The sequence below is a fragment of the Hakea prostrata genome, chromosome 10, assembly GCF_041222555.1.
Source record: "Hakea prostrata isolate BN-2017 chromosome 10, UWA_Hpros_2, whole genome shotgun sequence".
Lineage (NCBI taxonomy): Eukaryota > Viridiplantae > Streptophyta > Magnoliopsida > Proteales > Proteaceae > Hakea > Hakea prostrata.
The window spans coordinates 10,419,002-10,563,180 of record NC_142609.1 but is presented as its reverse complement, the minus strand read 5'-3'; the positions used below and the strand labels follow the sequence as shown (position 1 = coordinate 10,563,180).

General features: G+C 36.3%; 8 protein-coding genes and 1 non-coding gene across 13 annotated transcripts in view; 6 read left to right on the top strand and 3 right to left on the bottom strand.

The window, feature by feature from the left end:
• Window positions 1-187, top strand: part of LOC149001863 (ATP phosphoribosyltransferase 2, chloroplastic-like) — an 8,564-nt gene extending 8,377 nt beyond the window's left edge. The window contains exon 9 of the mRNA XM_089138595.1: window positions 1-187. This exon is cut by the window's left edge and continues 9 nt beyond it. Coding sequence (XP_088994721.1) covers window positions 1-87 — 87 coding nt within the window. The 3' untranslated portion in view covers window positions 88-187.
• Window positions 188-16,379: 16,192 nt separating this feature from the next.
• On the top strand, window positions 16,380-16,451 carry TRNAP-AGG (transfer RNA proline (anticodon AGG)). The gene has a single exon. It is a non-coding gene; the product is annotated as a tRNA-Pro (tRNA).
• A 423-nt stretch (window positions 16,452-16,874) lies between these two features.
• Window positions 16,875-25,068, bottom strand: LOC149001861 (S-adenosyl-L-methionine-dependent methyltransferases superfamily protein). Its single transcript, XM_089137896.1, has 8 exons — window positions 24,492-25,068; window positions 19,780-19,893; window positions 18,120-18,188; window positions 17,982-18,001; window positions 17,845-17,897; window positions 17,651-17,681; window positions 17,479-17,560; window positions 16,875-17,356 (listed from the first exon to the last, which is right to left on the bottom strand). Exons 1-8 carry the CDS (start codon window positions 24,673-24,675, stop codon window positions 17,193-17,195), a joined length of 717 nt encoding a protein of 238 aa, XP_088994022.1. The 5' UTR covers window positions 24,676-25,068; the 3' UTR covers window positions 16,875-17,192.
• A 6,742-nt stretch (window positions 25,069-31,810) lies between these two features.
• LOC149001860 (xylan glycosyltransferase MUCI21-like) lies at window positions 31,811-34,141 on the bottom strand. The gene is made up of 3 exons (XM_089138528.1): window positions 33,718-34,141; window positions 33,554-33,628; window positions 31,811-33,475 (listed from the first exon to the last, which is right to left on the bottom strand). Exons 1-3 carry the CDS (start codon window positions 33,938-33,940, stop codon window positions 32,172-32,174), a joined length of 1,602 nt encoding a protein of 533 aa, XP_088994654.1. The 5' UTR covers window positions 33,941-34,141; the 3' UTR covers window positions 31,811-32,171.
• Window positions 34,142-48,424: 14,283 nt separating this feature from the next.
• Window positions 48,425-59,099, bottom strand: LOC149001859 (Ubiquitin carboxyl-terminal hydrolase family protein). Of its 5 annotated transcripts, XR_016170218.1 has the most exons (4): window positions 58,810-59,099; window positions 55,205-56,581; window positions 49,910-50,017; window positions 48,425-49,805 (listed from the first exon to the last, which is right to left on the bottom strand). XR_016170218.1 is itself a non-coding variant. In XM_089136943.1 (2 exons), the coding sequence occupies exon 2, from the start codon at window positions 56,525-56,527 to the stop codon at window positions 55,298-55,300; it is 1,230 nt and encodes a 409-aa protein (XP_088993069.1). In that variant the 5' UTR covers window positions 56,528-56,581; window positions 58,803-59,099; the 3' UTR covers window positions 51,452-55,297. The 5 variants fall into 5 exon arrangements, 2 of the variants coding, with proteins under 2 accessions (XP_088993069.1, XP_088993068.1); XR_016170217.1 differs by having other exon boundaries at window positions 48,425-50,017; XR_016170219.1 differs by lacking the exons at window positions 48,425-49,805; window positions 49,910-50,017 and adding an exon at window positions 50,030-50,645.
• A 2,679-nt stretch (window positions 59,100-61,778) lies between these two features.
• Window positions 61,779-77,074, top strand: LOC149001858 (transcription initiation factor IIB). The gene is made up of 7 exons (XM_089136512.1): window positions 61,779-62,251; window positions 65,274-65,298; window positions 67,084-67,213; window positions 67,305-67,435; window positions 67,580-67,668; window positions 76,077-76,153; window positions 76,252-77,074. Exons 1-7 carry the CDS (start codon window positions 61,902-61,904, stop codon window positions 76,383-76,385), a joined length of 936 nt encoding a protein of 311 aa, XP_088992638.1. The 5' UTR covers window positions 61,779-61,901; the 3' UTR covers window positions 76,386-77,074.
• A 7,006-nt stretch (window positions 77,075-84,080) lies between these two features.
• Window positions 84,081-103,871, top strand: LOC149001857 (protein transport protein SEC31 homolog B-like). Its single transcript, XM_089138912.1, is given in 23 exon segments — window positions 84,081-84,741; window positions 85,531-85,585; window positions 85,707-85,829; window positions 86,135-86,231; window positions 86,362-86,398; window positions 86,501-86,606; window positions 86,701-86,758; window positions 87,424-87,521; window positions 87,645-87,764; window positions 88,027-88,069; window positions 89,983-90,104; window positions 90,177-90,304; window positions 90,419-90,977; window positions 92,184-92,246; window positions 92,248-92,277; window positions 92,782-92,967; window positions 93,079-93,289; window positions 100,204-100,322; window positions 100,453-100,629; window positions 101,299-101,424; window positions 101,566-101,848; window positions 102,962-103,200; window positions 103,324-103,871. Coding segments are annotated over 23 exon segments (3,396 nt in total). The 5' UTR covers window positions 84,081-84,421; the 3' UTR covers window positions 103,420-103,871.
• Window positions 103,872-117,816: 13,945 nt separating this feature from the next.
• On the top strand, window positions 117,817-119,703 carry LOC149001856 (cyclin-D4-1-like). The gene is made up of 6 exons (XM_089137886.1): window positions 117,817-118,237; window positions 118,339-118,425; window positions 118,525-118,635; window positions 118,715-118,919; window positions 119,017-119,144; window positions 119,227-119,703. The coding sequence occupies exons 1-6, from the start codon at window positions 117,983-117,985 to the stop codon at window positions 119,437-119,439; spliced, it is 999 nt and encodes a 332-aa protein (XP_088994012.1). The 5' UTR covers window positions 117,817-117,982; the 3' UTR covers window positions 119,440-119,703.
• A 3,723-nt stretch (window positions 119,704-123,426) lies between these two features.
• On the top strand, window positions 123,427-129,709 carry LOC149001855 (Excinuclease ABC, C subunit, N-terminal). The gene is made up of 3 exons (XM_089138892.1): window positions 123,427-123,815; window positions 126,386-126,492; window positions 128,910-129,709. The coding sequence occupies exons 1-3, from the start codon at window positions 123,427-123,429 to the stop codon at window positions 129,101-129,103; spliced, it is 690 nt and encodes a 229-aa protein (XP_088995018.1). The 3' UTR covers window positions 129,104-129,709.
• Window positions 129,710-144,179: the final 14,470 nt, after the last annotated feature.

Below are 144,179 nucleotides of genomic sequence, written 5' to 3'. Positions count from 1 at the left end.
AGTGGAGTTTTGGTTTTTCCTTTGACTTATATTTTTGACGAAGAACCTCCAAGGTGGCGTGCACTTCTTACAAAGCTTGGGGTTTGATCTCTGGGAGATGTGCAACTGTTGTAGATGCACATTCTGTTTTGGTTTTAGTGCTAAGTGTTTTCAGTTGAATGCTTTGGAGGATGACCAACACTCCATTAGAGACATTTTATTTATCCCATTTGTACGGCGTTGGACATTGCTATTATTGGTAGCCAGAGGTTTTATACTTGTCTGCATCATATCCCTTTCTCTTAATTTCTTTTGTTTTAGAAAGGGTTTCCTTCGGGTGGGTGGGTTGGTTAAGGTTGGAGGGGACGGTTGTCTCCCTTGTGCTTACTGGAGGGCTTTCATTGTTGCCCAATTTGTTTTGAATCTGCTTTGTTTGGTACTAGGGCTTAGCTTGAAACTTGTGAATCCAAACACAAACTGTATCCTTAGTTTGTCTATCATATGCATAATGGGTTTTGATTTTTGAATTGAATGGCAGATGCAGGAATTCCCTGTAGAAGTCCACTGGATTTATTTGAAGGTGATCTTGTAAGTGTTGTGGGTAAGGTTCCCATAGCGACATATCTCCATGTCACCTGAAGATATTCAGGTTTCCCTTTTTGGAATTCGAAAGAGCATTCATGTTGACCATAGAAATGGCTCGACTGGCTGGTAGTGTCGCTAATTTTTCCTCGTTGAAGCCTGAGTTGTCACTGTTCAAGATGAGCTAACCAGAGCCTTCTTGGATACTTGGTCAAGTGATGTGATCCCCATAATTGTTCAACAATCATGGGTACCGTTGGGCTTTGTTCTGTCAAAAGCACATACGAATCATACAAATTAATTTATATTTTTCGTAAACCAGAGTATACAAATTAATGCCATTACTGGATTTTGACTATAATTTCTACTGCTACGTATGGTTTTTAGGCATATAGAGGGTTTTGGGTTTTTGCTCGTAGTGTATCGGTGAAATGAAATGTTGACTTCCTATCAGCTTTTGCAGATGGTTTTTAAGGGTTTTTAGCTTTTAGCTTCGACGATTGACAAAATGGTGGATGTATGGTGGTACCTGGTAGGAGTTGCGGTCCCTATTGTTGTTGCAGGGCAAGCTATAAGGATGAAGAGAAGGCAAGTAGAAGTGGAGAGAATCAAGAGTGCCCGGGGATGGGAGAAGACTTTTGATGACATACTCATCTGCAAGAGAGTTTGTACTTCGAAGAGAATGCAGACGAAGGTTGGAAGATACTCTAAGGACACAATTCCTGATACGTGCATTACTTTATGTGGTGTGTCACAGATCGATGCTTGTAGTGATGCTTCTTGTTCATGAAATAAAAGTAATTGCAAGTGCATAGTATTATGTAGCTAATGGGTTGATCTCAAGGAGATATGCTTTAGAATTTAACCTCTTAATGGTAACGTGAGAGTATATATATATATATTTTTTAACTTTTTAACTAATTAATTAAATTAAATTAGCAGATCGAAATAAACGGTCATAACACATACATTTAATGCGTCGAGTTGAGAATAAAAATAAAATGGACATAACCATTCATCATCTAATAAAAAAAATTGCATAAATAAATAGCAGGAATAAAAGCTGTGTTCATCCAGATGATGTACGTGTCGTCAACTATCTCCATCGAGATTATCCACAAGCTCTTGTATTTGTTGTTGGAACAAGTCTTGGTGTCAATATTTTGGTAAAATTTCTTGGAGAATAGGGGGATAATACTTTCGCTGTTGGTGCTGCGGCTATTTGCTCTCCTTGGGACCTTTTGCATCATCTCCGGCGAAGGATTGCGACCAAAGACGACACGATGGAGAGAACCGAATTTCCTAACGAAGGCGAAGGGACGGATATGGCGTCCGATAAGCATACCGCAGGAGCTGCTGCCTCCGTTTCGAGGATGAGTCGTACAACGACCTTCTTGAATAATCTTAATGAGAATCGTGAAGAAAAGTAGAAAAGGTCCTTACCCTTGTTAGTTTCTAATTTTGTTGTTACTTTTCAGCTTTTCTTCGGGGATCGGTGTGCTCCGTAATCACTTGTGGGGTTCTTCTTGCTCTTTTCTTGCAATTCTTGAGTTTCATCACGGTTTAGAACGACATTTGGCATCTTCGGTGCTCTTTGTGATGGACCCGAATTAAGGGTTTTGCTTTTTTCTTCTTTAATTTGGTGATTATGATCTCATATGGAATTCTTGGTGATTCCTGATTATTTTGGTCATTAATGCCCATTAAGGTTTACCAGTGTGGTCATCGGGCTTTAGGTTTTTGGTGACCTGTTGATCATGGATCTTTCCTGTTTATGAGATTGATTTCTATTTGATAATTATAGTAATAATTAGTTGGTATGTTATGTGCTAGAAATTATTAATATCTTCGCATAATCTGTTCACTGCTATTAACTGGGCATTTATTTAGTATTTATTTATTGTGATTTGTTGCTATAAGTTGATGCTATTGTTACTATGCATATTCGCCGGTTTTTGTGGTTTTTTTTGTTTATTTTCGTTGGTTTTGTTATCGGTATCTTGTTTTTTCGTTTTTTTGATTGTGAGTTGCTTGTTTATGGAGTTGTGGGTTCTTTGGGAGGGTTCTCCTCCTTGTGTTTCCGTTAGAGTTGTAGGTTCGTGACCCTGTCCTGTTTTGAGTCTTGGGGAGCTCTGGTCTTTGGGTTTGTGGGCTTGGGACTTTGTTGGTTTTCGGCTTAGGTGTTATTATTGGTTGTGTTTATTCACTCGGTTTTATTGTGATTTTTTCCTTACCCTAAATGTGAATCGATCATGTGTATCTGATTCTTTTATGTTCTTTTTTGTGAGTTAATAATCTTGTGAATCATAACAATTTTATTAACTGGCTATTACCTACGTAATTTAATATATGTTAATTAGACTATTTCTCTTTCTTATTGTTCAAGTTTATTTTACTTTTGATATACAAGTGTGTGGATCTGATTTTTTCGAGAATGTTTTGATCATTACTTGTTAATGATATTAATGAAAATTTATTATTTTAATGTATATATTTTTTGTTATTTTTATATCTGATTCATGTTTATTTGTTTGTGTTTTAAATTATTGAGGTTGCAATTTGGTTCGGTCGGATTGGGTTAAGTACTTTGATTAATAATTATTTAATATGTTAATGTAAGTGCATTTTTTATAGTGGTTATTGCTTTTTTACAACCTTTCTCTTGATTCGAATATTTTTTCCATGTGCAATTTGGTTCTACTAGATTGAGTATTTCACATATTGTTAGCAATTAGTCTCTAGTGTTATTTAATTGTTAATTATATGATTGTGATGCGTCCAAAATCTGCTCAGCCCTTAGATCTCCTGAGAATGACCCAAATAAAGCTCGATGTGGCCCGACCGGGGATCGAGTCCACCTCCGAGGCTAAGTCGGTTGATGAACTTAATCCAACGCTCTGCTAGAGCACGAGCTAGGAATGAATAACAAGAATACGATTCATAGTAGCATCGTGTTTTCGTCATCTTCTCTACCTTGTGGGTAGGTGATGTCTTATATAGAGTGTACATTCGAATCTCCTTTGTTGGATGTATTTGAGGTTTCTTCGGGTAGTCGTTGGATCTTACCAGATATATCCGTTGAGTGATAGACTTCTACTAGTTTGGACTAGTAGATGACTCTTAGGATAACCCGATTGTTATCCGATGGTTATCCGTTTGATAGCGTTGGTGACAGCCGCCGAATTCTGCTAGCCGTCATTAGGTTGATTAACCTACGCCAAAAGTATCGGATTAGGGCGTGCTTGCGGCTGAGTTAGTTTTCTTCCTCAACAAGCTACCTCCTAAACCCGGCTCGCTCGGAAGCAAGTCGATTCCCTTCGTCTCGACCGGAGTCGAGGGTCGAACCAAGAATGAACCAAGTTCGATCATATTTTCTCCATATTACTTCATCAACTCTATAAAATTAAGGATGAAAGCAATTTGGTCTTTTAAGTGAAAATATAACACCAAAATGAATACTTCATGTTCAATAATAACCATACTAAGAGGTTTGCTTATTAAGCTTCAGATTAAGAGGTGAGATACCCCATATGTAGGCCAACATGAGAGGTACTCGTCATTGTATTTTAGAGAATCATCATACTGAGAAAATTTTACAAATCAGAATTTCTGTAACTCACTTGTTAAAAAAATTTCACAAGAAATATAATCATAATAAATATAAATTAGTTCAGATTTTATTTTCTTTATATTATACATTTAACATGATTATAAGATATTAAAAGAAAAGACAAAATCATATAAAAAATAAAAAATAAAAAGAAAAAAGAAAAAAAAAAGAAAGGACAAAATGGAGAGAAGTTTCAAAATAAATAAAAAGGAGATCTTTCAGATTTTTTTCACTAAATAGTAAGTATGTATTGCTGGATATCATCACTAGGAAAGCAATTGAAACAAATACCTCCAACAGATGATAATTTGAGAAATATTTCTGATTATTTCATGGTTGATTTTCTCCACTGTCTTATTTTTTTACTTTAACATTTTTCTTACTCAAAATATATATTTTTCTCCTCTTAAAACTTCATTACACTTTGGTTCAATTCGGACAGAATATAACAATTCAAATGATATTGATTAATTATAACTGGATGTACTATATCAGCAATGACTTCGGATATCATAGAGGTAAAGAAATTTTATGATTAAATATCATGCTATGCATATTTAATAGTTTTCATTCATTTGTTGTTATTGCTTATACTTTTTCAATTTTCATAATTCATGACTTAGAAAAATGAGAATGAATGGCATGATATCACCCCCTCATATGGCGTGCATTGAACATATTGTCCAAGATATGTTGCGTTGCACTTATTTTCTTCTTCTTCTAGTTTCTTTTGTTTCAAGGACTCGCAATTATGTAGTAGATGTCATGTCATAGCTTGGAAGGTCCAGTTTGTTGAAGTGCCTACTATTTGGTCACTCCCCACTTCTTGACTCGGTGATTCCTTTGTTGCTTTGATTAATCCTCAATAAATGATGTTATTACAAAAAAAAAAATTAAATAAATAAAAATGCGAACAATAAATAAATAAACAAATAAAAAAAAATGATCCAAATGTCAGTTATGGATTGAGGGAAGGGGAGTATAACTAGGATGACTTGACTGTAGATATTTTGCCATAAATCCACCGATCAGAGGAACATATATTAAATAAAAGAGTTTTTTACATGTGGGTTCCTTCTTTCTTTCCTTTTTTGGATATGAGGTTCATTCGGGCCAGCTTGCGCGCATCCACGATTTACATGTGGGTTCATTTAGTGAACTATAAACTAATGTTGGGTCCGATAGTGCAATATGTTACATGCAGGTCCCAAGCAAACTAACGTTGTTAGTCGCTATTAAGTATATTCAAATGTCAAATATTGGTTTGATTTTGGCACTTTCCCTTGGGATCTCTCACATCCAAGTGAACTCTGATTGTCTCCTGGTCGTTTTGGACTTCAAAGATTTAGTTCCTTAGATTGGTCTAGTATTAGTCTTATTTCTGAGATTCAGCGGATTGTCATAAGTTTTAATGTAGTTATTTTCAATTTTGTTCCTAGGATTAATAATGTTTTTGCTGATTTTCTTGCTAAGGGAGCACGACGTCTTTCCCTTTCTCGTTCTTGGTGGAATGTCCCACCTTTATTTATGGTTGATGTCTCTTTATTATTGTCCAGGTCTCCTGGCTTAAACTCTTTTACTTAATGATATGCTCTTTAGTTCTTAACCAAAAAAAAAATGTCAAATATGGAATGACCAAAATGCCCTCAAGTTATTTACTACATTGTGTTATTATATTTTTTTTTCACGGTGAAGGAAAAATCTCCTTCTCCCATCTTCTTCTATCTCTTGCTAGAAACCACCACACCCTTCTCTTACTGAAAGACTATCCCCCATTCCCGCCGGAGACTCCACACCCACCACTGACTTTCCCCCCCTTCCCCCCTGAATCCTTGATGTTTCAGTGATTTCTAATTATGGGAAACCGAATAGTGTTCAACTGAGGTTGTTGTTGATCGTTGGCCAATATGGTTTTGTAATAAAATCACTAGATCTTCTTTATTTGCCAATTCCCGTCTATATATCCATAGGAAGCTTCCCTTGCTTTGCGTAAGGAAGCAAAACAGACTGATTCTAGTATCAGATTTTGATCATTACGACATCAAGCCTAAAAAAATCCTGTTAAGAAATACAGATGAAATTTATAAAAGGAAACTATTTCCAATCAAAGCAAGAACATTGAAATCTAGGGCCACAAAATACCACAGATCGATCCAGATGATCCGATCGATTGACAGATTAGGAACAAAAATACGACTAGCCTAATGGGATTTTAACTTCAATTGGAATCAATCGAACGTACAAAACAAAATCAAGATCTTTTGTGTTTAGTTGTTAATCAATCTAAGTTATCGAAAGAGAAGCAACAACAGAAATCTGTTCTACCTCTGGTCCTTCCGGGCTTTGGCCCAAGCGGAGTCTTGTAAACATTCACGCGTTTTCTGAGTTAAAGATGAGCTGAAAAGTAAAAACCCTTTGATTGAAGATGAGATTCAAACGATTTGAACTTGATTGAATTCGCAGGTTTAAGTATCGGTATCAGTATTGTATCTCGTGTTTTAGGCTCGTCCTCGTTTGTTTGTATCGCTCTCTTGTTTTTGTGTATTCAATGGAGGCGATCGGTGTTCGTCGTTGGGTCTATGGATCGTATCCTGTTTGTTGGGCGTGATACTTTCCTTGAACACATAAACTATTGTGCAAGCCATTTTTCTATGAATTCTTTTCTTTACGTCTTTTGGGCTCGGTATTATCCGCATTTATTGTATAAATTATGCCTCGGCCTTGTCTCGATAAAATCAATCATTTTATCTCGTAATTTGTGTTGTATCAATGCCTGCCCTTACTTATATTTAGCTTTATTTTATTTTAATATTATTTACTCTTTGGAATGTTTTGATTTTCAAATCTCTAAATTACATTGAGGAGTTTGGTACCTTTGACATCCAATCAACAACTTGATTAGCTTCTTTACATGCATGATTAAATTGTATGTGACCTTAAAGACCAACAAAGGTTCGAAATTCATCAACTAGCTTCACGAGTCATCCATGCACTTGTGAGCTATCCTTCTCTGAATCTAACTCCACTCGTAGCGACACCTTCCATAAATCCACCTCCTGCATGAGCCCGTCCAAAATTTCCACCAAGGTAGCCTCACGGATGGATGAACATTCTTGGATGCATTTCGCAAAACCTCCCTAGAATTGGCCCTCAATGTCATAGACGAGACCTTACAACAGCATCTACGTCGCACTTGAACCCATTCTCCTTGTCATGGATGGACCTCCTTGTCTATTTCTATTTAAGCTTTTTTGCAATTAGAGGAAATTCTCATGCATAGAAATCTCTCATCCACAACATTAAATAGAGTAATTCATGTAATTTGAAATGGGCATATATGCTAGTAGGATCACAATTAGATGAAACTATGCAAGAAACATCTTTTTCACTAATTTAAAATTAGAAAATAAATATACTGAGAGTGTGAATGAGATAGAGTGTTCTGTGTTTTGACACATGGATCAATATTAAGTCTATTTTTAATAAAGACCTTGCAGATGTGTGACATGTGTTTCAACATCACATCAAAAGATTAAGGTCCATTTACAAGTTACATCATGTTTTTTAATTTAATCACAATTATTTGATGTGATTTATAAATGAATTTCAACCATTTGATATGATGTTAAGACACATGTCATATATCTACAATGAAATTGATGATCAGAAATAGACTGGATAAAATTTTCACTTTTCTTGCGAAAAATTAGAAGGTCAATGAGAAACTATTATGCCTTTACTCTTATTCGATTGATCTCTCCATTGACCCCAACATTAGTGGTTTTAATTTCTTTAATTGACTTAAGTTTAGCTTTCATGAGTTTGTCCTCTTTGGCGTTTGGAATTGGTAAAAAGCATAGGAGATTTGAAATTCCACCTACCAAACAAAGAAAAAGATTTGTTACCAAAAAAAAAAAATTTTGAATTTCCCTTTTTATAGTGACAATAAACTGCTCCAAGGCCACTATTCACTTGGTGTACTATTAGCATTTTTAATATTAATTTATTAATTTTATAGGTAAATAGATTTTTTTTTAAAACAAGAAAAATTACCTAAGTGCTTATGATGTGGGTATTTGGACCTAGAAGGTAGATTTTAACAAATGATTATCACGATTTTGAGAGACGTTGCTTAGAACTTAATTTATAATGTGACCTATGACAATGTGAAACCAAAAAATTCAATGTTTTTGCCTTATGTAAACTCGTAGGGGTACATTGATTATTTCACATAATTTTAAAATAATATATTGCACATTCCCATGGAGCATTTTTTTACCTTGATTTTATATATTTAATTTTTTTTTACTATTACTAAGCTATTAAAGTATGAATAAAAATTAAATTTAATGATGAAAGCTTACAATATATGGTATTCCCTATTGCAAAAGATGATTTAACATGTAATGATAATAACATTAGCTATTAAATAAATCATCCAATGAAAGAGTTTACTAAAAAAAGTTAATTTCATAAAAGGGAAATTTAAATAAATAAAGGTAAAAAAGTTTAGAATTTGATCATCCATGCTTCCATTGTTATTCTTCCATTTTTCTTTTTGGGTTCACGTCATCTTTTGAGTTTTCTCCCGAATTAATGTCACTTCTTAAGTTATTCAAGTCATCAATCAAATCCCTAAATATATCAAACATTTTTTTATCGTTAGAGAACTGCAGTTAAGTGCTGATGTAATCAAGTTAAATTTTTTAAAAGACCAAGAGTAACCTTGAACGAAAAGACCCGCATTAAGTGCTGTTGTAATCAAGTTAAATTTTTTAAAAGACCAAGAATAACTTGGAATGAAAAGATCGGCATTAAGTGTTGCTGTAATCAAGTTAAATTTTTTAAAAGACCAAGAATAACTTTGAATGAAAAGACCGGCATTAAGTGCTAATGTAATTAAGTTAAATTTTTTAAGAGACCAAGAATAACCTTGAATGAAAAGACCGGCATTAAGTGGTGATGTAATCAAGTTAAATTTTTTAAAAGACCCAGAATAACCTTGAACGAAAAGACCGGCATTCGATTCTTTTCTTCGTCTCCCCCTACTTTCTACGATTTCTTTATCTCCCAATCATAAAACCTCGTGAAGTTTGGGAGATGTAGTTCATGGATAGTGTTTTTAAATTTAGGACATAGGGATAATATTACAAATGATGATAAAAACTAATTGAGACCAATGGTATTAATAATAAGCGCTTGATCGATAAATTAGGCAACCTAGGCAATGGAACTGAAAATCCACCCCCCGGCTTTTTTTGGAGAAGTAGTAGCTTTATATATAAAGGAGGAGAGTAATTATTTTATATGTATACATCATCGTCTTTATTCATTCGACCAACCCCTTTCAGTAGTCATACTTCCTTTTCATAATAAAGAGCAGATATGATCAAATGCTTCTTCTTATTCAGCATATCATCAAATGCTCCATTTATGTTATCATGCACCCTCCACATATTTGAAGGCCAAAAGTTTTATATATAGTCGTACTTTTTTTTTACATGATCATTCCTCTCTCGTACAGTAAAGGTAAATAACTCGATGTAATTCTCTATATTTTTTGAAATTGAGGTATTTAGATCAGCTTAGATGCACCTCAACTAATCCTCGAGGGAAAGGCTTGGGACACAATTTTGATAAGATTTGAAGGGTGCCTTAGTCCTTAGGCTTGGGGCACAAGTAATTGCAAGAGCGTCCTTCCATGAATTTTCTAAGTATTTTGAGACAACTCCGTACCAATTTCCCATAGAATTAAAACCCTTGAAAATTCAGTTTCTATTAAAAATGATTTTTTAGAGTTTTTGGAGGGTTGGCTAATTCAAATCCTTGAAAATTCAGTTTCTATTAAAAATGATTTTTTAGAGTTTCTGGAGGGTTGGCTAATTCAAGCTTCTCTCTCTCCCTTGTCTACAATGCGTCTTTGACTGGGTCGATCACCCCCTCTCTCATCGGTTTCAAGCTCCTCTGTCTTCTCCTCTGTTTCTTTCTTCGTTTATACTCTTTCCATGACAACTATATTTACTTATCTCCTTCTGGGTTTCTTCAAATTTCAAGAATCAAAAGAGGGTGAGAGAGAGAGAAAGAGAAGAAGGGTGGAATAGCAGAGGAAGAAATGGGAAAGTACCACCGTTTACTCCAGCCAAGGAAGGGTGAAGAAAATGGTGATTATGACAGAGATTACTCTGCAACCATTCTTTTAGAATAGGGAGCAACTAACTATTACAAGAGAACAAAAAGCCAAGGTTCTGCCTATGCTAATCATCTTCTCACTTGTCACTTCCAGCTTAATTTTGCTCCCTCAGCTCTTCAGCTACTCTGCAACTCTTTCTCTCCTCTGTAAGTTTCTTCATTACTAACTTTTTGGCTTTTCCTTTGTTGGGTTTTGTTTGCTTTTTACCTTTTCTGATATTTTCTTCTTTTATCAGATTCGTTTCGGTTAAGAAAAACGAAACCCATTTCTGATAACAGAGTTGAAGCTTTCCCTTCTTCAACATATGATGGTATGTAATCATAACCTTCCTTCCCTTTCTGCAAATTTGAAGTAAATTGTTTTTTCATAATTGGGTATTGTTTGCAGAGGGTCTTATGTGCGACAGGGGAGCATTTCGCTATGATATCTGTTTCATGAGAGGAGATATAAGAACTCTATCTGCTGCTACTTCGCTAATAAACTATCTTCCATATATGAAAATGATTAGGAATCACCACCGTTCTTCGACGAAGATGCAGGATTAGGTGGAGGAGAAGAAGAGGAACTACAGCATGAGACGATCAAACCCTATCCCGCAAATGGGAAGCCAGCATCATGAACGTTGTTCCTGATCTTGAACTTATTGTGAAGAAAGATTACCTTTCTCGTCGCCATCAGTGCGATGTTCACCATTCTGTTCCTGCTGTGATTTTCTCTGAGAGACGAAGGAACTGGGGTAGAATATACCTCACGAGTGAGTTTTGGGTATTTTTTGGAGGATAATTTTAATCTCTGTATATTCAAAATATTCATAAGCTGGCTCTCACCGACTATTGAAAGAAGCAGGGAGTCCCAACGTTGATCGCGATGCTGTAGAAACCCTAGACATACTGTAGTTTCTCCGAAGTTCTTTTCTTGGATCGAGATTATTCGCCATACATTGACATTTTTTGTTTACAGATTGCAGATTGGGGTGTTATTTTGTGGAGATCTTCAGCAATGAACTTGTTTCAAGCTCTCGTCCAACCATTTTCCTCCACCATAGCTTTGCCGTCTCTTCACATGTGTACAATAGACTCATTTTCGTATTTATCCCCTCATGTCATCATGTGTCTTCTATTAAGACGACACTCCCAAGATTAGAGTTGTCTTAACAGAAGACGCATGAGGGGATAAATACGAAAATGAGTCTACTATATACATGTGCAGAGACGGCAAAGCTATGGTGGAGGGAAATGGTTGGACGAGAGTTTGAAACAAGTTCATTGCTGAAGATCTCCAAAAAATAACACCCCAATCTGCAATCTGTAAACAAAAGATGCCAATGTATAGTTAATAATCTCGGTCCAAGAAAAGAACTTTGGAGAAACTACCCTATGTCTGGGGTTTCTACAGTTTTGCGATCAACTTTGGGACTCCGTGCTTCTTTCAATCGTCGGTAAGAGCCTACCTTTGAATATTCTGAATATACAGAGATTAAATTAGCCCCCAAAAAAGAAACAAAATCACTCGTGAGGTATGTTCTACCACAGTTCCTTCGTCTCTCTCCACACATGGTCTGTTGTGCCCTTTTTGTCTTTCTTTGCTTATATCCCATTGAGTAGTGAATCTTGTGTTCTGATTTCAAATCTCTATGGTTGGTTTCTATTAAACCACAATGAGCATTTTATATAGGATGGTCTACATGGGTTCCAACTGAGGAGTGACGCTTATAAGATGGGTAAAATCCATCTTCCTTAGGGGTGGTTTTGGATAAAACAAATAACTTTGAGTAAGAGTTCAGAGTTCAAATTTTCTTAGGGCTAGCGGGCCAGAAGCAAAACCTTTCTTATATTATATAATATCCCTATCTCCATAATAAAAAAAATCGTAAAAAGCTTGGGTCATGCGCATTAACGTCAAGCCAAAACTTCGAACGAAATTCCAATCCAACGCCCGAAATGTGTGGCTTGATGGTCCTGTGCATCAAAATGCGCAGGACCCAAAAAAGACCCTATAAAAAGCCGAGTGTGGATTATCTTCCTAAACGGGGAGCATTATGTGCTCTCCCAACAGTGTATGCGCAGGACCCAACCAAGACCCTATAAAAAGCCGAGTGTGGATCATCTCCCTGAACGAGGAGCATTATGTGCTCTCCTGACAGTGTTACATCCATAAATTTTGTGGGGCCCATAAGTAAAAAATAAACCCCATCATTCTAATCTGCAATCTGTAAACAAAAGATGCCAATGTATAGCTAATAATCTCGGTCCAAGAAAAGAACTTTGGAGAAACTACCCTGTGTCTAGGGTTTCTAGAGCTTCGTTGTCAACGTTGGGACTCCTTGCTTCTTTAATCATCGGTAAGAGCCTACCTTCAAATACTCGAAATATAAAGAGATTAAAATTAACCCCCAAAAAAGAAACAAAATCACTCGTGAGGTATATTCTACCCCAATTTCTTCATCTCTCTCCACACATGGTCTGTTGTGCCCTTTTGGTCTTTCTTTGCTTATATCCCACTGACTCACTGAGTAGTGAATCTTGTGTTCTGATTTCAAATCTCTGTGGTTGGTTTCTATTAAACCACGATGAGCATTTTATATAGGATGGTCTACAAGGGTTCCAACTGGGGAGTGATGCTTATAAGACGGGTGAAATCCATCTTTTTTTAATCCCTAGGGGTGGTTTTGGAAAAAACAAATAACTTTGAGTAATAGGTCAGAGTTCAAATTCCCTTAGGGCCAGGGGCAAAACCTAGCTTATATTATATAATATTCCTATCTCCATAGTATAAAAAATCATAAAAAGCTTGGGTCATGCACATTAACGTCAAGCCAAAATTTCGAATGAAATCCCGATCCAATGCCCGAAATGTGTGGTTTGATAGTCCTGCGCATCAAATGTGCAAGATCCAAGCAAGACCCTATAAAAAACCGAGTGTGGATTATCTCCCTGAACAAGGAGCATTATGTGCTCTCTCGACAGTGTATGCGTAGGACCCAAGCAAGACCCTATAAAAAGTCGAGTGTGGATCATCTCATTGAATGGGGAGCATTATGTGCTCTCTCGACAGTGTTACAACGATAAATTATGTGGGGCCCATAAGTAAAAAATAATATAATATTTATAAAAAAATAATAAATATTAATAAAAAATAAACCCCATCACCCTAACTCTATGGGCCCGTTTGTAATTCATGGTCAACAACAGTAGGGGAAATGATCTGGACTCGTTGTTCCCTCCCCCCAAAAAAATAATTCCTTCTTTGTTCTTTACGTATTGTTCAAGTTAATCAGTTCAGATTTTTCAATGCTGTGCCCCTTTAGTTGTTTTGTACGTATTTGTTGGGTTATCAATTAGATTGTAATTTGATTCTTCCGATGTATTATCAAAACTTGGTTTCACTCTAGCAAGAAAAAAGATAAGCCATTGTAGCTGATTAGTGAATGATATAGATGGTTTTCATTTTTTTTTGGTTGAATACGGCTTAAATTTACAAAACTCCCAGGTATGTTCTGTAACTTGATTTATGTGGTGCTTGTTGATATTTAGGCCTTCATCCCCTCTCACTTTGTTTATGAGTTTTAGGGTTGTGTTGGATTTACGTTTTCATGGCCTTCAATTTAGGATATCCTGGATCCCCATCACTGATGTGACTAACGTGTGATATTGTGATCTCTAATGTTTTTTCTATATAATTATTCTTTGCTTGTTTCAATGCATTATAAGTTGTCCCTCAACTGAGGGGTAGTTCCTCATTTGTCACACTCAACTAAAAGGATTCGGCAAGCTGTCTCTCAACAACCCGCTCGCAATGTCACTATGAGGCTTATCTACTAGAATGGTCAGGGGTGTGGTCGGCTCTTGACCAAAAGTTATCTATACAAAATTTTCAAGGACTTTAGACCAAGTATGGTAATGTTACTAGAAACAAAACAGTCAAATAAAGCATAGATAAGCTAGCTTCATCTTTGGGTTTCACTGATAGTTTTCTCCCAGTCTGGAGTTTTGCTTTTTTCTCACTTTATTATCGATCAGCTTCTCTGTATATCATTGAGTTACTGGTTGTTGCTTCTAATAATGCAGAATTTTGACTGACACTAGTGTATGGGCCTTCTAAAGTGGAAAAGCGAGAAGAATTTTGGAAGGAGCTGATACAATTGGGTTCCACAGTAGATTCACCATGGCTAGTGATCGGGGATTTTAATGACATAAGAAGTCATGAGGAAAAATGAGGGGGAACGAACAATTGATTCTTGTGCTCTTCATGAAGCTAAGTGCACAAGCCCTTTATTTTTATGGTCCAATAAAAGGAAGGGGAGAGATCTGGCAAAGGAAGACATTGATAAAATATTTTGCAACATTCAGATGCTTCATCTTTTCAAGGCTTGAATGGGCATAAACTAGCCATCATTAGCTCCAATCTCACTCCTCTAGACTTACACTCCAATATGTGAAGAGAAGACCTATGCGTTATAGCTATGAAATAAAGTGAGAAGACCTTCCAAGGCTAGAAGAAATGGAACTGTGCTCGAAAATTGAGGCATTGGAGTAAAGCCATGTTTAGGGCAGCATCAAAAGAAATTCCAGGAGTCCATGAGGCAATTGGGGAATTGCAACAACAACCCACAACTAAGGAGACTGTGCTAGCTAAAATTGAACTGCTACATAAGCTGGACTCTTTAATGAAGGCGGAAGACAAGTACTGAAGCAGAGATCAAGAATCAAATGGTTGGAATCAGGGGACTGCAAGCCTGCAACACAACCTTCTTCCACTCAGGCAAAGCCCAGTGGAGGCAACACAATGCTATACAACAATGCTATACAAAGATTTAAGTCCACCTCAAGGCACTAGATCACAGAAGAAGCTGCTATTGTGGGTGAAATCTGAACTTACTTCTTATCTTTGTTTACATCATCATCTCCCCAATCTCCTTCTTTATTTATGTCTAGTTTAGCTCATTGCATCTCTCGTATATAGATCATGAGGCTTTTTGTCAACCCTTCTTGGGTGAAGAAATTAAAAAAGCTTTATTTCAATGAAAGGGAACAAAACACCTGGGGTAGATGGGCTATCAGCTAGATTTTATCATAGAAATTGAGAATTGTTGGGAGAAGACTTGGTTCAGTTTGCGGCACCAAGCATTTCTTCTAGAGGGGATATCTTATGAAAAGCCTTAATAAGACAATATCACTCTCATCCCCAAAAGAAGAAACCTCAAATAAGTGAGTCACCTAAGACTAATTAGACTTTGCACTATACCCTACAAAGTAATTGCTAAATGTTTGGCAAATCGATTGAACCTTTTCTCCAGTCTATTATGAATAATATTCTGAATTTTTAATTTTTTTTTTTCTCTTGACCATATTATCCAATATAATTTATATTTGATCATTTATTTAATGTGTAAATTATTCAAATGTAATTCTAAGTCTCCCTACTTTAGCAATTTATTTAGGGCCTATGTGGTTACGCGAGTCTGGAGGTTTCAAATCTATGAAATCATAATTCATAAAATTAATTGTTTAGTTAACCTAAATATGTGGAATAAAATCTGTGAATTCATCTTGAAAAACTATTTAGTCAACGTGATTTTTGTGAATGTACAAATGTTTAGTGCCTTTATAGTAGCCCCATACCCATAAATCTACAGATTCACGTTTTTAGTGTAGAAAAATGAATCTCAATATTTCAGAAATTCAGGAATTTTCGCAACCAAATAGGTATAAATCTCACATTCATGAATCCAAAATTTTCAAATCTCTGAATTGATGTGACCAAACAAGCCCTTAAGACATCTACTAGTCGAAATTGTCATATCATTCTTCTATGTTACCCAAATAGGCTAGAGCCATGATTTGTTTGAACAAGATGTTTCATTTGCTTGCTTTTAACTAGCAAAATTCAGAAGAAGAAAAATATTTCTGCTTTTATCTTATAATCATTTCTGAAGAACCACAACTTTCATTGACTTTGAAAGAATGTGAGCTCTCCAATCAGTAAAAGTAATAGGTAGCTGCCATGTTAACAAAATCAGGGCATTTGGTCTAGTGGTATGATTCTCGCTTAGGGTGCGAGAGGTCCCGAGTTCAATTCTCGGAATGCCCCTATAAAGAGATTATTGTTTTTCCCCACTTCATTCTCAAATTTCGGCCTTTCAATCTTTTCATTTCCAATTGGTTTTTGCATTGACAACAAATCCCCCTTCACTGGAAGTCATTAAATAGAAGTCCATGCCCTTCATTTTGAGAGGAGCAAGACAGTCATCTTCAGATGAATAAGGCAATTTATGCATATACCAGAGCTGGAGATTTCCCATTCACAAGGTGTCCTGATGTGTAAGCAGTAAATTAGTTAACCCTCACACCCTTCAAAATGTACTACAATTGCTGCAAGGGCTGGAGCATGGCCATGGTTCCTCACACAAGGGTGCCCAATACACTGCATATCACGGCATCTCGTTGCGGGTTTTTTTTTTTTTTTTGGGGGGGGGGGTGGGTTATTGCTGAATCCGAAATCGAAACAATACATATCAGCTATATCAGATCAAATAGGACCATTCTACACTCCTTAAGAAACCAATGCAAATTACTCTGTTGAATAAACAAGAATGTCAATCAAGACACTATAGTCTACCAGCAACTAAACATGAAGTTAACCAACAGCATTGTCATTCACAACACTGCATCCAAATGATTTGGGAAGAAGAAAAATTATGACTCCAAGGAGGCCTACTTATACAGGAAGCAGAAACCAAAGATGAATATGAAATTGATTCCTACGTCAACTCCTTTCTCAGTCATCTCTGTATATAGCATTAAATGGAGCCATTCATTTCCTAGATCCAATTCACTTCATTCCATCCATCTTTTTACACACATAGACATAGTGGGAATCTTTATCTTCCAGAACAAATCCTGCAGGAAGGTGGCCCTTCTCTGTCAGAGGAACAGGCTCAAGGTATGATTTTGATGAAGAGCTACAATCTCCTGGCTTTTGGAATCCTGGTCTGGCTGCAAAAACATTTTTAGCAGGAAGATTCAGATATGTTGATCAAAAAATTTAAGCCTCCTCTGTGCATGTGTGTTTAGAGAGAGAGAGAGAGAGAGAGAGAGAGAGAGAGAGAGAGACTTACGCATAATGTATAATGTTAGTTCCCAATTGTATAACAATTTGTTCAAATGAGGAACTCTAACTGATGGATCACCGTAAGTAATCTGTACAGTGTAACATGGTACATTGAGTTTGCTGAACATTCAAGGAAAAATACTATGCAAAAGAAAAGGATAACCAATTTTCTCTCCTACCAACATATAGACCCCTCCAGGTTTGAGAAGCCTGCAATTGAGATGAACATCAATGAATAAAGTTAACTGGTACAGGTAAAAGTAAAGATTTCCAGATCTCTAAAACACAAATAAGCAAATTTATGGGGAAATGAATAAAATCATATAACACATCAGTATTTACAAGTCAGCTCCTGAGATGATGAAGCATAAACCTGCTCACTTCTCCAAGCATTTGGCTGGCACTGAGTGGAGCACTGGTACCACACTAGATACAAATTATGAATAAAAAGTTACAAAATGCACAAGAAATTCTGAGGAATCATAACAAGAATTTGAAGGAGGAGCTTACCATCAATGAATCAAGAGTTCCTAGATGGTGGATCAACAGAACCATGCAAGTGAATCAAGCATCAGAAACATAAAAAGACAAGTTCCAGGCTTCCAGCTAATAATAATCAATCATTAGCGAGTGGGTGAGATCAAGAACCTTTGTCGATGACACCATCAAATGATTCATCTGGAAAGAAGCTCATGTCTCTGACATCCATTTGCATGTCTATCAAGATAAATAAAGGAAACTCCAGTGAAACAATATCATTCAGTTCACCAAATTACATGTATACCCCCAGTACCTTGCCCTTGTTACTTATTCTCACAAAAAAAACTGAACAATTGCTTAAACAACCCCGAACACACAACTATGTTAGTTTGCCACTAGTGGAAAAAAATGAATTGTCACATTACTCACATCTACCCTTATGGGTTGTTGAATATTAAATTGAGCTATTAAAATGTCTATTTTTACCCTATACTCTTTCTTTCTTTTGACCTAAAAATACCCCAAATAGGAATTGGGTATATGATTATTTGGGAAGAACAAGCTTGGCAACCCTGTAGGTTCTACAACTGTCGCCAACGTGCGAGATTTGCAGCCTGACTGGTATGCCAGTGTGGTTCACAACTGCAAAGGCCTGGTTAACAAGTTTTCCATTAAATTCCAGAAATCTCCACCCAAGAGATTACACCGACAAGGAGAATAATGGATTCAATGGGACCAAATGCAAGAAGAGGGATCTGCAAGCAACGGGAAGAGAAAACAAATTGGAGAAAAAAAAGATCCATCGAATTGTAGGAGATACATGGAAGTACCTGAAGCAAGAGTTCTTCAAAATCCAGGAGAACCACAGTTAGCTAATGAAACCATTCATACCTTATTCTTATATTTTCTCTTATTTATTTCTATACTCCTTTTATTACTCCTCCTTCATCGGTTTCTAGGCAATGCTAAAAGAACCACAAGCCTCAATCAAACTCCTTCCTCTTTTCCTTGACTATTTAACATCTGTTAGGTGAGAGTTCCCAAACATTTCTGTTGATAGATCCATTACCTGATCTAGAATTGAGAAGCCCCTCCCACCTAGAGTAAATTTAACACTAAAAACAATGGTTTTCTGATATCCTTTTTATGCTCAGGTCTGTGAACAAAAGATGAGAACCAATTTATTTACCTAAGTTGAAGCTAATTCAGATCTGAGAGGAAGAAGAGGTTTGAAGAAGACTGGGCTTTTAAATCAAGGGTATCAGTTCACTACTTTAAGGATAGTCTAGCTATTTTAAAAAATTTACCTGTGATCTTCTAACAATATTTAACCAACAGACTGCAGTTAGTTGTAATTAATCATCAGGTTCAGGAGTGTTAAAACAGTTGTTTGATTCATGGAGGTGACCAAGTAATTTGCCATAAATGAGAACATAACAACAAACATACGCACGGGTTTCATTTGGTTGCAATAGAAATTGAGCATACAAGAAGTGAAATTTCCAAACCTCAAAAAGAAACTTTTTGTAATCATTACCCTGGGTGACCATTTCACTGGCTCCAGATCATTCCATATTGGTTGTTAAATTTTCACTTTAATATGCATTGAAAACCCTTAGTTTTAAAATAAATAGAAATCAACATAAAACATATCACTACTAAATGCTGTAGCAAATTTAAGCATTTAACACAATAATATGGTGTAATGATTATAAAAGTTTCTTTTTTAGGTTAAAAATTTTCCACTTACATTCCTTTCAATTTTCCTCGCAACCAAATGTAGACACCATAAAAAGAAATTCTTAAGTTATTTCTTTGATTAGGATACATTTCAGCTGAGGTATATACTCATACTTCCTTCGCATCATGTCAATGGCAACTGAAGAAATATCAACGTTCATTATATCTACATATCCATCCTTGACCATGTCTTCTGACATAACTGCAAGAAAGACTGAAATCAATAAAACAATACACCAGCAAAGCAATTGAAACATATCACCGTTCAGCTAGGTAGGTAAAGAATTCAGATCATTTCAGAGATCATCATAAACACCCATTAGATACGGTATGTTGGAAAAGTTCCCAGTGTGATATAAGATGTTAGCGAAATCACCTGCACTCTGACAATTATAAATTCAAAATCAAGAACTTAAAGGAGGGTATAAGGTAAAAAGTTCATCCCACAAGGAAATATGGCCTGCTGTGCACAAACAATAGATCATGAATTCAGTGAAATAGCCTCAGTAAGGAATTGGTTGAAGAGGCTTCAAATAAGTAATGTAGTTGCTAGTCTGTAAGCCAGGAAGATGTATTCATAGCTAGCCATGGGCTTGGAAGCTAGCATGGGTTGTGGGTGACAGGATGGCAATTAAGCTGCACAGCTGGATGGGTGAAACGAGTAAACAGAAATGGTTAATGGGAATTAATCACACATAAATGCCAAAAGATACTGATTAAAATTAAAAAAGACGATGACCTGTAGTAGTTTCCTCTTCTTTTTCTCTTTCCTTCTTCTTCTTCTTCTTTTTTTTTTTTTTTTCGTGGTTTGGGGTGGGGGGAGGGGGCCAAGGGAATTGGAGAGTACTCACATACAGGGTTCAGGCAATAACACCTGATAGAAGTAATCACATCAACTTTCTAACAAAATTCACAAGTTCATACAGTTCGACAGATAGATTACCCCTTTGGTTATCCAGTGTTGGCTCTCCCAATCATGCTAAAATCTTAACTATCAAAAAGACTCAGCCCCCTTTTATTGGATGAATAACTAATTAAATAAAGCAAAGAACAATAAATACAAAGAGGAGGAAAAGGGGGGGGGGGGTCACAAGGCTTCAAGGGGAAGCTTGGAAAGAGGAGTTGAGACCCTAGGAACTAACAATTAACCTATTCTTGGGATTGTCAAAAACCGGGGGGTGGGGGGTGGGGAGACGAGAGAAGTCTAGAGGTAACATCAAAATAGATAGCATTCCAAATCAAGTCTAGAGACCGAGATTTGGAGGTCCAACTCCTAAGATTGCGCTCCCACCACAAGTGGAGGATGGTGGCTCCAAAGACTAACTTACCAACTCGGTCATAAATGGAGGGGCTAGAGAAATTCCTCAAAATCTAAGACCAATCTCAAGCAAAACCATAGGAATCGCCTCAACCGAGGCCAAATGGATGCAAGGGCTTTCTCCCAAAGGGAGCGGGAGAAGGGCAAGAGAAAAAAAGGTGTTTGGTATCCTTAGGACCATTCCAACAAAGGATGCAGTTAGGGTTAACATGGATATGGCGGCTAACAAAGAGGGATTGAGTGGGAAGAGCAAGGTTGAGGGCTATCCAAAGGGTGAGGGAGTGGAGGGATGTGGCCTTTGAACCAAACCAAAGGGGCCCAAGGGACTGGGGGGGAGGGGAACCGAAGAAGGTTCCAAGTTGAGAAGATGGTGAATGATTTAGAGGGTGAGGAAGAGGGGAGCCAGATGGTGGTATCTCGGGCTGAGGTTAAAATAAGAGGGAGCACATTCCAAACTTGTATGAGACTGGGGTGGGGGAGAGGGGACCAATAACCATTAGTAATGAAAGAGGAGAGGGGGGCAAACTTAGGGATACGAGTCTCATAGACGGTGCGGTGGCCAAGAATAATGAAAAGAATACCCATCAGATCCAAGTGTCTAGCCAAAAAAATGTGGACGATCTAGAGGAGATTTGGATAGAGATGGCAGTGAGGGGTTGCGAGCAAAGGAGCAAGAGTTTCCTCCAAATCCAAGAAGGATTGGAGGGCATAGAAGCGGTCCAAAAGGAGTCCGGTTTGAGGATATACGAGTGACCCAAGACAACCAAATGGAATCATGTTTAAAGGCAATCTTTCAGATGAGCTTAAGGAGGCAAGCCAAGTTAACATCCAAGATACGACGGATCCCTAGGCCTCCTTCATACTTAGGTCGGCAAATGGCAGTCCAGGAGATAGGATGAATGAATGGGAGGATTCTTGGCCTTTCTAGAGGAAGGCACAAAAGAGAAATTCTATAACATGAATGGTAGATTTGGGGATGGAGAAGCTGTCACTCTAGCAAAGATAGGAAGATTGGAGAATAGAATGGATGAGCACTACTCAAATGCCCCTTTTGCTACCATCATGAGTACCATAAAGGACCGTAGCACTAACAAAGACCAACTATGTTCTAGTTACATAAAGGAACCAGGCCCATTTCACAGACCAACAAACACAACCCCAAATTATTTGAAAATTTTCCATTGCCTTTATTCTTTAATAAACTAAATAAACATTTCCAGCCCTTGAAACAGTTGTCATCAAAAGAAACCAAAAAACACCCTGTATGTGGAGACCCCACTAGTAACTCAACTTCCCATGTCTCCCACATCCCACCCCCCCCCCCAAAAAAAAAAAAAAAAAAGAAAAGAAAAGGCAAATCATTGTTGTACTTCCACATGAAAACATCATCCTTTGAGTTTTGGCAAATCCATCATTTCACCAACTTCTAAAGGAAGTCCACAATGACCATCATATAGTCTGCAAACCTCTGAAAATAACTTTCCCCATTTCTTGTTCTATTGTTGATTATCTGTTAGAAGTAGATTTCTTAGCATTAAAGAAATTACCAATATGAATACTTCTTAAATAAAGTTACTTCTCATTAAATCAGCTGCAACTGTCCACTGGAGTCTCTTTTAAGGTCCTTTTACCAATTGTCAGTCATCACAGCTTCAAAGCAGACAAGATTCTACTGGAGTTTTCCAAGAAGTAAATGATTAGAAATAATATTGATGAAAGAACCAATCTCTCAAATTCAGTGTTCTAAACAGTCTGCTAATGCGAAGTTTAACTCTATCCAGTAGAAACATACACAGCGAAAGAAACAAGTTGGTCCTGCATGTGAAAAAATTAAAAAGTTGAGAAACCTTTCCCTGAAGTAGACTTGCCTCACCATATGTCCTCTGAGAACTTACCCTGACTAATTGATTAATCTCATATCCAATGGACAAAAAGTTTTTTTGCCTTTGCTGGAAGGTAAGAATTTGGCTTCATAACTTGTTCGGTATCTCCTGTGGTTTTTCCTTATTGGTCCCTTGGCAGATGGAGTAGAAAACAGAGAAGCAGGAGATATCTTCATGCTAGTATCTGGTTCTGTAGTTCCATTTAGTTTTAGCATCCTTCCTTGTCATTGGGATGCAAAGTATTCTTGGACCTTTCTTTCCTTGTTAGCAAAACTTGGCTGGTGAGGGAAGAAATAATGGTTTATATCCTTTCCCAATTTTTTTTCCCCCAAAAAAGAAGGAAATTCAAACAGAATAGCAACTTTGTGCTGTCAAAACATGCAGTGAAAAGCAGAAAAATTGTACACATATGACACAGATCAACAGAACCAGAGTCTAACTAACAAAATTAGAGGGTGTGCATTTAGCAAACTGGTGGCAGCCTTCTTTGTAAAGGCAGTAAGTCCAAGGGGGTCATGGGATCAATCCTCTGCCCCTACCACATCTTCCCCTTACCCCCGACACCCCCCCCCCCCCCCAAAAAAAAAAAAAGAACCCACAACCCTGCCAATAATGGAGGTTCCATTCAATAAAATCCAGCAATCAAAATTCCTTGTAATTTTAGTACAAATACATTACTCAAATTGTAACATTTTGAACTCAAAAACAATTCTTTTGGCATTCCTTAATTCTGATGTGACAATCACAAATATAAAGATATTCAAACCTAAAAAACTTCTAATACATGTTTTTAATGATTCTCCTCTTAAAACTACAAGACTCTTGTTGAAGAACAAAAGCCCTGCCGAGTCACTTTTTCACATCTGAATCATTTTCATTTGGAATCAAAATAAGTATCAAAGACCAGACAATTAAAATCACACTCATCCTCTCCATATTTCATCCAAAAATTTTAAGACCTTCTAAATGGCTGAATTATTGTTTGTTTAATATTCACTTCCCGATATTGAATGATAGATACTAGCTGCCCAAGTTCATTGTGCTGAATTGACACCCATTTAATGGATTACTTATACCCAACTGACAATTTCCGAATTACAAAAAGAGTTGGCAACAAATACTACAAGAAACAATCAAAGAGCATTGCAAATTGGATTGTATGCAGGAAGAGGACTTCAAAACCCTCCCACCCTATTTCTTTCACTCGAGAAACCAAAACGGCTACCAAATTCTCGAGCCCTCGTAAGTCCTAACCAGTTAGAATTCACCAACCCAAGAAAATAAATTCTCACTGGCAAGAATCGAACTGAAATGCAAATCACGGAGAACCATAGAGTCACCAAAAGCTACCTAAATCGGCTTGAATAAGGCATTTTTTCACTTCTGAATAAAGCTCCCAAAATCGGTTCTAATTACATCTTTCTGTGACTTGGGTTTCTAAAGAAACTTCAAAACTATGATCCAAGATCTCAAGAAGAAATTTATTTTTCAGATAGAAGTATTAAAATCTCTAATTGCTCGCTAGCTTCAATTCGTTATTGGGGTTTAGGCTTTCAGCTGATAAAATTGAAAGAAAGAAACAGAGAGAGAGAGCTTTACCGGCGTTGCCGCAGCCAACCATAAGAACGCGAGAAGATTTAGGGATGTACTTGTTAACGAAAGGACGAAGAGCAGAGTAACGCTGGTACCAATCAAAAGGCCCTGTTTCCTGCACATAACGAGCATCCCAGTACGTAGCGTCGCCATAGTTGTATGTATTGCAGCTCGACACGTCCCTGTACATAGCTTTCTTCCTGCTCCGTCTTCTTCTTCCTTGCCAATTTTAATCAAGCAGTCTCTCTGACTCTCTTACACAGCCACTCTTCTACCCCTCTTCTGTATAAACAACCAAAACCCCAGTTCAGCTCTTCTGTGTTTAAGAATCAGAACCCCATTTTGCCCTTCAATCTTTCCTGTTTTTCCTTAAAACCATAGAAAGATTATGAATAAATACAATCAGTTAGTGGGTACCCTTTGTTGTCTGTTAGAATGTAATGTTGTTGTTTTCATTGTAGGGGACCAAACCCAAAGAACCCTTTTTTGATTGGACAAGTTATACAGTTTTGATCAAGCTGCAAATGCTTACAATTTAGAATGTTGTTAATTTAAAGAGTTCAGGAGTTCTAAGTTTCTGGGTATGTCAATTAATGGAAACTTTCTCACTTGCAAGCAAATTTTTCTCAGCTTTTAAAACTACCCTTCAATACATAATTGCATATATAAATGATAACATACATATCCATCCAACTTTTCACTGAAAGCAGCAAAAGATATCAAACACACTAAGCAAATGAAGACCTCATGTTTTCGAAAATGGTCCCTTGCCAAACTTTACCAACCCCTTGTACTTATTAATTTTATTTTTTTTTTTTTTTTTAGAGTGCTTTCATGCATCTCTGGAGATATTGAGACCTTGCTATAAACTGAGTTTTCCAACAAGAAATTGTGTCTTCGATCTTGTGTACAAAGTAGGCCATTTTGGTATTTTATACTATGCTTCATTCATCCGAAAAGACATAAAATTTCATTTTCCATGAATGAGTTTCATGTGTCCTTTGTTTTTTTTTTTTTGGCTTGTTTGAAAGAGTTTCACATGTCTCTATTGTTGTAGAACTTTCTTAGATCTATAAGGTCTTTCGCTTATATTCTAGAGCTTGTCAATCAACGTATATACAAATAAGGAAGGAGTGTTTGTTGTTTCAATTATTTTATTATGGTTATTTTTTTTTTTTTTTTTCTTTCAAAAGAGTTCCATATGCATCCTCTGATTTTTTTTTTTCTTTAATCATATTCATGGAACACAGTTTTGCAAATATACGAAATGGTCCACCAAACTTAATGAGTGGAGATTACCATTTTACCCTAAAAGATAAAAATTTAATAGGTAATGTGAAATTACTTGCATACCCTATTAAACCTAACTCTATCATATTTTTAAAGTTGAACCATACAAGTGGGTGAAGGGGATTCCTTAATCCATCTTCTTCCATCCTCTCTCCTACCACTAAACTCCGTTGAGAACCACTTGGCCACCACTGCTGGAACCAACCCACCACCACCTCATACACTTCAAACTCAGATTTTAGGGTTTTTTTTTTTTTTTTTGAACAAATACTCAAGAAAGTTGAATGTCGTCCTTAAACCCAAAAGAGATTTGAGGGTTGTTAGATTTGAAACTTTTGTCCTTGAAGTTTTGTTCATTATTAAAAAGTTTAGTTGACTTACTAATGTAGATGATAATCTCATTCCCAGAGGGATTCTGACATTGATCATCAACCTATATAGCTTAGTGTATCGTGACTTTCGAAACAACTGTATTTGTGTTGAGATTCCTAGCAACTTCGAAAAGCTTAGGATGCTAAACAGAGCATTACTAAGTAAAAATCAGCTCTCGGACCAATTCAAAAGTTTAGGGTTCTTCTAAGAGTTATGGTGCCATGTATGGTTTTGTTTTGGCTTTTAACCAAGTATCTTCTAGATGATTCATTCCAATGTTGGAGGGGGACTATGAGAAATCTATAGAGTTTTTCTTTTTCTTGATGTTTCCTTAATGGACAAATTACATATAGACCCCTTCTGTTTGCAATCAATTACATCTATTACCCTTTAAAAAATCAATTACAAATGCCCCCTTATTATTTCTGCAGAGCTGTCCATTTATAGCTTTCAATTCTTGACAATATGGGGGTATCTATAATTCCTTTTTTTCCATACGTAGTAGATGTAATTGATTGCAAACACAAGTGGTTTATATGTAATTTTTCCTTCCTTAATTGGATTTAAATTCTTTGCCATGTCTCACTTGCTTAAAAAAGAGAGTGGTTCTCCATTCAATTAACAGATTAGGTATTAGATTTCAAATCAACAAGCATGCATGGCCTCAAATAGAGTTGATTGGGAAACAAGAATCCATGTAGCCAACCCCATTTATTTGGAACAAAGCTTGTTGATGTTGATGATGTTGTATTGAATTTCAGATCACTTCACACCTTATGGATGTGGTTCAAACTTGAAATAGGATGTAAAATCAAGAGCACTTTAGTCATTTTAGCTTGTTATAAGCATATTAGTGAAATAGGTATCAAAGTGATTGAAACACTATCAAGAATGAAGAAAGAGAAGAATGCCAAAATCCATCAAACTTGTTGGGATGCCATTCTAGATTGGCTTCTTTGCTTAGGTTGAAGGCTAATTGGGTTCCCCATTTCAATGAATCCATCGAGTAATAGATGCTCTTTCCACAATAGATTTTGCTTATGAACTCGAAAATTACGCATTGTCTCTTTGCACATAGAGTTCGAAATTTTGTCTTTAACTTTTGTCTGTTATTGGAAAGCTTAGTTGACTTACTGTCACACCCCACCCGACAATGTTGGATCTGCCTCGACAACCTGTGGATGTGATGCACAACCACAGGATTTCAGTTACACTATCAATAATAAATAAAGCATACAATTCCACAAATATGGGCAAAGAGTAAATAATTCAATAATTAATTAATTAAACATCTCAAGACATCAAAATGAATATGTAAGAATAATCAAATTAGAGTAAAGTATCGATGCGGAAGAAAAAAATTAAGTTTCATTATTGTCTACAACTCTCATTGGGTAACTTATTCATTTTCTTTTCTAATTTCTCAATATGGGTTGTTATTAATCCTTCCCTAACCCCTTTATTCCAATGACAAACCACCTAAACCCTATTCCCATCAATGGGTGCCGTAAGAGCACTTCAATCATTCACAAGATAATCAACTCCAATTGTCATCACCAATACATCTTTGAAAGTGTCCACCCATGAGTAAGGAATCTCTCCTGTTTCTGCAAAGGCATATGAAGAAAAACAAAGAAATCCACAATGATGAGTTATAATGAACTTCATAAGGCAACAATCACACATATACCAAGTTCGCATGACATCAAGATAAAGTATAAGGATAATGAAATTATATGTTAATCATGCATTTAGGAAGTATAACCATGTTAGTCTCTATTTAGGCTGATATGCATTAGATATACACTAGTCCTCTTTTGAGTAAGTCTCATCACTCTCTCTCATGGCACCCAAGCTGTCTTTTGGGTTCTCCACGGCATTGGGATCGGGTCTCATCATCAACCATAGATGAGTACAGGCGCATGTCGGGGATTATAAACCCAATGCAAAGTCATGTGGTTTAAATACCTTTCCTCATGCCTAGTGCCCTTTTGGTCCAATATCTTTTTCCACCTAGAATTGCAAATCCTCATGACACCTAAACTGTCTTTTGGACAACATTTCTTAACCCTATGGTTATCCACATATTATTGGGGCGGAAGCCTCTCATATCTCCTCACGACACCCAAACAATCTTTTGGACCCCCATGAACCCAACCCTAGCATATGCAACCTTATCATTGCATGATAATAGTGGGTTTATGTCTCCTCACGACACTCAAGCCATCTTTTGAACGCTCACAAGACCCAACCACTGCCATCACGGCCTTGTTGAAAGGGTAATAGCATGTGAAGGTAACCTAACCATGCATCTAGACATCCAAGGTTATGAAGTACACCAACTATGAAGTGTGTCGAGAGCACTAGAGTCAATGTCCAATACCACAGCCCCCGATGTTCCAAGAAAAAAAAATACCCAACCAAATATTCCCTAGGTAATAGTTGCACCAAACAACCACATCCCATAATATGATAAGAAGCAAAGTATAATAAACATCAATCATGATTCATAATTAACTAGTAAGCATGAATAAAAATAATCACAGCAAGATATAAAATCATTGACATGCTTAAAATAGAAAACAAATCAATATATCAAACAATTCTAGTGATATATGCAATTGCGTCCTTACCTAACTTAGTAGAACAACGAATAAACGTGCTAAGTCCTTTCAATCAACTACTTTAGTAGATCCTAGAAAACCCTAGTTTATGTTTATAGAGTTACATTAGATTTTAGGAACCAAACTGAGTAGAAATAACACAAAACAAGCTTATGGAAAGCCAACCGGTCAGTTGAACCGGTTGCTCTAAGCAACCTCCTCAAGCGACCGCCAAGCCTCGAGTAGAATTCCAAGTCCAAAATTCAAAGTTTTGATCACCAAGCTTTGATCTATATTTGGGATAATCTAAATTTAAATCACATCCTTAGAACACCAGAGAAGCCACTCAAAACTATAGATCACAGAAGGAAAGATATAGATCTACATCATCTTAGATCCGCCATTAACTCGGATATACAATCCATTCCCCTTGGCATGATCTAATTGAGATCATCGGTGGAAAAGAAATAAACTAATCCAAACCACTACAACTTAGCTAAAATAAGAATAACTACTCTCTAATAAAGTGAAATTTAATAGATTAAGAGAGTGGTTAATCTTACCTTCACTTAGAATCTGAAAGTTAAGGAAAACTCGAAAGATTCTCCGCAAAAGAGGCTATCTTACATCAACCACGTGTTCTCTAACTCATCTCAGTCCATGGCAGCCTTCAAGAATAAAAAAAAATACAAAATTAGGTCGTGGAAGGCTTTAAATAAGGTGCCAAAGGGCAAAATTGGCATTCTACCTGTGATAGTCTATCAACCGTCAAGGCTACCGGTTGCTTGGTCAATCGAACACCCCAAGCAACCGCCTCTTAGTACTTTTAGTACTTGCCTTGCTCTCCCGGTTGATCCCCAATACCATTACAACCTTAATAAATATGTAGAGGGCTCTTACCTCGCTCATGAACATCTTCCAACTCAACCTTTCTTGCACTAGATATCCACCTACTAAAACCATCCAGGTTCTGACTAGATATTCTTTCGATTCCAAGTATAGCAAGTTCTCCACCAACTTCACCTAGTTTTGTAGGTTTTGAACCCAAAGTATGGGCTTCAATTTGAATGGCCCACAACTTCCTCCGGTTTGACACTCGGGTACTAGAACCTCAAATTCGAGTTTTGGGTATGGGGGTTATTACACTTACCATCCTCAATGTAGCTAATAATCTCATTTCCAAAGAGATTTTGACATTGATCATCAGCATGAATAGCCTCGTGCAACAAGACCTCTGAAACAACTGTATTTGTGTCGAAATCCCTAGCAACTTTGAAAAGCTTACGATATTAAGCTGAGCGCTACTAAATCAAAATTAGCTCTATTGGCCAATTTTAGGATTGTTATAAGAATTATGGTGCCATGAACGGCTTTGATCCAACCTTCAACTAAATATCTACTAGATGATTCATTCCAATGTTGGAGGGGGACGATGAGAAATCTATATAGTTCTTTTTTTTTTTTTTTATGTTTCCTTAATTGGATCTAAGTTCTTCACAAATTTCTCACTTGCTTAAAAGAGAGAGTGGATCTCCATCCAATTAACAGATTAGGTATTGGATTTCAGATCACTTCACACTTATGAATGTGGTTCAAACTTGAAAATAAGGATGTAAAAGTCAAGATCACTTTAGTCATTTTAACATTTTAGGGGCATTTTAGTGAAACATGTATCAAATTGATTGAAAAACTATCAATAATGAAGAATGAGAAAAACACCATAATCCATGGATGGAGACAGAGAAGAGATGGGCTGCCATTCTAGATAGGCTTCTTTGCTCAGGTTTAGCACTGAATTGGGTTCCCCATCTCAATCAATTCGAAAAATCTATCGAGTAATCAAGAAATGTTAAGTTATATGATTGAGCTAATTCTTTTAATTGAATATTTAACCTATTCAGGTAGTTCTGCATCTACCCAGCAGTGGAAACTTCCATAGTTCTAACTTTTCAGTGAAAGTAGTTCTTTATTTTACTAACAGTTTACAACTTTTAGAGAACCTTGTTATCCACTTATCCTTACATTAAATAATTTTTAAGAATGACCAAGTGTTGGATCTTAAAAAAATGAGTTAAAACTTCTTAGTCTACCAGTTTGGTGACAAAGAAGTTGTTCTCCTTTTGAATATTAAATTATAAAAATAGTTCACAAGAAGACATCTATTTGTTACACTCTGTTAGGCTTTCGCATCACAAAAGCATATAAAATAACAAATGATGTTTCCTTCTTTACCAACTTTAAAATAATAAGAAAAAAAAATATATTTTATATAGGTAGAGGATTTCCCATGCCGACAATGTGAGAGAATACTATAGTAGATTAATCCTAATGTGGTAAAAAAAACTGTGTCCAGTAAAAAAAAAATCTATATGACAAAGAAAAGAGAGTGTCAGAGGAAGACCCATATGATCAGAATGCAAGAAAACATAAATCTGGGGACCTTTTCCCTGTATAAAAGTTCAAAGATTTTATTCATCATCAACCATTTTTTAAAGCTTGATTCTCTGTATTTATGGCAATTATTGAACAACTTTTAGGTCTCTCAGAGCCAAAACAATATATTTTCACCATGATAATAGTTAATAGAGTGCTTGCTTACAACTTCAACCTACTTCCCTCTCCCATTCCAAAATAAAACATGAGAAATGCTTCTTTTGTAGTAGGTAAGAAGAGGATGGCCCATTGAAATATAACTAATGTAGGTATTCTATATAGAAAATTGGAGGTTAGCTTGGATCTGGAAGCAAAGGAAGGGGACAGGAATTGGAGATGAAAGCTGCATTAGATCTAAATTGGTTAAATGTGATTCTCAAGGATTTGATATATTAGAACTCAAGAGTCATCTAAAATATAAAATAGACTCCAAAGAGATAGTGATGCATGAAAGAATGAATTCAAAATAAAGATTTGTTTCAGATTCCATTCGCAAACTGTTCAAGAGTCTTGCAGTAAAGACAAGCAACAACTTAAGGGAACTTTGAAGTTCTTTTCTAACATCTAGATAGATGGTAAGAAGTGCTTGTTGCCAAATCCTCAAGTAAGTTTCTTGAGGTGGTGGTGTTGTTGTTGTTGTATTTTGCAACCAAGAACTTCAAAACAACTGAATAAAACAAATCATCAGTGAAATAGAAATAGATCTTTCAGGACTTTTAAGGGCAACTTCAATAAACAAAAGAATGTAATTGCTGCTTCATACATTTCATCTCAATACAAAAAAGGACCTAGTTTGTCTGTCTTTATTATGTACATATGAACAGAAGAAGAAACAAGAGAAAAATGATTCCTACAAACAATTGAGACAAAAAGCAAAAACTGATCATCTCCTTGTTCAGAGCAGGTGAAATTAAATGGAACAGTAATATCAAACTATATTGAATAATGGGTGGAGAGAGAACCAGCATTATGAAACAGCGGAAGCTAATCAGATCACTGCAGTTTCCATTGCTGTTCTCTTGGACATGCTGTACTGATAGGCTCGGAACAGTAGCTTGCGAAATCTTTGGATATTCAATGCAATATTCTGACCATCAAAATAGATCTTCTTAGTGAGTTCCCAACCCATGGCATTCACACTATGAGGATCGGCGAGCACACGATGATTTTCGTCGTACCAGCTAAACAAAGAACTCTCCTTTGGAGATATTTCATAGCCCATATACATGAGGCCAAGCTCCTTTGCAGGCTGGGCATAGTAAGTATTTGCAGACCAGTCTGTGCCAAGAGGGATGATTTGGATGAATACTGTATCAGGTCTCATAAACAGAAGATGTGTTAGACCAGCACCATGGACACCAATCAAGACATCAGTAGAATTAAGAACCCTATAAATCATTGCCAGCTCTGTTGTGCGATTTGGCAGCAAGATTTCAACTTGGAAACCCATTTCTTCTGCAGATCTCACCAATGCAGCTTGATTTGTTAATACCCTTGTTCCTTTTCTAGATATGATAACCAGTTTTGGTTTCCATCTCTTTGGTTTTTGTACTTGTAATGGTAATTGTGATAAAGCTAATCCATTTCTCATCTTCAATTGAGCTTCTCTTTCCTCTTCTTGAATGAACCCCTTAATCCGAGGCCAATAAGCCTGGTCAAGAAAATTGCGAAAATCTCTGATACCCTTATTTCCAGGCACAAGGGAAGAATTTATACTTAGGTCTTTGTGGATTTTGAGACCAATGGTGGCTTCAGGGAAGCAATGGGTTTTTAGGTCTTTAGTGAAATCAATGGGAGGATAATCAGAGAGAAGGGAGAGGATATCAGCATATTTAGTATACCACCATCTACGATAATCAGCCACAACAAACACAACTTTCTTCTTGAGATGTTGAGTAGTAATGAAAAGAGGGATAATTCCATCACTGAATTCGTGGTAGACATTGCCAGTATACCCACCTACAGAGAAGACCACAGCAGGAACAGAATGGTGAACATCGCACTGATGGCGACGAGAAAGGTAATCTTTCTTCACAATAAGTTCAAGATCAGGAACAGCGTTCATGATGCTGGCTTCCCATTTGCGGGAATAGGGTTTGATCGTCTCATGCTGTAGTTCCTCTTCTTCTCCTCCACCTAATCCTGCATCTTCGTCGAAGAACGGTGGTGGTTCATAATCATTTTCATATGGAAGATAGTTTATTAGCGAAGCAGCAGCAGATAGAGTTCTTATATCTCCTCTCATGAAACAGATATCATAGCGAAATGCTCCCCTGTCGCACATAAGACCCTCTGCAAACAATACCCAATTATGAAAAAAACAATTTACTTCAAATTTGCAGAAAGGGAAGGAAGGTTATGATTACATACCATCATATGTTGAAGAAGGGAAAGCTTCTACTCTGTTATCAGAAATGGGTTTCGCAGTTTCCAACCGAAACGAATCTGATAAAAGAAGAAAAGATCAGAAAAGGTTAAAAGCAAACAAAACCCAACAAAGGAAAAGCCAAAAAGTTAGTAATGAAGAAACTTACAGAGGAGAGAAAGAGTTGCAGAGTAGCTGAAGAGCTGAGGGACCAAAATTAAGCTGGAAGTGACAAGTGAGAAGATGATTAGCATAGGGAGAACCTTGGGTTTTGTTCTCTTGTAATAGTTAGTTGTTCCCCATTCTAAAAGAATGGTTGCAGAGTAATCGCTGTCATAATCACCATTTTCTTCACCCTTCTTTGGCTGGAGGAAACGGTGATACTTCCCCATTTTTTCCTCTGCTACTCCCCCTTCTTCTTCTCTTTCTCTTTCTCTCTCTCTCAACCTCTTTTGATTCTTGAAATTTGAAGAAACCCAGAAGGAGCTAAGTAAATATAGCTGTTATGGTAAGAGTATATACGAAGGAAGAAAGAAACAGAGGAGAAGACAGGGAAGCTTGAAACCGATGAGAGAGGGGTGATCCACCCAGTCAAAGACCCATTTTAGAGAAGCTTGAATTAGCCAACACTCCAAAAACTCTAAAAAATCATTTTTAATAGAAACTGATTTTTCCTGGATTTTAATTCTATGGGAAATTGGTACGGAGTTGTCTCAAAATACTTTGAAAATTCATGGAAGGGCGTTGGTATGCTCTCCAACAGTCATTATCCACATTTGGTTCAGGGTCAAAGTCCAATTTGCTTTCTACCTACAATGGCTCTTGCAATTACAATTATGCCCCAAGCCTAAGGACTAAGGTTCAAATCTTATCAAAATTGTGTCCCAAGCCTTTCTCTATGTATGAGGGCTCCCCCTCGAGATTAGTTGAGGTGCATCTAAGCTGGTCTGAAGTTTCAAAAAAATAGAGAATTACATCTGGTTATTTACCTTTACTATACGAGGGAGGAATGATCATGTAAAAAGTTACGAGTATATGTAAAACTTTTGGCCTTCATTTATGTGGAGGGTTTTTTACGCACGATAACATGAAAGGGGTATTTGCTAATATGCTGGATAGGGAGAAACATTTGATCATCTCTGTTCTTTATCATGAAAATGAAGTATGACTACTGCAAAGGGTTGGTCTAATCAATAAAGACGTTTGTGATCAAAGTTCAAATCTCATTAGGGCTAAGGGCGAAGCTATTCTCCTTTATATATAAAACTACTACTTCTCCAAAAAAGGGAGGGTGAAATTTTCAGTTCCACCCCCTAGGGTACCTAATTTATAAATCACGCTCTTATTGTTAATATCATTGGTCTCAGTTAGTTTTTATTTATCATTTTTAATATTATATCCGGATCTTAAATTTGAAAACGCTATCCATGAACTATATCTCCCAAACTTCACGAGGTTTTGTGATTGGAATATAAATAAATCATAGAAAGTAGAGGGAGACGAAGAAAAGAATCGAATGTCGGGCTTTTCATTCAAGGTTATTCTTGGTCTTTTAAAATATTTAACTTGATTACATCAGCACTTAACTACAGTTCTTTAACGATAAAAAAATATCTAATATATTTAGAGATTTGATTGATGAGTTGAATAACTTAAGAGGTGACATCAATTCAGGAGAGAATTCAAGAGATGACATGAACTCGAAAAGGAAAATGGAAGAATGACAATGCAAGCATGGATGATCAAATTCTAATTTTTTGACCTTTATTTATTTAACTTCCCTTTCATGAAATTAAATTTTTTTTGGTAAACTCTTTCATTGGATGATTTATTTAATCGCAATGTTATTATCATTACATGCTAAATCATATTTTGCAATAGGGAATACTATATAGTGTAGCTTTCTTCATTAAATTTAATTTTTATTCGTACTTTAATTGCTTAGTAATAGTAAAAAATATATTAAATGTATAAAAACAATGTAATAGAATGTGCAATATATTATTTTAAAATTATGTGAAATAATCAATATACCCCTACGAGTTTACACGAAGCACAAACATCAGATTTTTAATTTCACATCGTCATAGATTTTTTTTTTTTTTATTTTATTTTTTTGCTAACCCCGATTTTCAAGGCTTTGCCCTGACTAATCCTGTGTTCAATTCGGATCGCACACTTGGTTGTGGTGGGTGAGTCTCCCAGCGGGGATTTTTTGCATCCACAAGATTTCGATACCGGAACCTTGCTTAAACCAACCAAGTTGCTTACTACTTGGACCAACCCCTGTTGGTCACATCGTCATAGATCCAATTGTAGAGGTATTACATTGTAAATTTTAAGTTATAAGCAATGTTTCTCAAAATCATGATAATCATTCGTTGAAATCTATCTTCTAAGGTCCAAATACCCACATCATATGCACTTAGGTAATTTTTCTTATTTTATAAAAAAAAAATCTCTTTTTCTATAAAATAATAAATTAATACTGAAAATGATAGTAGTACACCTAGTGAATAGTGGCCTTGGAGCTTATTGTCACTATAAAAAGGGAAATTCAAAATTTTTATTTTCATATTTTGGTTTTTTTTTGGTAATAAATCTTTTTCTTTGTTTGGTAGGTGGAATCTCAAATCTCCTATGCTTTTTATCAAGTTCCAAACGCCAAAGAGGACAGATTCATGAAAGCTAAAGTTAAGTCAATCAAGGAAATTGAAACCACTAATGGTGGGGTCAATGGAATTTGATGACCTTTTTTTCTTTATTTCTCTCTTTTTATCCCTTTTGGCCCCCCTTAAATTGAATGGTTTCTTTTCTCTTCTTGTTTCTTCTCTGTTTTGGTGTTTTCTTTCTCTCTCTTTTCTTTTTTCTCTTTTTTTTTTTTTTTTTTTTTCTTTTTTTTTTTCTCTTTTTGTTTTTCTTTGTTTTTCTTTTTTTCTTTTTTTTCTTTCTCTTTTTTTCTTTTTTCCTTTTTTTGTCTCTCTTTTTTTTTTTGGGTCCCCCCCCTTCGGCCCCCCTCCTGTTCTCCCGGCTCCGCCCCTGGTGGGGTCAATGGAGAGAACAATCGAAAAGGGTAAAGGCATAATAGTTTCTCATTAGCCTTTTTTTGCAAGGAAAGTGTGTACAAATTTTTACATTTTCTATTTTTTTTAAATAATTTGTAAGATAAGATGTGCTTATGTGTCAAAACACTTTATCTCATGTTCCATGCTGTGACTTGCACTAACACTCCAATGTGTCTATATTTTGTCAAATGTATTTTAATATTTAGAAGAGATACTAAGTAGACACGTGAGCGTAATATAAGTCACGCTCTCAGGTATTTTTATTTTCTAATTTTAAATTAGTGGAAAAATATTTCTTGCATAGTTTCATCTAATTGTGATCCCACTAGCATATATGCCCATTTCAAATTACATGAATTTCAATATTTAATGTTATAGACGAGAGATCTCTTGTGCACGAGAATTCCCTTTAATTGCAAAAAAGCTTAACTAGTAATAGACAAGGAGGTCTCATCCATGACAGGGTGAATGGGTTCAAGTGCAACGTAGATGCTGTTGTAAGGTCTCGTCTATGACATCACATCAAGGGCCAATTCTAGTGAGGTTTTGTGAAATGCATCCAAGAATGTTCATCCATCAGTAAAGCTACACGTTGGTGGAAATTTTGGACGGGCTCATGCTGGAGGTGGATTTAGAGAAGGTGTCGCTATAGGTGGAGTTAGATTCGGCAAAGGATAGCTCGCAAGTGCATGGAAGATTCGTGAAGCTAGTTGATGAAATCTGAACTCTTGCTGGTCTCTTAGGTCACATACAATTTAAATCATGTATGTAAAGAAGCTAATCAAGTTGTTGATTGGATGTCGAAAGTGCCCTACGAGCTCCTCAATGTTCTTTTGGATGCCCTTGGAATTTTATTTTTTTTTGGTAATTAGTACTTTATTCAGAAATCTGAAGAGTGGCCGAGTGAATAGAATCTCGAGTCTCGTCACTTTCCATTTAAAAAAAAAAAATGTCTTCAATCTCTACTTCCCTTTTGTTGCTTTACCATTTTGACCTTTCACTTTTTAGAAAGATTTTCTGTTTTATTGAACTTGAGTTATTCTATCCTTTTTTTTTTGGCTAGAAGAACTTTGGTTACTCTTTTGATTGACTTATCACACTATTAGGTATTAATTAAGGTAGGGCTAAAGACCCACATGAAGAAGCATTCTATCTCTATCAATAGGAGAAAGTCCTGAATAGTCCTTGTCATAGTATATAGTTTAATTTGGAAGATTATGGACTTGAGTCTAGTGAGTTTGAGTCTACATTCTTGGAGTTACTTACATGAGGTCGTTAAGCGCTATTCGTTGTTCTCAGTGAAAATCGAATAGTTCAATCTTAATATAATTGTGTTCATATAGTTGTGGAGTCAGTACGAATCCACAGAATAGTCTCCATGACAGTTACTTTCAACAATTACAAAATCATCTCTAAGTCAAGGGTTATGGATTTTTTTTTTTTTTTTTTTTTATAATGTCATCAGTGTGTCCTCTTCTATGAAAAGGACACACAAAACACAACATGCCAACCTTTCTATAGAGGGGACATGTAACAATACAAAGAAAATATCAGAATATCATGCCCAAGCTTCTTCCTAAGAAAGTATCAAGTCACATCCACAAAATTCAAATATCAAAATAATGATAATTAAATATATTGAGAATATGAGGATACATATATATTCTTACACTAGGAATTAAGATCCTTCACATGTATATCTTTCAATTCAGACTACAAAAACCATACACATGAGAACCCAAAGAAAAAAAAATTACATGAGTCCCCTCCATTTTTATTGGAAACTCAGTACACCCCTCTCTAAATTGAAATATTACAAAGGACCCCTCCATATTTGACACCGTTAGGTTTTCGTTAGTTTTAATTTTAATTTGACAATTTTACCTTCATTTGAATAAATTTATTTAAATTCTTAAAAAGATTTTGTATGAATCCCCTCCATTTTAATTAGAAACACTAAACACCTCCACAAAATCAAAATCTTACCGAACTCTCTTTCACACTTTACACCATCTGTTTTCTTTTAACCGTAATATGATTTTACTTTTTCACACATACTTAATAAATTTATATAAAATCATAAATAATATTTTTAATATTCATTTTAGAATCCTAAACAATATTTTGATGTCACCATATTACCCTAAATTATATGACTGAAATTTTCCAAAAATTAAAAAAACTATTGCATGATCATTTTATCACTCTATGGCCAATGTGGTCATATAGACAAAAATTTGACTTTAATCAGTTTACTGCATGCTTTCACTAAAAATGTAAAGTGTGAAGGTGCTTTGCAAAATTTTGATTTTGAAACAAAAGAATGCTTGACAATATTAAATGTGGAGGGGGCTTTGAAAGGTTAATTTTGAAGGTGGTGCGCTGAGTTTTCAATTGAAATGAAGGAGGTTCATGTAAAGAACTCAAAAAAAAATGTTCAACCAAAACTTTTTTTTTCCCTTCTTTTAAATTTGAATTATTTTCAAATTAAAAAAGAGAAAAATAAAAAGATCATTAAGAAGTCATATAGATTTGAGCTGTTAGAGGTTGGTGTTGGATGGAATCTCTGTACCTAACAAGCATGTGCATCATTGACTTTTCTAAGGAATTTCACAGCAATAGTGATATTTGACTGTTCTGTTTAGATACTCCAACCAATTAGTTAACCAATAATTGTCTCACCTACACCTCCATATATGTCTTATGACAACAAAATGAAATTATCTTATGTAATCTCATACATGATTTGATACCACGCATGGCAGTTGGTATGTATATACCTAGGAGATTTTATCAGGTCAAAAATTGACCATTCATTTTTCTTTAGATGAAGGACACCTGTCCATCAATCACATCTAAAGGTTAAAATTAAATTAAAATAAAATAAAATTATATCTTTTAAATTTTACCTCAATCTTGGGATATAACTGATAGACAAGTATCCTTCAACTAAAGGGAAACGGATGGTCCATTTAGTTGTCAGAGATTGACCAGATAAAACTCGATATATATAAGGTGATTACTAGGGTTACATGAGGAACGGGTTAGGCCAGGTTTTTCAAAACTTAATTTCAGCTACTCTTAACTAAGCCTATTTCTGCCTTAATCTTGACTCAGTGTATAAAATGTCTTGTTCCCTGACCTTAAACCTTGACGGGCCAATCCAAACGCAATCTCACCCTAGTTGTCTTTTATTGAGTTGGGTTGGAACAGGTTGGCCCTGACTCTAACAAATCCAAGATAAAACATCCACTGTCTTTGCCCCCGATCCTAAGAAAATTCGAGCTCTTAACCTCATACCATGAGGTGTTAGTCTTTTACCAATTGAGCAATCCTTTAAGGTTAGTATGTATTTTAATATCTATCATGATATACAAAAGCTTCAAACAGAGTTTGTATCTTGTGTTTTTGTTGTCATTCTAAGGTCTTGCAACTTGATTATGGATTCATTGGCTAAGGTGACCCTCTGGGTCGAGCTACCGACTGTTTAGCTTCTTCACATGTGCAATGAAGAAGTCGATGCTTGTACTAGCTCCAGTCTTCAATAAATGCATCTTCTACCAAAAAAAAAAAAAACTAGTCCTCGATTGACAAATCAAATGACGGAATACAAGACATCATTACCTTCAACATAGGTTACCCAAACCAATAATTATGTTTGTACTTATATCTATTTAAACTCCATATTAAAGGGTATTTATACTCTGCTTAATCTCTAATTAGTCAACCCTTTACCTACCCTAGTAAACCAACATGAATGGTTACATGGACTTTCTTCTTGTCTTTCTTTGAAAAGAAAGAACCTTTATCTCAATGGGTTGGTGAATTATACCAACTAAAGGAGATTTAAGGCTATGGAGTGATGCTAACGAGATTCTTAAATTGGGTATTAAGAAAGTACAGCAACTTTAATGTCGAGTTCCTTAATCAGATCTACATCAAAATCAAGCAGATGCCTATTTAGTTCTTATAATTTGTCTTTTTTGTTAAGTGGTCTCCCTACTCTTTTGTCTATTTTAGAATCTCCTAATTTTTAAGTCCTTGCTTTTGTCTTCTTGGTTAAATTCTTAATTTTTTTAATATTTTTTTTAATTAATAAAAACTAATGAGTTTAAGAAGAGAATAAAGAGAGTAGATACAATAGCAAAGTCAAAGACACAAACACTATTTGAGGGAAGAGGATTAGACCCATTTTCCTATAAAGTCTTATTTCAAAATTGTTGAAAGCTATTTCATCATAACCTGCTTTACGTGGGTCTTTTAATTTGAGTTTTTTACACGTGGGTTCCTTTAGAGACATAAATATGTTAAGTCTCAGAGGGGCAATTTTCCTACCAAGTTTGAAATTTAACTAAAAATCCCTTTAACTATTTACTATATACATTTTTTTTAAACTCCATATTAATTAACACTTAATGACACAAAAAAAAAGTTAATTAATTAATATATCTAAAGGAAATGTTAATTAATCTGTTTATAAAAAAATGATTGAATAGTTAAAGGATACTTTAGTCATGACACATTATATTAAATAACACGGGGGGGGTGGGGGTCTTGGTTGTTATTTTAAACTCTCCCCCGTGGCTGTGGCCCAACAAACACATGCACTAAGAGGACCAACATTGATTTGAATCCTGATCAGCTCCCCTGACTGTGTTGTGTTACAACCACAAATCACGTGGGGCCTACAAGTAAAAAAAAAAAAAATCCATCACGCAAACCTTGTGGGTCTCCCTGTAATTTGTGGTCAATAACCTTGAGGGGAACACCCCCTGAGCTCCCCGGGGAGCTAATCCGAATTCCATTAATTTATGATCAACCAAGAAAATTCACATGTAAAAATCTATTATAATTCTTTTTTTTTTTTTCTTAACCAAATATGGTGATACACAATATTGAGGGTAGCCTTGTTAATAATGTCAAATATTTGCAGATCATTACAAATTTTTTTTCCTTTTTTGTAGTTCACCCCCATTCTCTCTAGAAAGGAAGAAGAGGTTGTTGAGAGACCAACACCTAAAGTAACTGGAGAGAGGATTGGGGGGAAAGAAAAACGTGTTCAACATTCTTTAGGGATTTCAACATATTCACAATTTGGTATAAAAATGTTCCTCCTGTGTAGGGTTGCGAGTTTGGTAGACCTGAACTCAACTTAATCTCCTCTAATCAAAAAAGGGTTTTGGGTTTAAAATTCTAAGGCCTAATCTAGGATGGTCCTAGATTAGGATCAAGGTGGCAAGCATTAGACTCGGGTAGTCGGGTCGACTTGACCCCACCTAACCTCGAGGATGCTTTTGATAAGATATATACTAACAATATGGAATTATATATCGTCTTATTATGATTAGCCGATCCCATTTAGTTGGGACAAGGCTTATTGTTGTTGTTGTTGTTGTTGTTGTTGTTGATATTGTCTTATCATGATTATGGTTAGGGCTAGGATTAGGATTGGATTAGGGTTAGCACTAAGGCCAGTTAGGTTTGAATTGAATGTTCTACTTGGTCTTGATTGGCCTCCTATGGTGAGGGTGAGGGTCAGGATTCGTTTCGGATTCGAATGATATTCTATCGGTTTTCGGACGATTTTAGTCGGATTTGAATGATAATTGGATAATTATTTTCTTAAGTAGATTCTTCTAAATAGGCATGCATGAATACAAATTGAATACAAGTTTTCGACTACCTGTTAACATCTTTACCATTTTATTTGTGAGACTAAGTTTGAAATTTAAGAATTTAGCAACTTTGATAGTTATTTTAATAGAAAATCTAGAAAAATAAGTCACATATCTTAAGTAAAAAATTATAAAAATAAGAAAAATAATCCAAATGAGTAATTTAATCCGACGGATAATAATCGGTAAGAAAGAGGTATATCATATCCGCATCCAATTAGTAATCGGGCAGATTCGGATACCTCTAAATTGATGTGTATGCGAATTCAGGAGCGGATTTCAGCTATCCATTTACACCCATATATGCAAGCCACAACACCTAATAAAATCGGGCATTTGATGCATGAACGCCAGCTGAACTTGCCCTTTTTCCATCAAACTTAACTTAGTTTATTTAATTGGGATGATCAAATGGTGATGACCGATGCTGACTAGGCCGCCTCCCGTGAATGCTAACTTGGCAAGCTCTCCAAAACCCTAAACCCTAAGAGTACAATGTAAATATCTTAGATTAAACCAAAGCAATAGTATCCGCATCCAACCCTCAAACCCTCTCATTGGTTACTCGTGAATTCACTTTCCGATGTCCCTCATTACTTGACTTTTCCATCGGAGGTGGCCTCCGCCAATCACCTGCAGATAAGCACGCTCTGACATTTCTTTGTAGTTCTTAGCGGATTCCAAGTTAGTCTCAAGTTTGCAATTTCAACAACAACAGTCACTCTTGGTGTAAAAGTGAATATAAACTAACCTAACATAATAGACTCAACTCCAAAATTAGAAATGAGAATACCATCAGGATGTCCTTTTAAGTCACATTGTCAATGGTTGATGTTAGAAGAAATTCATAAACAACCATGGCTGAAGGAAGAAGCTAGGAACTTGCTGCCTTAACAACCCAGCTATCCCAGCAATTAGGAATGAAGATTAGGTACAATGTCTAGAAAACCATACTATGCTTTCAAGTATTTGTAAAAAGGATTGATGAACTACACTATTCCTTCCAGAACTCTAAAATTTTATTATTTTCTGAAAGGGATTTAATATTTGCATGATAGCGAGTTTCAAGCCTAAAAGTTTGAGACTCATCAGCTGTCAATAAAAATATAAAGAATCTTCTAAAAGTACAAATTATTCCATATAATTACTGGATTCTTCAACGAATTGATAAAACGAGAGCATCTTTTGGAGTGTTTTCTACTTATGTAAATTTAAATCCTACCAAACATGCATTTCCTTAGAACCACCTACTACGCAGCTTTGTAGGAAGTGTTTTTCTTTTTCTTTTTTTCTTTTTTATCATAAAAAATCACAACTTCATGACTAAAACAATATATAGTTACATAACTTGCATGGTTTATTCCTACCATCAATAGGCCTAATGGCAATCCGAGTAGAAATCTGTTAAGTACCCCTGCACCAAAAAGTGGTTGCAATTGTATTTAAGTGATTGTTTAACATTGGTGTGGGACATAATTTAAGGTCAAAGATCCAGGTGAATGTACTACCAATCAATTTATGGGGGTTGGATTTTTGTTTAAGCACTGTCACCACATTCTTTCGGACCATAAGAAAAAACAGGTAATTATAAACATAGAGAAAAACCACCGGGTTGCATCCCTGCTGAGATGGTGTCTCCCACTAAAGAAGTAGAAACATAAATCCATGATTGAGTGTTGGGCTAGTTGTTTGGTTCACAGTCCCAATGGTCATGCAGCCCAAATCTTCTTGGTCCAATCACATGAGATGAAAAGATGCCAAAGAGTTTTTGTCTTAGTTCCACACTATTGACAATCAGTGTGCACCTCCTTCCATTTAGCAAGCATAGACTTAATTGGAAATCCTGCATGCAAAAGACGCTAAAATAAAAATTTAAATTTTGCGTGTAGTGTTAGATTCAAGAAGAATGTCTACCATGGTGTAAAAGACTAAAAGTATAGTCAAGAGAAGAGCTCCTATTTCTACTTTTCATGAACGCGAGCCCTGCAAACTTGGCAGAGAAAGTGCCATTAGAAGAGACAATAGATATTCACTTATGACTTATCATTAGAAGAGGTGAAAGAAAGAGAAGAGATAAGCAAGTTTGGCAAGTTTAAAGTTAGAAGATGCACCTTATCAAGAGTGTGAAAGATCAACATTTCTTGAACCATAGTTTCTTCTCTCCACACATCCTATTCGGGTATCCACTGTCAATGGTTTTTGCCCCAGGTAACCAAGGTTCAAACTTGAACGAAGTGTTCATTCCATTTCCTATTTGTCTAAACACCATTTCTTGTAAATTAGGAATGATACTACAGATGCTCCTCCAAGGCCACGAGCCACCCTTTTTCCTCACCTTGGGATTAAAAAGGTTGGTTTTAGAAAAGTATTTTGCTTTAACAATAGTAGCCCAAAGAGAGTGGGGCTCCGACAAGAGCTTCCATTCTTCTAAAACCTACACCACCCAAATTTTTAGGCCAACAACACTTATCCCAAGAAATAAAAGTGAGCGAATTGGGTTTCGCTGGATTTTCAAGCCAAAACTTGTGACACATAGAGTTAATTTGGTAGCAAATTTTCTTAGGAAAACGAAAGCATTGCATGAGAGAGAGAGAGAGAGAGAGAGAGAGAGAGAGAGAGAGAGAGGGAGAGTGCAAAACTAATTTGATTAGCACCGCTCTCTCAGCAAAAGATAAAGATGATGCTTTCAAGGAAGCAAACCTGTGAGATATTTTTTGCAAGAGAAAATTAAGATTTTTAGACTTGGCCTTACTATAGAAAATATTTGGTCCCTAAATAGACCGCATCTTTTTTCATTTCTAAGATGCCCAAACTCAACAAGATTTGGGTTTTATTATCCAAAGTTATATTTAAACTAAAGAAGGCACCACTTTTCTCAAAATTCACTGTTTGCCCAATGATATTGGAAAAGAGGTCAAGAATAAATTTGATTGAAAGAACATCATCCATAGTAGTTCTATAGAAAAGAAAAGTATCATCGGCAAAGAACAAATGAGATATCTCAAGAGTTTGGTTTGCAATTTTTATCCCTTTAAAATGGTTAAGTCTTCTATATTCATTAAGGAGTCTTGAAAGGATCTTCATAATGAGGAGGAAGGGATGGAGGACTGAGAGGACACCCTTGACATAGCCCACGACTCCCAAAAGACCAACCATAAGGACATCCATTACGTTTGATTGAAAACGAAGTAGCTAATAAGTTTGTGAACAAGGGTGCACTAGGCCTAGTCGAACCCTAAAAAAAAAAGAGACAAGATAACACTTGAAGATAACACTTGACATTCAATCCTATCGTAGGCCTTTAACATATCAAGCTTAAGAGCCACAAAGCCACACTTACCTCTAATGCGATTCATAAAGTGAAAAATCTCATGGGCCAAAAAAATATTCTCTGTGATTTACCTTTTTGGACAAATGAACCTTGAAGAGGTGAAATGAAACTGGGAAGAAGCTAGGGTTTTGGCTAGGATATTGTAAGTTACATTGCAAAGACTAACAACGCAGAAGTCGGTCACCACTTTTGGGTTGTTATTCTTTGGAATGAAGCAAACTAGGGTGTGATTGGTACCCCAGGGTAAAACATGGTTTTCAAAAAAACCTTTTGCAAAAGTAAACACAACAAACTGAATAAGATCTCAATTCTTTTGAAAAGGAAAGCATTGAAACCATCACATCTTGGGGCTTTAAACAAGCCAAAAGAGAAGACAACCTTCTTTAATTTCTCAATGGAGGGGGTAGGTGATAACCCTTCCAATAGGGAAAGGTTAACTTGGCAAAATTCGCCTACTTCGGAAGGTAGTGAATTGAAATAGGGAGCAAAAAAGATATAATCAACAAATCACAAAAAAAATCACAATAAATCGTCAATTTACCGCCGAGTTGGTGATATATCGCCCACTTATCGATTTATCATGATATTGTTAAGTGAATTTCTACTCAAATTTTATTTGTTTTTCAAGGCTTTTTTCTATTTTGCTTGCATTATTTCTTGCATTCTTGCTCTATTTTGCTTCAACCTTCGACATTGATGCAACATGTGTGAATATCAAAGCTAAAACAACTCAAAATTAAAAACCCAAATCTAACTAGGAAACTAAAAGTGGCCCAAAAACCCATTAAACAATGGGATTTGGCAATCAAAACAACCACTAGGTATGTGCCGATCAAGAACATTAGCTTAGGTGATTTTTGGATCAGAATAACACTCTTGTGTGTTTACTATCCTCAAATTAGGCTAGACATCGAATTTTATAAAAAAATGACATAAGATACCCTCCAAAAGTAGGGGTTGAAATCCTGCCAAAATAAGGCAAAATTTCGGGCGAAATATCCGTGAATTTTGCCATTTCACCAATTTCTCCAGGGGCAAAATGGAAAAAATCGCTGATATTTCGCACCTTGCTACACAGCCACTGAATGTATAATTACATTTATGACCTCCGTGATTAATCTGAAGGCCCAATACATAAATTACGTAGCATTGGGCTTTTATTAAAAATAATAAAGTTTTAAAGCCTAGCCCATGATAAACCAAGCTATGTAGCTTCTTTTAGAGCAAATTGCTCCAACATCTCAAATAAGATCTTTAGACATTGGCATCCCATTTTGTCTTTAAAAAACATACAACTCCAATTCTGCTCGACTGGTCAGTGGCAAAATTGTAAACACTGTTCTATCCGAAGTTAAAAGATCCCTTCTTCTTCTTTTTTTTTGGTACAAAGACGAGGCTAAATAACCCAAAGGAAAAAACAGAAAACTTAACTTAAGCAATATTCTGTATCCACCATGAAAATTCCTTCTAACTCAGCTGGAGGATCTAGGAAAGAATGCCCATGGGTCCAAGGAACAAAGTTGCACCCTAGACATCTAGTCAGCGACTTTGTTTGTTTCTCTACCAATGTGAACAAACCTCTCCCTTCCATTAATGCCTGAAAATGTTTTTATTTCCTCAATGAGGCGAACAATACTCCCTTGTGCATGCCTACAAGGGTCGAAGAAAACAACAGCTTCCTTAGAATCATATTCAAGTAAAATCCCAAACTCCAAGCCAACCTAAGGCCTTCGATGATCGCTATTAATTCTGCTTCCAAGGACTGAACATAGAGGAAACTTCCTTGCAAAACCTCCCTTGAACAACCCCTCTTGATCCTGCAAAACACCCCCTACTTGCATATAATTCTCCTTTCTAAAAGATCCCTTCTACCCTTCTTCAATAAACTTATTGTGGAACAAATTTTCACGAAACTAAGTCTCTTTCTTTTCATGAAGGTTTTTGTAATCTCCCATAACTCAAAGGGTAGTTTTGGGGTTTTAAGAAATAGCTTAACTAATAACTACTTTCACTTAAAGAATTGGACAAATGTATACAATGAAAATCCAACTTTAAGATGTCTCTTGTATCTTTTTTTGACAAATTAATATATTTATTAACTGATTCATATAACTCAATAGAAAAAAATTACCAAATTTGAAGAAGAAAAATATGTATTTCTTTTTTTGGAAGATTTATATACAGCCATAGATCCAAAGTAAATTATTAAGCTTGAGTTTGGAAAGGAAAGAGTTCAGATCAGTTACAATGATTATGGGCATGCCTCAATGACCACATATAAACCTAAAGTTGGGGTTATCGAACATCTGGTAAACCCTCTCTTTTCCTCCTTGATTCACCATCATGGCTATGTCCCACTCCAACCTCACCTCACTTAGTTCTGGTTCCTGGTCGATTTGCATTACCATTTCAATTATGATCACCTTCCCTTTCTCCACTGGAATTGTATCATTGCAATGTTTAAGTATCTTTTGGCAATCACCATCTCTCCAGTCATGAAGAACTGAACATATAATGGGTGGAAAGAATCATATTTCAGAATGTATTTTAGAACCCACATCTAGTCTGAAAAATGCATATCAAACACATCCCAAGAGACTCATTTGTAAGCCATCAAGTCTAACATACACTTTCATATCCAGCTATATTATAGGAGACTGTTAAGATCCCTGATCTCTATGCAACAATTCCTCTTCTGAGAACCCAGTTCTCCCCCCAGCAAGACCTCCTTGCTTAACTATAAACTTCACCCATAAGAAGAAACCCTCCCTCACCTCTCTCTCCCCTTTATATAGTCCCCCAAAACCCTACTAACTGTTGTAGTCTAACCAATCTTGCCTTGCCAGCTGAACAACATTCTCTGTCCTTGTCATAAGCAAAAAATAATTCACCTATGGATGATCCCCTGTAGCAGCTAATGACTCAGTGCTGCTCTTCTTCTCTCTTGCACCTATACATCGTAGCCATTAGAGGCTTATCAGAGCCATTTAAGTATGCTAGTAGTTTTCGATAAACTAGCAACAACACAAAAAACGAAGCAAAACATTGGGTAGCAACACAAAATTTTATATATGCAAAATATACCATGAAAATAAAGTTGTGTTTGGTATCCATGCTAGATTAGGGTGTCAATCAGTTTGGTTTTTATAGTCCAATTGATTTTGGTTTGGATATGAAAATAGAAACAAATTTTAATGACCAAGATCTTAACCTTAGAACCGGAGTTTCATGACCAAGATCTAACCTTCTGGTTCTTTTATGGTTTAGATCCTCATACCCAACCAAAAAAAGGGGGGAAACGAAAAACTGACCTCCCAAAAAAATCAAAATCCCCAAACTGTAATGCTGTGTTTCCAGCCATGGCATTGATGAATAGACGATTAATTTCAGAATAACTCGCTGCATAGTCCCAAAATTGAATTCCATGATATCTCTCAAACCCAGTTGGACCTCCTTCAATGGTGCTGCTCATACAATGAAATTATCCAATTCTCCACTCACTTACCAACCCAAGAATCATAGATGCCATATTGCCACAGAACAATCACCTTACCGGAGTAGAAACTCAGAGCACTGAGTCAACCCAAAATGTTGTTGTCAAAGGTGAAGAGTCCCATGGGGTGATGGGGTGGATGAGGTACCTCATCAGCCTTAGGTGGCTATCCAAATCCACTGCTGGTAAAGGAAGAGCAGCAGTGAGCTCCGGTAGTGACATGGGTTCGGTTTGCTTGAGAAGGATGTCTGCAAGTTCAAGCTCCATAGCACATTTGATGGCCATGGAATCAATGAAACCATTGATGTTAATCTGGTGATATGCATTCTTGCTTTCACTTTTTCCATTTGGCCTGAAACCAGCTTTGCCTTTCCCAATGGCTTTCTCTGCTTCTGTATCAATCAGCAGCACTTGTTCTCTCAACCTGGGCAGATTAATTTTAGTTTGGTAAAGACCTGGGCTGATCAAGACATGGGAACCGGGTGCCATAAGAAAATCTGTGTTCCCACATCTTATCATCTTTCGAATTTTCCTCGCTTTCTCCAAAGATTTTCAACGAAAGAGCAAGTATTTGTCCAAACAAAAGTAGAAGTGGGTTTTACCAGAAGAGAAAGTAAAAGAGTAGGTCACCACAAGACAAAAGAAGCAAAATGACAACTTACTTTTGTTGTGAGGATAGTAAATCATCAGATCCTGTAGAGAGTTGTGAAAGAAACGTTCACTTCATTCAAGAAAGAGTAACAAAATATACAGATTACAATGAGAAACAAGGTAATCTTCTAGAAACAGATCATTACCAAAACAAAGAAAATATCTTCAGAGTGAAGAATATGCTTTTTTTCCACACAAATTTATGTTGCTAGCATGGGACCTGCACGTCACACCAGCGGCAGCACAGAATGATGCTGTCCACAGGAAGCCAATATGGATTAGAATAAGGAAAGAAAACGCTAGCACCACCCAAATAAAAAGATTGAACCACTTAAAAAATATTTTCCATGTAATTCCGCATTGTATTACAATCTGAGTACGCTTTTCTCTCTTACAGGAAAGTACATGCAGTGGAAGAAAAGGGTATCCAAGTAGACAAACTCAAGAATCTGACTTATCCCACCATTGTATGGATACCTTAAGGATCGTCTAAATGGATCCCCACCTATACACGTATAGGTGGCAATCTGAATTCAGTTTGAATCTGGGTGAGTTACCCCCAGGCATAGCAACACTATAGATCAGCCAAATATAGAACTGCAGTAGTTGAAAGTGGCTAAGTTAATTCAGCAACAGTAGCAACTTCATATATATATATATATATATATATATATATATATACGAAGTGACACCAGAAAGCATAAGCAGAAGGGCAAGACACAAACAGCTGGTCCCAACTCTTGGCCTCACCATGGCAAATCTGGCACTTAATTACTGTAATTGCACCCATCTTTTGAACTGCATGATCCATTGGAGATTTCTCCAGCGCAATTTCCAACCAAAAGTATGCTGCTGAGCCCAACACCGAGGAATACCATCCAACTGTAGAAAATTATTTTACTAAATAAGTCCCAGGAACTTATTGAGGACTTCCATTTGCCACCCAAGAATGTTCATCTATGACATCAAATCCACCCTGTTTTTTAGTAAGGATAAACGAAAAAACATAATTCAAATATTATGGGGAAAAATTGTTTGGGCCACATGATTAAAGGAGACTAATTGGTAGGCTTCAAGGATGTGAAGCCTTCCTTAGAGAGGTATAAACGTTTATGATTATCCATTTAAAGGGAGCACAACAGAGAAAAGAAGCAAACTGCTGTGCTCTATGATAGTAATAGAGTGCGCAATGATTATAATTAGGAGATTATGCAATTTGATGTCATTCATAAAAAGATCTTGAACCTTCCAAATGACAGAATGAAAAACAGAAGCTGTTCAAGCAAACGTAGTAAAATTGTAGAATAGATATTGGTAACACAAATTTTCAAGTGGGTTTTCTACCAGAACAGCTCAACCAGTAGCACTAATAAACATGCTTAATAATGTAGGGAGAGCTGGCCCAGAAGGAACGAGGCCATGTTCTTTGAGCTACTGATTGTCCTCATGAACAGGTAAGAAGATATGATTTCTGGATTATACTGACTAGTTGAGGCCAATATGAGCAAACTATCAGCATTGGTGTGATAATCAGACCAGCTAACCTAGATGGTTCACCATACCTCGTAGTTCATTTCAGTGGTCAGATATGAACCTGGTGCCAAAGGCTTCCATAGAAGTAGAGTCCCAGGGTTTTTTTTTTTTTTTTGGGGGGGGGGGGGATTTTCCTACACAGCCTAACCCCAACAATTTTTGCTGAGAGGCTGTTTCAATGCCTTGACCTCAAGGCTACGGTCAGATGGCATATGTTAAGTCTATGTATGCACTAAAGGAGGAAAAGAATCACAAGTGCATCCACAAGTTGTTGAAGTAGGAGCAGTCAAGAGTCAAAATGTGGTGCAAGTGATGGCAAAGAGTCGTAGTAATTCTCAAGACAGTCAGAGGGCTTCACGCACAATACCATGTAGTTTTATATAACGGATGGCGCTCTTGGTAACCAATGGCCTTTTCTACACAGGGGTTGACCAGAGTTCAAATTATAGATCTTGGAGAGAAACAAAAAATGGCTAATTTTGGACTGGTACTGAACCTTATAAATGGTGATTCAGACATGGTTTCTTAAAAGACTCCAGGGCAAATACATGAAAACACTTCTGAACAAAAACAGAGAAAGACAACCACAATCATGCTTAAACTTGCATATATTATCAGCTAAAGAGCAAAAGTTTGTGACCTTCAACTTGCATATTGAATCAGCTATCAAGAAAAAATTATCTTAGCAGAGGATCAAACTTTACAAAGAAGTTGTAACTTGATTTTCATAACCCCTGAAATAGCAAACTATGATAGGCGACTCCTGGTTTATGGGTAACATGAAAATAAAAACCTTAATCAAGCACTATTTGGTAGGGACTTCCAAGAAGAGTATATCCATATATAACTTTGATAACTGGAATTACCATCTATAACCCTTCTAGATTTTTCTTTATTGAGCAAACTATGAAACTCAATCATATCTTGAATTTTTCTTGAATAGGAAGGAATGCTTTACATCTTGATTGGGCAATTTGCTATGGAATCTGTTTGTGGACAGCTTGTATCTGGCTTATCTTCATGAGGAATCAAAAGCACAGAAATGCACATAGAGATGTCAAGGCTAGTAATATTTTACCTGATACTGACCTCAACCCCAAAATCTCCAATTTCAGTTTGGCCAAACTTTATGGTGACAAGAAAACAGCCTAGAATTGTCAAGGCCAGAAATATTCTACTTGCCACTGACCTCAACCCCAAAATTTCAGATTTTGGTTTGGCTGAACTTTAGGGTGACAAGAAAACAGCCTAGAATTGTACACAGAGATGTCAAGGCTGGTAATATTCTACTTGATACTGACCTCAACCCCAAAATTTCAGATTTTGGTTTGGGCAAACTTTATGATGACAAGAAGACCTATATAAGCCCTTGAGTTGTAGGAACAATGAAAAGCTTCTTGTATTTTGCTAATTTATTTTATTTCTGGATACCTGTATAGAGTTTAAAAGTTATGGGATCTAAATTTGTTTTGTCAAAGTGGCTATCTGGCACCAGAGTATGAGTATCCTATGCATGGGCACCACACTGAGAAGGCTGATGGTTTCACATTTGGAGCAATAAATCTTGAGATCCTCAGCAGCAGGATGGATTCTGACACAAACATGAACAAAGAAGTTCTTGAAAGGGTAATGATCTAATGATTTGTTGCAACATTGATATGGCTCGAAATAGAAAAAGAAGATTGCAAGAGACCACATACACGCGAGGGATTGATAAGGGAGTTCGGTCATATGACCTACATCTCCGATCCACTATAACAGAGGGTAACAAACCATACAAATAGTGTTCAATATGTACAATTTTAGAATGCCCAAGCCTAGGCAATCAAAATAGCATAAACCACGCTTGAATCCACCGATCATACACCAAAAGCCATCAAAGAGAAGATGCAGCAGCAGCAGCAGCAATTCTTGGAGAACAAGAACCCTAAGCTAGCGAGGAAGAAGAAGGAACATTGCACAAATGACCCAAAAATGCATTAACCCCAAAAATGACCCGAACCAAGAAATATATAGCTAAGCCTAAACCAAAATATTGCCGCCCATTCAATATGGTTCAATCAAAGCTTCAAGTCACGGTTCAAGTCAAACCAAGTGTCTAAATTACAGATTAGCCCTCAACATGATTAGTCATTTATCTGAACTTATTTTTCAGTAAAGATGAGCAATGCATTAAAATTAGCTTTAGAAATTGGAGAAAAGGAAAAGTGTCTTTGGGAAGCATCATATGAAGTTTTATCTTTTATTTTTTCTATAAAATCAACAAAAATCATTTTACGAGGTGTAGGAAGTTTTAAACCTAACTGCTGAACCTTACTTGTGCATTATAACCGATGATTGTTTCATACTACAGAATTCAAAGTAGGTATGGGTCTCACATATGCTTGCATCTTCTTAATTTATAGGCTTGGAATCTACATGAAAGTAATCATGAACTGGAACTGGTTGATCCTGCACTATCAGAAAATGATATTGTAGAAGCAAAACAATAGACAGGAGTGGTTCTCTCCTGCACTCAGCCATTCCCATCCTTATGTCCAGCAATGCCCCTTGTGGTGGCAATGCTTTCAGGAGATACTGAAGTTGGCACTGTTGCAGCAAAGCCTGGATTATTGACTAATCCAGCATTCCATGATATAAGCAGCTTTATGAGTGGTGACATTTCTGGAAAATCCAAAGACCAAACCAACTTTTCAACCATAACCACTATTGTTGCAGGAGACCAAATGTTGCATCAGCATTTGGCAGTGTAGCTGATAGCCACTTTTTGAATTGGTCAATTGTTTATTATTGAATACTGTTGTCACCAGTAAGGAATGCATAAAACATGTAACTCATGGCTATCCTTCTTTCTAATTGATAGACAAGCTACATTAACCTCACTACAATTTATTATCAAAAATGTCTCCCAGCTAGAACCCCATGAAAAGCCTTCAGCTTCTTCTCAAACCAACAATACCCAAGACACTGTAATGTTTCTCCACTCTTTCATGTAGTCCCAGTGTATCAATAAGAGCTCATCATTTATCAATCCTACATTCTCATCCTCCGTATTCTTTTATACTAACCAAAGGAAAATCTGAAATTCTCTTCTTCAGTTGTAAGCCTGACCAGTCAAAAGACTATCTTCCTAATATCCCGAATCTCCATAAGCATCAACCATCTATGAAATATGAGCATATAGCAGCGTCGTTCTTTTGATCATTAGCTCAGGCTGATGATTTGACAACACAAGTGGTTTTCAGATCAGGACGATGCTTTACCTTTATTAACAATCAAATTTCCTCTTAAGTGCAGGATGATTTTCAGTGAATCCAGCAATATATAGCAACCATAGTGCTTAGACTCTTGTATGCACTCATACTGTTCTGGTTGTAGGATCACTGCTTTGTGCTTCTATTAATAAGGGCGCAAGTTTGGCCCTGATGGCCAAAAATTGCCCTGATCTGTCCCCTGAGCCCAATCAGGGTCTGATCTCAAAATTCGGATCCATAGGGTGGTTTCAGGCAGGGTAAGGTTTAAGTGTTTAAAGGCCAGCCAGGCCCAGCCCTATCAAAACTTTTAGGATATTTTGGTAAAAGTAAGGCAACACTATGAATTATGCATTGTTCTCTTGTTTTGTGGTTAAGTTCAGGTCAAGGTCAGGGTCAGGAATTTAAAATGCCCAGCCCAACCTGACCCTGTTGCAGCCCTAGCTTAGATCTCATTGAATTGTTTCTATCCAAAAGGGGAAAACATCGAGAATTTTAGATTCATAGATCTAAAAAATCAATCACAACTTGAGATGCATTCAGTTATGGCATTCCCATATTCATTCATTTCTAAGAACAACAATTTAGTTTTCCATTTGAAGTTATATGCTTCTAGAGTACATCCCAACCACAAAAAGAATCCCAATAAGATCATACCAGAAAGAAGCAGTAGCCCTTTTAAGACTCTCTTCATGATCTTCAAGTAGAGACAACTTCCAGAATTGCTTTGAAATTGTAGAATCATAAAATTCAGCACGGCAAATGCATCAGATCATTTGAGTCCTCCTGGAGTTGGTGATCCTCCTCTTCTTGGGTAGGACTGATGGGTTTCTTGTACAAGCCTCTGCTTCTATTCAGAAATCCAGTCTTCATCATGTCTACATATCTTTCCCTAATTCCCACAAGGGGATGCTTCTGGAGTAGTTCTTGGTGACAGTAGGCTTCTCTAAGAATGACTGTCTGGGTGGAACACTTCTGAGAAATGTAAAAAATGCCAGGATGGCGTCCAAATACCTTAGTGAATTTCTGGGGTAAGCATAACGGTTTGCGGATGTTACTTACATTCTTACGTTCAGTCTTCTTCTGAAGAGTGAGGTGGAGAAGCTCATGAAAGACTCCAACAATCCTCTTCTCAGAAACATCAGTACGGGGATCAAGATGGGACGCAGACATATAAGGAGAAGTGTAAGGAAGCCTCTGCCACTCCTCTAACCATTCCATGCACTTCCTTTTCAATCCAAAGCCCCTAGTAAATCCAATTGGAAAGCTTAAGATCTGAACTCCTTCCCATTCTTTGCTGTCTTCAGCAGCAGCTGCAGCACTTTTCTGCAATTGTGAGACTGCAAGAGTGTCATCCCACTGTAAAAGTTTCAAGCCTATGCGATCATCAACAAGGCGGATAAGTGAGAATAACTGGGGGTATCGGGGAACCAAGGAGTGTTCGTAGTCAATTGGCAAACCCATGTCCCATTTCAGCTGGTCAATGGTTTGCAAGGGAAGCATCCTATCCTTCGTGAGCATAAGGAGTTTCTGGAGCCTTTCAACCAGGTTTTTCTCATTCTGCTGAAGGATGTAAAGCTCTTCTTGGTGGAGTTTTAGTGCTTCATCAGTCAAATGGAACCATGGGACACTACTACCTCCTCCTCCAACAACAACAGGGTATTCATGGAAAAGTGTTGGGTACCTTCTTATGAAGGTGGAGATCTTGAGATCAGGGGGCAGACCAAGTTGACCACGCTCCCTATTGAGTTGGTATATCGGGAGACAGCAGCTTGGATCAGAAGCAATTATGGAGACTAGATGGCAAGTAGCCGTGAGATCCTTTTCCCTGGCCACAACCGCATCCAACGCATTGTCTTTAACCCATTTCAGCTTTACATTCACCAGACTGAACTTCTGCTCATATGCAAATCCAAATCGACACTGGCAGAGAAGATAAAGACTAGGGCTTCCAGTCTTCCAAAACAATGATTTATACATTTTTTCATTTCCAGTTACCAATATCCACTCCTTTTGAATCAGTAGAATATGGTCCTGCAAACAATATGGAAGTTAAAGTCAGAAACCATGAATTTCTATTAATTAGTGATAGAACTAGACACTATTGGAAAAAGACATCTCTAATCAGCACGCCAAGATTTTTTGACACACCTCCAATGTTCTATTTGTTTAAACTAGAGAGCATGGAAGAAATAACTATAGTGGGATTTCTCCATGATCCAAATTTTCACAGAAAGCTGGTAAACAATAAAGCAAATGGCAATTACGGCATATTGTAGGGCATAAAGCGAATAACAAAATACACTGCATCAGTGAGAGCACCTAGCATGTAGAAATAGCAAGTATGCTTGAGGCCACAAGAGAGATATCGGTTGAAGTAGCTCCAAAAAGGTTAGGGTTTTAAAAAACTTGGATCAGAACAACATGCCTAATCTTCAAAGTAAACATCAGTTTTGATAGACTAGATAGATAAAATTCAAATATAATGGAATGCTAAACAGGTGAGAATGATAGCGGCTTAAGAGCAGGATGTTCCCGGTTGCATTCCAAAGATTATGGTTCCTTAGGGCAATGAAAACAATAAGGACAACAAAGTAACATGTAACCCGAGAGATGTGTGATGAGTGGGAGAACACAGACCTTAGGTTAACACATTCTCCGAGGGGTGCTGGCAATCACTCTTCAAGCTGTTTATGAAATTACGTAGCCTTCATAGCTGCTCGTGGATCTCACATACTTGGCTAAAACGAAGAGAACAACCAGAGATAGATCAACAGCGATGCGCAGCTGCAATCAACTGTTGAAGTGGATTTCGAACTCACCGTGTACGAAGAAGACGACGAGTTGCAGTACAGGTCATTTTATTGGGCACATTTTTTATGGTAGATCATGTCGGTGATATATCGTGTAGGGCGATTCGAAAAATGCGACCGACATGAGATTTCCCACAAGTCAGGGTGACTCAGACAATACATCGCTAATTTTCGATCTATCAGTAACTTTTGGGTAATTTTCACTTTATTGTTTTTCATTTTCTCTCTCTTCCCCAAATCTTCCTACAGCTTCTCTCCGCCTAGGTATGGGTGTCAATTGGTACGGTTCAGTACAGTACCAACTTTGAATACCGAAAACCAAAACCATACCGTACCGAATTTAAACGGTACGGATTCGGTATTTGTAAAAACCGGTCCAGTCGGTTTCCGTACAAAATCAGTATGAAAAGACGGTTTAAATACGATTTCTAGTGCAGTCCGGTACGATTTCAATACAAAATCAGTTTAACGCACCAATCAAAATAACTATTAACAAGTAAATTATTGAGTCACCAGACTAACAGACTCACGGTTATTGATTTGAATCATTCACCACAGATAAGTATATGTCTACATCCATTCAATAAAATAAAAATACCTGGTTTACTAAAGAAGATGTATCCAACAACTTATTAAATCTGTCACATTCACTGCTTTAGCTTAAATACTTGGAAGTCTTCACGTCAGAGTTCAGACTAGAAGGCCCATCACTGAAAAGCAATTTTGGTGGAGCTTTTCTCCTGGGGGGCTTGAACAGAGATTGGTGAAGTAGCTTAGGAAACCACGGATAGACTAATCTTTTTTTTTTTTTGGTAATGGATAGACTAATCTTCATGTTGCATGCCTGTGTTACTGGGGACTGCAAATTTGAATTGCAAAAGTTCCCATATGAACAACACCTTTCAGAAATAGCTGGTCAATCAAAGGCACAAATGGTGTGTTGGCACATCACTGGAAAGACCAGACCCAAGATTGAGCTGTCCAGTAACCTTTTGAAGGACTGTTGGGTGCTGAGGCCGATCACCAGCCATCATATCTTGCAAACTGAAAACCTTGAAACTAGAAACTACCGGCAAGACAAAGCAGACACAGATTTTTAACACTCAGTTAAATTTTAATCAAAATAAAAAGGACTATCGGGCATTGCTCGAACTATGAAAGACAAGACACAAATACAAAGTAACGCGAAAATTCCTAGAATCCAAGAACCAACCACAGTTAACACCAAAGTGAAAAAGAAATGCATATTACATGCTACATAAAAGTGAAGTCGTAACTCGTAACAGTAGCAAAAATGATCCATTGAAGAAGCAATAACCGAGTAAAGTAGCACAGGAAAGAATCGCAGGTACTGCTCAGTCTACTCGTATGATTCATAAAACAAAGAAAACAACTCAAATCAGGGTGCTGCTAATAAATTGAGGAAAAAAGAAACCACTTACGGCTTACCCTGTTTGTTAGTCTGTTACCCAGGTGTTCGTCTCGATCTCTCTAGTCTCTGACTCTCTAATTTCTATTCCTTTTCGCCCCAGCTAGCAGCTCTGCTCTAACGTGAGAAAAAGACGATGAGAGATTTCTGCTCTATCCTGCTGCCTTGCTGGTAGAGATTCTAGAGAATATCAGGGATTCACCGATTCAGGATGAGAATGAGACGAAGACGATGATAGAACAGAGATTGAGAGTGAGACGAAGACGATGCTGTCCGCTGTCGAGGTCGAGACTTGAGCGGATTGGGAAATAGCAAATAGGCAAACATGATCTTTACCCTGAATTACAAATTAACCCTAAATTTCGGTACATACCACGGTACATAAATTCGGAACGGTTCTGGTATGTACCGTCTGTTTTTACAACTGGAACCGGTACAGTACCGTACCGTACCGACTTTCAAAATTCGGTTTCGGTCCGTGACGTACTGAATTTTAATCAGTTCGGTACGATCCGGTATTAGACGGCGCAGTTCGGTTCGGTTGTATGTTTTGATACATAGTTGACACCCTTACGCCAAGGTATATTAGATCCGTATTTGTCAACAATAAAATATAAAACAAGAGCCATATTCAATAGGATGACTCTATGTACTTGTTTACATTTCTATACTTATGTAGTAGCGTTATATCTTTTAGTATTTTTCTTTACTATTTATATATTTGTGTTATTTTTGCATGTTTACATTAGTTTATATGAGTTTTTTACACTTCCAATTTTGCTCGCATATAGCTTTACATGTGCCGATCAAGAACATTAGTTTAATTGATGTTTTATGCCCATAATAATGCTTTCATTATGTTTGTTGGCCTCAAATTAGACTATACAATACAATTCATGTCAAAATGACCTTAAATTCCCCTCAAAACTTCGATTTTTCATTGACACCTTGCAAAAATTTTGTCACCAACATTTCACTGTGTCAATGGTGTATACAACTATGACACGCCGAAATTTGGCGACATGTCAAATGACTCAAACCTTGTTTTTACCATGTTTTTGTTTCTCCTAAAAATCTATAGAACATATTATCCCAGCCCACTTTGCAGTCAGTTCGTTCTCTTATTTCACAATCAAGGTTTAAAGTCAATTCATTCTCATGTCTTTAAGAGCAATACAAGATTGAATCACTATGATTAATGTTTTTAGTGTAATTCAATAGAAAGATGTATCAAGATGTAGCTTTGCAAAAATGGATCGTACGTGTACGTGGTCCTTTTGTATAACCTTGTTCACAATACAAGATTTAACCATTTTTATCATAGAATATAGAGCTTTTATGTGTGGGTCTTCTAGTATAACACGAATTAATGTTGCCTCCCCTTAATGAAATAAATTATGTCTATGTTCCATAGTAACTAATATTGTTTTTGAAAGGTGTTGAGTTTGTTGGTAAAATGACCAAAATACCCCATAATTTTGTATTTGAATCCTTTCAAAATAGCATCGCACAGTAACCTCATCTCCTCTTTCAGCTATCTTTGTGTGACATTAGATCTTCCCTTTTAACCTGCTATTCTACCTCATTCATGGAATTCCAATTGTAACATGTAAAGTTCATGAATTTATCTAAGCATACACGTGCTGCCCTTTTCTAAGATCATGAACACTTGAACAAGACTGCGAGATCTCTGCCAACCTGCTTACTAAAATCTTATCAAAATCAATGGAAGTGTGAGCGATGTTAAGACACTTTGGCTCTTTGTGTGAGCTGACTTGAACCCAAATGCAGTGAGGCCAAAAACACCTATACATTGGGAAGAGGTGTTTGTAGGGCATGTTGATCATCCACATGAACTCTGAATGCCCCAAGTAGTATGGAAGGGTAAAATATATTAGCCCTATCATCTACTGAGTTCATCACTGAAGCACATCTTCCCAGTTTATTTTAGATTGAAATTTTGTCATTGTTGATGATTTTCCAACAGATTGTTAATTTTTCAAGTATCAAGGAGATTCAGCTCTTCTCTACCTCCTTTATGAGGAGCTAGTGATGTGGAAGCATGATATGAAGGGATTCATAATTTGAATTTTAAATAATTTAAATAAAAGTAAGGGATTTTGTATAATTTTATAATTTATTTTTACAACACATTTAATTTTAGATAATTTGTAATTGTAAATGTGAGTGCTATGTAATTTATGAGTCAATAATAGACAGTACTAGTTGCACCCCAAATAAAATGAGTGCGGTATAATTTGTTTAGGGCTTGTAAAAGCGTTAAATATTTATGCATTCATAAAAATCAGGTCGACCAAATAGTTTTCAAGATAAATTCACAGATTTCATTTCAGAGATTTAGGTTAATCAAATAGTTAATTTTATGAATTATGACTCCATAGATCTAATAAGTGGAGTTTTCTTCCTCATTTAAAGAGTGTTAAAAAGAATCGGATCGGAATCTCCACGAATCTAGCGTTCGAAGGGGTTTGTATGAGTCGAACCATTCTAGCATTAAGGGGTTGTATAGCAACCATTCTGTGCCAAAATTCTCACTTCAGCACATAATCCATTTTTTATACTTATATGCTAAAGAGGACAAATTTGGCACATAATCTATTGTGAGATCTTGTATGGTTGGACACATATGGACACGTTTCTCTGGCCTATCTTGGCATAGAATCTTGTATGGTATACAACAAAGTCAGAGTGCAAAATAGGCACGTTTTTTTTTTTTTAAAATAAAAAATAAAAGAAATATCACCAAAGACTCCATCTATTTATAGAATAATAATTTTTATTATTTGTCAAAAACAAAATTAGCAACATGAATCCTGATGGGATCGGATAGGACAGACTATGCGCGGTTCGAACCCGTGATCCGGTCGCAACCTACCACTGAGTAATTAGGAAATACCAACTGTATCCTTCTTCAGCCCTGCTAAATTGCTAAAATGCTATTTATATCTTTTCAGGGGACTAACGTTTTGTTTTGTTCGAAGACTTCGATTTCGAACCAAACTAGTTTCGCTATTCCTCTCCTTGCAGAGTTCTGCGAACATCGAATCCAACACCTGAAGCTAACTTGCAGAAGCTCTTCGATCTATCGATCATGGACGTTTACTGCTCTGATTGCAAGAAGAACACAGAGGTGGTGTTCGACCATTCCGCCGGTGATACCGTTTGTTCAGAATGTGGTCTTGTTCTTGAAGCCCATTCCATCGATGAGACCTCCGAGTGGAGAACTTTTGCTAACGAATCTGGAGATAATGATCCTGTTCGTGTTGGTGGTCCTTCTAACCCTCTCCTAACCGATGGTGGCCTTTCCACCGTCATATCCAAACCTAACGGCGCTTCCGGTGACTTCCTCTCTTCTTCTCTCGGCCGTTGGCAGAATCGAGGTTCGAATCCTGATAGGTCGCTTATCCTCGCTTTCAAAACCATCGCCACTATGTCCGACAGGTGTGCTGCTTTACAACCTCATCTTCGTCTAGTTCTAACCCAATCGAATTCGTGAATTTTCCACTTTTTGTGATTATTTATCTAAAAAGTTAGTGAAAATTTATACTTGCGAGTCAAGGAACTGGATCCATCTATTCACTAAAGATGGTGCAATTAGTTTATGAAACTTTGAGATATGTAAATATGTTGCGTGTTGAACACTTCATACTTTCCGTTCAGAGGGGTCCAATTCAATTAGCGAACTTAATGAACCTATTAAAATCTTAAATATTTCACTGCATCGAATGATCCTTGCTTCGTGAAAGAGATTAGTTTCCCTGACATTGTATAAGTTTTAAGTATGATCTAATGTATAGCAGGGCATGTAATTATCATTGGATGTCCTTGTAGCCAGTTTGAAACTACCTCGATTTCTCTGGAGGGTTTATCCACATTAAGTTGAGATCATCCTGAATGGCTGATCTTTGCTTCCTTCTTTCTACTTTTATCCACTTCTGTTTCTCATTTTGCTGTTACTTTCCTCATTTCATTTGTCCATATCGTCTTTCATCTAATTCCCATCAGTGTGATATTCTCTGGTATAATAGCCTCAATTGAATGAGGATTCAATAACCAAGATCTGTAATAGAACCAGTTCTATGGGATTATAAAATAAGGGTTTGGGGTAATTTGGTAGTGGCGTATGTGATGCCTTTACGCAGTGATCTTAGATGAGAGGCTTAGGATTTAAATTGAAATAGGAATACTGTTTGATGGAAGGGTGTAGTAACGGAAGATGACTCCTAATAAGTTGAATACTGTTTGATGGGGCCTAGAAAGTCCCTTCCCCAGACCCCACAGTGTGAGCTTCGGCACTGGGTACGCCCTTTTTTTTTTTTACTGTTTGATGGAAGGGTGTAGTAATGGAGGATGACTCCTAATGGGTTGATAATTAGTAGAGAGCAATCAAAACGAAAGGCTTATGGAGTTTCTTGAGATGGGATGGGTATAAGGTGATATCTTTGCAATGGGAAAGGAGTTTTAAACTTAGGAATGGGGTGGGACTTGGATCGAGAGTATAGAAGATGTTGTCTAAGTTTGGTTGGTTTTGGATCGCCAGTTTAGGAGAGAGCTCCATTTTGGGATCTCAAGGTCATGAAATTTCAAGAGCTTGCTGGTTTGTAGGGTTTGAAGATTGGAATTGAGTGGGGTCGGATCGAAGGTCAAGGGGGTGGAGTAGGTGCTGTGTATGAAGTTTGATTGGCTTCTTATGGTGGAATTTAGAGATATTGGACATTGGGTTTAGAGTGGACCTCTGTTGGGTGGCTTAGGGCTCAAGAGAAGGAGAGAAGGGGGAAAGGTGGGGATGTGGAAGAGGCAAAGAGCTAGTCCTCAAGCTGAGTTGCTGTTGTCCTCACTGGCGAGTGTGGGATAGGAGAAAGCATAGGTTGAATCCAAAGTCATGGCTCAGATCTTGGACTTAAACCACCAGGAACCTAAACACCAAGGATCCCAAGCCTCCTGGACTCTAAATGCCAAGCTACCAATTCAATCTTAGAGCCAGATCAGACAAAATCTCAAACAGCAACAGCAATAGCTGATAACAAATTTAGCAAAACAAGAATAAAAGCTCTGTTCATCCCATCTTCTTTTTAATCTTTTTCTCTAGGCATGGTGTGTTATTGATTGCCGATAAACCTTGCAATGGTATCTGTTGTTGGTTTAGGACTTGAAAACCTGCAGGACATAGAAAACAAAACTTGGACACTTGAACTTAAGTAGGACCTTTAAATCATGAAGGACTTTAGAAGCTAATAAACTGATATAAATCATAAAAATAATAGCTAACTTGACTAAAAGATGTAAAAATAAACCAAGGACACTTGAACTTAAGTAGGACCCCCAAATCATGGAGACCTTTAAAAGGCAATAAATTGTTAACAAATAGCTAATGGCTAACTTGATAAAAAAAATAACTAAGTAGCTAACTTGATTAAAAGACATAAAATAACTAAGTATGGGGAATTCTGTACTCAAATGTACCCATGTTTTAGGTCCATTAAGTTGGCTGATTTCAAGGGAAACCCAAGTTGAAGGTCCATTCCATATGTATATCAACCCTAGGTTTTTTTCCTAATAATGCCCTCCTTGGTGCTGGATCTGCATCAAATCCTCTCCTATTCAGTCCTTTTAGCTGTATTTTCCCAGTCTTCAAATCTTTAATACAAAAGCAGTAGTGTCAAACTCAAATACAAAGTTTCTAATCTTTTGAAAACCATAGAAGAATTCTTTGTAGTGTAGGTACATGTAAAAATGTTAAGGAAAATAACAAACTAAGACTTAATATTGAGTTGATTGCCAACTTTACGGATAACTTGGTTAGAGTCGAATCATTATGATATATCTGGAAGAATAATATAGATACGATTTGTCACATCAATATCTGAATACCGGATTATCAGCAAGACGAAGAACTTTAAGGAAGAAACCACATCTTTTGCTGCATAGGCTAGTTAAAAACAATGATGACAGCTCAAAGCCAAATGGTAGTATTTTTCCACAAATTTTATTGCAAACAATGGTTGATCGTTTTGAAAGTTAGGCGCACCACCACCTTGACCGCAGCCACTCTTATTAGGCTTATAAGAAAGAGTAGATATTACCTGGGAATTTAGATGAACCAGAATTAGGTTACTAGTTAGTGCAATTTCATCGACCTGCATGATTTGGTCCACCTTACCTCTTCCACTTGTAGTAGTAAAGGCAGCTCAATTTTAGTGTTCTTACGCTTTGTATGCTCAAGATGCTTCTCTTTTGACAAGAAGATCGAAAAGATGGGAAAATATGTTATATGAAGTGCACATGATGCTATAGCTAGATGTAGAAGTCGAATCATGAAATTTATCTTGATATTTTTTTCTTTCTCAAGGTCATGTCAAAATATGTTTGGATGGAATTATTTTGATCTTATTAAGTTATATTTTCATCAAATGAAGTTAACAGTAAATATAACTGGTGTTAATATTCAATTTTTTTGTTTCAGGCTGGGCCTTGTGGCAACAATTAAGGTAAACTAGAATTTTTACTGTCTTCATAATTATTTCATGTAAGGGTATTTTTAGGGTATTAGTATTCATACTGAGTAATTAGTTTCACATGCTTTTGAAGTTCTTTGAATATTGTGGTTTGTCTGGGATAAGGGAGAGGAAATTGTCTGCAACATAATTACCCAAATTGCTTATGTAATATGTACAATGTACATGAAACTATCTATCATGTGAAAATCCAATAATTGATTATCACATGGCCAGCACACATGTTATCATCAATGTCAAAGAATTTCCTTGTGACCACTAAGTTGCACCGCCAAGGTGAAATTAATTTTTGGGGAATGAATATTTCCAATTGAATTTTGGGCTGTTTCCTCCTGATCTGTCCTAATAACCTGTTAGGACTTAATGATAAATTTATTAAATAGCCCATATCACATAATCAAAGTGCCCCAGATTTAAAGAACAATAGGGAGAAACAGAGAAAATCAATAATTGAAGGACCAGCCTGTCAATGAGGCTGACAACTGGTCAAAGGCTGGCTGGAACTTGGTGTACTTGGAACTCGTATATGATACGAAACTGATGCTTAGATGGTGAAAAATGAAGGCAGTCATATTTGATTGTGTTGCCCTGGAAATATTCAATTCAACTTTCTTTCGCTTGGCCCTAAATCACATGAAACCTGAAACTTAGGACAGGGTTCACAGTTCTTCGCTGTCTAGAATCCATTCCACTATAATCCTAGAGACTTGTGGAATTTGGGTTTAATTTTTGAAACTTGACCTGGCTACCGAAGGGAACTAAGATTTTTTTGCAGGTCTGTGGCTTTCAACAGAGATGATGCAAGAGTCAAAAAGTAAAAAACCAGGGTTCAGGTTGCCCTGGGCTGAAAAAGTAGTACATTTTTTTAGTTACAGTACTTAAAAAAAATTACGTGTTTATAGGTGCTGACTTTTATTGGATTGATTTACATCAGTCTACACATTTGTATTCTATGGGAGCAGTAATTACATGTTTATAGTTGCCGACGGTATTCTAAAACAAAAAATGGAGTCTGCATTTGATACTATCCGGAAGTCTATGATATATCTGTAACTTCTGAACCAAATCCAAAATGTGAACATGATTTTTCTTGGCCTGGGTTGTATAGCCTGTTTTAAATCATTCCAGTCATGAGATAAATCATTCCAGTCATGAGAAGGCTACTGCTTTAGCCATAATCCTGCTACATCAAGTTTATAGTCCAGCCACTAGGGCTGAGAGGTATGGTCCTGATTTTAGTACAACTAAGAGAACTGCAACTTCAATCAAGTGGCTATTAGTCCATTAAATATAAGCTTAAAAGTCAAAGGAAGTTTATAACCACGCTGATTGGTTAACAGACCTCATCAGGCGTCTTCAGTTGAATCTTGAGTTGTTGGCCATGCAGGTGGATTTAGCACTAAAGCGAAGTTTCAGATTTGAGTAGAGAAAAGCAGAGGAAAAGAAAGTGAGAGAGAGAGTGCAACCCTATATTCAATATGAATTTGTTTTTCTTTTTTCAGCCAGCAGAACATGTGGATGAGATGTATTCTCTTCCCATGATAATGGCTATCAATTCTCTGCAGATGTATCTCTGCAGTGAAATGGAAATATCTTGTATTTGCTGTAGATTTTATATCTTTAGTTTTTTTAAAGAAAAAATCATAAAATTTTTGAAAGTTGAGCATGACTATTAATAGTTTTGATATGGTTTTGTGGCTGTTTAATGTGGAGTATTCTTGTGTCTTCTGGTGATGGTTTTATAATTGTGATTTGAAGGACCGGGCTAACGAGATATACAAGAAGGTAGAAGATCAAAAGTCTATTAGAGGAAGAAATCAGGATGCAATTTTGGCTGCTTGCCTGTATATTGCTTGTCGCCAAGAGGACAAACCTCGCACTGTAAAGGGTACAGCTTAAGCTACCTTAATACCTGGATGCTTCCTGATTTATCTTTCTCAATGTGTATGAGCTTCCCTGAACCTGTGGATTTCAACTAGAAATTTGCTCTGTTGCCAATGGTGCCACAAAGAAGGAAATTGGCCGGGCAAAAGAATACATTGTGAAACTACTGGAGGTAGAGATGGGTCAATCGATGGAGATGGGAACTATCCATGCGGGAGATTTTCTGGTGAGTTAGCTACTTATGGAACCTTAGTGGTTTCTTAGTATCAGATGCACTATATCTGTGCATGAATTGTTTTCTAGTTATCATGATGTTGCATTTTCCATGATTAATCCACCACTGTTAATGTTACTGTCAACCTATTGGCAGAGACGTTTTTGTTCTCACCTGGGCATGACTAATCAAGCAGTTAAAGCTGCCCAAGAAGCTGTTCAGAAGTCTGAAGAGCTGGATATCAGGTATTTATAATTTACCCTTGTTCTAGAAACGAGTGTTGTTATTTTTATGGAGCTCTGTATTTGATTTTTAATCATGACTGTCTTTACTGCTTTACTTCTCTGTCATTAGACAGTCTTGAAACCTGGAGAACTTTGTATTGTTAGTTTATTAACTCTTATACTGGAAATTTTACAAATAAAATTTTCAAAGTTGGTTTGTGTAGATTTATCATTTTTATCGACGTGTGGAAATTTTATTCTAATGGGGTCGGCCACACGGATTCATACAACAAAGTAGGTAAACTAGGGGAAAAGGAGATGGGAAATGAAAACTGGGAAGTGACAAATGAAAAATGGAAAATAAAAGGGGAAAAGAAAGACATAAGACAGTTAAGGTTCCGTCCAACTAGTCAGATCATAGGTAAGTGGGGCCCGTACTCCTTCATTTGTACTTTCCCTCCAAAAGGCTCTATTTTACGTCATACTAAATACAAAGCTTATACTATGTGTATCCTTATGCCCTTTCCTATGGTCATTTGACTCATTTTGGGCTGACCCTAGCTGTCTTGGCTTCACCAATCAGGTTTATGTTTCTCCTCCTTACTGGGGCCATCTCTAGACTTTTACTGAATGTGACCGTATCACATTAAACAACTCTCTTAAGGCTTGTTGTTATTCAGGGGATCTCCTTAGCCCAGTCTAGTATGCTTATTTCTTGCTTTTTTCATCTTAGTTATTAAGCTTTAAAGGAATACATTAGTTACACAACAATCTTGATGAGCATCTCTGCTTCATCTATCTCACTTAAATTTCAGTAGAAATATCATTCTTTGTGTCACTTTCTTTATTTATGATTGCCTCAAATGTCTGAATCAGTCACTTTGCGGTAGTTCTCAACTCCCAATCCGCACCATGATAGTGTCCATTATCATTAGACTAAAAGTTACATTTCTTCATCTTCATTCACTAATCTTAAAGCCACTGGCTTCCAAGGTTGATCTCCAAATCTCTTTTACGTATTCATGGTGGGACCAGTCCATTTTTGACAAGTAAATGGACCATCCATTTCCTTTTAGATGTGTGACATATGTCCCAACATCACATCAAAAGGTTGAGGTCCATTTACAAGTCACATCATTTTTTTTAATAAATTTAATCACAACTCTTTGAGGTGACTTATAAATGGATTTCAATCATTTGATAAGATGTTGGGACACATATCATACATCTACAAGGAAATGGATGGTCAGAAATGGACTGGATAAATTTCCCTCATGGTGGGTGGAGTCTTGTCAAATAGGCACCATTTGTTTGCAAAGGTGGGGTGGGAAAAGTAAACATGTGGGACCCATATGTAATGGTGTAGGGGAATAGGAAAGGAAATGATTTTGTGGAAAAGTTTGAAAGGTGGGCCCCACTTTGTTGTTTTCTACACTTTTTCACAAAATTTTATCAAATTAAGGAAGCTTGTCTACCAACTTTCCCACCCTAGTGAACCAAACAACCCACACTATGCGATTTTATGGAAAAGTTTACTTTTTCAAACTTTTCCCACCCCACTTCAGACTTAGCAAACAAACGGTGCCATACTGAAGTTGTCTCGGTTAATTCTACGCTAACTACCTCCATTATGATCTTATCACTTCCTAAAATATATAATTTGTTAATAGATTAGAGCTATTCATGGGAGATGGTGTGTGCATTGTATTATAGAGGGTGAGCCTTGGCACAAAGGTGAGGTTGCTATAATATTTAAGGATATTCCACATAAAGTGGTCTATATTTGATTGTGTCATACTCTTGTTGGGTTTCCTGAATTGGTCTAATATGGGAGACTCACAACTATTATAAATTCTAGTATAGGTTGGCTAGTGTGGGCAAATAGGGATTATTAGATCTTAATGGGAGACTTGTTTATTTGCCTATATAAGATGATGCTAGGTCCCTCCTTTTACTTAAACCAATGGCATATAATTCTTTACACATAAAGAGAGTTCAGAAAGTTGTCGTTCCATTGAGCTAGTGCTAAAGGGGAGCTTAAAGGAGAAGATACTGCGTCAATAGAGATGTCTCAATGGGGATCTTTAATTGAAAAAGATTAAAGAATGAGAGATTTTGCTAGGTTCCTAGTCGTCTTCAATGGATCCTAAGAAGGTACGCTCTTGTACTTGTTTTGGGACTATTTAGGGTGTTTTTAACAATCTATGAGATCCTGATTAGATTTTATCCACATGTGGTGTAGGAGCTAGTATAGAATTGATTAAGGACCCATACAAAGGTTGTCTGACGAGTTTTTGGGCTCCAAAATCAAACTTGCGTTGTTTCAATTTTTCTTCCTTGGGTTTTAGCAAAAACCATATATATATATATATATATATATATATATATATATATTTGCTATAACCATTTTTTATAGGAAGAGTTTTGAAAATCCAAAACCATGGGTTTATAGGTCTTGAAAGGACGAAAACTTCGATACATGGTGAGCAGCGTGGGCCACTGTTGGTTGGCAGGTCTATTTCCTGACATTCTGTTTAAGTATTAATTAATAATTAGATAAAGGAATAATGGGGTGGCTAGTTGACCAGTCAAGCCCAAGTTGACTCCATGACCCAATTAACCAACTTGATGGATCAACTTGGAGACCTAGTTGAGTCAACTTGAGTTGACCAATGCAGTTTAGTTTTGGTTGGATATTTTGGTTCAGGTTTGGTCCTTTTTATTAAAATTGGTTTAAATGCTTTAATTAATTAGTTTTAATATGTTACCTCGGTCGTTCTGTCATGACCAAAATGCTATACACTTATTACTTTAGTTTAATATTTGGCCAAGCCATAAAGAATTTTGAGGTGTGCTTTTAGCATTTTATGTTTTGACCCTTCAAGACACAATGAAACTATTTTCAAGGCCTACTTCCACTTCCATATAGGTGAACTCATAATATCCCTTGTTTATGGTTTTGGTACTTTTACTGTTGGGTGGCTTTTTGGCATAATTCTTGTATTTTGGATAATGGTTTCATATTGTGAGTATGTTTCATATCATTATTGTGTAATTATGATGAGTATAATATGCATATTTTATAAAGTTTGGTTGCCTTTTGCTAATCCCAAGCCTCTTTCAAATAATGTATTAGCATGTATTATGATTTGATGGGCAATCCAACCCCTCGCCTTTCAACTTAAAATTAAAACTAATATGGTTTTGTGGATAACATAAAAAAATGTCTTTATATAAGAGATTTCATTAATTTGATTGGGGGTGACTGCCTAAGTGGCACTCATGGTTAGGTTTGTGGAATATCAATCACATATGTATTATATTAATGAGATATCTCTTAGTGCTAATGTACTTTTTTATGCCCGAAGGTGGTAGCTATTGGCATTAAGAGGTGACATATACAACATATGGTTGGAAGTTAATTGATCCAAAAGTTTATACACCCAAAGGTGGTAAATTTTCGAAGGTTGGATCGTTTGTCACCACTAATATGTTAGGGAGTATAACAATTGTATGTCATGAATTTTGCTAAATGTGTTTGCATGATGTGATCCGTGCACTCTTTAGGAATATACTTATAAGGTTTTAAGTTACATATTACCCACATTGTGCTAATAAAGTATGTATTGTTTGCTTTCAAGCACATTTTTTGTCAACAATAATATGGTTAATATTGAGATTCTTGCGGGGTTAAATTTTATGAAATGGAAGGAGTCTGTATTGCTTGCCATGGAAATAGAAAATGTCCACACATCCTTAATTACTAAGAAATTAGCGGATGTAACTAAGAATAGTACAGAAGATGAAAACCTTGTTCACGCTTCTTAGGAGAAGACTAAACGTAGCTAGTTACTGTTTATGAAGAGGTCTATCAAGGAACTCTTGAAGAGTGGTTTACCCACTGAATGCACTTCTAAAGAGTTATTTGATGTAGCAACACAGAGGTATTGTCTCATCTAATGCTAAAATGGGTACACTTTTGCAGGGTCTCTTTAACATGAGGTATGGTGGTTTTGAAGGAGTCAGGGATTATGTCATTAGGATGATTGATTTTCAAACCAAACTCAAGGTCCTTAGCGCTTCTCTTCTTGACCCTTGTATTGCCATCAATGCCCTTGACACCTTTTCGCTTGAGTTTTGCATTATAAACATCAATTACAATTCTCAAGATGAAACTTGGTTTAGAATGACTTGATCCCTAGGGTTATAGCTGAAGAAGAGGAACTAAAGAATTGCGATGAGGGTAAACCACGCCTATCAGGGTAAAAAGTTAAAAACCATACTTCTTAAGATGCTTAGGGTAAAGACGAAGAGACATATCAAACTAACAACTTAGGAAGCTTCTTAAAGAATTGCGATGAACATTGCTTTCTCTGAAAGGGTCACATAAAGATTGACTAGGTACAAGGCGTGGTTAGACATACATAAGAATAAATGTATTGATTCTTTGGATATTGTTTGTGAATCTAATTTTTCTCTAGTCCCATATAGTTTTTGGTGACTAGATAGTGGTGCAATTAATTATGTTACTTCCATAATACAAAGGTTTATAAAGAAGAGGAAGACAAAGAATCAATCAATATCTTTATTCTCACATTTGGCTAACCAAGCCTTATGCTTGGTACAATCAGCATTAATGTAACCCTTCTTCTTATGAGTCTGGATCCTCTACCCAAATGGAGGGGAAATTTTTAATCCACATAGTTGGTTCTTGACGCATGTCCAATCTCAATGCAAGATCCTCCTTTTAAGTAAATTAGCAAATGATGATTGATGGTGTTAAATTCTTTAGCTAATTTATTTAAAAAAGAGGATCTTGCTTTGAGATTGAACGCGTGTCAAGAATCCAATCATTTGGGTTGGAAAATTTTCTCTCCATGTGGGTGGAGGATCTCTTCTTATAGAAAAAGTAACGGTCATCTCCCTTCTTTAAAGAAGCTTTCTTGTTTCCCATATTGTTAATCTAACCAGATTTTTTGTCTTTACCTTGAGCATCCTTATGAGTATGGTTCTTAAACTTCTTGCCCTCATGGTTGGTTTTAAATGCAAACAATGCTACATGGGCTTTTTTCTTCTTCTTTTTTCTTTTTTTCTTTCTTTAGCTAGAATTCTAAAGATTAAGCCTTTTACGAATTAGGTTTCGTTTTCGAAATTGTAATTGATCTTTATAATCCTAAATTCAGGTGGAAAGATGTTAAGGGCATGATGGACAATACTAGGATTTGAAAATCAACCATCTTAAGACAAAGACCATAACTCCTTTAGAACTATCATATGCATGCTAAAGAGTACCGATAGAAATGTACTTGTTTCAACATTAGATGAGACCCTATACTCTGTGCCATTGCATCCAACAACTCCTTAGCAATGCACTCAATGGGTAAACCACCCTTTAAGTTTTCCTTGATAGACCTCTTTATGGATAATAAACAAATATTGTTACTTTTCTCCCAAGCCATATGAACCAACTTTTCATCTCCTATATTTTAAGTCAAATATGCTGATTCTTAGTAATCAAGAATGTGTGGACATCTGTCATTTCCTTAGCAACAACTAATACATCCTCTTCCATACCTTAAAATATTGAACCTGTAAGGATCTCAATAGTAACCATATTATTGTTCACTGAAAAGCAGATAATATATACTTCATTAGCACAATGTGAGTAATATGTAATTTAAACATTGTAAAATAAATTCTTAGAAAGTGCACAGGTATTATCATGCAAACACTTTTGGGCAGAACTCATGACGTACAATTATGATTCTTTTTGACATATTAGTAGTCATGTGAACGCTCTAACCTTCGAAATACCAGTATTGGGTATATAAATTTCTTGGATTAGTTAATTCCCCATCGCATGTTGTATACGTCACCCTCTCAATGACAATACATAAGGACCACTTTTGGGTGTATAGGAGACATCCCATTACGTATTTGATTGATATTTCACAAACGTGACAATGAATGCCAATTTGGTAGTTACCCACAATTAAATTTATGAAATTCTTTCATATAGGGATATGTTTTAGGTTATCCACAAAACAATATTAGTTGTAAATCTAAATTGAATGGCAAGGGGCTAGATTTTTATTAAGTCACAATACATGCTAATATATCATTTAGAAAATGTTTGGGTTTATCAAAAGATAATCAAACTTTATAAAGTATGCATATTGTACACATCATAATTCCATAATAATCATATGAAACATGCTCACAATATAAAACCATAAGCCATGCCAAAAAGCCGCCTAACAACGAAAATTGTAAAGCAATAAACATGTTATATTATATGTTCATCTAGATAAAAGTGGAATTAGTTCTTGAAAATGGTTTCAAGCGTCTAGCATAAAGCCTTAAGAGCACGCCTTAAAATTCCTTATGTTTTAGCCAAAAATTAAAAAAATAGTAATTGTATAGCATTTTGGTTTGTTATAACTTGGGTGACTTATTTGTTAAATATCACCAAAATTATTTAATATAACCATTGAAAAATGTTTTAACAAAATAAACCACGTCTAAATTGGACTATCCAACTTGAACCAGACTGGTCCAGGTTCCTTGCTCAGGTCTAACTCATTGACTGGTCACCTTCCACCTCATTATTCCTTTATATTATGTATGTAGGTTCAACAGAGTGGCCCACTCTTTTTGAGACCTATACAACCATGGTTTCATATTCTCAAAAGTCTTTCTGGGAAAAAGTTATTGCCAAAAAGCTGTACAGTTTTGCGTGAAAACTGGGGAAGAAATAGCCTAAGATTCATGGGTTCAGTTTTGGAGCCCTAAAAATTGTCACACAACCTCTGTATGGGTCCTTAATTCTATGCTAGGGGTCATAATACATGTAAGATAAAATCCTAAGATCATGGGTTCAGTTTTGGAGCCCTAAAAATTGTCACACAACCTCTGTATGGGTCCTTAGTTCTATGCTAGGTGTCATAATACATGTAAGATAAAATCTGACGAGGATCGCATAAATCGACCAAAAACACCTTAAATAGTGACAGAACAAATACAAATAGTTTTTCTTCTTTAGGGTTGGAAACTGATGTAGCATATTGGGTTGAGGACCGATGAATCAAGGATCCTTGATGTATAGCAGGAAAAGTAGGGTTTGCAAAACCCTGCACTTAGATGATTATAGGCTGTTTAGGGTTTGTAGGAGGGCTGTACTAGGTTCGTCTAGGATTTATGGGCTGTGGTTTTGAAATACAAATCTGAACCTTGCTGTTTCTGGTTTCAAATTCAAATGCTAGAGGTTCTAGAGATTTGGAAATTTAGGGTTTCAATTTCTAGGGTTTTGCAGAAGGTAAATGGGGCTGAGGCTAGAGTGCTAGAGGGGATTGTGATTCTAAAAGGGGGGGAATTCAGTAGAGGGAATAGGGAGTTTTGAATTTTAGGTTTTGGGGAAGAAGAGGGGCTGAATGGGTAGGGCTGAAGTTTGAAGGGGGGGGGGGGGGTTAACGGGGTGCAATGGAGGTCGAAAAATGGGGGAAGGTTAGGGATGATTGCTTACCAAACTGGAAGGCTGGGGATGAAGAATTGCAGGAGATTTCCTGCATTTGAAAACCCTAGAAACCCTAATTTATCCTTGATCTCTACTGTAACTCTCTGTTCAACAATTTTATTCATCAAACTGATTTGGTTACAAGCATTACTCTATGTATTTATAGCCTTTATTGAAAGACTCCTACTAGAAACTGTAAGGACTTATATTTTAAATGGAACATAGACTGACAAAAATAATGAACCAAAGACAGAATTGGACTCTAAATAAAATTCTGACTGCAACTAGATCTAGTGGGGTTCAACTTGGACTGCCGTAAATGATGAAAATTTCCCTACTGTCGAATCATGCAGCTTGACAGTGCTGTGGGCTGCTGGACTGGTCTTGCATCAGGAGCACAGCTGAATCTTTTATTCTTTAGTTTCCTACTTGCAAAGATCTTTATCGACCCTAGGATCTCCTTTAAGCACCCCTTTTAGCACTAGCTTAATGGAACAACCCTCTCTCTAAACTTTCTCCTTAGGTGCAGAGAATGATATGATTGATTAGGGTTAAATGAGGGACTTGGCATCTCCTTGTATAGGCAACTCATTAGGTCTCCCATTAAGATCTAATGGTCCCTATTTGTCCACACTAGTCAACCCATATTAGAATTACACTAGCTGTTAAAGTTCTCATATCAGACGAATTTAAGAAACCCAATAAGAATAGGGTACAATCAAATATAGTCCTCTTTTTTTCTCTTGTTTAAATTTCTGTTCTGCTTTGCCAATAAGTAGGATGTATCCACAGACTCATTCAATTCGGTAACGTACTTTGGTCTTCCTGTCTCTTCTTGTTGGAGTAATGTATATGCTTCACTTGTTTTGATGCCTTATTGAGTTGTTGTGGACTGATTTTCTTCTTATGATTGTAGGAGGAGCCCCATCTCAGTAGCAGCAGCAGTTATTTACATGATTACTCAACTCTCAGATGATAAGAAGCTTCTGAGAGGTTCAAATTAAGACCACCTTTATATTTTCACGGTACCGTACATACATGGAAATACTTGATTACGTAATAAATTCATGTCATTGGGGTACTTTGTGCAGATATATCACTTGCAACTGGAGTAGCAGAGGGCACCATCCGGAATTCCTATAAAGATCTCTATCCATTTGCTTCGAGGTTGATACCAAACTGGTATGCGAAGGAGGAGGACCTTAGGAACCTCTGCAGCCCTTAACTAGCCCAAGGATAATTTCACCTATAGTAATAAAATATTATATTGATAGTAATACAAAACCTTATCATGTGTTTGGACTATTCAAGTAGCTGGATTTATAAGTTAAAATGACCCCAAATTTTTTGTTAGTGTTCTTTCTATTCAGCTTGTAGTGGTGATAAACATTCTTGGACGCGCCTAGTTTTCGACGGCATTGTATCTGTCTCACATCTTTTGGTTTGGTTGAAATAATGTTTAGATCAATGCTGAACACTTGACATCAATGTGGCTTCTTCAATGATCATCTCTTTTAGTTTCATTCTCATTTCCATTGGCTTTCCTGGGGATCTCGCTTAATCCTATAAAATGCCTATACTTCGATAAGTTCTACGGATTGAAGGGTGATAAGTTCTACATATTTTTTATCTCGACCATTGAAATTCAACAGTCGAGATTCAATTTTGATCGAGATTTCGGATCTAACGGTTTGAAATCTTGGCTTAAATGCACATGACCCAAGCAAAATTATGAGAAGAGGACAAAAGTCAGAGTAATTCTTTCCATTGAGGTAGGAGGAAGGCATAGCCTAGTACTTTGGTGACATGCATAAACGTCAATTGCCATATTTGACAATGCTGAGATAATAATTCCTCTTGAAAATGACAAAATATTAGGGTTTGCTTACACCTATAAACAAGGTTTATAATATTGGTATTACTGTATCATATTGACTATTGTATCGAACTAGTCAATGTATTTAAGTAGAATTCAATAAAGAGATGTATCATTATCTATATCGGCTAGGATCATATCGTTTCATGGATTACTTTAAAGTTTAAACCTTGCCTATAAGTACTATTGTCCAAGATTGATTATATCCAACCAAAATGCCTTGGTGGAGTACTTGGTCAAGGAGATGGTCTTTGTATTGTTACTCTCAAATGATTTAAGCGGTCTACAACAACAAAATGCCCCGAAGAATGCCAAAAGAACCTCACGAATTTCTCTAAGTGACATTTGAGGGGTAAAAAAAATCATCAAAACTATCAAAGAGATCTGCCAATGTTGCCGCGCACAGGATTCTCATTCCATATTTCCTAGATCTTGAAACTTTTCGATGCATTGCAATACACCTTGAATATGGATAGAGGAAGGAGAGACTTACCCAATTGAAAAAACCAAACATATGGAGTAAAAAGCAAAAGATGACATTGTGGAGATGACACGCTTGTATGCCTCATTCCAAAGGACAACTTGAAAATGGTGGTGGATTTTAGGTGGTGGTGAAAATGGATCGTACCAAAGGACAACTTGAAAATGGTGGAGGATTTTAGGTGGTGGTGAAAATGGATCGTACTCGAATCAAATAATGGCGCGCAATACCATATATATATGTCTTATCATATCTAGATGGATTTAGATAATATCCTATTAGTTTTAGGACGGATTCAACCTTATTCAATGATATTTGGATAATTATTTTTTTAAATGGGTAAAATACAAATTGAATACATGTTTTTGACTACCTGTTGACGTCTTTACCATTTTATTTATGAGGGTTAGGTTTGAAATTTAAGAAACTTGCAATTTTGTATTTATTTTAATAGAAATAGAAAAAGATTTACATATTTCAAGTAAAAATTTATAAACATAAAAAAATAAATCCAAAAAAATACTTATAAATTTTATTGGATGGATAATAATCGATCGGAAATGAGTATCACAATATCCACATCCTATTAGTATTTGGATGGATTCGGCTCTTAGAGGGATATGAATGCAAATTCAAAAGTGGATTTCAGTTATTCATTTACACAACTAATTGTATGCCCAAAAACCTAGTCCGAGTAGCAACTATAGTGGTAACAAAAGTGAGAGCAAAGAGACTTAAACCATTTTTTTCCTACATTGATACTACATTCACAATCAATCTTTGTAAAAGGAAAAATAATTTCATACAATGTCTTCAAAGCTCATGAGACGTTTCACTATCTCAAGAAGAGGACAAAGGGCAAGAAATCAGTTGTGGCTTTGAAGCAAGACGTGAAGCAGATATATGATAGAGTGGAGTAGAGGTTTATGTCAACCATGCATTCTCTCCAAGTTAGGCTTGGAGACAAATTCATGGACCTAATCTCTTCAGTGACATACACTTTCATCAACAATGGAGGGGAAAGATTTTCATCAACTCTCCTTGGAATTATTTGTATTGTGTTTTTTTTTGCTTGGTCAAATCTTATTGCACTCAAGGAGGAAAAGTGTTTGGTCAAGGAGATCAGCATTTAAGGAAGAACAACAATCACTCACCTCATGTCTACCAATGATTGCATACTATTCTCCAAGGTAAGACTTAGTAGCATATACTCATTGAAAGAGTGCATTGAGTGTCGTTGTAAGGTTTTCGAACGAGAGATAAATAGGAGGAAATGAAGATGTGCTTCAGCTCAAATGTTTTGCCAATGATAAAAGTTGGTTTCCAAAGATATTCAAGGTGTCTTTATAGGGATGGCAAATCTAGGCCTACTAACGAAGTTTGGTGTTGCAAATGTGGACTTGTTTTACACTCTTAGTGACAATATGAAGAATATATTCAAATGTTGGTCTAAGAAGCTCCTTAATCATATGGGTAGCAAAATTATGCTCAAGTCGGTACCACTTCCTTCATCAAATTATACTGCATCTCACTTTAAGATTCCAAAGACCATTCACAAAAAAATGAAGGCAAATGCAACAACTTTCTTTCGGGGAAGGAATGAACAAAAAACCATATACATTGGATGTCATGGAAGATTTGTTGGATCCATCAGGATCTATATTGTTCCTATAATAGTTAAAGCATGAGTTATGAATATAATCACGGAAGCGTAGATGAATAAATACCTCTAGTGTTCTTGTTGTAGATCTGCCTTCTTTAATCCTTTGGATCTTCCAAGGCTTTCATTATTTGGAATCCTTCGTTTGAGAGTTTGTGGAAACAATATTAAACCCCAATATTATGAGTGACGGCTAAGGGGACCCAATAAGCTATTTATAATATAAAACCCTAACTTTTAACTACTCCCACAATAGTAAATGTTAGTAATACCCCTAAATGAATGTGAGCCGAGATAAATGATCAGTGTTAATTAAGCCCACAAACCCAATAATCTCCCACTTGGGCTACACTAACATGAGTACATTTATTTAAATATTTGGCCATAACTCCCATAATCCTTCATTACTCATAAAATCGGATTCAACCAATAATAAATAAATTACAACAATAACATCAGTCCATGCATGTACCAATCTTCATAATTCCTCATAATTACAGTCCAAACCTTGCTTTGGATCGCTATGGACCCACCCAAAAGAGAGCTCTTATTTGTCTTGCTCTCCTTTTTCACTTCATTTAAAGATGGCCATATTACACTAAAAGATTTTGAATACTCGCGATGAGTATATACAAATTTATAGACAGAGAAATTGCATAACTTGAATGAGGAGTGTACTTATTAAGAAACCTTGGATCGATGGAATATTAATTAAAAGACGATGAACTTGCACAGTTATTGGGTTCAGACTAGAACCCAGAAGATGAACTTGCACAGTTATTGCGTTCAGACCAGAACCGAGAGAGAGAAAGAGAAACCTAGAGTGTGGTTATTCCTACTCCATTGAGAGAATGGATTTGTAACCACCCTTTAGTGTTATTAGAATTTGAAGTTACTCAGTTATACATGCCATATAATGTTGGATCCACAATGGCAGGATTTAAGATCTCATCATTCTAAACCATAAAATTTCACAAAAGATCAAAGAAACATAATAATAATAAAAAAAACTTTTATGGATTAACAATTCATGCATATTATTACAACCCTCCAGTTGGATCCTAATAATAAATCAAATCAACAGATATTATAGGGTTTTAATTAAACCCTGGATCCTCGGATCCTCCCATTGGATCCAATCTAAAATAAAACCAACAAAATACCTAGATAATCAAACGATAGAAATTAAGAATTCATAATCATAATTTATTATAGAAAATGGCTCTGATACCAATTGTTGGATCCACTAGGATCCATATTGTTCCTATAATAATTAAAGAATGAGTTATGAATATAATCACGGAAGCGAAAATGAATAAACACCTCTAGTGTTCTTGTCGTAGATCCGCCTTCTTTAATCCCTTGAATCTTCCGAAGCCTTTCACTATTGAGAATCATTTGTTTGAGAGTTTGTAGAAACAATCTCAAACCCAAATATTACGAGTGATGGCTACGGGGATCCAAGAAGCTATTTATAATATAAAACTCTAACCTTTAACCACTCCCAAAATAGTAAATGTTAGTAATACCCTTGAATGAATGTGGGCCCGATAAATTACCAGGTGTTAGTTAAGCCCACAAACCCAACAAGATTTTCAAAACTGAAAGATCATGGAGCCCTGGATTTAGAGATCCACTTTTATACAATTGAGCTCTACTTTATAAAGTCGCTTAGAGGATGCTAAGTGAGCCAAATTTGGAATAAGCACATTCTATGAAGATTATTTATTTCCCATCAACATCATTTGTGAAGGCAAAAAAAGGTAACTATCCCTCTTAGGCATGGAGAAGCATTATGGAAGGGAGAGAGGTGCTCAAAAAAGGGATAATTTGGGATATTAGCAAGGATATGTTATTTGGGATATTGACAAGGATAACCAAATAAGTATTTGGGAAGATCAATGGTGCCGAATATATAACGCTTCATAATCACATCAAAGAAGGCATTGGGTGTGAACTAGAGGTGGTAGAGGATCTCATTCACAATGATACAAGAATTTGGAAAGTGAAATTCATAGATAAGTGGTTCTCTAAGAGGAGGCTAAAACAATTCTTTTAATCCATCTCTCTTTATTTCCACAAAAGAATCGATTGACATGAAGAAAGAGCAAAGTGAACATCTTCTTAGTAAAATCAGCATACCAACTTCAAGAGAAAAAACTTTTGAGGGAAGAAATGAGGGCGTCATCATCTTCAAGGTCTCATACATAGGATGGGATGGAGCTAGATCAATGGAGAACAATATGGAAGTGCTCTACCTTGCCTAAGATTAACAAATTGTTTTAGGGAGATCTTGCAATGACAACCTAGCATCGACGGTTGGGTTGAATTCTAGAGGTTATTAAGATGGACTCTATTTTTGGAGAGTGTGGAGAAGTAAAGGAATATATATCCATTGTGGTACTTCATTGTCAAATTGCAAGACTAGTATGGTTCAATGCTCTTTGTCATTTTAAAGTGCAATTAATTAAGCATATCTATGGCTTCTAGGGTAAGAGGGTTGTAGAAACTACAAAAAAATGGGATTAAAGAAGCCAAGGGGTCCCCAAGCCTCATTTCTTTTATAGCATGGAATCTATGGAGGGCCTAGAATGATAGTGTCAAAGGGAAGAGGATTTGGACAACGGAGGAAGTGATACAAAAGGCATCTAAAGCTCATGGGAATATTGGATCTATGGAAGAAAATATCTCAAAGTTGAGACATCCCCACCAACAAAACAATAGTTGAATTGCCATGCTTGGCAGCCCCCAAATCCACCATGTGTCAAATTGAATGTTGATGCATCACAGTTGGAAAAGGAAAAAAAAAAACAAGAATCAAAGTGATTATAAGGGAAAAAAAATCCTCTACTGTGCACAGTAGTGTGGCGCCACAAATCGACACGTGGCTTATTCCTATTAAATGGTTCAGATTAGAAGGAGGAATTTAAGTGAAATTGACCCACATTCTGACCCATTTTAACAGAAAAAAAATCAACCCGTTTTGTGACCCATCTAAATATGGATGCCAATATACCTTTCCGTTTTAGTTGCAATATTTTCCCTGGAGATGTTTGCAAATTGCTATAAATATGGGGAAGCTGAAACAACTAACTAGCTGTTGGTGAAGATTATTCAAGGTCATACACTTGCTTGCCCTTGACAATGAAGCCTATTGTGCAAGACATCATCACTATTGCAACTAAATTTGAAGGCTTCAAGATAGCATATATTCCTAGCAAAAGTTAATGTATTAGCAGATGTCAAAGCAAGGAAGGCATTATTAGGTTTGGGACTAAATGTTTGGCCATTTTTCGATTTGTGGTTATTAGAGCTCTTTACTCAACCACCCTCAGACTCAATTTGGATAAATGACCATATTACTAAAAGAAAATGTCGATATTTAGTGCTTCCTTGGCATGTAGGAACTTCCTCTAGGCTTAAAGTATTTCATCAGTAAATTAGTATTGGGGCCAATTCTCATCTTACCAAAAGATGAAATAATTGTGAATCCATCACAAAGACTTAGGAAATAAATAATCTAACAATTTCAGCACATTGCTTTCTTTTTTCTCATGTAAATACAACCCTTACCATTTGCTCAATCAATTTGCAATGGAGTATGATGGATTAGATTGAACCTTAGCTAATAAAAGGCTTTCAATGAAGAAGGCTGAGTGAAGGGACAATGTAAAAGAATATGCCAGCATAGGAGAAGAGAGAAAGACAAAGGTATCTAGGCTTTGGGATAAGATACCTTCCATGTTCAAAAACAACATTTTCTATGGGAAAGAAATTGTTGCCTGGACTTTGAAGTCTACATGTATGTTTGTCAATAGGAGCATTTAGTTCATTTATGTTATTTGCATTGGCCATAAGGGTTTCCTTTTTAGTTTTTTTATTTTATGTTTTAATTTTTTTGGGGGTGAATGTCTAAAAAATTCTAACTAAGAAAATTACGTAATTATCTACTTTTTGTTTCATTTTACAAAATTAGCTATCCAATATTTCAGCTGACAAAATTTATGATTTATAATATACAAAATTAGATAAAATAGTGTCTCCCTTCATTTTTTGGACAATTTTACTCTAATCCTATCCGAAAAAACCACACTACCTCTCCCTTTTTGTGTGTTCATTCTTTCCCTTGCCACCTTGCACTTAGTTGAAGAATCCTATTAATATTCGCACAAAATATCTTTGTTTTGTGGGAGTTCTAATTGACTTGACACACCCAAGAGACACAGACCCAATATTTTTTTTCAAAGTAAAATCAATTTTTTTCAAAGTAAAATCAATTTCATCCGAGTAGAAATTCAATATATGATTCAATCAATCTTTAGAACTCTTGGGTTAAAAACACCCCCAAATTGGAATTAAAATTGAGATCCAAAAAATTAGTGAATTAAAATAAATTAAAATCAGCAAATAATAAAAAATAGTGTAAACTGTATATATTAATCCAACCTTCTTGCTTGATAAGAATTGTCAGATGTGAATCATGTGATATCTAGAGTTAAACTTGTGGGTGATTTCAAAGGGTTAAAGACTAATGCCTCATAATATGAGATTAAGAGTTTGAATCTCCCTATACTTTGAGCTGAAGTTTCGTCAGATATATTAATTAATGTATAAAGCTACCCACAAGGATGAAGAGGGAGGTAATAGCAAACTAACCTGAACGAGCCTTAGACCCAAAATGAAAAAGTATAAATACCCCCCGGAAAACAAAGTCCCTATTTTGTATACTTTTGTATACTCAGACTTGAATTTGTATGATTTTGTAAAGTGAAATATAAGTTGATTAGTTTTGTAATTAGAAAAATAAAAGTAGACAATTACGTAGTTTTTGCTGTAATTTCCAAGTCTGAGATCGTGTACACGCGTATGGCGTATAATCTGTAGAAATGAAATGTTAAACAAGACATGAACGCAGACACACTCCCAGTCACTCCGATTAACCAAACAGTCTTCCCAAAACACCCTCTTCTCTCCCAAACATAACATTTCGAAAGGAAGAAGAGAAACCAAGAGAGAGAAAAGGTGAAACCATGAAGGTTTAGCATGGTTGTTTCAATTGCTGTTATCATGAATTTCTGATTCTTCTTCAATCATCTTTAGATTCATTGGAAAACGAATCACCACAGAAGAAACCCTAGCTTCTGCCCATCGATTGAAGGTATTTGGATCTGCAGATCTGTGCCGAATTGGCTTCGCGAAGGAGGTGCGGATCTTTGAATCTTATTGACCTTAATCTCTCAAGCCATGGCGTGCATAAAGGGCGTCAACAGATCGGCGACCCTCGCCTTCTCCCGAGATTCATCTTACCTTGCGGCTGGTACCATGGCCGGTGCTGTAGATCTGTCATTTAGTTCGTCTGCTAATCTTGAAATCTTTAAGCTTGATTTCCAGTCTGAAGATCGGGAGCTACCTGTTGTGGCTGAATGCCCCAGTAGTGAACGATTCCATCGGCTTTCATGGGGTAAAACTGGATCAGATACTGAAGAATTGTCCCTTGGTTTGATTGCTGGAGGCCTTGCGGATGGTAGTATTAGCATTTGGAATCCAAAGGCTCTAATTACCAGGTACTTAGTAGTTATACTCATTGATTGAACTCATTATATGACATTGCATCCTTATTCCACCACTTGGATCTTATCTGGCAATTGATAATTCACTGAGTCCTTTGATTTTCCTGATTGTAGACTGCACTAAAACGCGGATAACCTTCCACTTGTGATATTTTAGGATTATATTTGTTGATCAAATTTATTACTATTCTTTTCAACGAGATAATGGTTTATAGGCATCTAATTTTTCGTGGTTATTATTATTTTTTTCATTTGGATTTCGCCTTTTTCCAACAGTCATCTTTCTTATCTCGCTTTGCATGGAAATCTTATGATGCCTATCTTTCAGTTTACTTTCGGGGTTCTCTGGTTTATTTTTATCAATGTTATCCTTTTCTGTGATTTTTTAGTTGCGACCAAATGCAGTGAAAAAAAAACTATTGTGTGTTCCACCTTCAGAGGTGTACTTTGAAAGGAAATATTGGTTAAATGAAGCTGCAATTCGAAAATTAATGAGGAACTGTCGTGTTTGGCAGGATGTTGAATCTAGTATTGGTAAATGCCATATGAAAAAAATTTACCTGGTTTTTTGTAATTGGGCAGGGAGGTTGTTTGTAATTTATTGGGCTCTGCCAAAATAGGTTGATCCAATTTGGATGTACCAACAGTTCATCACTGGATTGAAGTTACAAGTTTGTCTTGGTTAAGAAGTTATTTATTTGTCTCCCATCTGCATTAGTGACAACAGCCAAAGTAGATTAAGACTTTAGTTAGACTTTTAATAAATTTACAAATTACCTGCAGCTCAGAGGAAATCGAAGGTGCCCTCATTGGACGGCTTTCTCAGCATACAGGGCCTGTGAGTTTCTTCATATATTTATTCTCTGTCTACTGGTTACATAGCTTTTTATCTGTTCAATAATTGGTGCTTTATTTGATCTAGCATGGTTATTTGGTCATGAAGTTTTGCCTGAATGCAGGTTCGTGGTCTGGAGTTTGGCTGTATCTCAACAAATCTTTTAGCTTCTGGGGCTGATGAAGGTGAAATTTGCATCTGGGATCTAGCTAACCCAGCAGAGCCCATCCATTTCCCACCTCTCAAGGTACATATGTATTATATTTTCCTTGACATGCTTAAAAACCAGCATAAGTTCGTCTGGTATGATAATCCATATTTGACAGTAGACATCCATAATGTCTACTGTAGCACTAAATATTTGATTTATATGATTATGATCTTGTATGATCAGAAAAGAAAGGAAAAGTTGTGATGCTAACATGGTTTAACTTACTGCGGGTATTTTGGATTAATTTCAACTGTCAATCTTTTTACACCCTTGCTACATGTGAGCATATTTCTGCAAGCTGTGTGGCATATAAGAAACTCATCTTGTGCAAATTTTGCCAGAGTGTTGGATCAGGTGCGCAAGGTGAAATTTCTTACTTGTCATGGAATCACAAGGTTCAGCCTATATTGGCGTCCACTTCATACAATGGAACAACAGGTGAGTGAAGGATATAATCCTGTTGTCACTTATGTGTTTCAAATTAAAAGGAAATAAACTGCTTCTATTCCCTGGGGGGGGGGGTATGCTGATCCACCAATGTTGCATAACCTGTGTATTTCTGTTGTAGTGGTTTGGGATTTAAGACGGCAGAAATCAGTGATAAAGTAAGATGCTTACCCTTGATACTGTAGTGTTGTATGCACATTTGCATCCTGGATCCATGTATGTAATTTGACATCTGGATGTATGTTTTTGTTCCCTTGCAGTTTGTCAGATTCGAATAGAAGGCGTGCTTCTGTGTTGCAGTGGAATCCTGATTTTGCAACCCAGCTCATTGTTGCATCTGATGACGATGCTTCTCCTTCTTTAAGAGTACAATGCTTTTTTCGTATATTGGTTTTGTTTTAAATGTGTTTCAACTTTCTGTTACCCAGTTGGTTTTTATAATCTCTGATGCTTATGGCAGCTTTGGGACATGCGGAATGCAATGTCACCTTTGAAAGAGTTTGTGGGTCACACTCGAGGTTGGATATATTCTGGAACAGTGCTTGTTTGTTTCCCCTGATAAATTAATAATTCTACCTCTCCTGATGTTATTTTGTTTACTTCGACTTTGAAGGTTATTTACAATTTAGAGTCTGGAATTTTTTTTTTCTTGGTAAAAGAGTTAACTGTGATCCAATAACTGTCCTGCCGAGATTTCTCTGTGCCATATATTTTTTTCAATGTTAATTCTATTTTCAAGATGCCTCTTGATGTATTTTGAACAAGTAAGTTTGCCACTTCCCCCCGCCCCCCTTTACTTAAGTAATTGTTGATCAACTTTTCAGTAAGATTTTTTTGGACCTACTCACTACGTGCTCTTTTCATTTCATTATTTTAAGTCGCATTCTCTTCATATTCATTTTTCTAAACTATTTTATGATTCTACTGCAGAAGATTGTCACTGCAGTTCCCCCCTCTTAAAATAAAGTCAAATCATTCACTTCCTAGCCATGATTTTCTTGTTTTATTTGATTTGCTACTCTTTCTACATGTTTTCTTGAACACATTATTACTGTACATTCCCTTGTTACTGTGGAACTTTCCTCGGCACTTTGTTTAGATGTTAACTGAAGCCATCATTTTTTTAAATTTTTTTTTCTACATACTTCTTATTTAATATTTGCTTGCCTGAATTTTTCCATAGGTGTAATCGCGATGTCCTGGTGTCCTAGTGACAGTGCTTACTTACTCACTTGTGCCAAAGATAATCGAACTATTTGTTGGGACACATCTACGGGAGAGGTAGGAAATGGTTTTCTGTTGAGTTTTTTACCTCAGTATAATACTCTCTGCCATTTATATGTGTCACAAAAATTCTTTTGCCTACTAACATCGTGTTGCTGCTTCTCATTTTAAATGGTTCAGATTGTCTCTGAGTTGCCTGCTGGCACCAACTGGAATTTTGATGTCCACTGGTACCCAAAGATACCAGGAGTTATATCAGCTTCATCATTTGATGGAAAAATTGGCATCTACAATATTGAGGTTGGTGGAAAATGTCTGATCATTGATACATATTTACTTATATTTCCTCAATTCTTGGGAACTCCCTAAAGTCAAACAAGACCTTGTATTGATGTGATAATTTGAGTCTGCGTTTTTATTCCTTCTTGTTTCATAAGTGAGGATCATAACAGTATCGTTCTTTTTAATATAATGTATTCTATATTGAAGAATTTCTTTTTTATGCCTCTTAGAATGATCTCAGTCTTGATAACATTCCTTGGCTTCTATTCTTGTTCTGCAGGCTTGCAGCAAGTATGCTGCTGGAGAGAGTGCATTTGGCACGGGTATGTATCCTGAGATGGATCTTAGATATTTAGTTTTTCTCCCCCCTCATTGGACATTATTGTGATTAAAATATTGCCTATTCTATGTTGATATTCTCTGTAGCTGTATCTGTTGATCTGCTAGCATACAAAATTTCAATTTGTAATGAAAATATTTTATTTTTAAAGGGAAAGATGAAGTATGTAGGATTATGCAATGGAGAAACAAATAAGAACAGAGCACCATTTGCAAATGACATCTTAAATCGTCTTATGCATGACATCCTGCAGACACCATTCTTATTGACAGAACAGTTATGGCATAACACCTTGTTATTTCAACAAATAGTTCAAGTAGTTCAGTTAAAGCTAGATTATTGATTTCTGAAGATACCTGCTGTGGGTTGCTTTGGGGAAAATGGAAATTAAATGGAGGTTAGGATTTAGTTTGAGTGTCAAGCCCCATCTGAAACACAGAGGCCCCTTTTTGGACTTCATAAATGAGAAGTCTATTATAGTGTATAGAACTTAAGAGAGGCACTAAAGATTCTGGCTTTAGCTGTCAAATGAAGGAGCTTTGATGCTAATCAGGATGTTCTTAATCTACTTCGGCTCCAATTCATGCTTAATTGGCCCCTTCAGCTAGTTCCTTCCCCCTCCCCTGAAAATTCTAAATCCTATTAAAGGTTCTGTATCTAAAACTATTCCTTGGTTAGAAGTTTAGTCTACAGAGTAGTTCAATTTTGAGCCTACTTTCTATACTATAGAAAAAGAGTATCATAAATTTTAACATCACTGTATAATCTCTTTCTGGTTTTCCAGTTTAATATATTTCTTTTTCCATAAAAAATAAAAAGAACTCAAGGGAGGCACAGGCATCCTTATCAAGGGTTAGGAATCTCACTAGTGCACTTCAGGATTTGACTTTGGAGGAAACAAAATTGGCTTCTCTTGATTTCAATTAGAAACGGAACTATATACACAAATTCCGGCTCTGCTCCACTGTTAGCTGGCATAATAGCGAGGGATTTGCTTATCTCATTCATCATGAGAATAAGATATTCCCCTAGGTGTTATGAAGATTTTGCTCTGGTGTACATTGTTGAAGAGAAAATATTTTACACATGGTAACTGAAAAGGGAAGCAAATTGATGGGTCAATCCCAATTTCCAACTCAGTTACCCTAATGTTGCAGGATCTTGTAGGGGTACAAAAGATGGCCATGAAGTGTGGAGATTATTCTCAGTTTTTAAATATGTTTGTGTATGACTATGTTATACTGGGGATATGATTTCATTTCAAATCTTGAACTGGACCTCTACTAGAAAGATATTAAGCTGACTTTCCTATGGAGCATAGGTGCCACATCTGAAGTTCCATCTACAGCATATTCGAGTGTTATTTAATGCCCCTCTAGGTTTGATGAGCATAAGCATAAGGTTATAATGCAGATACATACCATGAATCCATCATAATGGTTCTAAATGAAGTTTAATGCTATAATATGTCATGCTTTCTGTTGCTTTGTTGTGATGTATGGTCTCTGTGGTATTTAAAATTTTCTAGTTGTAAACAGTATCTTCTTGATTTAGGTCTATGGGATGAGTTTTGGATGAACCATTACATACATTTTTATCTCAATGTGTTTTACCCATGATATCTTTGTCTTTTCACCTTCAATTTTAAAATATGGATTCATAAAAGGCGGTTGGTAAACTAGGTATCTGTTTTTTATTTTTGCTGCAATCACCTGGCGCCCATCATGGTGTCCACAAAACAATGCCTTTGCTTTGGATGTTATTCTTTGAACATATTTTCACATGCTTATCCTTTTATTCATTTTCTGGTGTGACCCTTTTTTGGGCAACACCAATTGATCCTTTAATATATCTTATTATATTGTTTTTTTTTTTTTTTTATATCTTCAACTGCAGTGCCCTTGAGAGCTCCAAAGTGGTTGAAACGTCCGGTAGGAACTTCTTTTGGTTTTGGTGGCAAGCTTGTTTCATTCAACCCTAGTTCATCTGTTGCTGGTACTTCAGCTGGAAGTTCACAGGTAGCTTCTTTATAGTGCAGCCCTGCTACTTTAATGCTTTCATTAGGTACTGATTTCTCTTTCTTTCTCCAGGTTTATGTGCATAACTTGGTTACTGAACTTAGTTTGGTGAACCGCTCAACTGAATTTGAAACTGCTGTTCAAAATGGGGAAAAATCTTCCTTACGGCTTTTATGTGAAAAAAAGTCTGAAGAGTCCAAGTAGGTTTTCTGTAAAAGGGACTTCTATTGATGTAGCATTTTGTCTACATTTGAAAATGAAATTTGTTTGTCTTATTGGTTCATTATCTTTGTTGTCCTGTTTGCTGTGAAAAGATCTGGGGATGATAGAGAAACATGGGGCTTCTTGAAGGTTATGTTTGAAGATGAAGGGACTGCAAGGACAAAGCTACTCACTCACCTAGGATTCAGTGTACACACTGAGGAAAATGATACTACACAGAAAGAGCCTTCCCAGGAAATAAGTGGCCTCAGTCTTAATGAGGGAGAAAATAAACCAGGGTTGGCTGGAGATAAAGACCTGGTTTTATCACCCACTGATTATGGGGAGGATTTCTTTAACAATCTTCAAAGCCCTAAAGCAGATCCATCTCTATCAGCTTCAGCTACTAACTTTGAAGGTGATGCTGGTGCTGTGGCCAATGGTGAGCAACTGCAACAAGAAATGGATGGAGCTGGACGAGGTGCTGATTCTTCATTGGAGGATAGTATTCAACGTGCTTTGGTTGTTGGAGACTATAAGGAAGCTGTCGCACTCTGCATATCTGCAAATAAAATGGCTGATGCTCTTGTTATTGCTCAAGTGGGTGGTGCTGCATTGTGGGAGAGTACACGTGATCAATACCTGAAAAGGAGTTGCTCATCTTACTTGAAGGTAGGTCGAATTTAATATTCTCGGCCATAGTTGAAGGCTTGAAGCATTGTCATAGGAATGCCTTGTCAATTGATTTAATTGACTGCAGCTAGTAACAGATTGGCTGGTGTATGCCCTACTGTCAATCAGTCTCATAGTTGTCAAGGCATTACCTAGGCATCCAGCTGCCTTGGACACTTTCCATCTAGGCCTACCCCAACACCTACACATCTCAACAACTATGATCAATCTTCACGTGTTTAACTAATTGCTAGTCACTGATATATTTTTTCTGATTTCATCATACTAGAATAATTGTGCTATTCAATTCTTGGTCTATTTGGGGTTTTGAATGAGCTTGAAAGCATGTGTCACATTGCTTTTACTGTTCTAATAGACTGAAACTTAGGTGTCACCTTTATTACTTTGTTTTAGCATCTCATCACCTAAATAATTAAAATAACATTAAAATGAAGTTGGATAAACATCCTTCCTGTGTCTTATGTTTTTTGCCATGATATAAACAGCAAGTCAAGGGGTGTAGACTATCCAAAATACAATTGTTATTGTTTCTTATATTTGAAGATGGATATAATATCTCCAGTGTGCTAATGGTAATCAATTCATATTGATTTTGGTTTTCCTAAATGCTTGGACAACTTGGAAGACCCAAACTTGCCTAGGTAGTTAGCTTCCTTCATGTAAATAGGACCAGAAAGGGTGACTGGAAACCAGGTTTTCTTTATTGTTTTCCTTGCTTGTAATAGTTCTTGTATTCGTAGATGATCATTCCTGTTGATAATTAGAAGGTTCTTAACCAATTGGTATCAGAGCACATCTGATCCAGGGGATGGTCAGGAGCAGATGGTTATGGTAGCCCCCTTCTCTTTCCTCCATGTAGTCCCACTTCCAGGGCCTTCAATCTCCAAAACAGTCTTCATGTTTACAGGAACCAGAATACAAGTAGATATAGAATTTTTTTGTTGTTGTTGTTGGGGGGGGGGGGGGGTTTGCAGGGTTGGGGAAGGGGAGAGCAGCAAAATGCCTAACTAAATTCCTCTCAGGTCTTGAGATTGTATTCTTTTCCCTATTTTGTCCATGATGTCCTTATTCTAACACTAAACACCACTACTGGGACATGTAGAGTGAATATAGATTTGTCATGGTTTCTCTTATATTTTATCTCGTTTTTCTGTGTTGTGATGAGGAGCTTCTATCCTTCTCCAGGTTGTGTCTGCACTGGTGAGTAATGATTTGATGAGCCTTGTGAACACCAGGCCTTTGGCTGCAGTGGAAAGAAACACTTGCTCTTCTTTGCACTGTAAGTAATTTATTTATTATTATTATTATTATTCTTTCTTGACTATGATCTATATATTTAGTTCTGAATGACCTTTTGGTTAGTGGTCTTGTCATTTTTCTATGCAATGCATGCATTTATGATTTTATACATTTGATTGCCCTGGTATCTGGTGTTATTGTGGACCATCTGAAACTGTGACCACTTTTTCTGCACTTTGTTGCCTTGTTGTCTTGTCCCTTTTGAACCAATGATGAAATGTGGTAAAGAGACCTGATGTGACATGGTAATATTGAATTGGTTACAGCTTTTTGTTGGTAAATTTAAACTAATTCAAGTTTGATTTGCCTTCCAAAAGTGACATTACTTTGCTGCTAAGCCATACTAGGAAAGGACTCACTAGTGTAGCTAGTTTATTCATTTAGGATTTCCCCCCTAATGAGCATATATTCCTGGTACTAGTTTACAATTTTGTTTCAATTGGTTCCTATGATATCTTATCCTATTTGCTATAATCTTTTACAGTTTGCCCAGAGGGACGAATGGACTCTGCTCTGTGACAGTCTTGCTTCAAGACTTATGCTTGCAGGAAACACATTAGCTGCAACTCTGTGCTACATCTGTGCTGGAAATATTGACAAGACAGTGGAAATTTGGTCACAGAATTTGAAGGCTGAGCATGAAGGGAGACCGTATGTTGACCTTCTTCAGGTTTATGTTCTCCTGAGGAATTCATATAAGAACATTTTATTTAAAAAAAATAAAATAAATAAAGACAGAAAACCAACTTTAAGATTGACAGCTTCTATTTTTTGTGGATAGGATTTAATGGAGAAGACTATTATCCTTGCTTTGGCTACTGGACAAAAGAAATTTAGTGCAACACTGTCTAAGCTTGTGGAGAACTACGCTGAACTACTGGCAAGTCAAGGGCTTCTATCAACAGCAATGGAATATTTAAAACTTTTGGGATCTGAAGATTTATCTCATGAGCTTGCTATCCTGCGAGATCGTATCTCTCTCTCTGCGGAAGGTGAAGTATTCTTTTGATGATCTAGTCTGCTCATCTTTATGGAAATTTCTACTCATGGATTTTGGTATTAAGAAGCATCTGGTAGAATAAATTCTCTATCATGCGATAAATTTCTATTTGAGATTCCCTCTCCTCTCATTGAAAACATTTTTGGGGGGGGCCCCCGTGCCGGAGCTCCCACATGGGGGCCGGGGAAGGGACCAGGCGCCCCCCACTTTTTTGAGGGGCGCTGAAACATTTTTCTACCTGTTAAATGCGTTGAAGTTAGTAGCTTGTTTGGCAGTAATTGAATCGAAGTGTAGGATGTCTAAAGAAAGTAGTGATACATGTTTGTTGTCCTGAGAGCTTAGATTTCACTGTTTCTGTTGAACATGGCCATGCCACCTCCAACAACTTTCTTTTAGCTTATCATATATTCAGATGGTGCCAAATCTGAAGTATTATGGTTCTTCTTACTTAATTCTTTCTAGAGTTGCTACAAATCCTCATCAACAGCTTCACATTCTCTGGACTTAGTTTATGTATATTATGTTTGTTAACTGCCCAACATTCTGCACTGTGCATTGTAGCTGATCTTAAGACTGACCTATACAACTTTCGAGTTTCTTTTTTCTTACTGTATATATATTTTTTAATTTTTTAATTTCACTGAATTGAAACTGTTTGTAGATTCTTCTTTCTGGAACCAAAACAGTAAAAGCTGAAGTTGCCAATTCTTTAAGACCATAAATCTTGAGGTTTATGATCCTAGTCTCTTAAATTGTTAAATGCCCTTCCAATTCCAAACTGTTAAATGCCCTTCCAAGTCCCTCGCAACTAGTCTTCCCAAAAAAATAAAAAGAAATATTTAAGAACAAAATCTTCCAACTGTGAAAGCACCATAGTGTTGTATGCACGTGCAGTGGGAGGTTTCACCTACTAATGATACGCTCAACAATATGATTAGAGTTTACAAATTACAAGTGGACTTATTCTTGGAGGAAATCCGCGAATGCTGATATGATATATTTAGTTTGAGGTGTATTTCATTATATTCGAATGTATACAATTGGGAAAAGCTTACTGATTTTTGGTGCATACATTGCAAAAAAGTTTCTTAAATTTCTGAACAGTGGTCGCTGGTGTGGTTATTGTTTGTACACTTGAAAAGAGAGAAACATTTTTCACCATGAGTCCTTTGTTTGTTACTGGATGACCTGATCAGTAATGATGTGTTACCTGATGGTAATCATGTAAAGATTGTAAGATTATATTATGGTTGAGCATTTTTATGCAACACAAATTTTAATGTCATTTGATATGTGTTTTAAAATGCTGATCTGTGGGAGGTGAATGAGTATTTGTCCTAGGGTAACATGGTTGAAGTTAAAGGAGATTCATTAATAAATTAGTATCACACAGAAGGAGGGATTTAGATAAAGAGCATCTCAGTGCGCAGGCTCCTCCTGCTACTGCAGGATTTGGGAGGGGCAAATGTAAACAGCCTTTGCTGCATTGGCGAGTTGGTTTCCAAATATTGAACCTTCATCCAACAGGTTGTAATAGTACAAGTTAACCATTTTCACCCGGGCTCACCTATTAAAGGTGTCTACAATTATCCCAATATAATGTGGAACATTGTGACTGTTTATTATCAGATACAAAGATGTTCTAGGTGAGTCTGAAGGAATACAATAGTCTGTGGGAGTTGGTGATAAGAGGAAGTTCAAACTACAATTAAGGCTTAGATTAAGAATCCAGTTTTAAAACTTGGCGAAAGACAAAAATGAGGATTCCAAAATGTTTAAATGTATAAATTCAATAGAAATGAACCTGAACAGGATGGTAGGAAAAGCACGGGTTACAAAATAGAGGATCTTTATTATAATTTAAGAAGAGGAAAGGGTTCAGGGTATCTATAGACTGGTCCAACTGAGGAAAGGCTAAACAACTCAACCACTTTAGATGTATTAAACATAAGGATGGTAATATTTTAATCATGGTTGCCATGGCTTCGAGGGGATCCAAGGCGTTTCAGGGAAGTTGAAGCTTTAGGCAGTAAGGCACTTGGCAGTGTCAAGGAGAGTATGACAATTTTAAGTGCATGTCGCTTCCCCCTTCTTTTTTGATAAATATTAATGCCCCATAATTGGGGGCTTGGCCGTTTTGTCATTTTATTTTTGAACTATTTTTATTGGATTCAAATAGGGGATATTTTCTTATCTATGAATGATGAATCAATATATTAAGTGAATGAAATATCAAATATAAAAATAGTTCCTTACGTGCTATTTAGCATAAGTAAATACCAGATTTTGGTCCAATACTAATTAAACTAATACAAAGCGTTCTACAGTAAAGCCGCAACCACCTAGGCTCTTATAAATCAGTTGGACGCCTAAGCGGTGCCTTGGCGACACCTTGACAACTGTGATATTAATAAAGGATGAGACAATTAAAGACATCTATTTGATGTAGAACCTGGATAGGCTGAAAGCAGCCATGGGATGACCTAGCTAGGATCAATTGGAAATTTGGAACCAGCATCTAAGGCCAGTTTAAACCAGCCAGCTGGTCCAACTAGAAGGTTCCCTTGCTCCACGAATTTTAATGGTCAAAATGGACTGCTGCATTAGGACAAAACATTAAGGAAGGAGACCAAAATGCTGTTCACATTACTGTCCATGTGTTTAATATCACAGCGCCCCATATTTGGCTTAGTGGATCTGTGGATGTAGTCCTACAAGATCTGTAGAGCCCAACATCTGATTACATGAAAGTTTATTTTGAAAAGACTTAAGAGGGTTAGTTTGGTTTCTATTTTAGTTATTCATGCATCTTGCTGAATCATGAAACTTAGTAGTTTCTATTTCTAGTTTGTTCCTATCTTCTTTAAGATTGTCATTGGTTACAATAGTTTCTATTTTCATTTTAAAAAGGTTTTATTTGTTGTAAAGCTTTGGCCAAGCTATAAATAGGCCCTTTCATTGCAATAGAAGATTAGACTCTTAGAAAATTGATTGACGTTGCAGTTCATGCTGCCATTGCTTAAGGACTAATCCATGTTCAACAGTTGAGATAGCTCAGGTTGGCTAATATGGTATACTACACCTGGCTGGTCATCAGAGGACTATGAATCCTCATCATCCCATTCATCATATTCATCATCAGGGAGATTTACCATAAAGAGGGTTGCCTCATCTTCACTGTCGTTGAGGCTATACAGAGATTTGACATCGGCATCCATGTCTTCCAAAAAACTAGATTCAAGAAGGAAGTGATGAGCCATCTGGACTAGAAAAATCAGATCATGGGCAATTTTTTGCAAAGTGCTAACCATCTTCCCATTCCCTTCCCCCCTCCCTTTTCTGTTGTCTGATCCTCTGCTCCCCCCATCTTATCGCTGCTGCTATTTTTCGTCTGCAACAGTTCAACTGAAGACTGTAATCCATCATCTGTTGATTCCAGAGTTTGCTAATGCTGTTACCAATAATTAAAGGTCTTGCTGCTGCACCTTGTGAGGATCATAAAAACCCTTGGTCAGAATTGATTGACATTTGGACGGTTTTCTAATGCTGGTTGCACCTTCATCCAACCCTAGTTCCAGCCTTTACGATTGGGTGGGTTGCTTTACAATGGTAATCCTAGATTGAGTCTTATTTTTTGGCCGTCTAGAATTAAACCTGGGTTTTTTTATACTGGAGTTCGGGAGCTTGACCTCATATTTGGGACTGTTACCTGGGGGTTATAGTTTTATATTACTATTTCTACAATTTTACAGTTTCTAAATGAAAATAATACAAGTAATAGTCTTTACGAAACTTTTACTAATTATCAGGATCCGCAGAGTATATATATACACCCTGTGTGTTTGTATTCTATTTCGTCTACACCCCTTGTGTTTCAGATTATGTATCAACCACACCCCTACTATTAGAATAATGGGGTTATGTGATGACTCGGCATTTACTTTTTCAAAATTCCTATGTTGCCCTCTTTTACCTTCAAAACCACATTTCTCGCCCTCTTGTTTGTCTCTAGAATTTGTGATGTAGCCTCAATAGGATGAGGGCCAATATCCATGATCTAATAAGGAATCGGCAGACAAATGAGGGATTCTAAACCTGTGGTTGGGGTTTTCTAGGGTTTAGGGTTGAAAAGGTAGGTCTACATGGTTAAGCCAAAAGGGTATTAGGGTTTGGGTGCTTGAATTTTATCTGGTCCTTGGTTATTTCAGATTCAGATTCAGATTCAAGTTCCTAGGGTTAGGGTTTTGGGAAAATTAGGGTTCCAATTTCTAGGGTTTCTGGGGAATTATTAGGGCTGCTACTTGGAGTCGAGTTTTGGGGGTGGTGAGGGGATGATGATCCTACAAGGGTGTGGGATTTGGTGGGGAAAATTGGGAGATACAGATTTTAGGGTTTTAAGGGAAGAAGAAGATGTGCCAGAGGAAAGAGGGGGAAATAGTAGGGTGGGATTGGATAGAACTTGGGGTAACGGTTAGGAATGAGTGCTTGCTGATGTCTGAGGGTTGGGAATGAACATGATCTGAAGGAAAACAGTCTACATTGCTACCACAAGTATTTTTCCAAAACAAAAGCCCTAGAAAAGCCTCAAAGGAACCACTCTTTCTTTTGTAACTCTTCTGCCATATTTTAATTCATCAAAATTGATTTAGTTACAAGCATAGGCCATGTATTTATAGCCTTTATTAGACAACTCATAATAGTACTCAACTCTGAAAATAGAAACAAAAGGGGACTTCTATTTAAAGTAGGACTTCAGCTTAACTACTCCAAGGCTGACTCAGATAACAAAATAAAAGTAGAACTAGATTCCTAATAAAATTCTAAATTTCACTAGACCCAGAAAGACTTGATTAAGACTGCCCTAAAATTACCAAATCAATCCTCTGTTAGGTCGAACTTCCTGTGCTGCTGATTGGTTCCACAGGGTGCTGGGCAGCCACCCTAGAACTACTTTCAGCCCTTGGGGCCTCTCTTGGGATGATCCGGGGGGGGGGGGTCCTACATCAGTTTGTACTCCTAGTCCTCATTTCTAATATTTACACCAGAATTTGACAGTTCACAGACGGAAAATGAAGATTCTGGTGGTTTTTTATTCCTTGCCTAGCCGAAATATCTGCATCTCCCTGGCCATCATGTCTCATGAACTTTGCTTTCATGATCTGTGGAATTCCCAAGCAAGAAGCCATTTTCATTGGCAGGGTCTTTAAGTTTTTCCATGCTTATTGGTCTGTTTTGAAGCAATACCTATCGTAATCAAAGTGGAAGGTATTGATTTTTTGCCTAAGTTTTCAGAATCTTGTAGATTAATCTGTTTAAGACTTCTGTTCCCCCCCCCCCCCCCACTTCTTTGTCCGTGAAGAAGTCTGACCTTTTGTAGTCCGGGGGGATAAAAAAATATGAGGAGAGGGCCGATGATTGCTATATCAATGAGTTTTTGAGACATTATGTTGTTTATGCCTTTGTTCTAGCTGAAGATTGTAGATACCTAGGAATTTAATTAAGCTCCTAAAGAGATAATAAGAAAGTTTCAGAGAAAAATGTTTTTCAGTAAATACATGGAACGTATGATGACCTTATAACTAGCATAAGAACTGAGGGGACAGGGTCACTAATTCCTGGTAATAGTGGGATTACACCAAGGTTAAGGTCCAAGGCACATTTGTTTGTAGAAATCATGGACGAGTTGACTAGAGCCATTCAATTTCAGATCCTTGGTGTATGTTTCTTATGGATGATATATATATATTTTTGGGATCAAATGAATATGGGGATGAATGCAAAGTCAGATTTGTGGAGATCAATCTTGTAATCAACAGGTTTTATAATAAGTAGAACAAAAATAGGATACAAGATGTGGAACTGTAGTAATAGTGATGCAGGGTTGGTTGAGTGGTAAGATCCATACTTTTCAGTGGAGAGGTCGTGGGTTCAACCCTTGCAGATGGCATTTCATTTCAGTACTAAAAAAACACAAAAAATAAAAAAAAATCAGTGGCACTGATAGTGGGGTGGTGAAAAGGGATGATAGAAGTGGTAACTTCAGATACCTAGGTTTAACCATGAGCAAAGGAAAAAAAAATGAGGCTATTGTACATAGAATTAGAATAGAGTTGATGGCTTGGAGGGGTGCATCAAGAGTCTTGTGCTATTGACGTAACCTTTTTAAAACTCAAACTGGAACTTTTGTATAACAGTTATACAAGCAGCATTGACACATGGGACTCAATGTTGGGCAGTGAAAAATGCACCTAAACCAACTTATTTTGGCTGAAATGAGAATGTTGTGGGGGATGCGTGGTGAAGTTAGAAAAGGTATAGTAAGGAATGAACAAATTAGAGAAAACTTGAGCATTGCCCCAGTTCATGATGAGCTGTGGAAACTTGTTTGAGGTCGCATAAACAATTTCCATGGGGCCTTTGAATGCTTGACTTCAAGGAAATGATTTATTTCAACTTTAAGGAGCTTGAAGATCTAAAGGTAGGATTAAAATAACCATTGGAAAAGTGGTAAGAAAGACATGTATAGCTAGCTTAGGACTGGAATCTTGTATGGCTTTTGAATAAAAGCTGATTAGAGAAAAAGCAGCTGTGGAGACAACTGCATTTAGTTTGGATAATGTTGAGTTGGCTCTTTTGTTTCCAACTGTATAGTGCATGGGTTGCTAGCTGAAGTTGTATATTATTGTTCCATATATGCATTGATGTACCATGGCTCTTCAATATTAGCTAAGTTTTCATTGCTTAGAGTTGGTGGTCATATGGACCTGACCATTGTCAATCCACCCGAGAAATATTTTAATCCTGATTTTTTAGTGTTAGAATAGAATGAATGGGTGCTTATTACTGTGAAATGAAGCTATATTTTCACTTACGATCTTCATTTTGATGATTTTACTATTGTTGCAGAGAGAGAAGTACCCAGGAGTCTGCCTTTTGAGAATTCTCCATTACAACCTGAATCTGTATATGCCACCACTGATCAACGTGGGTTTAGTGGAGGTGATGGATCTCAACATTATTACCAGGTACCCTCCCCCCCTCAATCATGCTTTTAATGTTCAAACTCTTTTTTGGAAAAAAAAAAAGTTTTAGTGTAGGATGCAGTTCTCTGGTTCAAGTGGCCTGGTGTGTAAGACTTCCTTTTGTTCTTCACAGGAAAAACTACAGCCACAGCCACAGCTACAGCAAGGTGTTCCTGGTAGTCCATATGGTGAAAACTATCAACAGCCTTTTAATACTTCATATGGTGGAGGATATGCGACTCCTGCACCTTATCAACCTTCACAATCCCCCCAGATATTTCTCCCATCACAAGTGCCTCAGCCTCCACAGGTATTTCTCATTTTTTGGATTATAATCCAGCCAAATGAGAGTGTGCTACATCTTAATTTTAGTTGCTAGTGAGCCCATGCTACTCAATTATTGAAATTCATGTTCAGTAACGAGGTATCTTTGCCTCGTTGTATATATTTTGCATTTGTTCTTTTGGTTGTCTTGAGGCAACACAAGTTACAATTGAGAACACTATGAGCCCATGAGATGCAATAGATTCTAGCAAACTAAACTAATATTAGAGTTGGTCTGGGAGTTGCTCCCATAAGTGATAAGCTTGGAGAAAGTCGTTTGAGGTGGCATGACCATGTTCAACAAAGACCTATAAATGCCCCTAAACGGAGAAGTGATATAATCCAGATTGAAGGAACTAGAAGACCTAGGGGCAAACTTAAGATAACCTTAAGAGAAGTGGTGAGAAATGATATGCACAGCTTAGGCCTTGTATCTAGCATAGCCTCAAACAAAACTGATTTGAAAGACAAGAATCCATGTAGCCGTCCTCATTTAGTTGAGACAAGGCTTATGGTTGTTGTTGTATACTATGAGCCACAGAATCTAGAAAAGTTACTGAGCTTCTATTACTTTTGAGAATACTATCACTGGTGATATTCTGTTCTCTACTTGGATTTCATTTTTAATTGCTGACATTTTCTTGTTTTCTTTCAGGCAACCTTTGCCCCACCTCCTGTTACCACTCAGCCTGCAGTGAGGCCTTTCATTCCTGCAACTCCTCCTGTGCTGAGAAATGTGGAGCAATATCAACAACCTACATTGGGTTCTCAGCTTTATCCTGTGTGTATTCTTATGTTCACTTTTTTTTTGAGTTTTGGGTGAAATTCTTGTGTTAACTATTGCATATTTTACTTGGTATTATCTACTCAAGATAAAAGGGGGGCTGGTGCTAAAATTAGTACCTCTTTTCTTTCACTTCAGGGTGTTAACAATACCACATATCAACCCGGGGCACCTGGATCTGTTTCTGTTGGTTCAGTTCCATCTCAAGTGGGACCTGTTCCTGGCCATAACATGCCTCAAGTTATGACTCCCACTCCCCCACCAAGGGGTTTTATGCCAGTGAATAATTCAGGGTTTGCTCCAAGGTCCGGAATGGGTCCAATGCAGCCACCTAGTGCTTCTCAGCCAGCACAGATGCAGCCAGCCACTACTGCTGCACCACCTCCTACTGTGCAAACTGTTGATACTTCAAATGTACCTGGTAATCACCTAAACTTTTCTGATGTCTGTATTTGTGGCTAAATTACTGTTCTGCTTTAGTTGATTTGACAAAGTATCCTCTTATCCTTTACTTGAATGCCAAAATCTGTGTACCAACAGAAATCTGGACCAAAAAGGTTCCCCCATCTCAGTACTCAACCATTTGGGTATTGTTTATCTACTTGCACCTTGTATTTTCAGCTGTTAAACCAAAGATGTGAAAGTTGATTTTATAACCATTCTTGAGCTCTATATTGCTCTTGAAAAATGACTTTTGGTTGATTTTACTTGATGCATGGATGTTGACGTCGTGAATATTAAGTGTGATTTAAGCTTCCATTTTGCAGATGTTTAGCACTGTGGATTTAGACATAGTGATAACTACATGTAGTATAGTGATGACTACATATTTTATATAGATATTAGATATACGTGAGTAAAATAGGATTTTATAGTGCCAGTAAATTTATGTGCCCCTATGTATTAGTGTGAGTACTAGCGCTGCAACAGTGATGCAGGTCAGGCACCAAATTGGCTAACTTCCCTTTGAAATCAGATTAGGGTTGATAGATATGGGTGTTGGGCCTTTATTCAGCAGTTTTATTTAGTCATGAGTCTACTCTATGGGCCATAAGTTCAGTGTTTTGGCCAAGTACGAAATTAGGGTTTATTTTAGTTTAATTGGTTTAATTATGTAAATTCTTCTCAACTTTGGTTATAAGAGCAGACTGGTCTTTTTCTAATGCATTGTTTTTAGTTTTTTAGAGTCTATGTCAGTCTAGGATATGAGGAGCAGCATCCTAGTCAATATGCTGTTGATATATTTCTTATTTATTTTGTTTCCTGTTGGGTAAGAAACAAAGTGGGTCCCCCTTTTTCAGATGCTATGTCTCCACATTCCATACTTTCCCAGTTTCACTGTTGAAACCACATGTAGAAGTGGAATGTTTGGAAACATAGTCTTTTCTGGTTCTTGTTAATATAGAAATGGAAATCCTTCAGTATTTGTTGCATGCCTAAGTAAACTTTTTGGCAGAAGGGCTTCCTTTTCTTTGCCGATAATCATTGTTCTGCGAGTCGTAACTTGCATTTACTTGGGTATTGATTGATACAGCCCAGCAGAGACCGGTTATCACAACATTGACACGGCTTTTCAATGAGACATCCGAGGCGCTTGGTGGTTCCCGGGCAAATCCTGCTAAAAGGCGTGAAATAGAGGACAATTCAAAGAAAATTGGTGCTTTGTTTGCAAAACTTAATAGTGGAGATATCTCTAAAAATGCCAGTGACAAGCTTATCCAGCTTTGCCAGGCTCTGGATGCCGGTGACTTTGGTTCTGCATTGCAAATCCAAGTAAGGAACCTTGCATTAGCATAAACAATTGACTACTTAAAAGGAAAGGGATGAAGAGTGGGTTTTTGACTATTTATTGAAGGTGGGTTCTTTTATTCTTACATCTGTTTTGTCTGGAAACAGGTGCTTCTTACAACCAGCGAGTGGGATGAATGCAACTTCTGGCTTGCAACTCTAAAGCGAATGATCAAGACACGGCAGAATGTGAGGTCAAGTTAGAAGGTAGAAACTGCAGAAAGCTATGGTTCCCTGTTCTACAATTTTTTCAGTCCAGAAGTAGAGTTTTGCAGCACTGGTCTTATTCATGTACACATGATTCAGACTTTCTAAATAGCAATTGCAGGTTTTTTTTTTTGTTTTTTTGTTTTTTTGGGGTTTTCTTATCTAATTCTGTTTTCTTCTAGAGTACAGTTTCCTGGGCCATAAAACTCTGTTGTTGCTCTTTTCTTTTTCCCCCCGAAGGAAGATACAAGAAGATCTTTTTGGCTTCCCTGGGGCATTAGGGAAACTAGTTTGCTGCCTGTCGCATAATAGTTCATTTTAGCGTCCAGAGTATTATCTTTTTTCAACTTCAATTTTTTGGGTGTTCAATATAATATATGTTCTTTTATTCCTTCTCCCAGTTCTTTGATATTTATTTTATTACTTTAACGCAAAAATGAATCTTAGTGTTCATTATTAAATTACCATGGATTCGCCTTACTTTTGAGGGGGAGAAGAACGGAACTACATTCACATCCACAAACCTTTAAGACACTGTTTATTATAGGGTATTTTTGAAAATAAACAGTGATTTAACTGTTCTTAGAGATAAATTTGACAATATAACCAATGAAAATCTAATTTTGGAGTATTTGTGCTTTTCAAACATAAAGTAGGGTGTTAGTGTTTTAAGGCTTCTATTTTGGGGTGCCAGTGTAATTTATTTTATAAATTAATTATTTTTGTTTATACAAGAATCATTAATGAATGTGTAAAATTATTATTAAGCAGGGTTAAAAAGATAAATCTACACAAATCTACACAGCTTCACTAAAGTGAAGCAGTCCGATTTCACCATTATGTAGTTCCAAGTCCATTTGAAGTGTTTCCAATATACTTCAATTCATGGCTATTGTTCATTTCAGATAAATCAAACACAGGTTTCTTTCTTATTATTTTCAAATCACTCTAATACCTGTTTTTTCCACCTTTCATTTAAATTAATCTTTAACTATGGTGGTGTTGGAGGTTCCCAGGAAACAGGCAGATCCATAAATAAAATTTGGTCATCTTCTCCCTGATGTTGTCTTTGTCTGCATAAACTCTGAGAATGTTGCTATAGGTTGTTCAAGAACCCCTTTTGGGGATAAAACCTTATGCCAACCACAATGACGAAGTTGAATAAGAAGCAATACATTTCAACTGAAAAAGAAGTCTCTTCATCAAAGGCGCATCTAAGTATTATTTAACAGAGTGTATTTGTCAAACCATACTAATTTAGCAAAGAGACAATGCAAAATAATGTGATCGGGTGTCTCTTTATCAACTCCATGTGTAGGACAGCAACCATCTGAAGACAGACCTTTATATCAGAACTAATCTAAACTATTAAAAGTGAACCAAAATCAAAACTAAAGCCCACATCATAATATTATTATAGAAGCATGAACCCAAGAGAAGTGGGTACATTTCTATTTCCTCAAAAATCCTTATTCATTTGATTTACATATAATAATAAATAGAACTTAAAACTCTAACTTTATTTAACAACATAATATTAATTGTACTTCTATTTTTAATTTTTAATAATACATAATTACTTAATAAATATTTTATTTCTTATGTGTTATTAAATTTTTTCTTCCATTTCTTCTCATTTTATTTAATTCAACTATTTAATTGTTTTCTCCCCTTTTCTCAATGGAGGAAATAAGATAAGTTACTTTTACACTACTATGGAAGAGAAAAAATTATCTAATTCTTAACCAAAATTAGAATGTTAGTAAATATTAAAAAGTCATGTTTTAGATTAATCTAATACCATAATAACTTCAATACAACTTTACTGCATAGTCGCATAATAACTTCAATACAACTTGAAATATATGAAATTTTGAGATTGAAGGATTTGAATAATCATTCTTTTTTTTTTTTTTGGTGAATAATCATTTACTCATTAAAAATAAACTTTCTAATTTAATTCATATGGTTATGAAATTAAGAATAAAAATTTACCAAAGATTTTCTTCTAAAGTGACTATTCCCCGCTGTTTCAGCCCCCTTTTCAACTCACCTCAACGTTTTCTTCTTATGGGGGGGGGGGGTTTTTAGTGGGGTTTTTTTTTTTTTTTTGTGTTTTTTTTTTTTTTTTTGTTGGGGTTTCCCCCCCCCGGGGGGGGGGGGGGGTTTGGTGGTTTTTTTTTTTTAAACCCCTCCCTAAGTTAAAATATTTCAATTGCCTCCAGTATATCAAACTTATTCTTCAAAAAAAGATAAATAAAAAACCATTGTGTTAAAATATAATTAAATATATAGAATAACCAGAGAGAATAGCCATCAACATTTTGATTATGTATACAAATTTTTTATGATTATTTATTATCCTCAATCATGCATAATGTATTTCTAGATTGAAAAGGAAAAACTTTCATAACACCCCAAGACAATTGGCAAAAAGCATAGTAACCTAAAAAATATATCAAATTGGATAGACACCCTAACATGTCTCTTACTTTCACAATGGTATACGTTGTTTGCAAATTTTGTTATGTCATGATTAGATAATTTCATAATTCCTATTATATTTTTATTTTCCTTTGACTTTACAATGTTGCCACTAAAAAATAGAATCCTAAATTTCATCTTATTTCTTCCTCCATGAATTCCTTATTCTTCATCAATTTGCCATTTTATATTTAAGGTATAAAGTAGTACAAATAAGAGTATATTCTTCATTTCTTGTAACTAATTAAAGTTTCTAAAAGAAAATGGGGGTGATTGCCAATTTGGCGTAGTTTTGGGGTATTTATGTGTTTCACAAATTATTTTGGGGGTGTTCTTAAAATTTCTTAACAAAAAATCATACATAATGTATGAACAAAATAGTTCTAGATCACTAGAGAAAGAAAAAAATAAAAACAAAAATGAGGTACTCTTAAATAAATGCCTCACGTGATTAACATTTTTAATGAACATCATAATTTTAACATTTCTAAGCTGGCCCAACCTAATTTTGAAAAATTTTACCAAATGTCCAAAGTCTATAGAAAGAGTATTATAAGATGTATTAGTAATTTTGTGCATAAATTTGAAGACTAATTAATTACAATGTCTTTTTTTTAAGATTAATTAACATGTCACATATATGTGAGATATATTGCTCTCTTTCTTTGTTTGATATTTTTCCAATACCTCATATATAGCTACTTGCGCATATGCATGTGGAATTTTATTGCTACATAGTAAGTTAAAACTAGTACCCTTCACTAAAAACTAAAAATTAAAAATAAAAAAAGAAAAAAATTCTGAAATCAACCCAAAATCAAATTGATGATAATATAATATATTATTTAACTAGCCATACCAAATTTATTTCTTGTGATATAAACATTATATCACTAGTAGTAGCTAAGCCATTTTCATAATTAATTATCCATAAATATGTCTCAAACATAAATATTAACTATGCCTAAAAGAACCCAACTCATCCAATCTTTTTATTAGTCATGCTTTCAACTCTTGTAATACAAACAATAAAATAAAAAAAATAAAACAAAAAAAATAACAAAAAAAATCAGGTGTAACTTACATAGAGCTAACAACCATTATAATATTTCCTCTTTCAGTGGGCATGGGTCGACGGGAGAAATCTCAATGTGGATTCATTATGTGCAAGGTTTGGTACACTAGAGCTCAATTTTAGTGCTGCGAACAGTTGAGATCAAAATTTCAGTTTTGCTGCAGGTGTCGTGCATAATTGGCACCCAAGCAATTTTAAGTACATTAGGGACTCCATTCCATGCATTACTTGAATGCGATTATGCATGTTCTATTTTGAAGCATAGTTTTCATGCCGGGTTGACGATACATATCAGTTATTCATTGCTACCAATTTCACATCTACTACTATATCAGTTTCCATTATCAATGATACTTAGTTCAATTCCATGTATTAAAACCATGACTTCATTTGAGTTACCCTTATGGAGCTATGTATAGAGCCACAATTGATGTCCTTTACAAATAGTCAATCCCACCCTGGCCTTAAACCTAATATTGTCATTTCACCCTTCCTTTACAAATTATTCCCTTTCTTTACAGAGCATAATCACACAAATACACAAGTGTTTGCAACATCCACGTTGAGTGCGACTCTGGATCACCTCTCCATCAGAGGAGATCAATGTGCTCTCCTGATACTTTCACATTACACAATAGTGGTAGGACCTAGTAGTAAATATTGAGCAAAAAAAAAAAAAAAAAAAAAGAAGTGAAATTTTAGTGGGCCCAACTTAAGTCCTACCGCTATTGTATGGTTTAAAAGCGTTAGGGAAACACATTGTTCTCCCTTGACCAAGAGCTGATTTGGGTTGATTGAGCACGCGATCCCCCTAGCCCACATGGTTGCTTTGCATGCATGGCCTTGCGATGGAGCCTTAACATATATATTTTATTGGTATTCAGAGGTTGGTTCCACCATTAGAAGTACTAGGAACCACATTATTCTTTCATGAAGAAGATGTAATTGGACTTGTGAGAGGAAAAGAGGGGGTGAGAAAATCCATATGCTCTCCACCACCGCAAGTGGTTACCCTGAAATTGCATGGGTGCTGTGCAATTAATGCACAACACTTGTAGCTAACGGTTGAGATCGATATCTCCACTAAGATTGAGATTTCAATATGAAAAAATATGAAATTTATTGAACGATTCAGATTTAGTTAACAGATCTGATGATAGAAATTCAGAGTCGTTTAGTTAACATATTCACACATACGTTCAGCTACCCCTTCCCTTTTTATTTTTTATTTTTCTCTTATTTCATTTGCTTACTATCATTTTTTATTTTAAATAGGCATAATAGAGAATGAGAATTAATACAAAAAAGAGACTAAATTACCATAGATACTTTTGTGGGGGAGAAGAACAATAACTAACTTTTTTTTTTTTTTTTTGGAGAAACTGCGGTTTGTAGACTGTAGATCAGCTTATAGACACATGAAAATACATCTCAGAGGGGGTAGTTTTATCTATTAAGGGGTTAACTATTTTATATCTAAGGCAGGTTTTTGCCCGTGGCTGTAACTTCTTGCTTCTATGTCAACCATACTTAACCAAATGAAATTTCAACCCCTGAAAAGATGTTAATAAAAGTTTTTAGTAATAACTGTTTGAGATTGTGGTTCCATTTATTAGTATTGTATTTTTAGGTATTGGGTTACCTTATACATTGAAATTAATAACACTTTATTGATAGAAGTCTCTCACAAATAATTTTCATTTGGTCCATAAGATGTTTACTATTATTCAGTTTTTCAAATTTATTTGAACTGTTTTCCATAGACCTCCATACATGGCTATAGTTTTCCCTTTCAAACTACTGCTACAGTTCACCTTCACAGATAAATTAGCTTTATTAACATAACACTAGGCTTTGACCTACCTCAAGTGGTAAGGTATTTGCAATATCACCTTTGACGAATAGCTATCCCTTTAATCTCCATGGTGGTGTTGGAGCGTTCTCCACTATCGACCGAATCCGATCCGATTACCACAGCCATAATTCCTCAAAATTCCTCCGCGGCTCCTCTCCTTGATGTTTCCTTGCTTCGCGTGTTGGGGCCGCCCTTAACAAATATAACTCCTCTCCCTGAGGATGTTGCTATAGTTCGATCAAAAACCTCTGTTGGGGATAAAACCTTATACCAAACACAATGACGAAGTCAAATAACAGTCAATAAATTTCAGTTGTTTAGAAGCCTCTTCACCAAGTGGTCGTTCATGTATTCTTTAATAGAATGTATTTGCCAAATCATACTGTCTTAGCAAAGCGACAATGCAAAATAACAAGTTCGGGCGTCTCTTTATCAACTCCACATCTTGTACAACAACCATCTGAAAACAGACTTTTATATCAGAACTAATCTAAACTAACAAAATGAACCAAAATCAAAACTAAAGCCCGCATCATACCATTATTATAGAAGCATGAACGTAAGAGAAATGTCTACATTTCTATTTCCTCAAAAATCCTTAATCATTTAATTTACTTATACTAATAAACAATACCCAAAACTCTAACTTTATTTAACAACATAATAATAATTAATATTAATTGAAACTCCATTTTCCAAATTTCAATAATGCATAATTACTTAATAAATATTTATTTCTTCTATGTTGATTAATTTTTTTTCTTCCATTTCTTCTCATTTTATTTAACTCAACTATTTAATTATTTTCTCCCCTCCTCTCAATTATAGGAGAGGAGATAAGAAGATAAGTTACTTCTATTCAAAAGAAAAAAATTATCTAATTTTTAACCAAAATTAAAATGTCAATGAATATTAAAAAGTCATCTTTTAGATTAATCTAATACCACAATACTTTTAATACAATTTTACTCCATAGTTGCAAAATTTTATCTTTATTCAACTAATTCTAATATAAGAATACTTTAAAACTATTATTCATAATAATAATAAAAAATGTCAAGAATCACCTAATATATATATTGAAATATATGAAACTTTGAGGTTGAAGGATTTGAATAATCATTCAACTCATTAAAAATAAAAATATATAATTTAATTCATATTGTTATGAAATTAGAAATAAAATTTTACCAAAGATTTTCTTCATTTAAGTTAATATTATTTCAATTGCCTCCAGTATATCAAACTTATTCTTCAAAAAAAGATAAATAAAAAACCATGTTTTAAAATATAATTAAATATATAAAAGAACTAGAGAGAATAGCCATCAACATTTTGATTATCCATGCAAAGTTTATAATATTATTTATTATCCTAAGTCATGCATAATGTATTTCTAGATAAAAAATGAAAATTTTCATTTCACCCCAAGACAATTGGTAAAAAGCATAGTTACCTAAAGAATATATCAAATTGGACAAACACCCTAACATGTCTCTTATTTTCGCAATCGTATACGTTATTTGCAAATTTCGTTATGTCATGGTTAGATAATTTCATAATTTCTATTATACTCTTATTCTTTTGTAACTTTACAATGTTGTCTCTAAAAAGTGGAATCCTAAATTTCATCTTATTTTTCCCTCCATGAATTCCTTCTTCTTTCTCATTTTGCCATTATTATAATGTACAAAATAATACAACTAAGAGTATATTATTTATTTCTTGTAACTAATTAAAGTTTATAAAAGAAAATGGGGTGACTGCCAATTTGGTGTAGTTTGGGGGTATTTATGTTTTTTACCAATTATTTTGGGGTGTTCCTAAAAACTTTTCAACAAAAAATCAGACATAATGTATGAAGAAAACAGTTATAGATCACTAGAGAAAGAAAAAAAGAATGAAGTACTCTTAAATGCCTCGTGTGATTAACATTTTTAATGAACATGATAATTTTAAACATTTTTTTGTGTTTACTTAATTCACTTGTATTCATTGCTTTACGTTATATAGTTCAAAATATTATTTGCTTTCATAATACATCAAACCTTATAACTAATGGTAACCTAAGAGTATATATGAGATGGGTTTATCTAGTTGAGGTTGGGCCAACTTAATTATGATCAGTTTTTCCAAATGTCCGTTGTCTATAGAGTATTATAAGATCTATTAGTAATTCTGGGCATAAATTTAAAAATTAATTAATTACAATGTTTTTTTTTTAGATTAATTAACATGCTATATATGTGAGATATATTACTCTCCTTCTTTGTTTGATATTTTTCCATGCATATGCATGTGGTGTTTTATTGCTATATCGTAAGTTAAAACCAGTCCCTTCACTAAAACTAAAAAATAATAAAATGATAATTTTGAAATCAACCCAAAACCAAATTGATGATAATATAATATATTATTTAACTAGCCATACCAAATTTATTTCTTGTTATATAAACATTATATCTGGATTAGCTAAGCGATTATTCTTTATTATATGTAACGTACTACCATAATTGATTATTCTTAAATATGTTTTAAACATAAATATAAACCATGCCAAAGAGAACCTAACTCATCCAATAAAATTGATACTATTTGACATATTTATAAAATCGATACCACCATGGGTAGAGCATCCTAATTCTTGGGATGCAAAGCCAGATGTATTAGAATGGTCTGTTGGAAGGAAAATAATTAATGTACTCGGTGAAAATGGCTTAGCACTTGTTGAGCAATGTGGATGCTTCTGCATGGCATGATGTTGCCTCGACAACAGTACTGGGTGTAAAGGATAATGATCAGAGTTATACTCCAGCTTCATCTTCATAGGCATATTATCAAGATCTCACACAAACTCACACTCAAGAGGTGCAATCCAAACATTCATCTTAATCATGTAAACCTAGTTTCAATCTTTATATCATTCATACTTTTAACTCTTGTAATACAAACACTAAAAGAAAAGAAAGAAAAAAAAATCTAGTGTAGCTTACACAGTGGTAACAGCCATTACAATATTTCCTCTTTCAGTAGGCATGGGTCCACAGGAGAAATCTCAATGTGGATCCATTATGTGCAAGGTTTGATACCTTACAGCTCGACTTCAATGCAGTGCTGCGAACAGTCGAGATCGAAATTTCGGTTTCACTGCAGGTGCTGCGCGATTATGTGCATGTAGCACCCAAGCAATTTGAAGTATGCTAGGAGCTCCATTCCATGTATTACTTACTTGAATGTGATTATGCATGTCTGTTTTCAAACACAATCTCCGTGCTGAGCTGGCGATACGTGTCAGTTTTGCAATACAATCGCTAATGTGGGAGGGCGGGTCTTTAACCGCTTGACCTAACAGATAGGGTGTTTTTTTGGAGTATCATAATAGATAGGGTGCTTGGTTCTTTAACTAATAAATCAAATATAATTAATTATCACATACTTGATGGGGACATATGTACATCTACGAGAAATAACATCAATAAACCACATTCAAGAAACTTAATATGGTTTAGCAAGATTGCCTACATCCACTAGAGAGAAAATAATTCAATTATTTCTCCAACACCTTACCACTCTCATGACTATCATCACTCCAAAACCCATCTCACTTATATCCTCAATTACAGGTGATTTCAATTTATCACCCTTCACACTTTTCTTCTTATTTCCTATGGAGAAATCTTCACTAGGGTTTGCCATAGTATTACGTTTTAGGGGATAGAAAGGAGAGAACTAAGAGTTAATTCATTTTATTTTTTGTTTGGAAGAAATACACAACGAGAGTGGGATCCATGTAAGACCCAATGGAGATCTCACCTCTAATATATTTTGTTGGTATTCAGAGGTTGGTTCCACCATTAGAAGTGCAAGGAACCACATTATTCTCTCATGATAGAGATGTAATTGGACTTGTGAGAGAAAAAGAGGGGGTGAGAAAATCCATATGGCTCTCCGCCAGGCAAGTTGTTACCCAACACCTACACCTAACGGTCGAGATTGAGATCTCCACCGAGATTTCGATTTTGACCATTCATTTTTGAAAAGTGTATTCTTACACTTTTGAAAAATAGACGGTTAAGATCGAATTCTCGGGCGAGATGTCGATCTCGACCGTCGGTAGCACTGAAGTCAAGTCCCTATTACCCGTACGCTGGGTGGAGGTGAGTGACATTTGATAACATATTTCTACCCAAAAGAAAAATATTTAATGACAATCATATCAATACTTGTCGCTCGAAAACCTTAAAAAGCTATTTCAAAAATAAAAATTGAAATTAAATTTATTTAAACATGAATTCATAAATTGAATTTTCTTTTAAAAGAATTCATAAATAAATCAAGAGTTGTTTATAATTTATTATTATAAATTAATTATTTTTATTTATACAAGTATATTAATGAATGTATAAAATTATTATTAAGTAAGGTTAATAAGATGTTCACCATCATTTAGTTTTTCAAATTCATTTGAAGTGCTTCTGATAGACCTTCATACATGGTAACATCCCCCTTCAAACTATGCTACAGTTCACCCTCACAAGTGAAAGAATCATAGGCTTCCTTGTTAGTATTTGCAAGTCACTCCAATATCCCCTTTAATCTTCCATTTTTTCCAAGTTGTGCATGTAAATTAATCTTTATCTGTGGTGGTGTTGGAGATTCAAAACCGTCCTATAAATAAAATTTTCCCTCCTCTCTCTGATGTTTTCTTTGTCAGTCGAAACTCTGAGAATGTTACTATAACTCGTTCAAAAACCTCTGTTGGGGGATAAAAGCTTATGCCAACAACAATGACAAAGTTGAATAAGAAGCAATAGATTTCAACTGGAAAGAAGCCTCTTCACTAAGTGGGCGTCCTTGTGATGTTTAACAGAGTGCATTTGCCAAACCATACTACCTTAGCAAAGGGACAATGCAAAATAACACGATCGGGTGTCTCTTTATTAACTCCACGGTCTAGCACAGCAACCATCTGAAGATAGAACTTTATATCAGAACTAATCTAAACTATTAAAAGTGAACCAAAATCAAAACTAAAACCCCTACATCATACTATTATTGTAGAAGCATGAACATAAGAAAAATGACTACATTTCTATTCCCTCAAATATCCTTATTCATTTGATTTACATACAATAATAAATAATATCCAAAACTCTAACTCTATTTAACAACATAATAAAAATTAATATTAATTGTAATTTTATTTTTAATTTTCAATAATACATAATTACTTAATAAATATTTTATTTCCTCTGTGCTGATTAATTTTTTTTCTTCCATTTCTTCTCATTTTATTTAATCAACTATTTAATTATTTTCTCCCCTCTTCTCAATTATAGAAATAAGATAAGTTACTTCTACACTAGTATGGAAGAGAAAAAATTATATAATTCTTAACCAAAATTAGAATGTCAGCAAATATTAAAAAGTCATCTTTTAGATTAATTTAATACTACAATAATTTCAATACAACTTTACTCGATAGTTGCAAAATTTTAACTTTATTCAACTAATTCTAATATAAGAATGCTTCAAAACTATTATTCATAATAAATAAAAAAAATGTCAAGAATCACCTAATATGTGTATTGAAATATATGAAATTTTGAGATTGAAGGATTTGAATAATTGTTCTTCCTTTTTTGGTGAATAATCATTCAACTCATTAAAAATAAACAATCTAATTTAGTTCATAGTGTTATGAAATTAGAAATGAAAATTTACCAAAGATTTTCTTCTTATAAGTTAATATTATTTCAATTGCCTCCAGTATATCAAAATTATTCTTCAAAACAAGATAAATAAAAAATCATTGTCTCAAAAGATAATTAAATATATAGAATAACTAGAGAGAATAGCCATCAACATTTTGATTATCCATGTAAAATTATTATGATTATTTATTATCCTCAATCATGCATAATGTATTTCTAGATAAAAAAGGAAAAATTTTCAAAACACTCCAAGACAATTGACAAAATGCATAGTCACCTAAAAAATATATCAAATTGGACAGACACCCTAACATGTCTCTTACTTTCACAATGGTATACGTTGTTTGCAAATTTCGTTGTGCCATAGTTAGATAATTTCATAATTCCTATTATACTTTTATTCTCTTGTGACTTTACAATGTTGCCCTTAAAAAATGGAATCCTAAATTTCACCTTATTTCTTCCTCCATAAATTCCTTATTCCTCATCAATTTGCCATTCTATATTATAAGGTATAAAATAGGGATAATTACTATTGGCCCCCTGTACTTTGATTTTATTACTATTGTATCCCCTGTACTTTTCAAAATTACTAATCCAACCTTCAACTTTATCTATAATTACTTTTGCCCCCTACCGTTAAGTTCCATTAGTTAACTGATGATGTGGCATCTTTATATTTTCTCAAAAACCCCAAAATACCCTTATACTTATCTCTTTACTTATTTACCCTTTTGTCAAGTTACAGTAGTACCCTTAATTAATTGTGGACAAAAAAGAATATATATATATATATATTCCGTTTTATTCTCAAAAAAATAAATAAATAAATAAATAAATAATGATTTAATAAAACTCAAATAGAAACAGAAGAGGAAGGAAAATCGAATTCAACTCAAATTGGAAACTGAATATCACCTAAAAATTTTTCAAAATAAATGAAGTTTAGTGAGGGTGGGAAACCAAATTGGATTTGGATTTTGTTCATTTTTTTAATTCAAAATAATTGAAGTTTAGTGAAAGTGGGAAACCAAATCGGATTTGGATTTTGCTCATTTCTTTAATTCAAAATAAATGAAGTTTTGTGAAGGTGGGAAACCAAATCGGATTTGGATTTTGTCCATTTCATTAATTCATAATAAATGAAGTTTAGGGTAAAATTGACATTTAATCTGGTTTTATAAATGGGGTAGAATTGTCTTTTGATTTCTTAATTTTAATGAAGGCAAATTAGACATTACATATTCAAACTTAACGGCAACTTAACACCATTATAAGGAAGGGGGGCAACAGTAATTTCATAAAGAACAGGGTTTTATTAGTAATAAAATCAAATTACAGGGGACAACCGTAATTATTCCTATAAAATAATATAATTAAGAGTATATTCTTCATTTCTTGTAAAGTTTCTAACAGAAAATGGGGTGATTGCCAATTTGGCATAGCTTTGGGATATTTATGCTTTTCACCAATTATTTTGGGATGTTCCTAAAAATTTCTTAACAAAAAATCATACAAAATGTATGAACAAAGTAGTTCTAGTCTTCTAGATCACTAGAGAAAGAAAATAAAAATAAAAATGAAGTACTCTTAATTGCCTCATGATTAATATTTTTAATGAACATCATAATTTTACCATTTCTTTGTGTTTACTTAATTAACTTGTATTCATTGCTCTACATTATATAGTTCGAAATATTATTTGTTTTCATAATATTCCAACCTTATAATTAATTAGCGATTGACGTTACACCGATATTGCATCGGCGGTATGGTGAAGGAAAAAGGATAATGTAATTCAAAGATTTAACTTTTGACGAAATATTAATGATAAGTTATTCATTGCTACCAATATCACATCTACTACTATATCAGTTTCCATATCAATGATACTCAGTTCAAAACCATGAGTTCATTTGAGTTATCCTTCTGGAGCTATATATATAGAGCCACAAAATGATTTAATCCCTGATTCTTATAACAAATAGTCAATCCCACCCTTAAACCTAATATTATTATTTCGCCTCTTCCTTCACAAATTATTCCCTTTCTTCACAGTGCCTAATCACGCAAATACACAGGTGTTTGTCGCACCTCGTTGAGTGCGAGTCTAGATCACCTCTTCGTTAGGGGAGATCAATGTGCTCTCCTGATGCTTTCGCACTAAACAATAATGGTGGGACCTACTAGTAAATATTGAGCCAAAAAAAAAAAAAAGGTGAAATTTTAGTGAGCCCTACTTAAGTCTCATTGCTTTTGTATGGTTCAAAAGCGTTAGGGGAACACATTGTTCTCTCTTGACCTAGAGTTGATTTGAACTCACTGAGCCATGATTCCCCTAGCCCACATGGCTTTGCATGCATGGTCTCGTCGATGGAACCGTAACAGATAGGGTTCTTGGTTCTTTTTATCCAAGTATTACTAACCTGGATAAGTTCTTTTTTCTAATAAGTAGATTGGTATTACTAATTGGACTTGTGAGAGTAAAAGAGGGGGTGACAAAATCCTATGCTCTCCACCAAGGCAAGCTGTTATCTGGAAATTGTTTGGGTGATGTACAATTAATGCACAACACTTGCAATTAATGGTCGAGATCGAGATTTCAATCAAGATTTCGGTTTCGACTGTTCATTTTCAAAAAATATATTTTCACAATTTTAAAAAACTGACGGTCGAGATCGCAATCTCGGACAAAATTTTAAAATTTCGATCTCGACCGTCCGCAACAGTGAAGTCGACCCCTGTTACCGTACGCTAAGTGGGGGTGAGGGAGATTTGATGACAAATTTCTATCCATATGAAAAAAATTTGATGACAAATCATATCAACACGTGTTGCTCGGAGACCTTAAAAAGCTATTTCAAAAATAAAAATTGAAATTAATTTTTTTCTCTTTTTCTTTTGGGTAAACGAGATCAGCTTGAGATGGTGAAAGTTTCATACACGTGTGTCGTTTATATACATATGAGAGAGAAACCCAATGAACTCAACCCGGCCGATCTTGGCTGTCATTATCCAATTCCTGGTCAACTCAGTTAATCTGGCAAATTTTGGCCACCACGTGGACGAATCGTACCCGTTGATTAGTTATCAGTTCTCCCATATGATCCATCATTCACACCTAATGTTAGTGATTGATCCGACATCTATAATTCCGTATAAACACACCACACAATATCAAAATTTCTCAGTTATTCTTAATTATTCTCCCAAACCACAAAAGCTTTCCTTGAGGCGCCACCTCTCTCAGTCGAGCCCCTCTTTACTCCCCGAAACTTGGGCTTTGCCCGTTTCACGAAATCTCTCTTTCTCTCTCTCTGCCTCTCTCTGTTCTTGTCTCTCTTCGAGGGAAGCTTCTTCAGCGCTTTAATGGCGGATTCCTGAAACGTAAATTAACTTCTCTGAGAGCGAAAGGGTCGACATTACAGGGAGATGGATTGCTTTACAGGCCTACTCTGCGACGAAGATTACAAACTCATCGATATAGACGAGGAAGAATACCAGAGTGATCCTCAAAAGAAGCTGCAGCAGCTGTTGATGGGTGATTCTTTTGTTGATTACGCAGTAGTTTCAAAGCTTCTTGAGAAAGAAAAAGAAATGATGCCCAGGAATGATTATCTTCGGAGGCTTCAATCCGGAGGCCTCGATGTCTCTGCTCGTAACGACTCGGTTGATTGGATTTACAAGGTGGGTTTCGATTATTCAGGTTCCTATGGTCTCTGTTTTACTTGGCTTTTTCTTTAGTTTTCGTGGGACAAGTGTTTCATGGCGATTTGATTTCTGTGAAGGTTTATCGCCATTATAGCTTTGAACCACTGACTGCCTGTTTAGCTGTTAATTACCTGGATCGATTCTTATCGGAGTATGAACTTGCGGTAAGTTATTCTGAACCTTAACTTGGACGATGATGAGTAGTATTTTCTTCTTTTTTTCATTTCTGGCTATGAATTCGTTTTTGCTTCATCAATTTGTAGCGTGGGAGTAGGGATAAGGATTCATGGAAGTATCAGTTGTTGTCCGTGTCTTGCTTGTCTGTTGCAGCAAAAATGGAAGAAACCGGTGTTCCAATGTCTGTAGATTTACAGGTACACATCATCTAATAATCATCGGAACTGGTGAAAATGGGACTCCTAAAATGGGGCTTTATAGTACTCAAACTTGCAGGTGATTGAAGGAAATTTGATATTCGAACCGAAAACGATTCAGAGAATGGAGCTTCTCTTACTATCAGTACTGAAGTGGAGGACTAATGCAGTTACCCCTCTCTCGTTCATCGAGTATTTCTTGCAGAGATTGACAAACCCAGAAGGCCCAGATTCCAAGTTCATCGTTTCCCGATCGGTCGAGCTAATTCTACTGACGACCAAAGGTAAAGTCAACTTCATTCTTTACCAAAAAAAAAAAAAATGAGAAAAATCGATATTATGAGTTATGACAGATTTTGATTCGTCTCCGTTGATGGGCAGGCGTCGAGTTCCTTGAATTTCGTCCATCAGAGATCGCATTAGCTGTCGCAATCTCAATAGCTGGAGATATCCAATTCATTGATTTGAACAATGCCATTGACTCTTGTTCCTCCTCTGACTTAAATCAGGTAACAAAACAAACAAAACCCAGAACCTGAATTGTCTTGATTAAGCTTTGTGATTTTTGATCAGTTTGCTTCTGCAACGCAGGAGAGAGTGTTGAAGTGTCATGAGCTAATTCACGAGGTCAAGAATTCTATTCCTCCATCAAGCCCAAATGGAGTACTTGAAGCAGCAACACTTTTGAGCTACAATAGCAGCAACAGAAGCAGCAGTATTGAAACAACAAATGGTGGGATATCTAGTGAATCTCTAAATGTTTCACCTTCAGAGAGAAGCAGATTGAATCTGTTAATGGCGTAAGTTCAGGAAGAAGATTTTTGACTCTTGGGTTCGGAAGAGATTTCTTAAAAAGGGTAAGAAGAACAAAAGGAGAGACAATCAGAGAAAGGAAAGAAATGATATAGAGAGAGAGAGAGGGACAGTGAGAGATGGGAAAAAGGTTTGAACTTTGGAAAGCTTGGCTGTTGCCCATTCTCCTTTCCTTCCTCGTTTTCTTTATTTATAATTATTTAAACTTAATTAAGCTTTTCTTGTAGCCAGTCGAAATTATGAAAATATTTTTATAGTTTGAGGGGTATTATGGTCATTGAACAATCGCATGTTTTTGTACTAAGAAATGAGGCGCGTGTTAGGAAGCTGACCCGTCTGACTCGCCGACCGTGTCAGAATTGCGACTTTAGAGGGAATTCATACTTAGGTGGCTACCATACGCCTAGGGTGAACACTGCGCACCCTTTCGACTCTTAAATCTCCACCTTTGAAAGGGTATAAAGGAAACCCAACCGTTAAACTAAAACCCCGTGGTCACAAAGAAGCTTTTGGGAAAGAAAGAGAAAAGATTTGAATGATTTGGGAATTTTGTCATTTTCTTGGCTTTTCCATAGTCCATCATCATTACTGGGAAGGCTAATGAATGGGTTAATGAGTAATTAAGATTTAAGTGGTGGTTAAGAGGGCGATTAAGGGATAACACTAATGACAGCTAACTTGATGGGTCCCACATTGGATTTTGATGTGGGTGTGATTTGTTGACAATGTTCTTCTTTCTTTGCTATCACTGTCACTGGATTTTCCTTTGTTGGATGAGTTGACTTTTTGATATTGCAATTTCATTGGTTGATAGATTTGAATAGATGGATTTTACTTTTTGTACGTGGGACCCACTTGGTATCACAATCTTAGTATGGATACTTTTTTATGTTTTTTTTACCAACCTTAATCATGCTTGTACGTTTAAATATTATAACTTATATATAAGGTTTGTCATGTTCTTAACTTAAGACACCATATGGCCCCACGTGCTTTTTATCTATTTTAACATGAAGTGATTTTTGTGGACCGGTGTGGCCCTTATGCATGCATGAGGGCAGTCAGGTGGGGTTCATGATTTCAAATTTTCATGGGGGTGAGATACGTCATTTCACTAATTTATATAAGTCTTGAAGCCAATGATACACTCTTTTGAAATGTTTTTTTTCACATGAAATTAATGGTGGATTTACTTTTGACTGAGTGGTAGTACCCTTATGTATAAAGGCAAGTGGTGGCACTTTTATCCATAGAAGCAATAAGATAAAGGAGATTCTGGGTCTGAAACTTCGTCCCTTCGTATCTTTTCCTTGGAAAAAGCTTAGGTCATGCGCATTAACGTCAAGCCGAGATTTTGGCCATCATATTCGATCTCGACCGTCGAATTTCGACGGTCGAGATTGAAATTTCGATATAATCGCTGGAAATGTGTGGCTTGATGCGCAGAACCCAAGCCAGACCCTCATCAACTCCTTTACCACCCTCAAATTAAAATGTAAACATTTTGATTGTGTGACAATAATTTTCGTAAATTTTTTGAATCATTTTCATGGGGTTGGTAAGACAAACAATTCCTAAGTTCATTTGTGTGAATTTTGCTTGGGAGCAACGTAATTAATGCACTGCTTGGTACAACCGATGGCCTAGATTCACTACTTCGTTCATATTAAATCTAGACCATTAATTAAGCCACACGCAGATTGTTAAAACTTAACTAAATCACATAATTAAACGGTCTAGATTTAATCTGGACTGAACTGTGAATTTGAATTGTTAGTTCCACCGAACAGCTTATTAATTACGCTGCTCTCAAACAAAATCTCTTTTCCGTATATGTGTTACATGATAATCTCAATGGTTCAAAGGCTTTGTGAAAATGATTGATTATTTTTAGTGATTTTACAAAATAGATACTTATTATTCCTTATTTTCTCAACTTTTCCATCATGTATGTTTCTTTTTGTTTTATTCATCCGAAATGATACATCACCAAATTTCTTAACCATTATATTTCGTACAAATTGTTAAATTGAATCTAGATGAGTGTATGGATACTGGTGCCCTATTGATTATCACGAAAAAGATAAAATACCCCATGATGGTTCACATATACGCCCACTCATCTATGCAAGTAATAAGTCTAAACCACGTATTACCAAAAAAATAAAAAATAAGAAAAAGTCTAAACCACGAACTCTTTCAATTTCTCTAAAACCAGGTAGTAAGTCTAAAATGAAATACTTCGAGAGTGTGAATCGGATCCGCATCCTCTGTAATTCATTTCCTTATAATTCCTTGCAGTTCCTTTGTAGGATTGTGACATGTGGCATTTAAGTAATTCAAAGGTTACCCAATAACTAGAGGTTAAATAAAATTCAAATTTATGGGTGAGTTTAAATAAAATTCAAATTTAGTTTAAATTGGATAACCATTGAATTACTTAAATGCCACATGACACAATCCTATGACAGAATTACAGGGAATCAGGAAACGGAATTACAGAGGATGTGAATCCGTGCAAATCACATTTTGTTTTGTTTATCAGAAAAAAAAAAAAAATCACCTTTTGTTTTCATAAGTGTTTTTCCAATTTCCTTTTTACAAGTCTCGATTACCTTTTAGAAGTGGGACCCACATTATTTTTCAAGCCCATTAAGGTTCACATCTAAATTATTATTATTTTTATTTTTTTATTAATTTTAGATATGGATCCCACAATCAATGCAAAATTTGAATTTTTATTTGTAGCAGCCCTGTTGCTTGTAGCTAAAGGTATAGATTGCGCCACTAATTCAAGAAAGCATCCACTGGTGTTAAATTAGCTAACTAGAGTATATATATAAATAAACTTTTATTCTTTTACATTTAAAGGGTTTTTATTTATAAAAAAAAAATTATTAATTTCTAAATTTACAAAACAAATTCCTAAATCTACCCGACTAAATCAACGATTCTTCTTGCCTACCTCTTCTTCTTCTATATTGCCATTCGGATCTCCTTTCTCCTCATTCCCTAACATGACGGCACCTCCACACCACCACCACCTCTGTCAAATCCCTAAATCTACCTGATTGAATAGTCCATTCTCCTCGCCTACCTCTTCTTCTTCTACACTGCCGCTTAGATCTCTTTCTCTTCCTTAACATTACCGGCATCACCACAACCACGACCACCTTGTCCTCTCTCAAATCCCTAAATCTACTTGACTAAATCAATAGAGCTGTATGCTGGTTCCAAGAAGATTTGTGACAAAACATCGGTAGAACGTGCAGAAACTAGGATTTTTTTTTTTGTAGCCAAAGGTTGAGATTATCACTGGGTTTACATTCTACTACATACCAAGGGTTGAGTTGGTAAATTTATATACTTTGAAACTCTTAAAATGCAAAAGAAAAAAAAAAAAAAAATAATTTCATATTTGTATATAAATATCCTTTTAAGTTTTTAATCTAGACCGTTAAATATATGTTTGATGACGTGGTCGAATCTCGACGGTCGGTTGCTTAGGTTCAACTTTATGCTGTGCATTTATTGCACAATATTGTGCTTCCAACAATCGAGTTTGAAATCTCGACTGTTCGTTTTGCTTTTAACCATATGGGAGACGGATGGTTGAAATCGAAATCTCGATCGAGATTTCAATATCGACCGTGCATTTAATGTGCATCATTCAAGTCTGGCCCAAATTGAGATTTCAATCTCGACCGTTGGGAGCAGATGTGCGCATCATTCAAGTTTAGTAATGCCGAAAAAAAAAAAAAAAAATGATCTAACTCGATCCAAAGACCTCCCTCAACTTGCTGGTTGTAACCACTGGAATACATCATCCACAACTTTACTTGCTATTGCTTCTCAAGAATTTAGAAAAAATCTCTAAATGCTATAGATAAAGGGTACGGAGATCCAACGGTTCTCGTTGAAGTGACAATAAAATTATCAAATCCTTTTCCTAAGTTTACCCGGTAAAGGGGAGGTGCTATGCGGATCACCCTTTTCCTTGGAGCAACGGTCAATAGTTTCGTTATTCAAAATCCGGTTGTTTGTACGTTTCGCTGCAAAACTGAAATTGGATCAACAACCAAGCTGAGGCGAGGCGAAGCGAAAGTCTCACCACCGAAAGGAAGCACCAGAAATCAGCCTGTGATGAGACGGCTCTCGAGAACGTTTCGCTCCCGTAAACAAAACCTCTTAGAACCACCCAAATCGACTACAACATCATCTCCAGCATCTTCGTCTTCCTCATCAAAGAAACCGCAGGCTAATCCAAGTCCAATATCAAAATCATCGTCATGGCTCGTCTATCTCATTCTTTCTACGAATCCACCCATCAAGACTTATGTGGGCGTCACCAACAATTTCTCTCGCCGGTAAACCCAATTTATCGATTTTTATTTTTTATTTTTTAGTCTCTGTTTGATTCTTCAAAGGGGAGAAATTGGAAATTTGAATTTTAGACAAATCACTTGCAGTTTCATTACATCGCCAATAGGTATAGACTCAATTGGGTTATTGTGATCCCCAAATTTCTAATTTTCTTCTGTTGTTCTTCAAGTTAGTTTGAGCCATTTCTGTTCAGGATTCCTTCGTTATGAGCCCCCAATTTTTTTTTTCTTGGGTGGATTGAAGGTTATATTAAAAAACTACGTGGATGTTTAAGTTGAAGTCTTATGATTTGGAAAAGGTAGAGATCCAAGTTACTAAACTGAATTCTTGGCAAGTTTTGATAGCCAAACCATGTACGAATTCAGGATACGTTGACCACTCAAAATATCCAGTTTCTTCCATCGTATTGGAATCCATGGATAAATTAGCACCCGTTATGGTGTTACCTGAAACAGAGATGAACATAGCGGCACAGTTTTGGTTATAAGCTTCACAATCAGCTGGTCTGCTTCTTGAGTATCTCGGAAGGTGTCTCGGATGGAGAACACCACACTAAATCCTTAGAAAGAGATGATGTCCCAAGAGAGAACCAGCAAAACTTGGAGCAGAGAGAATTACTGGGAAGGAGTGAGATAGTAATTCGTACAATCGAACACCCTCACTTCCTGTAGTGTCATAGTGGAATCAGGACGCTGGAGGGAGGGTCACTTCGAGTGTCTGACCACTCCAAGTGGGTTGTGTTTCCCTCTGAGGTCATTGGCCTGATCAAGGTACACTTGTAAGTTGTAACTTTTAACAGAATACTTACTGTTGATCTTCAATATGAGCTCAAATTTTGGTCGGTTGAAGCCTATAATAACGAAAAAGCGGATATAAATATTAATTGTTTAAACTTGGATGTCACTTGACTTATTAGTGCATCTTCTAGTATATAGGGTAGAAATTTTCTTCCTTAAGTTACCTTTTCTTATGGTGGCTCATATTCTTATGCATGCAAGACAAAAGGCCAAATACTGAGATTCTGGAGTGCACACTGGGCTGATTTGGTTAGGTGAGTAAGATAAGCATGATATGCAAATGGAACAACTTAACTGTAGAAAAGACATTAAGTGAAGTATAATCAGGAGATAAGGTATGGATGCTGCTGTGAGCATTCGAGGTAACGATACATAAATTCTTGTTGATCTAGAAATTGATTCTCTACTTTTGGGATGGGTTGGGCTCAAAAACCTTGAGAATGATGGTTCTGGTGGTAGATGTTAGGATCACAGATCAGTGAAGAGTGGGATTTTATGTCTCCGTATACATTTGAGTCTTTTGGATTGACTCTGTCTGATTATAATGCAATAAAGTTCACAATCTGAAAGTACCCGTGAGTTCTTAAAGGTTGCTTGTTCTAGCTCGCACCAAAAACACTAATGCATGTCATATGGCAGGCCCATTGTGGAATTACTGTTTGGGATGGTGCCAACTGGGCTTACGTGGAGAAGCCGAAGGCATAAGCTCTGAGAAGTCATGCTTTATCAGCATGAATGAAATTAATATTCCTGTATTTCTTCACCAGAGCTGCAATCAGGAAGTTAAGAAGAACAAATTTGTCCCATGTTATTATTCCTTTTTTAGGAGTTCTGCCAATAAGAATTGTTGATAAGGCAACTTCATTCCATTCTCATTATCCAATTTCAATGTGGTATTAGTATTACTACCTCAATACAATCCAGAGTTAGAATATTCCATGCAGGAATTCAAGAAGGAACGACTGCAAATGACAGCACTAGGGCGGTAATCTTGTTAGAGATTAGGATGAGCTTTGATGAGTAAGAAAAGAATTGGCAGAACTTCTCACAGGTGAAACAAATCAAAGCTGTTTTCAAAAAAAAAAAGATGGTTAACTAAACAAAATTATAGCGGTTTGACAAGCTCTTAAAGAAATAGGACTGTCTGTTGCGAGCACCTCTTAACTTCAACCATGTCTTCTGATGATGCAGAAAGGTGATAGTGGCACTGCATCGAGCTATAGCAGTCATTTTCATTGTTCTTTCAGTGATCACTGCCTAAATTTTACTTCCCATCTCAACTGCCATTGCAGTTTTGTGGAACCTTGACATGGCTTTTAGCGGAACCTTCCTCCATACATAAATCTGTGAACACTCATCAGGAAGTTTTTCACATGAATATGATTTGCATGCATTGTTTCCCAAATTGATTATTGATCTTCGGCATGCAGTTGATGAAGACCTTGTTAAATCCTTTGTTTCTCCTAAGTATGTAGCTAGAGAGAAATGGTAGCTAATTATCTAAATCTGAGCTAAATAATCCAGGGGTCAGTGAGGAACTCCACTCCCTCCTCCCCCCTTGGTGGGGATGGGGATATTGAATAACTCATGTGATCCATAAATCTCAACAGTTTGCACTCCATAAGGAATCTTCTACTTTGAACAAATTCTGATATTTCTCCTTAAAATTTTGGCTTTCTCTTTGCAAGTGGATTCCTGTATCAAATGGTTCATTAAATGCTTCAGAAAACCACTAAAGCCATGCAATTGTTTTGTAGTCTGAAGCAACATAATGGAGAGCTTAAAGGTGGAGCAAAGGCATCCCGTGCTGGAAGACCTTGGATTTGTGCATGCATTATTCGAGGATTTAGGGACCAAAGTCAAGGTATTATTTTGTCTCAGAAGTCAGAATCACAAACACCGAAGCTAAGCTTGTGTTTTTTTTGTTTGTTTTTAGTAAGTAATGGATGTCAATGGCACTTGAGATTTAGGTGGTTTTTCTCAAACATCAAGAAATAGTTGCTACCTAACCTATTAGACTGGGAAGTAAAAAAAAATCTAGTTGATATGTTTGGGGAAAATTTTTCTGGCTTCTATAGACAGTTGATCAAGATCTTAAAGCATCAAACACGTTGATTTGAATTTTTATTTGTGACTCTTCTATTTGTACTTGTATAAATTTATAATACCTTTGCAAAATCGCCCAAGAAGACTTGATTTGAATAGAGATAGGTCTTCTATAATGAGTGAAGATTCTTCTCTTCCTCTCTGGTACTACCCTCTAGCTTAACTCTGCATGATGTACTATAGGCTTCATTACTTTGAGGACATACATTGGAGGCAGATAAATGAAACAAAGAAAAGAAATAAAATCTCTGCATGGAAGTTTGAAGTGGTTGGTAACTGATGTTTTAAGGGTGAAAAGCACTTTACTCTACTTCTTCTAGGTCATTTGATATTAGAGTATTTCTGGGCATATTATAGGCAGGATGAAGGAGCCATTGCTTGAGGCAGCCACTTTGTGCAAAAATGCCATAGTTTAGGAGTGATTCGGAACTAACACCTCCAGTTCTCCGCATTGGCAGGACAAACACTGGGTAATGACCTTTTTTTTTTTGGTAGGAAAGATGAGAAATTCCCATGAGGAGAGACAATGCATCTTATAAGTGAATTTTTGCTAATTAGTTTACAGAAATGAGAAGTTCCCTGAGTGATAAAGCTTCCTATCACTGAAATTTTAGTTTACTTATTTCACGGATATTGCCACTTCCTACACTATGTTGGGTTGATTCAATGATTGAACCTTTCACAAGTTACAGGATTGCAAAGTATCCGGTTACAGGATTGCAAAGTATCCGATGTCTATTTTCAGGTATAAGTGTCAGTAGAGTTTCACAAGGTAAAAAAAGATTGTTTGGGGGGGGGGGGGTTGTTTAATGAAAGGTCATTTTGGAAGTTTCTCAATTTCATGGGGTTTCTAAGGTCTTTGTTCACTTCTTTGTGATTGTTAGAGAAGCCAGCAGGTCTAGGGATAGGATGAAGATTCCTAGGATAGCTGTGTGGAGGGCTTTGGAAAATCAAGATTCATGTAGCCTGACCCACTTAATTGAGAAAAGGCGCATTTGGGTTGAGTTGTTTAGAACCCTTTAACTGTGGGAATAAAAATGAGAGGGCCTTGGTGAAATGGAATTAGGTTGTTTGAGTGTGATTATGGAACAACATCTTTGCAAAAACATGGGTAAGGGCTGTGTAGATTGTGACCCTCCCCAGGGCCAGACCCCGCATTGGCAGCACACTCTTGTGGTACTGTGGTAGGTATGCCTATTTTTAACTAAGGGTTTTGAATCTCTGCCAGAGTCTTGTTCTATGTGCTTTGTTGATTGTATTTCAATGGCACTCTAATGCCAGCAAGATTTTTTATTTTTTAATATAAATTGCGGTTTAGTTGCGCTCTTGCCCTTGGTTCTCAAGCCATTCATATTTTCCTTATTAATCTTATAATGTGTGGGATTCTGGTTCAGGTTGCAATCTGAGCACATACTGACTTCTACTCCAAAATGTAGGATTCTGGTTATGTTACTGTCCTTATGTATCTATTGTAATTTCTCTCAATCCTCCCACCCCTGTCCATGTATCCCACAAGCTGTACCCTGCCCCTTGTGTAGCTATTTATGATGAATGGGAAGTCGGCTATTGTAAGTTCTACTGCTCACTTCAGCATCTTTATCTGATTTGGAGGTTCCCAGACCTGCTGCATTGGATTATGTCAGCTCGCCCCTACTCTCCTTGCCACAACTACATCTCTCTTTTGAGCAGCTCCCCTCCCCATGGGGGGAACTCAAGGTGTGGCTCTGTCTGTGTTCCAATTATGAAACTACATCGTTAGTCCTCTTATAGTCCTGCCATGTGCTTTTCTGACAGTAAAAGAATCCAATTAGTTGCTGTTGTAACTTGTTTGTCGACAAACAGATGCACCTACCAAAATAGCAAACTTGTCACTACTGAGTAATGTCACAATTTGCATTTCATATAGGCCTGCTTCATTATCTAATCCCTATTTTGTTTCATACTTGATATAAGGATGATTCTTAGTTGACACAAACTATTACCTACATGAGATCTTGATCTTCCAACTAGAGTGCAAACACATTTCAACAGTTATGAGAATGGAACCTGTTTCATGTTTAACACACAGTTCTTCCTTTTATGGTTCAGTGTAGTTGTGACTTGAGCATTGAAGTCCAAGTTCAGTGCTGCTTTTACTATCTGTTGTGACTCTTATTTCTGTCTCTCCATTTCTAGCTTGTGAGTTTGAATCAAAATGGAAGAGCATCTCTCGGAAGTTGCCCCGCAAAAGAAAAGCGAAGGACATGTCAAAGCAGGAGGATGATGGGTCCCTAGCACTGTTGCAACATAGGCAGGCAGCTCTGACCAAGGTCAAATGTCAATGTAATTGCAGCCATATAGAGATTGACTGGAAATTCGACCCCTCTTGATACACTTACTTCAAGGGTACACCACTATTTTGGTTTAACTTATAGTCCACTCCGTTTGTTGAGTACATGGGTGTTAGAATGATGAAAATGATGTGATTCCTTATGCTTCCACTGAAGCCATGTTGGTTGATGGTAAAGAATGCAGCTCTATACCATAGGCTCTTACCGTGTACACATGAGTGGTTATCTAGAGACTCCAGCAAATCTGAAATAATCTCATCACGATTCACAAGCAGAAGGCCTTGAGTGGAACTTCAACTTCCTGAGATTCTATAAGGAAATTGTGGAATGTTTACAAACAGGATTTGATTGCTTACTTTGCCATCTTGTATCTTAAAGATAACTGAATACTCGGAAAATGGAATAGGTTGTGTAGCTGCCACCTGAATAAGACAAAGCCATCGATAACTGTTAACTCAATTTCTACTGATGTCACTTCTATGTAAAGAAACTACAGCATACCTTAGTATCACAGTTTTTGTTGAGATCAGATAAATCTTCTACATTCTTCAACTTGGTCATCCTGAACAGTTCCATGGTGCACTTCTAGTTGTTCAGTCATAGACAAGGATGGTAATATTAGACTTTGTTTGGTTAGAGCTGTGGGGAAGTAAAATAAAATTTTCATTCCCCTGTTACCCAAATAGATGTTTGAGATATTTTTGTGGGTGATCAGGACCCTCTTCTGCTATCTCTCCGTCATTGTCCATAGTTTCTGAATTCTCCCCTTCTTCAGGAGTATCAAATCTTTGTTCCAATGGATCCTCTTTCTTACTCGGTTTATACAAGAATCAAATCGAAAGGCAATTCCTCTTCAACCCAAGTATTGGATTTCTCATCAAATTCTCAGAACCTATCTGTTTTCTGGTGGAATATTGGATTAGTCTGTCTGGCAGAGTATATGGGAAACATGTAGAAGAACCCAATACCAAAAAGCTGCTCACAGAAAAAAAGAAGGCACAGATGAAGGACTTCAAAAACCAATCAACCATGGTGACAATTGAGTCTGCTCATCAAAGAGAACCGGGTAAAATGGAGCCATAGGCAAGGTTTGTTGGTTTGTATCTTTTGGCTGATTCCTGCAGGGCCATTGCAGCCAAAAATGGTGTGAACAATGATTAAAGACTCTAATAATCACAGAACTAAATTGCAGTTTTGGGAAAGCAGTAGCTTTAGTGAAGAACTCTCCATGTATTTCAGAACCCAAGGTGGGGGTTCATCTTATGCAAGATAACAGCCTCCTCTGCTGGGAGCCTGAGATTCTTGTCAAAGGAGGGCATGGGATCCACCTTTACAACTCTATTGGTTATATGCCTCACTCTAAGCTATGAGTCTAGATCTTGTACTTACGTCGAGAGGAAATTTCCCAACTCATACGGATAGATTCATGACATGTAACCAATGTAGAAATAAAGTCCTTGTTTCAGATGAAGGAAAGAGAGGATTTGGATCTGTACTTTTGGGATTTTCCTTAAGAATATGATTTTGTTTCTCGATTGAACATGTGTCATAAATCTAAACATGTGGGTTGGAATTTTTTTTCTCCAATCCGGAGTTGGTTGTCTTTCCTCCAAATGGAAAAGATGATTTTGTGAGATCTCATAGATGTTTACTAGTGCAAATATGTTAACAAAAAATAATTAATTATAAAAAGAACATAAACATAGATTAGAGAAATATGCAATGTTTCCTTTTCCCTTTTACATCACCCATAAATATGAAAGAGGACTAGAAAAGAGGATAATACCTCTAATTTTTATTAATAATAGAAGAAGTTTTACAATTACAGACTAAAAAAATTACTACAAAGGATATAAAAATTCCACCTTAAAATATTAATCAAAGTGTAGACAAAAATGAAGAAAAGATGACAATGCCTCAACTTTATTAATAATATAATGAAAGAAGTTTTACAATTACAAAAAAAATTACATATGGCACAAAGATTATGCCCTAAAATATGAATACAAGTCTAGACACAAAATAAATACAAGGACAACTTCCATATGTTGAGCGAGCTATCTGCCGTTTTTCTTAATCTTACAAATTGTGAGTTCTTCTTGCTGTTGCATAGACAATAAAAGCAAGTGGTAAGTAAGAATATAAAAAGTAAGATTTTAGTAAATTAAAAAACTGATGATTAATAATACTTAATTTACCTGTCTTAACTTATACTCGTACATGATCCAAGAAGTGTTCTTTGCATTTTTGTAAGTTTGGTTTGAATCTGTGAACATCTTATAGGCGAGTTGCCTTTGGTATCCAACAACCCTCTTTTGGTTGTGATAGATATCCACTTTAGAAGTGCTCATCCGCCAAAATCCGTTTCCAGCTCGACGCTCTGGCCTGCTATGCTCTTTTGATAGTTTTTTGGGACGTACGTAGAAGTAGAGAGATTTGCCAGGATGATTAATGGTTTCAGCACCTGATCAAAGAAAACCCAAATGATTATTAAGTTAATAATCCGGTAAATAAAAATGTAAACATGGATGGCTAGCTACCGGTAGAAGAAAATAGTATTATTAGTAGTACGTACCAGGCAATAACCATGGTTCCATGGCATAAATATCAAAATCCCTGATTGCATCCGATGGTTGCATTCTGCCAGTCAATCTAGCTGCCAGATAACCCAGGAGCAGCTCTTGGTCTGTCGGACGGAATCGAAACCCACATGGCAAACCCATGTCTCCTTCAAATATGATTGGCAACATGTCATTGCAATCGGTAGTGCTCGTGCTGATGGATACCGATGTTTCAGGAGAAGTTCGACAATGCTGAGTGTCAACTAGCTTCATGTTGCTGCAATGGTTTTCTTCTTTCGGTTCAGATGTAATACCACAATCATCCAAAGGAAAGCTGATCACCGGAGAAGAAATAACGTTTGCTGATCTTGTGAATGCTGATGGTTCAGTTGTAATTAACTCCACGTTGCCGCAATGGTTATCTGAAGGAGAGAGCGTTGTATTGTGTTTGTTGCTCATCATCATCATCGGAGAAGAAATAACGTCCTCCGATGAAATAACGTCTGCTCCGTTTAATTCTTCTTCTTCTTTTGGCTTAGCTTCCAATGATAATCCTGTGTTGGTGTTACAATCATCTTCGCCTGGACTCTTGAACCACGAATCTACTTCGTCAGGGCTAATACCATAATCACAATCTGTAAAGTTGAATGGTTCGTTCATCTCTTCTTCTTGTACGTGATCAGTTTGTTGCTGCAAGAACCATTTGTCGAGCTCCTTAAAATCAAAGGAATCTGAACGAGAGCTCACACTGGTTCTCATGGGAGAATTCATCTTACTATTAACCTCTTCGATCTGTTAGCTGGATCTAAAACCAGAAATCTTTTACTGTTTTAAGAAATACCGAAGAGGACGACGACGACGATTCTTTCAAAGGAAAAATAACCCTGAAAGATAACACGAAAAATATCAGAAGCTCAAGACGAAGAGCAATGAATGAGAGAGGGGAAGGGTACGTACTTAGATTTTATAGAAAGAAATCCTATGCCAAGTGTTACTCGAATTCTAATCAAAGGCCAACTCTAACTAACTCGAATTGCATTCAAAAGTTAAATCAATCCTGGGGAAATCTTGTGTTGTGCAACAACTCTAACTTCGAATTGCAATGCAATTCGAAGTTAAATTGGCCTGCGATTAAGAGTAGAGGATCACGTCCTACGGGCTACGAGTAAAGATTCTCATCTGATGGTTTGAAGAAAAAGGTAGAGAGAGAGCCCGAAATGGAAAGCACAAAGGAGTCCGACAATTTAAAATACAAATCAAGGAGGGCAAATATGTAAATTAATTGGCAGAATCCTCTTCAGGTCCTCTTCTTATTACGCAAAAATAATTTGGCAGTTCCATCGTTGTTTGCGACGACGACGGGTTCCATCTTGGCATGTGGCCGGTGGCCGGCGTCATCAGCGGCGGTTTGGGCGAGCAAGGTTTACAGTTCTACTCTACAGTCTCTACTGGGTTAGTTCCATTATGTGTACCTGCTGCTTAATCCTGTGGATTTTCCTTCTATCCTCAATCTCGATTATGTTTCACTTGCTTGGTTAGCCAATTTTTAAGTTCGTAAATTTGTGGTGTTATGGTGTGGTACAATTGTTACATTTCTTTATCTTGCATAGTTTTTGACTCTTCATTGCACTGACTTCTGACTCATTTAGGTCCTAGGGATCACAACTTTGTTGCATTTTTTTCTCTCTCGAATTTGTGTTTAGAGACAATGAATTGTGGATTCATATGATTAGTTAATCATATGAATCCTTCATTAGTTAAAGTTAATCATATGAATCTTCATTAGTTAATCCTTATTTTAATGCCTATTATTCATATCCAACAAAAGATTTGATCGACGGCCGGGGGATTGTCTATTGTATAACTAAGGAAGAGAAGCAACATGGCATGTCTTTATTTCATACAGCTGGACAAAGAAAATTCATGCAGCAAGATCACTTGAGTTGCTACTAGAGAAGTCGCATGTTCTCATTTTTACATCTTTGCAAGGCATTTCTCTCTAATCACCAAATGGATAAGCAAACTAAAACTTGGTTTCTTTCTATATTAACAATAACATGTTACCTCATATGGAAAGAGAGAAATCTTGTACTTTTCAAGAGAGTTCAACCAAAACCCACTAATGTTCTAAGGAAAATATAAAAGTGGATTTTGGATTTAAAAGTCTCCCCCCTTGACAAATGAACCTGTAGGCCCTTGAAAAGAATTGATTGAAAACTGTAAACAAAATAGACCCACTCTTTGTATGAAGTACACTAATTATTCAATGTTGTTTTGTGCAAGGATATATAACTGATAAGTTGATTTCATGCATATTATTTTATATGATTAATTTACTATATTTCCATGTATTTACAATTGTTTTATATCAATTTACCCTAATATGATATGAAAATGAATATGTTGCACCATTTCCTTTAATTTCTATAATTATGGTGATTTTATATATTTCCTAACAAATTCTAATCAAGATTTATTACTTTTACGTGTAGGAAATTGTCAATCAAATCTGGGTATTATTGCAAGAGTCCCACCTCAAGTCAAAAACATAGAGAGAATGAGTCCTTGCATGCTTCTATGTTTTATTCCCTATTTAGGATTTGATCGAAGAAGGGAAAAGAGGAAGAAGAATCCAATTCAAATAAAAAATAGAAGAATCCCGTTTTTGAGTGTCTCTGTCCAGTTTTGATCAAGGTCTTCATCGGAGGTCATCTGATGTCCAATTGAGCCAATTTTTGGAGGAGAGCTTCACGACTTCTTGGTCTTCAAATCCAACGGTGGGATTATGCATTGGAAATCTCTAAGTTAGTCCGATTTATACGTCAAAACACTCCTTGGTTAAGTCAGATAAGAACTCTGAGTTTGATTCAAACTCTGAGTTTGATTCAAACTCTGAGTTTAATTAATCTATAAAAGGAGAGCAAACTCCAAGAAGAGGGGATGACGTTTTTGGGAGCTTTGGAACACCAGGGAGAACCTTCTTGGAGCTTTGGAGGAGCAGAGAGATCGAACCAAGAGATGTTGGTTGGCTTTGGAGATCTGAAGCTTGGGAATAAGTTTTTCTTGATCTTCTTTCAATGTTCTTGAACTCCTCTGTAATGTTTTTAGTTTCTAGTATGAACTAATTTAGTTTTTATAGGGATCAGACGTGGCCTATCTTTGAATTCCCACTCTTGAATTCATCAATATAATTTTGAATATTGTTTCCTTTGATTGAGTTTTTACTTCTATTCTTCATGCTTTTGATTAATTGGCCACTAATCAACTGATTTGTTAATCATAATGAATTGAGAGGGGATTTATGTGTCTAGTTCATTGGAGTAAAAGCCATGAATTACATGTAGGATAGAAATATACTTACATGGTTTGTGTAGTTGTTACATGGGAATCCATAGAATTTAATGATTTCTCAGTTGTTGTAATCCACATAGAAATATAGTGGGTTAGCAATTGAGGGAATTTCTATTAGTACTCGAGAGAGACTAGTAACTATCAATCAGGAAAATATTTCTCAAATTATAAAGAGGGATAAGAGGGTGGGAATGCTTAGTTATGGTGAAATATGACCCCTAGGTCTTTAGCAATTAAAAATCTCAATTTAACTTTCAACTTGCAATATAGTCTAGAATAATTATCTTCCTTATTATTTGTTCAAATAAAATTGGTATAATTAATTTGGTACTTAATCTATAGTCTTCGAGGGATCAATCTTATATCATTATATTACTTGTTACGACAGCGTACACTTGCATTGTACTTTTTCACAACAGTGTCCCAAACGGAGACCTGTATTGTGTGTAAGCCATCGCCCGTCGCTGAAAACGAACGAACATCGCTGCCGGATCGTTGAAGGTGAAGAAGAAGAAGAAAGAAAGAGAGAACTTTCTCTAAACGATGGAGAGACTAATGATAGAGGTTTGAGATGGCGATGGAGAGACTGACGATGGAGGTTTGAGATGGCGATGGAGAGACTGACGATGGAGGTTTGAGATGGTGATGGAGAGACTGAGAAGAGGTCGGTTGCCGGAGATGGCGACGGCGATGGCGGTTTGAGATGGTTTCCGCACTCTGCCTGCGAGAAGAAATGAGAAAGAAAAAATAAATGCAATTAATGAAGAGTTCTGTATGTGTTTGCTTCATTCTTACGTTAATGGATAATTAATAATACTTTTATAACTTGTACAAATACATCTCAGAAGTCAGACCAATAAATGCAGGTTTTGGTTTTTGTGAAATTCAAACTGTAGTGTTTTTGAATAAAGCTTGTAACGGCAGCGAAGCCATATCGCCCGGTTCGCTACCCAGCGAACCGGGCGAAATTATCGAAACTTCGTCCCTTGGTTTCAACAACCATAAGTATAATGATAATATAGTATCTATCCAAAGAAAATAAAGAATACAATAAAGAAATAAAGTGGGTCCCTTGCCCTTTAATTATTCTATTTTAGTATTCACTGAAGTGCAAATTCATAAGTGCATTTAGGTCTTTCGCTTTCTTTGTTCAGTTCTTGAAACGCTAGGAACCCCGGAAGCAACTGTAACCGTTCAGGCTCGTCAGCAGCTGCCAATTTCTCGACTGCAACCGCCCTCTCGTAGCTGCTCCTGGCTCTACTACTATTACCCACCTCTCCATCTTTTATCTCAAATTTAGCTTTTCTAATCCAAAACCAAGTCCTGGAATGATACTGAGGCACAAACCTTCCGAATATGGCTTCAGCTCGCTTGATCTCTCTGTAGCGAAGCTCGAATTCAATGTACGAGACCCAATTTGTCTTTTGTTCAGGCAACTGCTGTATCCACTGCTCGAAGATCTGTCGACTGTCGTGCCCCCACTACATTACCCAGCATCTCCTCCATGAGTATGTACTCGTACCAGAGCTGATCGACGTTAGGGAGAAGAGCGACGGCTCGGTTCCAAACGTTCCTGGCATGATTGATGAATAGCTTGTTCTTCATCTCCATTTCTGCATATATCAACCAAAGAGTGGGGTTTCGAGAATCCACTTCCCGTGACCGTTCCCAGATCGATCGGGCACTGCCAAAATCCTTCTGGGATTCCTCCCATTGGGCGTATTTAATCCACGTGCGGAAGTCCGAGCTGGAGCTCCGAACTTTTGGGCCATTGGTAAAAGATTTCAAAGAGGGGCATTTAGGGAAAATTACTATTCCCTCATCCCTAACCTCCAGCTTTTCAACGAATCCGGATCTTCTCCCCGTCGGGTTCCTGACCACAAACATCAGTGGGTCCCACTGGTGTAAAAAATAAATTTTTTTTTTATTTTTTCCAAAAAGTGTTTTTTACCGTGGGCCCCACTGATGTGTGTGGTCAGGAAGCGTGGGGGAGCACTTTGTGCTCCCGTACGGGTCGCTGATCCGGACTCCTTTTCAACCTCTCTTGAGCAACCGAGGGTAGTGGAAACCATAAGCTTGACGTCCAGCACTCAATTGCCGTCAAGCCTCCAGGAGCTGAAGGTAGTGGCGGAAGACCCCAATCAACAATGGCGTGGGTGGTGCTCTCAATTCCGACGGTGATGATGTTGCACCTCGCAACCGAAGTTGTTCCAGGAGGATTTTCCAGCACCGGCGTCTTCGTTTCTAAAATTGTTCCTACTCGGCACAATTCACGTATTGAACATGAGGATCTCAACAGAATCTTTGCGAACTTTTTGGGGATGCAAAGGGGTTCCCATGGTGGATCGATTAGGCTGAGGGATGTCTTGTCGCAAGCCAAAGCTTGGACTATCAAGCGATTGGAGACACCTTGACTACTGATGATGCCGGTGGATCATTTCCATGCATAAATTGCTCCCCATGGTACGATATTCCCCTTGCAGTGCCCTTATTCCTTTTTAACGTTGTTGTTTCAGTTGGTGTGGTAAATGGGAAACACAATAATATATCATCTGCAAACGTAGGAAGATATACTGAGGTGCACTCAGTTCCTTGTCTTGGTTGTGCAGCCGCAAAGAGGGTGCCTCCATGGGCGAGAGCATTTAAATTATGGAGTTGATGTCGATCATATATAGTGGTTAGGTACATTACAGGGGATCTCAATTGGTTACTTCTTAGCTGTGAGTTCAGAAATCTGGCTTGACACTACTACTGGGGTGGACATTGCACTTGCTTCCATGAGGCCGTATGACACCCAGGGGATGTTTGCAATCTCAGGATGCTTTTCCTTACCTAAGCTTCCTGAATGGCCTTTGTGTTCATGACTTGGAATTTGAACTTCCATGCATATATCTCTCCATGCCAATTTATACGTCGGGCAATCCAATTGTCCATTGTGGAGTGAGGGGCAGTCTTGGACTTCTTGGCAATGCAACTGGAAAAATTGATCCGTTTTTCCTAGGTGAAGAATATATGTATCTGCATCCTCCCTTATCGTTTGTTCATGTAGAGAGTTTTGTTTTTGAGGATCCAGAATTAGCATGGTTGTGTGGCAAGACTAAACCCTTAATTTTCCATCACCTTGAGGACAAGGTGATTTTCGAGGGATCGGTAGTGATAGGGCCCTGGATCACGGTATTATGGTACATTGAGGGGAGAGAGAATTAGGGTTGATTAGGAGTTATATGGGTAAGATGTGAGAAGTAGTTAGTGATTATTTTGTATGGGCTGTGGGCAGTAGTGTCCCCAAGCCTCCCTTTAGTTCTTTGTGCCTATAGTTTGATCCCCCAATGATGGTATTCAATCATTATCACAGATGGTAGCTTTCACTATGAGTCTCCTAGAGCTGGTAGTAGATGAGAATTAGGTTTTTCTGTTTTTTTCCCCTCGATTTTCTTTTCATGTTCTTGTAGACCTCTAAAGATGAAATTGAAATAGGACCACCTTTCTATACGATCCCTCAAAGTTTACAATAGATGGCCCATAGAACGGTGAATTGTTCTAGAAACCAGACTCTCAGTGTAATAGCTTCCGAGCACCGCCTACTGTCTGAAATGCAGTTCTATCTTTAACCGAAAACCATCTAGTGAACCTTGAAATGATAAGTTGTTGATTATTTTAGAAACAGAATCTGCCCAGGTAGAAGTTAGATGAGCCTTAAATCCTAGAAGAGAATGAATAGACTGAGCAAGGTTCTGAACAGATTCTCTTGATTCCAGGATTCTTGGGGTATACTAACTTCAAGAATACGGTACTCATTTTTCTTGGTTACCCCCCCCTCCTCATTCTTTTGTGATCAATCTTGTCCATGGCTGGATATGAAACATAAAAGAAAGGAAATTTAGATGAGCTGTTAAAATACTTCCTACATGAAGGACTAAGTAAACTATAAAACTTTCACCTGCATTTGACCATGACAAAAATAAGTTTTTCAGATTCCTTTTTATTATCAGAATTCAGAAATAAGGTGAGCATAAAAGCCAAAGACTAAGAAATGGTAGCTGTTGTCTGTTCTCAACCTCAAGACAGTCAGATTGGACAGTAATTAACAGCCATGAACTGAAAATTCTACAGTAACTCAGAACAGTTTAAGTTCTCAAACTCAACAAAAAAGAAATTTCCATGAAGGGTGGGTGCAGTTCTTGAAACTTGATGTCCTCCTTTTCTTAGTCTCGATGACGGTCCCCTATCTTTTTTCGGTCTTTCTCTTATTTACCTTCTCAGGCTAGCATGTGAAGAGAATGGGATACCAAGTTGAACCAGATTTCATGGATTCAATGTAGGAATCTTATTTCAATCACCATTCATGACTGGAAGTCTCATTTGGACTGCTTTCTGATGACTCTAAAGGCAATTTCATGCATAAAAAAAAAAAAAAAAAAAATAATGATTTTGTTGATCATGGTTTCTATACTTTTAGGTGTCTCAGGTATATTAAAGATTTGAATTACTTAGGCCCTAAATTCATAAGTTCCCTCCCCGCTGTATGTTAGTTATAAGTGTTGTTCAATTACACGCTGCGACACACACAAGGAAGAGAACAACGGCACTTAGACACAGTGAAAGAGAGAAAATAGGTCCACTAGGATTAAATGGAGTTCAGATATTGGTGAAAGGAGGAGTTTGAAGGAGATCAAAGAGAATTTTGGTATGGTCTGAAGCATGGTACAAATTTTGACCGAAATATTTGTATTTTTTAAATCAAAACGGAACCTGCGATGTTTCGTTTTCGCTACAATGTTTCAGTCAAAATAAACCGAAATTGGTCCAACCTCTATCTATTTCCAGGTTTCGACCTTTCTGCCCCAATTTTGCAACTTACGTTTCGGCCTATATTTGTTGATTTCTACCCGATTTTCACCCTATTCCCACAACTCCGATTACTTTTTAGTTGTTTTTTTTGGCAAAGTACCAGCTCCATTGTGTTTCTTATGCTTTCAATAGATTGGAGGCAAGAAATCAAATGAAATGGTGGCGCCATATAAGCCCTGAAACCTAGAAACCTTGCTTGTGAAGTACCAACTTTTGGCTGCAATTTTGGTAGAAATCTTGAGATTTCGATTTTTGGCTCGGCCTCAAAATCGAAACCTCGATCCTCGGTCCCAAGTCCAACACCGATAGGGAGACATTGTTGTGTTGATGATGTAAGGCCAACCCGTATGCAATTTCCCATGGATCTCTTCTTCTTCTTTTTTACTTTTTTACTTTTTAAATTTGTAACAATGAACTGATGGGGAAAACAAAGATGGAACATAGAGATAGGAGTGAAACAGGTTTGAGTTCTCGAACCAGGTTTACCGAGAATTGGATCAAAACAGAGTTGAAACTAGGCAGTTTTATTATGCTGTCTCGGTGAACAAATTCCTTTTCCAGCAATCTCACTGTCTTTCTAGTCTCTGTGTTAACAACTAAATGATTCATCCTTTACATTTTAAACAATTTTCAAAGTGATCCAAACAATATTAAGTGGACTAACTACCAATTAAATGGTTTTCTTTTTTCCGGGGGGGGGGGGGGGGGGTAGTTGTATTCCAATGTGTCATGATCCATGAATGATAAAGATGTCCACTTTATTTGGTCTTACAAATCACAACATAAATGCCAAAAGAACAGTACCATATCTTCTATGGGAAAAGGAGATTAGAACAGTGGGCTGGGGCAAGTTTGATCACATCATATCTCTAGTTATTAGTTTTTAATATAAAATGTGGATGGTTTATGCAAGTTTGGGTCCAAAGACATCTGGTGCTTCAGAGTTTTAGTTATCTTAGCCATATAAACACTACTTTAGCTACTTGTTTTGTCCAATTGTAAGAAGTATTTGTGTTTGTTGACTGATTTCCTAAATTTTTTTTCAGCATTTGTCCATTTTGCATTGTGATTTTGGGTGAATGGCTTAAGTTATTTGTATGCTGATGGTATAGCGGGCAATGTTTTCCTTCAAGCAATTCTTTTGGCTGATGTTGCTGTATGAAAATGGTTTTTCTTGTCATGTGTAGTATTTGAATAAAGTATGGTCAGATAGACCAGCTTTGTTCGAAGTATTTATAGCTATCTAATCTGGTGGTGTATTTTGACTTAAGATTTTGGATAACCAAAATCTTAGTTCTCTTTTTCTTTTTTCCCCCCATGGGAATCATATTTAGCTTGTAGGTGCTAGCTTTTGCAAGGATCATGAATGTTATGCCCTTTCCTTCATTTTCTAATTTGAAATTGAATGTAGGGACTTCAAGAAGATGATAAAACTACGTCGGATTGGTGATTGATAGTAAATATAAGTTATTGGTGCAATGGAGGTTGAAGATTGGGCAACATCGTCTGATGGTACAACAAATTCAGATGTCTATTTGCAAGATACAGATGATGAAGATAATCAGTATGGGTCTGGCTCTTTCCCCATGCTGCAATTTAGGTGAAGCCATTGATTTGGGAATTGAAAGTTTGAACTCTGCTTTGCCTTCCAGGAAATTCTCTAAACTTGGTGGCCTTATGTTTGGTTTTCTCTAGGAAGAATAAAACTAAGGCTTGCTGGGATGCAGAGATGGGAATGAGAGGTTATAGAAATGAAGGGTAGAATATGGACAACGATGGGGGTAGTTTGTAGAAGCAATATCTACTGCTTCATTGAGATCCTGTAGGTGTCCTGGACCTGGTACCTATGTTTTTTATGTCTTTTTTTGTTGAGCGGAAAAAAATTTGTTCTATTTAACATTGCCATCTGGTTATTTTAGGAGCCTTCAAATCTGATGTTTCTTTTTTTGGGATGAATAAATAATATATTAAAGGCAAAGCGGGGGGGGGGGGGGGGGGGGGCCGGGGGGGTGAAGGACAGCGAGACCCCGACTAACAATTCACCTGAGTTTACTTCAGTGCATATATGTTTGTTTGCATTCTCTTTATGAATAATTGGGTGTAGGATTTGTCAGCTACCAAGGACTCAAGCTGCAAATCCGTGGTATACTGTGGAAGCTTCCTGGCCATTTTAGTGTGTACTATAGCCATTCATTAAGCAAGCCAAGTTTGGTTTGTGCTGTTTGTGTTCAAGTGTCATTAGCCCTTTAATATACCTAGTATGACATTTAGCAACCTGGGGTTAAATGCAGTACTTGAATTTACATTTTTACCATTTGAGTGTTGCTGCACGGATTAGATAATTTTTTAGGGAAATTTTAAGCGACACCTTCTGAGTTCCCCCTAATATTAATGCCACCCCTTGAGTTATCCAACTTATTAATCAGGCCCCTTTTACTAACGTTGTTAGTCTCAGATAGTTTTTATTTATCCATTTTCAATATTACCACCACATTCTAAGGGAAGAAGATGGCAAAGGAGGAAGGGAAAAAAAATTGTGCAAGAACAGAAAAAATTAAGATGCAAGAGTGGAAGAAGAGGAGAAGTTGCAGACAGTAGAGGAGGACGAAAACCAGTCAAGCTTAGGGTTTTTCGTTCAAGGGTATTCTTAACATCAGCACCAGTTGAGCGTTGGGTTTTTCATTCAAAGGTATTCTTGACATCAGCACTTAAACTTTGATTTCCTAATACTAGGGGGGTGTCATTGATATATTTCTTTCCCTATAAGGGGTTTGATTGATAAATTGGATAACTCAAAAGGGGGAGGGGGGGAGGGGGGAGGGGCATTAATATTAGATGATAACTCGGGGTGGCCCTGAAAATTTCAATTTTTAGGAGTAGGATTTATACGTTTTGGTGTGGCTATATATTACACTTATTTGAAGGTTAAAGACTCTGCTCCTTATATGGCTATTAAATTGTCTTCAGTTGTTTGACATATATAATTGACGAAAATGTGAACTCATACTAGATTTGCTAGCATGCATTTAAAGGTAATTTGATAGTATCTGTCATCCTTCACTGCAGATATCTGGTTCAAATTTTGGCATTGGTGCTTTTATATGCATATGATGAGGTCCTTTCTTTTGAAAGATATATGTGAGAAAGTTGCAGAGTGCAAGAATGGATGCCATTGGGAGGGTTTTGAGGCTTACAGACACTTAAAGTCCCTTGGATACATAGCCGACATGGGGTCCCTTGGACCATGAAAAATGTTAAGAGTGCTTCTAACTCTGCTTGTCTTGAAGGCCCTACAGAAAGGAGATCCCAGATAGGAAATCAGAACAACTTTCCATCATCAGCTTTTTTAGAGATTTTCATGTTAATGAATTGAGGCTTGGTTTTGATGTTTATCTTCCCAACAGCAAGTTTAGAAAGTCGTGTCCTGGTGATCCCTGTTTTATGCTCTGTTTATCCAGGTTTGCGATGAAATGGCAGATTTTCCTTTTGACAGGTCTGGTGTTTATTACAATTCGCAAGTAATATTTCTGTTGAAGCCTTGGAACCTATATGCATCTTTCTTATTATTTTCTTTTTCTTCTTCTTCCCCTTTCAATATGTTGTAAGTATGACTTAGTTCTAACAGCTGAGCATTATAATTAGATGGCTTGGATGCATCAAGGAATTTAAATAAGAAACTGATTGGGGCTTTTCAATTGGTATACACAAGCACTGATTTGCTGAGGGATACAAATTTATGGGAAAGCATGGCATCTGCATGTGTGGGGACCAATGACAGTGCATCATGGGGGTGAAATTTCTATTACAGTTACTGAGATATATTGCTATTAGGGTAATTTTCATCTGGACCCCCTCAGGTTTGGTCTAGGTCACTTTTAGTCCAGTTTAAGTTCTTTTTTGCATATGGCTCCCCTGTGGTTTCAAAAATGATAAAATAAGGACAAACTTAACAGAAACTGTTAGTTTAATACTTTTTATGACAAAAATGCCCTTTTATTTATTTGTTTTAGTTTTTTTCTTTTTAATAAGTTTTTTTCTTTTATTCAAAGGATAAATGTAAAAATCTCATTTTTGATGGTGAAAAGAATCTTTAACACCACGAAGTGAAACCTATTTCCTCGCCGTTCTTTCCATCTTCTCCGTCGTCGGCAGCTGCTAAAGTGAGTTCTTCAAATCTGGATTAGCAGATTCCACCCCTGCAAAATTAAATTCTAAGATTTAATATTTATTCACAACCAAATCTGAAATTTATGATGTAATTTGTGTTTATGAAGATTTCAAAACTAGGAACCAAGAGGATTTTTAAATTAATTTTGGTCGAACCCAGTTGGAATTCAACGAAAAGAATTTAC

Excerpts from the sequence above, each read along its gene's own strand:
- LOC149001856 (XM_089137886.1), top strand. The coding sequence starts at position 117,983 with ATGGATTGCTTTACAGGCCTACTCTGCGACGAAGATTACAAACTCATC. Across the intron at positions 118,426-118,524 it reads TATCGGAGTATGAACTTGCG|CGTGGGAGTAGGGATAAGGA; the intron begins GTAAGTTATTCT and ends ATCAATTTGTAG. Across the intron at positions 118,920-119,016 it reads AATTCTACTGACGACCAAAG|GCGTCGAGTTCCTTGAATTT; the intron begins GTAAAGTCAACT and ends GTTGATGGGCAG.
- LOC149001859 (XM_089136943.1), bottom strand. The coding sequence starts at position 56,527 with ATGTATAAATCATTGTTTTGGAAGACTGGAAGCCCTAGTCTTTATCTT.
- LOC149001861 (XM_089137896.1), bottom strand. The coding sequence starts at position 24,675 with ATGTACAGGGACGTGTCGAGCTGCAATACATACAACTATGGCGACGCT. Across the intron at positions 18,189-19,779 it reads GTATATACCTCAGCTGAAAT|ACATGCAAATGGATGTCAGA; the intron begins GTATCCTAATCA and ends TTATCTTGATAG. Across the intron at positions 17,682-17,844 it reads ATGCTTGGAGAAGTGAGCAG|GCTTCTCAAACCTGGAGGGG; the intron begins GTTTATGCTTCA and ends TCTCAATTGCAG.
- LOC149001855 (XM_089138892.1), top strand. The coding sequence starts at position 123,427 with ATGCGGATCACCCTTTTCCTTGGAGCAACGGTCAATAGTTTCGTTATT. Across the intron at positions 123,816-126,385 it reads ACCAACAATTTCTCTCGCCG|TCTGAAGCAACATAATGGAG; the intron begins GTAAACCCAATT and ends ATTGTTTTGTAG. Across the intron at positions 126,493-128,909 it reads ATTTAGGGACCAAAGTCAAG|CTTGTGAGTTTGAATCAAAA; the intron begins GTATTATTTTGT and ends CTCCATTTCTAG.
- LOC149001860 (XM_089138528.1), bottom strand. The coding sequence starts at position 33,940 with ATGGGGAAGTATCACCGTTTCCTCCAGCCAAAGAAGGGTGAAGAAAAT. Across the intron at positions 33,629-33,717 it reads TGCAACTCTTTCTCTCCTCT|ATTCGTTTCGGTTGGAAACT; the intron begins GTAAGTTTCTTC and ends TTCTTTTATCAG. Across the intron at positions 33,476-33,553 it reads CCCTTCTTCAACATATGATG|AGGGTCTTATGTGCGACAGG; the intron begins GTATGTAATCAT and ends TATTGTTTGCAG.
- LOC149001858 (XM_089136512.1), top strand. The coding sequence starts at position 61,902 with ATGGACGTTTACTGCTCTGATTGCAAGAAGAACACAGAGGTGGTGTTC. Across the intron at positions 67,214-67,304 it reads CAAACCTCGCACTGTAAAGG|AAATTTGCTCTGTTGCCAAT; the intron begins GTACAGCTTAAG and ends GATTTCAACTAG. Across the intron at positions 76,154-76,251 it reads TGATAAGAAGCTTCTGAGAG|ATATATCACTTGCAACTGGA; the intron begins GTTCAAATTAAG and ends TACTTTGTGCAG.